The following is a 142,787-nucleotide window of genomic DNA, read 5'->3' on the forward strand; positions in this document are numbered from 1 at the left end:
TCATCCTCGTTAAATAACAAAACTAACCTTGTCGATGATACATAAAATAATAAAATATTCTGCTTTTATTTGTATTTACTTTAATAGTATTTGCATAATGTTATATCTTGTTTTTCTCCTAATATATGAAGGAAACATACTAACTTCCATAAATAGAACAAGATGTTCTAATAAAATAGAGAATTTTAAGCCCTTCCAGGTGTATTACTAAATTCTCTTCTGTTCAGTGTCAATTTTCATTTTTAATAAGTTCCTATTATTATTGCTGATAATGTGTAGAATCGTTAAAATAACCGAACTCTATAATGATCTAGATTTGGTTTATGTGTAGATAATTAACTTTTTAAAAATTAACCATCTGGCGAATGAGTATAACGTAATAAATGCTTTCTCCACTGATTGGAGGAATTTAATTGATCGTTTATTAAGTATTTCACTTAAAATTATTTCTAGAGTTTTTATTGTTCTGATCAGTCTATTGTAGTGCTCTAGGGTTTTAATTTTTTGTAATGTTGAAATATAAGTATTTACCAGTGAACTGATACTTCAGAATTGTTTATTTCAAGTTAATTTTTACTATTATACTATTCTTCAAAAATCATTTTATCTAGCTGCAAGAACGAAATTCTTTTAGTACTCTTAACTGTATTAAATCTATACATTTATTAGGGTAAGTTTGTTATTTTTGAAATAGTTTGTCCTTCTAATCTGAAAAATACTGAATCCGAGTCTTTAAATGTCTTGTAGCTGTTTTTCTAGGTAACATATAATTTTTTTTAATTTACTTTCATTAATTAGAAGAGCAGTTAATTTTTCATTAGTGAATAGTACAAAATTCAATATAGAGAAAAAAAGTCTACTTTTGTTTTTCTAAGAGTCTTTATAAAAAAAGATTATGTATTTTAAACATTCCTGTTTATACATGCTTAATTTAAAATATATTTATAATTTAACTATTGCTTAAATTCGGAGAAATTTTAATCCCTTCTTTCAGCATTAGCATGTAATCCCATTTTTATTCAATGATTTTCTTACTTTCCTTTATTTCAGTGAGTTACTTCTAGCAAGCTTGCATTACAGAATTTTCAAAGGACTCCTATAAACTATCAATTTTATGGAATTAGTAAAAAAACTTTTGAAACAACAAAACTGATTCAAACAGGAACAAAATTCAGTATGTTTTATAGAGTGGGTAGATAGCTAGTATAGGTTGCTGCTGCTGCTGCTGCGTCACTTCAGTCGTGTCCGAGTCTGTGTGACCCCATAGACAGAAGCCCACCAGGGTTCCCCGTCCCTGGGATTCTCCAGGCAAGAACACTGGAGTGGGTTGCCATTTCCTTCTCCAATGTGTGAAAGTGAAAAGTGAAAGTGAAGTCGCTCAGTCGTGTCCGACCCTTAGCGACCCCACGGACTGCAGCCTACCAGGCTCCTCCATCCATGGGATTTTCTAGGCAAGAGTACTGGAGTGGCTTGCCATTGCCTTCTCCGAGTATAGGTTAATTCAAGTTAATTTAAGGGCAAATACAAATTGAAAATAAGAGGCTTAATTATCCCTGAGGGTCCCTTCCCTTTCCTTTTTCTCTTTCAAAATTTTTTTCTCTGTCCTTTTCAAAGGTATGTAAATTTTCTTAATGGCTAAAAACACCCTTTGGCTAGCCTCCTATCTCAAGAATGTTTCCTCAAGGACCTTAGAGTCCTCTTTTTGAAATGTAATCAACAAGGGAAAGTGCTCTGTTTCCCAGTTTTCTGACTCCAGATTGCAAAGCCTACTAATGTAATGGATATACCCTCTTACCTGTGTGACAGGTTTTTTCCCCCATTTGAAATCTTTTTAATAAAACATTGCCTGTTGAGCACAATGTTTTGAATAAGCATGAAGCTTAGTCGATAATAAATTTTCTCTTCTTTTGTTTTAAATTATATTTTCCCAACATTAGTTAACTGGAATATATTTTACAAACCCTTCTCTACTTTAAAAATATCAGTAAAATTCCCACCAACTACTAGCCTCCCTCCCTATCTGATTTCATGAGTTTTTGCATAACAACTAGTGATTGTAAGACTAGTAATGGATGTATATGTGAAAAGTTTGTCAGATTCTTTATAATTTCTGAAATTGAGAGACAAAGGTTTATTATTCTATAAAGATACAATGTATTATAAAAATACAATGCTCTTCCTATTGTATAGTATTTTAGACAACACTATGTTTAAAAAATACATAGTAACTGACTTAATAGGTCAAGATAAACTTTAGTTTAAATCAAGTATTTTCTTTATATCTTTATGTTCTTTCAAAGATGAAGTGTAGCTGAACGTGCCACCCCAAACTATGCCACCCCTCTTGTCATAAGGATTATTTTGAATTATTTTTGAGAAACAGCATAGACAGGAGAATTTATGAAAACAAAAATTATACTTTTGTAAGAGACACTTATAGAGGAAAGCTCCATTTATGTCTTTCTCTCCATACTAAGCAGAGAAGGATGATTCTAAATTGTAAAAAAAAAAAAAAAAAAAGAAGATTCTGGGAAAAACTCCAGTACTCTTGCCTGGAAAATCCCATGGATGGAGGAGCCTGGTGGGCTGCAGTCCGTGGGGTCGCTAAGGGTCGGACGCAACTGAGCGACTTCACTTTCACTTTCCACTTTCACACATTGGAGAAGGAAATGGCAACCCACTCCAGTGTTCTTGCCTGGAGAATCCCAGGGATGGGGGAGCCTGGTGGGCTTCCGTCTATGGGGTCACACAGAGTCGGACACGACTGAAGTGACTTAGCAGTAGCAGCAGGGAAAAACCACCCACTTTAATCTGCATTGTGTTCAATGGCTTCAGTCATGCCTGACTTTTTGTGACCCCATGGACTGTAGCCCACCAGCCTCTGTCCATGAGATTTTCCCCACAAGAATACTGGAGTGGGTTGCTATGCCCTTCTCCAGGGAATCCTCCAGACCCAGGCATCAAACCTGCATCTCCTGCATTGCAGGTGGATTCTTTACCTGTGAGCCACTGGGGAGGTCCCTTACCTTTGTTTACTATACATTTTTTGGGAAAACTTCTAATGGCAACCGTGCCCCAAACCCCTGCCCTCATGCAACTTTGTTTTGTCTTTCATTTAGGTCCCCAAAGATGTTTAATCTACTGTACAATTGAGCTCACTTCATGTTAGCAAGGTTATGCTCAAAATCCTTCAAGCTAGGCTTCAGCAGTACGTGAACCAAGAACTTCCAGATGTACACGCTGGCTTTCAAAGAGGCAGAGGAACCAGAAATCGAATTGCAAACATTCATTGGATCATGGAGAAAGCAAGTCAGTTCCAGAAAAACATCTACTTTTGTTTCATTAACTATACTAAAGCCTTTGACTGTGTGGATCACAACAAATTGTGGAGAATTCTTCAGGAGAGGGGAAAACCAGACCACCTTACCTGTCTCCGAGAAACCTGTATGCAAGTCAAGAAGAAACTGTTAGAACTGACCACAGAACAACGAACTGGTTCAAAACTGGGAAAGAAATATGACAAGGCTGTATATTGCTTATTTAACTTCTATGCAGAGTACATCATGTGAAATGCCAGACTGGACGAATAGCAAGCTGGAATCAAGATTGCCAGGAGAAAAATCAACAACCTCAGATATGAAAATTATACCACTCTAAGGTGCTGAGAAGACTCTTGAGAGTCCCTTGGACTGCAAGGAGATCCAACCAGTCCATCCTAAAGGAGATCGATACTGGGCGTTCATTGGAGGGACTGATGCTGAAGCTGAAACTCCAATACTTTGGCCACCTCATGCGACAAGTTGACTCACTGGAAAGACTCTGATGCTGGGAAGGATTGCGGGCAGGAGGAGAAGGGGACAACAGAGGATGAGATGGCTGGATGGCATCACCGACTCAATGGACATGAGTTTGAGTGAACTCCGGGAGTTGGTGATTGACAGGGAGGCCTGGTGTGCTGTGATTCATGGGGTCGCAAAGAGTCAGTCACGACTGAGCGACTGAACTGAACTGAACAGAAAGTGAAGAACTAAAGAACCTCCTGAAGAGGGGAAAGAGTATAGTGAAAAAGATGGCTTAAAACTCAACATTCAAAACACTAAGATCATGGCCTCTGGTACCATCATTGACAGATTTTATTTTCTTGGGCTCCAAAATCACTGAGGATGGTGACTGGAGCCATGAAATTAAAAGACATTTACTCCTTGGAAAAAAAGCTATGAGAAACCTAGACAGCATATTAAAAAGCAGAGACATCACTTTTCCAACAAAAGACTGCCTAGTCAAGTTACGGTTTTTCCAGGAGTCATGTATGAATATGAGAGTTGGACCATAAAAAATGCTGAGCACCAAAGAATTGATGCTTTAAAAACTGTCGTCTTGGAGATCGTTGAGAGTCTCTTGGACTGTAAGATCAAATCAGTCAATCCTAAAGGAAATCAACCCTGAATATTAGAAGGCTGATGCTGAAGCTCCAATACTTTGGCCACCTGATGTGAAGAGCTGACTCACTGGAAAAAATCCTGATGCTGGGAAAGACTAAAGGCAAAAGGAAAAAGAGACCAAGGATGAGATGGTTAGACAGTATCACCGACTCAATGGATATGAAATTGAGAAAACTGAAGGAGATAGCAGAGGTCAGAGGAGCCTGGTGTGCTGCAGTCCATCGGGTAGCAAAGATTCAGATTTCACTTAGTAACTGAACAACAAAGATCATATGTAAGGTGGTGGCTTGGGTCATCTTGAGGAGCTTACTCATTTTTCTTTAGTGTCTCTCATATACACATGAGGTACACATGTTAATAAAAATTTGGTGATTTTGAACTTGTCTTATAGAAAGTCTCAGCCAAGAATTCAAAGGGAAAAATATTTTCTCCCCTCTCCTATACAGTATGAGTCAAATCCAGCAGCAAACTATCGGTCACACTTGCGAAATATATCTATACCAAACCATCATCTATTGCCCCCAGTTTAGGCCAAACCGCCATTATCTCTCAAAAAGACCATTGCAATAGCTTCTTAATTTATATCATTACTTCTAAACTTTGTATTTACCATATAATTGCCTTAGTGAACTTTCAAAGAAATGTAAATTAGGTTATGCCATTCCTTCATTCAAAACCCTTAGAATGATTTGTAAAAACATAACATAGCATATAAAACCTACATGATCATAAAGCCCTACATGATCTGATCTCTTCCTGTCTCTGTGAACTCGCTTTCTACCCTTGAAGATCTGCTTTTGATCTTCCTTAAATATTCTTGATCTTAAACTTGATCTTTATCTTCTTATCTCAAAATGAATAGATGCCCAAACTGTCTGGAGTGGAGCATAAATACTTACAAATATAAGGAAAAAATGTTTTTAACTACATTATTAACCCAGAACTTTGGATTTGAAATGAAAAAAAAAGAAAAAACTTAAAAGTTATTGCAATGGTGGAGGTCCCCATGGACTGTGGTCCGCCAGGCTCCTCTTCAGGGCATTTCCTAGGCAAGCATACTGGAGTGGGTTGACATTTCCTTCTTCAGGGGATCTTCCTGACCCACTCAGGGATCGAACCTGAGTCTCCTGCATGTCCTACACTGCAGGTGGATTCTTTACACCTGAGCCATTGGGGCAGTCTGTAATGAAAGAGCTTTAATTTGCTTTGAAACTTTGGTTTAGAAATATTCTCTGTGTATCATTTATAAATATAAGGCTGAGTTCAGATTTTTTATTAATACAGACAACAGTATAAATCAACAAAATATTAGTAGCTGGTGTTGAAGGATAGAATAGGCCACCCCAAGATACTCCATTTAGCACAAGGATTGATTTGCCCAACTGAAGCATTTGAGATGACGCAGATCCAAAAAAGTCTTCTTGCCTTCCTTTGATTTTCCTAAAAGTTGGACACAAATTGACAGAGATGTCCCTCCTCTCTACCAGGAAGGGCAATTTTAATCCCAATAGACAATGGAGAAGGTATCAATTTAAATATGCCTAAAAGAATCTACTCTTGTTTCCCTGGTAACCTCCTCATAACTGACCTCCTCACATCTTCAACAGAAAATAGTATTTATGGTGGAGTTCTTTTTTTTTTTTTTTTTCTGTCCATACCTCACAGTTTGAGGGATCTTAGTTCCCCAATAAGGGATTGAATTTGCCTTATCAGCAGTGAAAGCCTCCAGAGAACTCCTGGCCTTCTACGGCACCTTGGGAGGTATTCATTTTTCTCTGGGTTTCTTCCATGTTTACATGAGGTACACATGTTTAAAAACTTGTTTTTCTCTTTAGAAGTTGTCTTTTATTACAAGACTTGTTATTTGGAAACTGGGTTTTGCCCCTTGGTGGGTATCGAACCAAAAAGTACAACCAAGCCAAAGATCAGGAGGAAGAAAGGATTTATTATTACAAGCAGCAGCTAAAGAGAACACCAGGGATATTCCCAAAGCAGTTTCTCCCTGAACAGCAAAATTGGGGGTTTTAAGCAAAGGGAACATGCATATTCATGAAGGGTCTGGAGCAGAGGAGAAATCGGCATAGAACTGAGGCAAAGGTTGACAGAGTCCAAGCTTTAGTTGATTCAAGTCACCAGGGGCAAAATTATCATTCCATCCTCCCCCTAGGTGGGGTTCTTCCTGCAGAACTCAAAGATTGGATCAGATTATCTATACGCCTTGAGGAGGAGCTAGAACTTTGTATTATTGCTGAACTGTTATCTCTTGACTACTTTTCCTTTATTCCTGCATTTTCTCTTCAAATCATTGATTACTGAGACCATTAAACGACAACCATTGCCACTAGGCTTATATAAAAAAAAGTGATTTTGCCCAAAATGGCTTATGTCACAAAACCATTCCTGGGAAATTCTGGTGATCCAGTGGTTAGGACTCCACTCTTTCACTGTTGAGGGCCAGAGTTCAATTCCTGATCGAGGAATTAAGATCCCACAAACTGCAGGGTGACACCAAAAAAAAAAAAAAAAAGAGAGAGAGAGAAAGCCATTCCTGGTTCTTTCTGGGGAACCCCTAACCCATTTGCTTACAGGCTGTCAGTCAAAAACTCACAAGAGTGGGAAAAAGTAACTTTTTTCCTCTACAATTGGAAGACATATTTAAACACAATTGAATAATGAATGAAATCACTTGGGTTACATAGCTTCTGAACAGCCTGTTAAAAGTCAAACATTTTACTTTTTGATAAGCCATTTCAGTGTCTAGGATTGCTAGATATTGTAAACATTTATTCCAATAAGCCTTACTTATGTTAATACCAGGATTTTAAACATACAATAGGATGAGTGAGGTATTAGTAGACCAAGTGCTAAAGAATTAAACGTAGTAATTTCAGTGAAAAAGTTGAAAAATGAGCTAAATTGACCAAATTTTACATAAGGGTTTTTGACCTGGAATCCATATATGCCACTATATGAAGCCAAAAGTTTTCCTATTAAGTTTTGCATTTTCCTGCCATCCGACATTATTAACAAATGTCAAGCTCTTTTACAGAAAATATGGGTGGCCCTGAAAAGAGCCTTTGGTTTGGACTCATCGGAATTGCTATAATCCAGGCAACTACTTGCCCTTGGCCTTGTGGTGACTCTCGGTCTTCTTGGGCAGCAGCACCGCCTGGATATTGGGCAGGACGCCGCCCTGAGCGATGGTGACTTTGCCCAGCAGCTTGTTGAGCTCCTCGTCGTTGCGGATGGCCAGCTGCAAGTGGCGCGGGATGATGCGGGTCTTCTTGTTGTCCCGCGCCGCGTTGCCCGCCAGCTCCAGGATCTCGGCGGTCAAATACTCCAGCACCGCCGCCAGGTACACCGGGGCCCCGGCCCCGACCCGTTCGGCGTAGTTACCCTTGCGGAGCAGCCGGTGAACACGGCCCACAGGGAACTGGAGCCCAGCTCGCGAGGAGCGGGTCTTGGCTTTGGCACGAGCCTTGCCGCCTTGTTTACCTCGCCCAGACATTATAATCTTAACTTCACCCCAAACGTCTACCGAAGTAGTCAAATTATAAGGGTAGCATTTTTTTATAACCCTCATTAGGCGCGAAAAAGAAGACATGTCATTGGTTAGGATTGTGGCTTCATTTTAGCCAATGGGAATGCGAATTGGTATTCTTGCGTTCTAATTGGGCAGAACTAATTTCTGACATCTTCCGGAACAGCGGTCAATAAGACTGAGACTTTAACGTACCACCTTATTTGCATGAGAGGCTCTATATAAAAAGGACTCAGCGTATCTTCTCTGCGTTCTTCCCTTGATACTTGTTTAACCTGTTATTCATAATGCCTGAACCTGCTAAATCTGCTCCGGCCCCGAAGAAGGGCTCCAAGAAGGCGGTGACCAAGGCGCAGAAGAAAGACGGCAAGAAGCGCAAGCGCAGCCGCAAAGAAAGCTACTCCATCTACGTGTACAAGGTGCTGAAGCAGGTCCACCCGGACACCGGCATTTCGTCCAAGGCCATGGGCATCATGAACTCCTTTGTGAACGACATCTTCGAGCGCATCGCGGGTGAGGCATCGCGCCTGGCCCATTACAACAAGCGCTCGACCATCACATCCAGGGAGATCCAGACGGCCGTGCGCCTGCTGCTGCCCGGGGAGCTGGCCAAGCATGCGGTGTCCGAGGGCACCAAGGCTGTCACCAAGTACACTAGTGCCAAGTAAACTGTGAGTCGGTTGCAGACGATTCTAACGGCTCTTTTAAGAGCCACCCATGTTCTCAGAGAAAGAGCTGATGCTTATTCTTTTGCCCTGGGTCTTTGTAATTCTTTACAGTATGTGGTCTGAGAGGTAGAGCAGTTTCTGAACAATGTTAGGAGTTTTTGTCACAGTAAGCTCGCGATCCACTAATGACAAATATAGCGTTACCTGACCCTGGCAAAGCTCTGAAGTTCCTTGTGTATCCTTGGCTCTGATCTTTACTGTTACTCAGGAGTTTCCTACGTATGAAAAGAGCTTTGCTACTCGTTGTGATAGCCGTTAGGGTTAAGTAAGAGAATTTTAATTCATAACACAAATATTTCCTAGTCGCCGGTCTGGGACAAGGAGTTTTGAGTCCGGCTTGGGTGCAGAAGTTAGGCGGGAAGTTTAAATTTGGCGGGTGAGTGCCAGCCCTTCCTCCCAGGTTCTGATTTGTTGCCGGCTGGTTTCCGAGCGCGGGACTAACCGACTAACTGCGGCTCAGCCCGGCACTCACAAGCTTGAATAAACATTTTCGGCTAGTTCATCCTGCTTTTCATTTTTCCGTCTTTCTTAGCGCTTAGTGCCTTTGGAGAATAAGATATATCACTTCCTCTCGAAATGTTCGTTGGAGAGTATACCATGAGCCTGATGGATATTTTCAGGCTGAGAAATACTATCGCTTTGTTTCTAATTAGGGTACTGCTTTCCTTTTGCTCTATACTCATAAAATAGGAAACAACAAGAGACGAAACATGACTTTTTGAGGTTCGATGAACGCAGAGAAACTTGAGGCCATTTGTCTCAGACTTTCCTCTAAAACAAAGATCAGTTTCTATTGTAACATTCCTTTGGCTGGTATTTTAAATCCTATTTGACTGCCTGGAACCAGCGAAGAGGACCAACGTTATTCAGGTTGTCACAAAGGAGAACCAGGCACTCACAATGCTTCTCTAAATTATTGTTCTAAATTATGTGTCCCTTTGGGCTAAAAAGCCATGATTTATAAATCATTTGGAGAAGTCCACCATGGCTGTTTATTTTGTTGTTTGGTTTAGGTGGTGATTTTCAATGAAATTACCTAATTTATCTAAAATGGATCTAAAGTTAGCACAGTAATAATGCCTAAAAGGAATTAGTGTTTTGTTAAATCCACTGTCAGAGGTACTCTTCCCCTTTGTTGACCCAAAGCCTACCCATGTTTCAACCTGCCCTTCAGTTTTGCCTGCTTTCCAATATTTCCTTCCACTTTTGAGCTTTTTCTAACAGCTTATCCAGCATTTGGAAACTGCCTCTATAGTGTCTCATATATTGATATCTGAGAGACAGCAGTGAGCAGCCTTTAAAGAGATATCTTAGTTCCCTGCCCAGGAATCAGACCTGGGTTCAGTTCAGTTCAGTCGCTCAGTCCTGTCTGACTCTTTGCAACCAAATGGATTGCAGCATGCCAGGCTTCCCTATCCATCACCAACGCCCAGAGCTTGCTCAAACTCAGGTCCATTGAATCAGTGATGCCATCCAAACATCTTATCCTCTGTCATCCCCTTCTCCTCCTGCCTTCAATCTTGCCCAGCATCAGGGTCTTTTTGAAGGAGTCAGTTCTTCACATCAGGTGGCTGAAGTATTGGAGTTTCAGCTTCAGTATCAGTCCTTCCAATGAATATTCAGGACTGATTTCCTTTAGGATAGACTGGTTGGACCTCTTTGCAGTCCAAGGGACTCCCAAGAGTCTTCTCCAACACCACAGTTCAAAAGCATCAATTCTTTGGTGCTGAGCTTTCTTTATAGCCCAACTCTCATGTCCATACATAACCACTGGAAAAAACCATAGCTTTGACCAGATGAACTTTGTTGGCAAAGTAATGTCTCTGCTTTTTAATATGCTGTCTAGGTTGGTCACAGCTTTTCTTCCAAGAAGCAAGCATTTTTCATTTCATAGCTGCAGTCACCATCTGCAGTGATTTTGGAGCTCAAAAAATAAAGTCTCTCCTGTTTAAAGTCTATCCCAATAAAGTCTCTCCTGTTTCCATTGTTTACCCATCTACTTGCCATCAAGTGATGGGACCAGATGCCATAATTTTAGTTTTTTGAATGTTGAGATTTAAGCCAGGTTTTTCACGCTTCTCTTTCACCTTCATCAAGATGCTCTTTAGTTTCTCTTTGCTTTCTGCCATAAGGGTGGTGTCATCTGCATGTTTGAGATTATTGATTGTCTCCCAGCAACCTTGATTCCAGCTTGTGGTTCCTCCAGCCTGGCATTTCACATGATGTACTCTGCATATAAGTTAAATAAGCAGGGTGATGATATACTGCCTTGACGTACTCCTTTTCCTATTTGGAATCAGTCTGTTGTTCCATGTCCAGTTCTAACTGATGCTTCTTGACCTGCATACAGATTTCTCAGAGGGCAGGTAAGGTGGTCTGGTATTCCTGTCTCTAAGAATTTTCCACAGCTTGTTGTGATCCACACAGTCAAAGGCTTTGGTGTAGTCAATAAATCAGAAGTAGATGTTTTTCTGGAACTCTCTTGCTGATCCAACGGATGTTGGCAATTTTATCTCTGGTTCCTCTGCCTTTTCTAAATCCAGCTTGAACACCTAGAAGTTCTCAGTTCACCTACAGTTGAAGCCTGGCTTGGAGAATTTTGAGCATTCCTTTACTAGCATGTGAGATGAATGCAATTGTGTGGTAGTTTGAGCATTCTTTGGCATTGCCTTTCTTTGGGATTAGAATGAAAACTGACCTTTCCAGTCTATGGCCACTGCTGAGATTTCCAAATTTGCTGGCATATTGAGTGCATCATCTTTTAGGATTTGAAATAGTTCAACTGGAATTCCACCACCTTCACTAGCTTTGTTCATAGTGATGCTTCCTAATGTCCACTTGACTTCACATTCCAGGATGTCTGGCTCTAGTCCAGTGATCACAGCATCATGGTTATCTAGGTCATGAAGATCTTTATTGTATAGTTCTTCTTTATATTCTTGCCACCTCATCTTTATATCTTCTGCTTCTGTTAGGTCCATACCATTCTATCCTTTATTGTGTCCATCTTTGCATGAAATGTTCCCTTGGTATCTCTTTTCTTGAAGAGATATCTAGTCTTTCCCATTCTATTATTTTCGTCTTTTCTTTGCATTGATCACTGAGGAAGGCTTTCTTATCTCTCCTTGCTCTTCTTTGGAACTCTGCATTCAGATACTTATATCTTTCCTTTTCTCCTTTGCCTTTCACTTCTCTTCTTTTCTCAGCTATTTGTAAGGCCTCCTCAGACAACCATTCTGCCTTTCTGCAGTTCTTTTTCTTGGGGATGATCTTGATCACTACCTCCTGTCCAATGTCACAAACCTTTGTCCATAATTCTTCAGGCACTCTGTCTATTAGATCTAATCCCTTGAATCTATTTGTCACTTCCACTGTATAATCGTAAGGGATTTGATTTAGGTCATACCTGAATGGTCTAGTGGTTTTCCCTACTTTCTTCAATTTAATTCTGAATTTTGCAACAAGGAGTTCATGATATGAGCTACAGTCAGCTCCCAATCTTGTTTTTACTGACTGTATGGAACGTCTCCATCTTTGGCTGCAAAGAATATAATCAATCTGATTTCGGTATTGACCATCTGGTGATGTCCATGTGTAGAGTCATCTCTTGTGTTGTTGGAAAAGAGTGTTTGCTAAAATCAGGGCATTCTCTTGGCAAAACTGTTAGACTTTGCCCTGCTTTTTTTGGTACTCCAAGGCCAAATTTGCCTGTTACCCCAGGTATCTCTTGACTTCCTACTTTTGCATTCGAGTCCACTACGATGAAAAGGACATCTTTTTGGGGGAGTTCTAGAAGGTCTTGTCAGTCTTCATAGAACCGTTCAACTTCAGCCTCTTCAGCATTAGTGGTTGGAGCATAGACTGGATTACTGTGATATTGAATGGTTTGCCTTGGAAACGAACAGAGATCATTTTGTCATTTTTGAGATTGCACCCGAGAACTGCATTACAGACTCTTGTTGACTACGAGGGCTACTCCATTTCTTCTAAGGGATTCTTGCCCACAGTAGTAGATATAATGGTCATCTGAGTTAAATTCGCTCATTCCAGTCCATTTTATTTCACTGATGCCTAAAATGTTGATGTTTGACCACTTCCAATTTATCTTGATTCGTGGACCTAACATTCCAGGTTCCTATACAATATTGTTCTTTACAGCATCAGGCTTTACTTACATCACCAGTAACATCCACAACTGGGCACTGTTTCTTCTTTGGCTCCATCTCTTCATTCTTTCTGGAGTTAGTTCTCCACTCTTCTCCAGTAGTATATTGGGCATCTACCAACCTGGGGAATTCATCTTTCAGTGTCATATCTTTTTGCCTTTTCATACTGTTATTGGGGTTCTCAAGGCAAGAATACTGATGTGGTTTGCCATTCCCTTCTCCAGTGGACCGCGTTTTGTCAGAACTCTCCACCATGACCCGTCTGTCTTGGGTGGCCCTACATGGCATGGTTCATAGTTTCATTGAGTTAGACAAGGCTGTGGTCCATGTGATCAGTTTGATTAGTTTTCTATGATTGTGGTTTTCATTCTGTCTGCCCTCTGAGGGATAAGGATAAGAGGCTTCTGGAAGATTCCTGATGGTAGAGACTGACTGTGGGGGAAACTGGGTCTTGTTCTGATGGGTGGGACCATGCTCAGTAAATCTTGAATCCAGACCTGGGTAGCTTGGATGAAAACCAGGAACCCACCAGGGGCTAGAGGCTAGAAGCAAAGTTCCTCTGGCTCTTGCCCTATTTTAAAAATATATTTCTCAAAGAGGCAAAAACTTTAAAAACAGGTACAAATTTTATTATTTAGAGATACAGCAATACATGTACACCCGGGGTGGATTCATGTCAATGTATGGCAAAACCAACCAATATATTAATGTAAGGTAATTTGCCTCCAATAAAATTTAAAAAAAAAAAAGAGAGAGATACAGCATAAGTAGGAGAGCACACTGAGAAACAGTTTGTCTTTTTTTTTTTTTTTTTTTAAGACAAAAACAAGATAGAAACTCCCACCCAGAGAGAAAGGGTGTGGGTATCCTCCCTAATGAGTATAGTAAGCAGGCAGTTAATTTATATAGGGAAGTTCTTTCAAGTCTGTGTTTACCTTTGGCCAATTATCTTGATTCTGATCCCACATCTGACCTGTTCTAGGACAGACCTCAATGAGAGTACATCTTTTCTTCAAGATGGATTCCACCACTGAGGCCTGTGGAAAGTTTGGCATCAGCTGTTATGGGATGGCACTCCCTTCCTTTTGACCCCACCCCAACCCCCAAGGCGTGTTTATGTGCAGGGAGGTCTCCCTAACCTCTGAGGTGATCATCTTATCTCTTTACTCCAGCATCTAATGGAATGCAAATCAGAAAAATCATTGTAAAAAAATAAAATATTTGAGGCAATTGAAGATTTTTTTTCTAGTATTAGTTATTGGATGATGTTACAAATCATTTAAATTTTTTCTTAGAAGAGAAAATCTTGTATTTTGTTTAATTCTGTATCTGTTGGGATGTTTGAAATATTCATGATTGAAACATGTTTATGATTTCTTTACACTGTAACCCTCTCCCACAGTGTACCCAGTGGGTGGATAAACAAACAACACAAGAGATGTTGGTTAATTGTTGAAGCTTTGCCTGATGGGCACTTGGAAGTACCTTATTCTCTTGTGTGTACTTTTGTGTATACTTCAGTGTGTCCCTTCCCTGACTCCCTTCCCCTTTCCCCAAAAAATGTTTCTTTAAAAAGCTGGCCCAATTAACGAACATAATTCTCTTCCAGTGAATAAGGGGTAATAATGAAAGAAATCAAATGTTTGCAAAGAGAAATTCTGGAGGCTGCTCTAAGGAAGCCAGGAGAGAGGAGGTTTGCACAGGGGAGTTTGTAGCAGCAGTGGTCCCCTTCTTCCCGCGCACAGGCTCGACAATCAAGAAACGCTGTCGCCATCTTGTGGCCCTTTAAGATCACACAGTTAATATTTTGTTCTGTGGTTTCTGTTAGGCAGTCCATTGCTGGACTTTAGTAACTGCATATGTAAAAATATAAGAAACAATACTACTTCAAATACAGTTCTCATCTGACCAAGTCCTCTCATCAATAACAAAGAATCACGTCATTAGTTTCTTATGTACCTGTCTGGAATTTCTTTATACAAACACAAATATATAAATGTGGATTCTTTACGTCCCTTTTAACTCAAATGGCCAATGGCTATCCTCTCAAGTTCTGCCCCTTGCTTTTCTCATTATCTAGCTTGAAATTCTTTCCTATTAGTAAGTAGAGTAGCTGAGACTTCTCCACAGGTGCACTTGAACCAGTGACCTGAGGAGGATAATCAGAGGCCAAAGCTGTTATTACACTGGCTGCATCTTCCCTGAAAATAAGCCTGATGCCCATTTGAGAGGAAGCATGGGTCTCTTGACAAGCTCCTCAGGAGCTGAACCTGGTCAGGAGAGTTGTGGGGTGGCTGAATTTGTGTTCACTCCTTGGAATGGGACCACAGTGCTTTGTAAAGAAGGGACATTGAAGTCCTAACACAGGTATTTGTCCTGTTGATGAGGCATTCTTTGAATGTCATCTTTCTTTCTGAGCCACTCCAAGCAAATTTTCAATTCCTACTTACTGTTCTTTACAATATGTATCAAGATCTGACACGCTGTATACTTTACTTATTTTTTTGCTTATTATCTTCACCATACCGTCCTCTTCACCAGAATGTAAGTCAACTGAGAGGTGAATTTCTCTTTTAGTCTACTTTGATCATTATTGTATCCCCCAGCTTCTGGAACAGTGCCTGGCACATAGTATATGTCCAAATAAATGGATGAAGTAATATTCTCCCCTGTTCTTATGGGAGACCCTCAAAGACTTTACTTTCTTGGGTGGATGATTCAATGGGGAAAAAAAAATTGTCTCCACTTCCTGCCATTCTCTGAGTGCTTCTTCTGGTTGAACTCCCAGTTTTCTTCCCCTGCAAAAACAACAAAAATAAACGCTTAGGTTTTGTTAAAATTTCAGGTTTCTCCTTCTTCATGAATTTTGCTTATTAATGATTATTGTTACATACATTATTTTATTTGTATATGCCAAAAAAGGGAAATGTCATGTTGAGTCACTTCAAGATATTCTGTCTTCTCTGAATCTCCATTCTGTCAGGAAAGACATTCACCCTCGCTGGCTTCAGGGTTTCGTTTAACAAATCCACCTCTTTTCAGAGTACTGTTTTCTGGATTAATGTTTCTCTCAGAAGAGAAACACCAGTGTCTAAGGAATTCTCCATGTGGGTCAACAAGACTTCCATTTTACCCCTACAGTTAGAGGGACCCAACGTTAGAGGGCGGTGCTGTAGATGACATTCCATGCTCATCTAGCAGTAGGACCTGGTGGACTTTTGAGTGAGGACAGTTGTGCTTGTCTTTGGCTAGTTTTTTTTTTCTTCACCAGCTCTGATTTTCTAAACTCTTTTACCTTCTGAAATTTCAGTCATTCTTTTTTCACTACCCATAGTCTCCTCCCTGGCCATATTAGATGGAGTATCCCATCTAGTCCAACCAATGAAGGAATGAATTACTATGAATTTGTCTCCAGCCTAAACTCCTTCTTACTTTAAATCTGCACTTGCAAACAAATGACCTGAGATACTTTTTGAAATACCACCAAAAGGACCTCAGCAATAATTGCCACTATCTATTCAGGACTGTAGATCAGGGAAAGATAAAAAGTGAATCACTCTCATTGTTTTATTGAGTCCAGTTTAATTTTTCATGAACACATATCATTATCCTCATTTAAGATGTGAAGCTGAGGCTCAGGGGGAAATAGCTTCTTCAAGTCACACGGCTAAATGGCAAAGCCACTAGTGGAAAGCAGACTTTTTTTTTTGCTCCAAAATGTGTGTTCTTTCATCAACCTCATGTTCTCTCCACATTCCTTCTTCATATGTGCTTGCCAGTTCTCTTAATTTCTATCTACAGATTTGAGGATTTCTTCACCGGTTAAATACATATCTGAACTCCAAGGACTTGCCAAATCTTGTAGATTATTCCTGCACATTCTTTTTCTTTTCACTTATTTTTTCATCCATTCGTGGTAAATAGTACTGTGGAGGAAATGCTGTGTCACATATAGGCCACCTCTGACTTTAGAGGCTGATAGAAGGTACATAGTCTGGCATCTGGGGCCTTTCCATGTTTGAATAACTTCTGGTTTCTGCACCTCTAGTTACACCATCTTGTAATCTTTCTGACACAGCTAAAGAAACGTAATTCAAAACTCAGTACAGAAGAGGAAGGAGAAAAGAAGTACTAAAAGGGACAGTGAGATTTCAGGGACAACAGATAAGTTCACTATCTTGATTGGGGTCATGGTATGTGTATACATATGTCAAAATTCATTAAAATGTACCCTGTCAATATATGCAGTTCATCATATACCAGTTATACTTTAATAAAGCTATTTTAAAAATAAGAGTAAAAATTCAGTTCTTGGGTCAAATTAAAATATAATACCAAAACTACTATATACCTTTTTAAAGTTAGTTATGAAAAACCTACAAGTAAGGAACAAGAACTCTAATTCACCACTGGAAATGAATTAGAGCCTGGGAAGTGCATCCAGGAAAATTTGTCTGATATCTATTCTGTGGCTTATGAGAGTCTCACATTAAATATAGTCAAGGATATCACTTCTTAGCAGGCCAAGAAGATTAAATATGAGTACCTCAGGGAAAGAGGACACCCTTTCTTTCAGTTTGGGGTACTTTAATTGCAACGTGGTAGAGTGAAGAACATGTGCGTTGTGTCTATTACCACAAAGAACAAATTTTAATCTCCCAATGGGGTAAAATATGACTTTATTGTTGCTTTATGATACAACCTTCAGTTCACTGAAAGTCTCAGATGGAGTCCTGCAAGTCACTCTACCCAGACTTTCCCAACCAAATCCTGGGATTGTGACAGTCTCTAAATGATGCTTCTTTTCATGTGACCTTTACACAGGGTGTCTTCATTTTCAAGTTCTCAGGGGTACAATTTGGAAATATCCAATCCAATCACTCAACAGATTCTTGGTTCCACCCTCATGCAGAATACTGCATGTGGCCTCTTAGAAAGAGGTTTGTGTGGTTGTCATCTGAAACTAAGTTACCTCCAAATTCCTTGATCTTTTAAAAACTCATGTACTCATCTCTTCAGTGTTATACATTTATTCAATTTTGTCAGCAGATTTGTTCTTGAGAATCTAATTCAAATTCTGCCTTGGTCTGTTTGTTCTGCTGACTGTATCTGTTGATGAATTTATTTTATTGCTCATTGGAGTAATAACTTCTAAAGTGAGGGACTGGAGAGACCAGATTCCAGTTCTACCAGCTTTGTCTGTCTTTCACTTATCTCTTCCTCCACTTTCCTGGAGGAACTTCATCAAATGACAGTAGTCAAATGAGCTATCCCCGGAAACTGGACAAACCCACACATACCACTCTAACAACTGTGAGTAGGGAAGTAAGAGCAGCTTTCTCATAGGTGAATTCAAAGTTTAGATCTGGGTAGGTGATTTTCCTTTCTCCTTACTAAAAATGCCAGGTCGACGAAGGTGGGATTCGAACCCACGCGTGCAAAGCACAATGGATTAGCAGTCCATCGCCTTAACCACTCGGCCACCTCGTCTTTACATCTTAAGAGTTTGGCAAGGTTTGTTTCCGAGTTCATATTGGGGAGCTCACTATTTCAGAGAGAAAGACGGTTAGGAGGTGGCTCGGAGACGTCTGGGAGACGTGGAGGTGGCCCGTTTTCACACGAATGGACAAAGAACTGGATTGGAAAAGCTGCGACGGGGGAAAAAACAAACAAACCAAGCTTAGCTCTCACAGGAGACTTAGTAGAAACACATTTGCGTGGGCCTTCTTTCCTTTTCTCCCGCCGCGGGCAGGGGGCACCCTCAGCATCAAGTCCGAGTTTGCTGTCACCCTCTCGCGTCCGGGGAGCCTGGTCCAGCTCCCCCAGAGCGTGGCCGAAAAGACCGCAGGGAGCAGAGGTTCCCAAAACCAGTCCCCCTGGAGTCGTTGTCAGGGAAGCTGGCGAATGTGGACTCCTACCTCGTGGTTAATAAAATAATTTGGGAAATTAAACGATGAATCTGAATAGGGCTCAATTTATATGCAATGTTATTGCCCCTTTTGCAATACTTTAGGGTGAATTGTGTAGAAAAGAATCCTTAATTCTCGGGGTTCTCCTCTCGGGTCATCCGCATCAGAGGAACCATGAACTCTGTTTTCCTTCCAAACACCCGTGTGTTTCTTGAATGGTTTTCTAGAGGAAATGTTTCCCAACTTTCGTTTGCTCTTACCAGGGGTGCAGTGCTAAAAATACTAAGTGACTCATTTTTTAAAATGAGTTGAAAAAATGTTTCTGGGAATGGGAAAGAGTGAAAAAACCTATTTTAGCTGTCTTTTGGGAGCTTTGATTGGTTTGGTTGTTTCATGGAATGAAAACATGCATATGAATGAACATGAGTACAGACTAACTCTAATTATAATGAATCATAAATGCCTGAGAAGAGATGGTAATACTGAAGGTGAGCCTTGAGCAAATTTTCTAGAGGTGAGAAAAATGAGAGTGTCCCAGACTAAGGAAAGGGTGTGTTCAAAGGTGAGGAATATCTAGAAGACTGTTGGAAATCACTGTGGCTGGTGTCTTGAAACACATGAGAGGCTGGTCAGATAACATCAATAAATCTGAGAATGGAAACTGGTCATGAAGATTTTTCTTGTGAAGAAAGTAAATCAATCACAGGATGAACAACAGCAAACATGGAAGAAATCCTGTAGGAACAGATTCCTGCTTCATTTTCACACTCTTAGTGTGAGTGTTACCTAAAGGTGCATGGGGGCAGGGGAGGTCCGGCAGCTCACTGCTCAAAAGCCAGTAAACAGGCCAGGTTGCTGGAAAGGAAAGTTTGCTTTATTTTAGATGCTGGCAACTGAGCATGGGGGTGGCAGACATCTGTCCACAGGCCGACTCTCCGCTCTTCCCCCACCACAAGCAGGGGATGAGAGCTTTTATAGACAGCGTCCTTGGTGGAGGGGCTACATGCAGAAACAGCACAGTCATCTCTAACAGTTATATTGAAATTGGTCATCAGTGGCCTGACCAGCATCATCTTGGTTGTTTTAGGAACAGTTACTTTTCAGTTCCAGGGTGCACTTGTTCCCATTTCTTTGCGGTCAGCTCTCAGAATTGTGGCAGCTCATATCCTGGATACAGTCTGGTCATCATGTAGTTAACTTTTCCACCTGGTGTTTTGGAATCTATAAGACAGCTCACAGGATATGGCTCAGAATATTATCTATAGCCTTTGAGAAAGGTCCTTAACTGACTGCATTGTTTTTATTTAGTCTCCTTTGATTGTTTTCCTTTGTTTCAGCATTTCTCACTTCTCTGATTAAACTTATTCTTTGACTAAGTTTTCACAGCAAAAGGCAGGCAGAAGACATGGGGGTGGGGGTGGGGCAACGATCATATGGTCCTACTCCATTTCTTGAGGACACTACCTTAGATTGCTCTACATTTTCTTCAGTGAAAACCATCCTTAACTTGTTCCAGAGAATCAATCTCTCTTCTTGCTTGGAAAAGTCCTTTAAAAAAAAAAAAAAATTGGGGGAGTGGGAGTGAGACAGAGGGACAAGAGGTAGGGGACGTATGTTTACCTATGGCTGATTCATATTGATGTATGGCAGAAACCAACCCAGTATTGTAAAACAACTATCCTTCGACTGCTGCTGCTGCTAAGTCACTTCAGTCGTGTCCGACTCTGTGTGACCCCATAGATGGAAGCCCACCAGGCTCCCCCGTCCCTGGGATTCTCCAGGCAAGAACACTGGAGTGGGTTGCCATTTCCTTCTCCAATGTGTGAAAGTGGAAAGTGAAAAGTGAAAGTGAAGTCGCTCAGTCGTGTCCAACCCTTAGCGACCCCATGGACTGCAGCCTACCAGGCTCCTCCATCCATGGGATTTTCTAGGCAATAGTACTGGAGTGGCTTGCCATTGCCTTCTCCGATCCTTCGACTAGAAATAAATAAATTTAAAACATTTTTGGAAAAGTCCTTATATTTTTATGTAGGCTGCATTGTTCTGCCTGGATCTTCACCTCAATTTAACCCATGTCCCTCCACCTTATTTTTCATGCTCAGTCCAATTCATGATTTTGTATCAAGAAAAATTTATATCCCCTTTCTTCCAACAAGACATTTTCCCTCATGGAGTGCTCTTGCCCTTTTTCATTTTAACCTGGATAAGTTTTTTTTACCCACCATTGGTTCTCAGCTTAAAGCTTATTTAAAAAAAAAAAAAAAAGTTAACATATTTAAATCGAAGTTAACAACACATTTCAAAATCTCAAGTACTTCAGAAATATGTGTGTGTTAGAAAGTGTTTCTCTTCCCCTTTTGGTAGAGACAAAGATTTTCAGTCATTTGGCTTTTTGTTTGTGTAGTTTTTGTTTTACCAGCATGTTTCCAAATATCATACAGAAATGGCTAGTTACCATTAGTATTTGTTCTTCCCTTCCAAGAAATGGAAATTTGGTAGCATTCATAGCCATCCATGAAAAAGTTACAGTACACAACTTTCCCTGATGCATGGTCATGTGGCCAATTTCTAAACCAGGACATTAGAGATAAAGTGGATGTGAAGCTTTCAAGTTATGTTCAGAAGAGGAAAGAAATACCACTCATTTCTCTCTTCTGACTGTATCTGCTTGCTGAAAAAGGCAGCATTATAGGAATGAAGGTGTCATGAAATATAAAGAGATTGGAAACCCATAGGAAGGAGGGAACCGTGAGATAAAAGATTAGAAGCAACACCCTAGAGCCAAAATATCACTCTGGGATTGATTATACCTTCAGACTGTTACATGAGAGATCATGATGGCTTCCTGTGTAGCTCAGTTAGAAAAAGCAATGTGGGAGACCTGGATTCAATTCCTGGGTCGGGAGGACCCCCTGGAGAAGGAAATGGCAACCCACTTCAGTATTCTTGCCTGGAGAATCCCATGGACAGAGGGGACTGACAGGCTGCAGTTCATGGGATTGCAACAGTCGGACATGACTTAACGCTATTTTTCTTTCTTTCTGCTTCCTTTGACATACAGTTCATTGGGGTCTTTGTCACAGAGACCAAATTGTGTTTTAATTAAGACAGATGCTTTTATTTCTACTTTTAAATTTTTTTCAGTTTAGTATTTTCTATTGATTACTTCTTAAATAAAAAGAAAATTCATTTCTCTTTCCTTGCCTTAAATGTCACCGTATACAGATACCCTTACTATTGATTTTTCTCCTGAATTTACTTATATCATAATATTTATTGAATTAGTATCATTGTTCATATATTATGATTGGAAAATACCATTCACTGGTCTCTCATGATATTTTTGTTTCCTGTACATCAAAGTGTTTTCTCAAATTACCACAAATAACTATAAAAGCTTTGACAAAAAAAGAAATTGGGTGTTTTCTGTACTAGGATGTACAGTTTTCTTTTTTTTTTTTTGGATGTACAGTTTTCCTACTGATGTCTTCCTGAGAAATATTTCACTGGAGATAAGATTTTTTAATATTTTGGTGCTGGAGAATATCTTTTATATTTCTCTTACACTTGCTTGAATATTTGGTTGGGTATGGAATGCTAGGGAATATTTTTTTTTTCAGGATTTTGAAAGAGTTCTCCATTTTCTTCTAGATTTCAGTATTTCTTTTGAGAATTACAAAGTCATTCTAATTACTATGTTTCATTAGTAATTAGTTTTTCTTTATTTCAAGATGATTTGTCTTCAATGTACTAAAATGTCTGAAAGATATGTCTTTGTGTGTATTTATTTTCATTCACTGTTCTGGGAGCTCTATTACATCATTAAATTGGAAAAATCATCTATTTCAGTTTGAGAAATTACTTTTTTGTCAATTTTCTCACTTATGTGTTCTGTATTCTCTCGCTTTACCTTTTTTTTCCTTAGAATTTTTTATACTTGGATTTTAAACCTCTGGATGTTTCCTCTACTTTTCTAAAAGTATTATTCTCTCCTAGTTACAATCTGTTTATATTTTTAAATAGACTCTATTTTTAAGGCAGTTTTAGGTGTACAGAAAAATTAATACAAAAGTACAGAGTCCACACACACCTACTATTGTCCCCCACAGCTTCACCTATGATTTACATCATATATTATTTGGTACATTTGTTACAACTGATGAACCAATATTAATACATTATTATTAACATTCTTCACATTAGGGTTTACTCTTCACTTTAGACATTCTTTGGGTTTGACAAATGTATAATGATATGTATCCATCATTACAGTATCACACAGAATAGTTATATTGCCCTGTGTTCCACATCTTCATCCATACATCCCCTAGAACTACTGATATTTTTATTGTTTCTATATCTTTACTTTTCCCAGAAAGTCATATAGTTGGAATCACACAGTATGCAGCCTTTTCAAATTGGCTCCTTTCACTTAGTAATATGTTTTTTAAGTTTCCTGCATGTCTTTTTGTCACCTGATAGCTTATTTCTTCTTATTACTAATATTCCATTGTATGGATGTACCACGGTTTGTTTATCCATTAATTTATTGAAGGGCATGTTGGTTGCTTTCAAGTATTGACAGTTATGAATAAAGTTGCCTTAAACATTCATGTGCAGGTTTTTTTGTGGACTTAGATTTTTCACCTCATTTGGATAAATATGAAGGAGCATGACTGCAGGAGTGTGCCCTTATATTATTACTCCACATTCTGGAAAATGTCCTTTACATTTTATTTCAACTAGTCTATTAAGTTTTTCATGTCTACTCCCACAATTTCAACTTTGAGACTTCTGTACTTAAGAGTTACCTTGTTGAACAGCTGCTGCTGCTGCTGCTAAGTCACTTCAGTCGTGTCCGACTCTGTGTGACCCCATAGACGGAAGCCCACCAGGCTCCCCCATCCCTGGGATTCTCCAGGCAAGAACACTGGAGTGGGTTGCCATTTCCTTCTCCAATGTGTGAAAGTGAAAAGTGAAAGTGAAGTTGCTCAGTCCAGCAGCCTCTTTTAAAATAAGAATAGATGTAATAACATGCCTGAGATTTTTTTCTCCTCTCTACATAATATTTTCCTTTATTTTTTAAGTTCACATTCATCTCTGTCATGCATATTAGACATTCACTTTAGATGTCTAGTGATCTTTGATTGCTGGTCTGCAGATATAATTAGGCCCTAAAAATGACTGAAAATGAGATTATGAGTCTAGTTTATTGACTGTGGGCTTCACTTGTAAAGTGATCTACCTGGGCCATTTACTATCAGGCAATATCTTTAACTCATCCTTCTTGGGATAGTAAAATCTTTGAAAAAGGATCATTAAATCTGCTTAGATGATGTAAAACTGACTTCTTAAATTCTGAGAAAATTCTTAAAGGATAGAGGTTGGAGGAAATCCTTCTCTAAACGTATACCTTCATACTTATTGGGTTCCCAAAATTGATCAAGGAAAGACAAAAAATAACAAGGAATGGTAAAAAAAAAAAAGAGATAATATTTCAGAATACCAAGATGAGCAGGGCCAGGTGAGTCTCTAGGGTATCAAGAAGCAAGGAAGAAACTGTGGTGGTTTGTGTGTGTGTTCACTCTAAGTTTTGACCACATATGACGGTTATCATGAGGATACATCTTAATTTAGCTAGCATGAGCAAAGTAACTGGATTAATACCTTCCCTCTCCATCTTATTTATTCATCTCGCAAATTTCATTAATCAATTCACCTGAACGTTTTCAACAGTTTCAAATTGAGAGGTTTTCCTGGGGTCAAGGAGAAGGTATGGCAAGTTTCCAGGTTTGGGGTAGGGAAGCCCTTGAACTTCCAAGTGTTAGTGATTTCTCTTCGTGGTTTTTCTCTCCCGGTGGACAAACTGTGGCCGGCAATATTCCCCGGAAATCTACAGGTGGGCTCTGGATATTTGTGGGAATTCTACACTTCCTCTTAGGACGCAAGGTAATTGCAAAATTTAGTTACTTGCGATATTTATTAAATTCCATAGAAACAAAAACTGTTTAAAAAATTTTTTTCTTTTATTCCTGGTCCCTCACCGCATCCCTGGGATCCAGCAGAGGCTGACACGTAGTATTCACTGAATATTCATTCGTTGAATGAATAGGTAAATAAACTGACCAGGGAGTGCAGCTCCAAGGCGCAACGCAGGAAAAGAGGCTTACATCCTAACCGTTGATTACAATGAGAATGGCGGCGGCAGCCACTAGGAGTGCCTTTTACTTTAGTCAGTGCGGTACCAGTAACTGCTGCGAGTGGGAGAATGATCACTCAAGTCGGAGATAGCAGTGGAAATGCAAATCCACATCTCTACCAGAAGAAGGCAGGTACTGGTTGACCATAATTCACACTTCCCCGCTCCGCCCCACCCAATCAAGTACGCACACGTACGTACGTAGGCACGTACACACGTAGGCACAAACTAGGTGCCCAAGGCCTTGGTTCTTGACTTTTGGATAGAGATCCCCAGGAGAACAGGAACTAGGGGGGCGTCTGCGAATTAGCATCAACACTCCAGATACCTCCCAATCAAGATCTGGAATTAAGTACCCAGCTGCTCGGAAGACAATCCCATTGTCAATGCAATGAAATCCCATCTTTTTGGCAAGAATATTAGAGAAAATACTTTTCCTCATTATTTATTGGAATTGCTCGAAAAGGAAGTGGGCTCGTCCGGGATTTGAACCCGGGACCTCTCGCACCCGAAGCGAGAATCATACCCCTAGACCAACGAGCCACTTGGGTACTTGTGTGCCCATGTTTAATATAAGAAGAACTAGAATCAATTTTCTTGCCCCCACACGGAATCAAGTATGAGCCCCCTATATTTATTCCCCCCCATATTTAAATAACAACTAATATACATTTGGGGGTCTTATGATGACATTTTAACTTAGGCCCAAGTTACTGAAGTTTTCATCCTTCCTCCTGTCAGTTATACAGTAACCTCTACAAAGTGAGTTCCACCTGTATAATAACCTATGACTTAACTGACAAGATTGCATCATAAAGGTCACATTAGGAAAGTACTCTGTTTTTGAACCATATTTTTAAAATTGAAATATAATTGACCCACAATATTGTTAGTTTCAGATTTGATTCGTAATTTGTCTAAAGAAGTGTATATTCCAAATTTCATTATGTATTTTGTGATGTGACAAATAATTTGAGTAACATTCATATTAGTTATCTATACTTTACTTTCATAGAGGAAATCGACGTTTTCTTTGACAAGTCCCCTGAAAACTTGCTTAGTCTTAAGTAAGCATTTTTGTCAAGATATTATTTCAATATGTGGTCCCCTAAAACAGTATTGTACCCCAAGCACAGGTCATTGTTTTTGCATCTGTTTTATGTCTTTGAAATCTCTATATTCTGCTAGAACTAAGAACAGAATCCTTCAAAGATTTAACACTTTAGAAAAAGATTCCCAAAGATCTCTTCGATGCAAGCAGCTGTCTTCAAATTCTTTATAGATTGGCATCCCTGCTTTCTGAGTTTCTCATAAGACTTCGCTGGAAAAAAGGCAATGCTGGCAGATGAATGCTTAGTTTGGCTGCCTCTTGTATGTATCTTTAGGTTTAAAAGAAAGTTTTGGCATTTCAGTAAGGATTCAGATAAAGGAATTTGAAGTGCCAGCTCCTTTGAAAGCTGGTTCATCAACTCAATTTATTTTTTAACAAAGTTTCTTACCAATGTTTTTCTACTTTCCCCATAACACCATGTATGCAGAAACTTTTGATCAGCAAAGATGGAATATATATTTGAAAGGCATAAAAATTGGGATTTTATACAAAGTGCACATTAAAGGCTGGTGTTTTGTGTGTAATCAGAGAGTGCCTGAATTAATCCTCAAAAGGACATGAAATAACTCACATGGCAGTTACAGATTCTTTTATCTTTTAATTCTAAGATACTTTACAGTTTCTGTAGTTCTGTCAAGAGTACATCAACATTTTAAACTGAAGATATAGGATTCGAGTCCTAGTCTGCATAGTAGGCACCTAGATTACAACTCTGAATTTTTTTCATCCACTGAAGGCTCCGTGAATTCCTTGGGACAGGCAGTGACTACAACAGGATTAAACTACAAGGAAGTTGTTTACTTTCCACCCTCACTCTGTATTTCTTGATTTTTATTTTGATTATCCTTTAAGAAATGCACCCAATTTTCTCTTCTCCCCAGCCTACTGTGTTAGGTCACAGCTTCAAAATTGGGTGATAGAAAGTGAGAGGTAAAAAGGGAAAAATTCAAACCTCCCAGATGCATATTTTAAGGCTTTTTCACAACTTAAATACTTTAAAATAGTGGATTGAGTCATCCTGTTAATGAACCGAACATCACAAAACTGTGTCCTTTATCTTAATTACAAGTCTTAGCCTCTAATTTATGCTGGACAGAATTTTTTTCTGGGCAAAATAAAAGTGACTGAATAATCTTCCTTTAGTTACTAGAGGAATCAATATAAAAAGTAGTTTTCTCAGTTTTCCAGTGTGCCAGCAGTTAGCTAGGTAGACATTCCTGCCGATCAACATGAAGAGGGTGAGACTAGCATAGCCAAATGTTAGAAATATTTTAATATTTGATAATATGTTATTATTTAATCAAGAACAAACCTAAATAGGAAGAAAAAATGGAATCTTCCCAACAAAAGAAAAGGAAACAGATCACAAGAATGAGAACACTTTTAGTAGCTCTGATTTCTCGGGTGGAGTGTTTTGGAAACCTGGAGCTCTGAAATTCGAGGACATACTTATGCTGCTTATACAGACGAAAAGCCATGTATCCATGGATCCAGCCCATGAGATCCTGGAAGAAGATGTCCTGCAGAGACATGATAGTGAGGAAAAGCCACCTAACTATTTGCCTAGATGGTAGCATATAGCAATACTCAACATATGGTTTATTTCCAGATTTGTTCATACTATTGGCTGTTGTGATGTAGTAGAGCAAGTGAGAGCTTATCAGGAAATTAAGGATCCAGAAGAGGAGGAAATAAGGAAGAACTTGCCGTGCAGTCAGTGGTTTGAGCTTTCTCCATAAAGTAGTCCTAGGACTACTGGTGATGACTTGAACCACACTGAGGAGACAGATGGCACAGATTGAAGGACCACGCGCCACTCTCACCAGATACACCACAGCTTTACAACCACCACCACCACGTGGAGAGTTACAGATATGAAAAGCTGATATTATATCTGAGATTCCTTTGGTACAAAGTGTCATTGTGTTAGCAAAAGGCAGGTGAATAAGAAAAAGGTCTACAGGTTTTTTTCTCTCTTCCTGTGACAGACCACATGGCCACAAACAAAAAGAAGTTCCCTCCAATGCCAGATACAGTAATAGGAAAATTATTCCCTGGATGAGATCACTGCAAATCATCTTCTAATTTCATGGACAGTCCCAGGAAAAACCTTTTGAAAAAAACAAATATATAAGGATGACATATTTCATGTCTGTGGCTTCTTTCTGGTTTACTAAAAAGGAAAAGAACAGCTGGAACACTGAAGGGTCAAAGTACATGGTTCTGTTTATGCTTTCTTTTCAATTCATGCCTTTTCTGTTTGTCACTTTATTTTTCTGCTCTCTCAGTTGATTTATAGAAGGTAGTGACTCCAATATCTACATGTCCAGCACATTATTTCTCTCCCACATTACACAATCTACCTGATTCTGTGACCATTACCTTCTGAATGTTTCACATGACCACATACACGTGATTTAAACTACCCAGTTTATGATGTTCTTTTATAGCTGCCTGAACAGATTAAGACACAAGCTTAGACTTCCCTTGCATAATAAGCTCTCACTGAACTCATTGAGCTGTGATGCTGTTGCTTCTTGTTTTTCACCCTCCACTTAAGTGTGAGGCCTGGATATATAAACTACACGGGTAACAGTTCAGTTCAGTTCAGTCGCTCAGTCGTGTCCGACTCTTTGCGACCCCATGAACCACAGCACACCAGGCCTCCCTGTCCACCACCAACTCCCAGAGTCCACTCAAACCCATGTCCATTGAGTCAGTGATGCCATCCAACCATCTCATCCTCTGTCATCCCCTTCTGCTCCTGCCCTCAATCTTTCCCAGCATCAGGGTCTTTTCAAATGAGTCAGCTCTTCACATCAGATGGCTGAAGTATTGGAGTTTCAGCTTCAACATCAGTCCTTCCAATGAAAACCCAGGACTGATCTCCCCTAGGATGGACTTGGACTGGTTGGATCTCCTGCAGTCCAAGGGACTCTCAAGAGTCTTCTCCTTCACCACAGTTCAAAAGCATCAATTCTTCGGCACTTAGCTTTCTTTATAGTCCAACTCTCACATCCATACATGACCACTGAAAAACCATAGTCTTGATTAGACAAAACTTTGTGGGCAAAATAATGCCTCTGCTTTTTAATATGCTGTCTAGGTTGGTCATAACTTTCCTTCCAAGAAGCAATCATCTTTTAATTTCATGGCTGCAGTCACCATCTGCAGTGATTTGGAGCCCAGAAAAATAAAGTCAGACACTGTTTCAACTATTTTCCCATCTATTTGCCATAAAGTGATGGGACTGGATGCCAAGATCTTAGTTTTCTGAATGTTGAGCTTTAAACCAAGTTTTTCACTCTCCTCTTTCACTTTCATCAAGAGGCTCTTTAGTTCTTCTTCACTTTCTACCATAAGGGTGGTGTTATTTGCATATCTGAGGTTACTGATATTTCACTCACCGCCTATTATCTAAATTACCAGGCTTTGTGCCTGTAAAATAATGTTAAATAAACAGTTTATAAATAAGTAATCAAATGAAGCATGGAATTATCATTGTGAAAATGCATGTTAATGACACAGAAGTTAGGGGCCAATTAGGAGGGACATTTGAGGAGATTTTTCTTCTGAATTTAAAAATGTGATGACCTGAGAACTCAAGTCAACCCATGTTGAATGATATCTTTATTAGGGACCTCAGTATCTCCTCAGATAAACGGGTGGATTTGAATTTCAAGGTTCCCATTAATGTATCAGCTCCAATAAGACACGTGTGTCATCTTTCAAGAGACACAATAAACTCTGAAAAACTTACATTTCCTCTTTCTCTGTTTCTGATTGAGTAGTTACTTGACAGGCACCCCACTCTGAGACACCCATAGCAGTTTTCAGAATGAGGACTTTTTCTTTGTTATTTACAACAAGAAGAACCGGGCAGGTGATACTTTTTTGTGTACTCTGGTTGCTGGGAGAAATGAGAAGTTACATGTATTTCTTAAAAGAATAAACAAAAACCTTTGCAAGGCTTTTACAGCTAGCATTTAAGGATCAGTTCAGTTCAGTTCAGTTCAGTCGCTCAGTCGTTTCCGACTCTTTGCGACCCCATGAATCGCAGCACGCCAGGCCTCCCTGTCCATCACCAACTCCCAGACTTCACTCAAACTCATGTCCATCGAGTCGGTGATGCCATCCAGCCATCTCATTCTCTGTCGTCCCCTTCTCCTCCAGCCCCCAATCCCTCCCATCATCAGAGTCTTTTCCAGTGAGTCAACTTGTCGCATGAGGTGGCCAAAGTATTGGAGTTTCAGCTTTAGCATCAGTCCTTCCAATGAACACCCAAGATTGATCTCCTTTAGAATGGACTGGTTGGATCTCCTTGCAGTCCAAGGGACTCTCAAGAGTCTTCTCCAGCACCACAGTTCAGGGCAATCTGGGAACATGATTTACTCCTCCTGAAGTTTTTTGGTAGAGTCTTGCTGTATGAGAACCAGCATAACCCCAAAGTTCAGTGAGATATCTGTTCAGGCAGCCTAGTGATGTTTAAGTCTTCACTAGTGAGATTATTTTTCAAGTCTGTAATTAAGGAACATGGGTTCAACATCAAGAAGAGAGTTGCCAGAAGTTGTAAATACTTAATCTTGGTAATGTAATGCCTTACTTCTGATTCTGACCTATAGACTTCATTTGTTACCCTCTATATATCTATATCTCCTGCCAATGCAGGAGACATAAGAGACCTGGGTTCAATTACTGGGTTGGAACAATCCCCTGGCAACCCACTCCTATTCTTGCCTGGAGAGTGCCATGGACAGAGGAGCCTGGCTGGCTATGGTCCATAAGGTTGCACAGAGCTGGACACAATTGAAGCACCTGAGCATGCATGCACCTGTATATCTATATCTATATATGTCACTAGTAAGCATTTTTCTGGTTTGAGACTTTCAAAATGGGTTCAACTCAGATACTGCCCTGAAGAATCTAGTGGATCAATTCCCTCACGGATCAGAAAAAAGCAGATGTTTCTGAATGGCAGCTGGGGAATGATCAGCTGTTCTTCCCCTGAGTCTGGCACCTTCCTCTCCCGTAAGTGACAAAAGAGCTCAGACTCTTCTCTCTTACAACCTGTTGCTCATCAGCCCTACCCCAAACAGCCTCCCTTCCAAAGCCAAAGGCAGCCCCATCCATAGTTGTTAGCTCTACTCACCTTGGTAGCTCTGTGCAGCATTAGGTGGTGTTTTGGCAGAACAGCACCAGCCAGGCCCTGTTTATATTTTCCCAAGCCCCAGTATTCAGAGCCTAACTCTCACTGTTGTCAAGATGTCAACATCTTAAGCTTTGACTTCAACAGGTGTAAAGGGCTCCTTGGAGAAGGAAATGACAACCCACTCCAATTCTCTTGCCTGGAAAATTCCATGGATGGGGGAGCCTGGTAGGCTACAGTCCATGGGGTCGCAAAGAGTTGGACATGACTAAGCAACTAACCTCTTGAGAAACCTATATGCAGGTCAGGAAGAAACAGTTAGAACTGGACATGGAACAACAGACTGGTTTCAAATAGGAAAAGGAGTACGTCAAGGTTGTATATTGTCACCCTGCTTATTTAACTTTTATGCAGAGTACATCATGAGAAACGCTGGGCTGGAAGAAGCACAAGCTGGAATTAAGATTGCTGGGAGAAATATCAATAACCTCAGATATGCAGATGACACCACCCTTATGGAAGAAAGTGAAGAGAAACTATAAAGCCTCTTGATGAAAGTGAAAGAGGAGAGTGAAAAAGTTGGCTTAAAGCTCAACATTCAGAAAACTAAGATCATGGCATCTGGTCCCATCACTTCATCAGAAATAGATGGGGAAACAGGGGAAACAGTGTCAGACTTTATTTTTTGGGCTCCAAAATCACTGCAGATGGTGACTGCAGCCATGAAATTAAAAGATGATTGCTTCTTGGAAGGAAAGTTATGACCAACCTAGACAGCATATTGAAAAGCGGAGACATTACTTTGTCAACAAAGGTCCGCCTAGTCAAGGCTATGGTTTTTCCAGTGGTCATGTATGGATGTGAGAGTTGGACTGTGAATAAAGCTGAGCGCTGAAGAATTGATGCTTTTGAACTGTGGTGCTGGAGAAGACTCTTGAGAGTCCCTTGGACTGCAAGGAGATCCAACCAGTCCATTCTAAAGGAGATCAGTCCTGGGTGTTCATTGGAAGGACTGATGCTAAAGCTGAAACTCCAATACTTTGGCCACCTCACGCAAAGAGTTGATTCATTGGAAAAGTCTCTGATGCTGGGAGGGATTGGGGGCAGGAGGAGACGGGGACGACAGAGGATGAGATGGCTGGATGGCATCACCGACTCGATGGACATGAGTTTGAGTGAAGTCCGGGAGTTGGTGATGGACAGGGAGGCCTGGCATGCTGCGATTCATGGTGTTGCAAAGAGTTGGACACGACTGAGTGGCTGAACTGAACTGAAGCAACTAACACACACACACACACACAAAGGGCTCCTTAGCCCTAGAGAAATCTCTATCCTCTCCCTAATGCTTCACAATTCGCTGAGCCTGGAAACATTCCAAAGTCAATTATAGTAAATGGTTAATAATGAGTAGGAGGCACTGTGAGGATGAGCAGTTGCCACAGCATAGCTCCCCAAAAGATTCAGGTTTCCTATTTTTATTATTGGAGAAGGAAATGGCAACCCACTCCAGTATTCTTGCCTAGAGAAGTCCATGGACAGAGGAGCCTGGCTGGCTAGGGTCCATAGTGTCACACAAAGTCAGACACAACTGAAGAGTCTTAGCACTCATGCAGACTCCTGCCACACCTTCCATTCACCACCAAAGGTCAGGAACAGTTTGGAAGAAACATCTGAGAACCTAAAGTGGCCATCTTCATAATAATTTAAAACTACCATATTCATTGATAATGAAAAATCATTCAGTGTTGGAAGGATACTGGATCCCTGTGATAGTGTCTGCTGCTGCTGCTGCTGCTGCTGCTGCTGAGTCACCTCAGTCGTGTCCGACTCTGTGCGCCCCCATAGATGGCAGCCCACCAGGCTCCTCCATCCCTGGGATTCTCCAGGCAAGAATACTGGAGTGGGTTGCCATTTCCTTCTCCAATGCATAGTCACTTCAGACGTGTCTGACTCTGGACAGCAGCCCATCAGGATTCCTTGTCCACAGAATTCTCCAGGCAAGAATACTGGAGTGGGTTGACATTTCCTTCTCCAAGACAGTGTCTAGAAGACAGCAAAAGAGGTCACTGGTGCTGGTTTAAAAGATCCATAGATTCCCTTTCCCGTTAATGCTGTTGCTTTTTCTCTTCTTCATAAATATTCAAAGACTCTAAATGTGAAATGTTCTCAAGCAAGCTTAATGAAGTTTGTAAGTGGTAATCACTGGGGGCGCGGGGAGGGGGAGTGTGGGGGGCAGTTGGCGTAGGGGGGAGGGGATACGGAGAAGTTGCTGCCAGGTTTCAGTTTCCTGATGATTTTTTAATTTCTCAAAGAGAGGAATTGGGAAAAGCAATCCAGGAGAAGACCTATGGGCCAGGTCAGGCAGTTGAGGGGATTATTTGAAGATCTGAAATGAGTTGAGTTTGCGGATACTTTAATATGATATGTCTAATTTTCAATGTGTTTTAAAATTGACACAATAAAATGCTTTTACTTTTACTTTATTTTTTCCAAAAAGGAATAGTTTAGAAAAAATATTTTTACTAAATAATGTTAAAGATAATAATTTGAAAAGAGAAGATAATGTAATAGGAAAAAACTATTTGAAGTTTGAAGAGGAAAAAACCTCCAATCATTCTCCTAATTGGATAGACTTGAAACATTTATGCAGACATACCCTATACCTCTTGGACTCCAAAATCACTGCAGATGGTGACTGCAGCCATGAAATGAAAAGATGCTTGCTCCTTGGAAGAGAACCTATGACCAACCTAGACAGCATATTAAAAAGCAGAGACATTACTCTGTCAACAAAGGTCTGTCTAGTCAAGGCTATGGTTTTTCCAGTAGTCATGTATGGATGTAAGAGTTGGACCTTAAAAAAAAGCTGAGCGCTGAAGAATTGATGCTTTTGAACTGTGATGTTGGAGCAGACCTTTGAGAGTCACTTGGACAGCAAGGAGATCCAACCAGTCAATCCTAAAGAAAATCAGTTCTGAATATTCATTGGAAGGACTGATGCTGAAGTTGATGCTCCAATACTTTGGCCACCTGATGCGAAGAACTGACTCATTGGAAAAGACCCGGATGCTGGGCCAGACTGAAGGCAGGAGGAGAAGGAGATGACAGAGGATGAGATGGTTAGATGGCATCACCAACTCGATGAATATGAGTTTGAGCAAGCTCCGTGAGTTGGTGATGGACAAGGAAGCCTGGCATGCTGCAGTCCATGGGTTTGCAAAGAGTCAGACACGACTGAGCGACTGAACTGAACTGAACTGAACCCTGTACTCTAATGTTGTATAAATATACTAAAATCATTGTGGAACTAGATTGTCCTTTGTATGGAAGAACCTGGTATGAATGGCAGCATTGGAAGAAAATAATAAACAACAAATTTGGAAACAAAATTGGTTACTGGTTAAAAAGATACATAGAGTTCAAAGTGTTAGTCACTCAGTTGTGTCAGACTCTTTGAGACCCCACAGCCTGCCAGGCTCCTCCATCCATGGGATTTCCAAGGCAAGAATAGTGGAGTGGGTTGTCATTCCGTTCTCCAGGGGATCTTCCGGCCCCAGGGATCGAACCCGGGTTCTTCCCCGTCTGAGCCTATTTATAGAGTTCAAAACGCTTGCCCAGTTAATTCTCCTAATTATGAACTGGTTGAAAACAAAAGCTCCTTCAAGTAGTCTGCTAAATGTCAAGAGAACGATATGTTGGATTGGTTAAAGCTGAGGAATAATCTTCAAAACCTGTTCTAAGGAGTCAGCGCCTTAAATGTAGGAATTTTCACACTTTTAGAGGGGAGGGAAATATGACTGAGTTCATAGAAAATGGAGAGGGAGGTAGCCTTTATCACGCCCAACTCAGAATACTGAGCAAATACTTTAAGAGAACGTGACCCAACTGGAAATGCTAGGAAGCTTTCGAAAACACACCCGATTGCTCCTATCAAAAGTACACCCCCGACGAAGGTGGGATTCGAACCCACGCGTGCAGAGCACAATGGATTAGCAGTCCATCGCCTTAACCACTCGGCCACCTCGTCGTCGCATACCTGTTCTTTGGCATGCTTTATTTCAGAGTCTATACTTGGGAACCGTCTACCCTAGGAAGAATGATGTTTAGGAAGGAAATGGTTTGGAGACGTCTGAGAGACGTAGAGGTGGTTAGCTTCCACGCGAACGGACAAAGCACCGGATTGCAAAAGCTGCGACGGGGGAAAAAAAAAACAGGCTTAGCTTTCGCAGGAGTCTTATTAAAAGTGGTGGGGACGTGGTAGAAACACAGTTGCCTGGGCTTTCACTCCCTTTCTGGGGCTGTCTCGTCCCCGGCTGGAGGACCTCAGCGCCAAATGCCAGCAGGGACTGAACCTGGTCTGAACCACAGTTTGCTGTCAGGGGAGCCTGGCCCCGGGTTCCAGCGCGCTGCCGGAAGTCCACCCGGCAAAGGTTCCCAGAGCCGGGTCCACGGGAGTCGACCTCAGCGGAGCTGCGGACTTGGACTCCTAATTTGTGGTTAATAAAACAGTCTGGGAAATTAGACGGTGGACCTGAGTAGGGCTCAATTTCTGTTCAGTGCTTTTTCCAAAGGTTAGGGTGAAATTGCATAGAGAAGAATCATTAGCTTCGCGGGGCTCTTCCCGGTCATCCTCAACAGAGGAACCACGAATTCTGATCCTCCCTACCCCGCTATCTGAGGAGAGTTTGTCCAGCTTCCACTAGGTTTTCCCGGCGTTCTGGTACTGAGAACAGCAAGAAACTGAACACTAGCGAGAAATTATTCAAAGAAAGAAAGGCTGGGCGGAGGGTGGGGCAGGTGGATAGTGTTCAGCTCCAACCACTTCCTTGTTTCATAAGAATAAACACAACGGACAGATGAACGAATAAGAATAGGAAGCAATTTTGACTAATCAGATTGATCATAAGTGCTTGCGAAAATAAGGTAATACTGACGGCGAGTCTTGACCAGCGAGTTTTCTAGTGGGCGCGAAGAATGCGGTTGTTGCAGGAAGAGATGAAAGGGCCTGAGCAAAGGCAAGGAGGCGTTCAAAGCAATCATATGATTCACCCTGTTGTCAATTCTGATAGTAAAGGATAAAGGAGTTATATTCTTTTCACAAGGAAGGACAGTATAATTAACAACAACAAAAATGTCAAAAGTACATAGTGCTTTCTCAGGAAGTAGTGGTGAATCATTGGGAAAATAATATACTAACTCACGTATTTGAAATTATTAAAAAGAAATTTGAAACTTAAAACACTGAAAACATAAACAGATTTATTAGATAGAGCAGAAGAGAGAATTAGGAAACTGAAAGTAAGATTTGAGGGAACTATGTAAAATACTATCCGCTGATACAATTAGTTGGAAATTAGGGAAGAGGGATAAGAAAAATTAAGGTTAGGAGAGAAGTTCTACCATGTATCTAATTAAGTCCCAAAAGAAATTATTAAGAAAATAGGAAAGAGTTAAGTGTCTCAAGTATGCCTGATACATGCTTTAACAATTATCAACATGTTGTCAAATTGGTTTTCCATATTATTGCAAAGTGGGCAGTGTATTATTTTGTATATCCTTTCATTTGTTCGATAAGAATCCTTACTAGAATATTTACTAGTGCTCATTTCAAAACTTCTAGAGTATAATTTGTTAAATCGTTTTCAGTCAACCAATTCTGCCACTGTTTTCAGAAACAACAGTGGGGAGAGGACAACAGTTTTTGTTTGTTTATAATGACAGTTACTCCTTGGAAGGAAAGTTATGACCAACCTTGATAGTATAGTAAAAAGCAGAGACATTACTTTGCTAACCAAGGTCCGTCTAGTCAAGGCTATGGTTTTTCCAGTGGACATGTATGGATGTGAGAATTGGACTGTGAAGAAAGCTGATCACCGAAGAATTGATGCTTTTGAACTGTGGTGCTGGAGAAGATTCTTGAGAGTCCCTTGGACTGCAAGGAGATCCAACCAGTCCATTCTAAAGGAGATCGATCCTGGGTGTTCATTGGAAGGACTGATGCTAAAGCTTAAATTCTAATACTTTGGCCACCTCATGCGACGAGTTGACTCACTGGAAAAGACTCTGATGCTGGGAAGGATTGGGGGTGGGAGGAGAAGGGGACGACGGAGAATGAGATGGCTGGATGGCATCACCGACTCGATGGACATGAGTTTGAGTGAACTCCAGGAGTTGGTGATGGACAGGGAGGCCTGGCGTGCTGCGATTCACAGGGTCGCAAAGAGTCGGACATGACTGAGCGACTGAACTGACTGAATGCTATTACCTATGTTTCTATTTATTTTCTATCGTCATTAAAGCTCTACAAAGTAGGAATGATCCTAGATTTAACTGTTTAAAATGAGATGGTTGGTGTTTAAAACAAGAAGCAAAATTATTCTCAGTGAATTTCTACAAAAGTTCAAGTCTTGAGTAGCATAAGCTTGCAAGTTCAAGACTGCTACCTTCCTAACAGTCTGCTCTTCTCCAGCATTTAAACATCAAGATTCAGTCTATAATTGCTCCTCATCGCTTTCACTTATCTCTTCTTCCCTCTTTAGGTATCCAGTTCTAGACTTCTCATGGTGATTTAGTCTCGATATACTTCGAACTGAGTTATCTCACTCTCTGGCCATTCCCCCTGGATGTTAGAGGTCTTCTGCTTAAGTAACCAGCGTGCCTGCTCCAGCCCTCTGTCTACCCAGACATCAAGGACTGTAAACCCAGATCCTGAGCATACTATAAAGCCTGCTTAAAACTCTTTAACAACTATCAACCACCTACCCCCTGGTGACAGACTTCTACCCTCTCTCACCAGCCTCCTCTGCCCTCTTCCAGCCACACTTTGGCTGCATTCTCTATTTGGTAGCAATGCATTTGAGGAAAGTCAATGTATCTTCTTTGGGGAAAATATGTGAGAGTAGTTCATATTTTTTCACAAGCCACATGTGGAAAAGCCTGGACTGTGAGGCTGTGCTTGAGCGTTGCTTTTCTTTATATCTTCAGAAGTTTCTAAACGGTTCTATTCAGTGATGACCTGGCTCTCATTACAAAAGAGAACCACAGAACAATCAGAGAGACCTAAATAATGAACCCAGTTGTCCTGCACAGGGCCTCTTCTTCCTCTGCGGAGAGGTCTAGGAAGTTAAAGTACCACAAAGCTAGATGTTTTTTAGAGTAATCTTCCAGGTCTAGCTGTTTTTCACTTTCCTTTGCTCAGTGGTTCAGGATGCCTGCCCAAGGCTGCTTATGAACTGTCTCAGTTCCATTCCATACAATATGGCCTTGATGAGCATATAGTAACCAGTGGATCCTGAAGGGTCTGAAAAAAATTTGGATATAGAGATGAAATTGACAACTTCTGTCATTGGCTGAAGACAGAATTGGCTCAAATGGAAGAACACTAGCTTTGCCAGAGAGGGGTAGTGGGATCAATGCCTGCCTTCTCCAGTTTTGGGTAAACCACTTATGAGGCAGATTCAAAGCCAGGAGTAACTGGGTATCTTAAGCGAGGTAGTTAAAATGTTTATTTCTTTTTTCTGTTAGGTTGCTTACCATTCTACAGCACCCAAGACAGGGGCACAGTTGTGGGGAACAAATCCAGAGCAAGTGATGACATTTAATGAGGAAAACAAGAAGGCTGTGGAAAAAAAATTCCTTGTGGAATTTATTTTATTCTCTGTAATCATAAAAGCTTTTAAGGATTAGAACTGAAACCTAAGTGGAGTCTTGATAGAATCATATAAAGTTTAACCTGATATTTCTTTTTCATTATTTTTTGACTACATTATACTCTGACTACATTTTTCTTTTTATTAAAAAATGCACTTGAAAATATATATTAGTAGATTTACTTTGTTTTCTATGTGCTATGGTCTGAATATTTGTGTCCCTCTAAAATTCATATGTTGAAAATACAGTGATCAGGGCGATGGTATTAGGAGGCAGGGACTTTGGGAGATGATTAGCTAATGAGGGCAATGTCTTCATTAAAAAAAACAACCCAGAATACAACTGATTCATTTTGCTGATTCACCTCTGGGAAATTATTTTGAGTTCAATTCAGTTCACTTGCTCATTTGTGTCCAACTCTTTGTGACCCTATGGCCTGCAGCACACCAGGCTTCCCTATCTATCACCAACTCCTGGAGATTACTCAAACTCATGTCCAACGAGTCGGTGATGCCATCCAGCCATCTCATCCTCTGTCATCCCCTTCTTCTCCCACCTTCAGTCTTTCCCAGCATCAGGGTCTTTTCCAGTGAGTCAGTTCTTCGAATCAGGTGGCCAAAGTATTGGAGTTTCAGCTTCAGCATCAGTCCTTCCAATGAGTATTCAGGACTGTTTCCTTTAGGATAGACTGGTTGGAACTTCTTGCAGCCCAAGGGACTCTCTCTCTCAAGAGTCTTCTCCAGCACCACAGTTCAAAAGCATCAATTCTTCAGTGTTCAGCTTTCTTTATAGTCCAACTCTCACATCCATACATGACTACTGGAAAAACCACAGCTTTGACAAGATGGGTCTTTGTTGGCAAAGTAATGTCTCTACTTTTAAATATGCTGCCTATGTTGGTCATAACTTTTCTTCCAAGGAGCAGGCATCTTTTAATTTCATGGCTGCAGTCACCATCTGCACTAATTTTGGAGCCCAAGAAAATAAAGTCTGTTGCTATTTCCATTGTTTCCCCATCTATTTGCCATGAAGTGATGGGAATGGATGCCATGATCTTAGTTTTCTGAATGTTGAGCTTTAAACCAACTTTTTCACTCCCCTTTTTCACTTTCATCAAGAGGTTCTTTAGTTCTTCTTCACTTTCTCCCATAAGGGTAGTGTTATCTGCGTACCTGAGGTTATTGATATTTCTCCCAGCAATCTTGATTCCAGCTTGTGCTTCATCCAGCCTGGCATTTCACATGATGTATTCTGCATATAAGTTAAATAGACAGGGTGACAATATACTGCCTTGACATACTCCTTTCCCAATTTGGAACCAGTCTGTTGTTCCATGTCCAGTTCTAAATGTTGCTTCTTGACCTGCATACAGATTTCTCAGAAGGCAGGTGAGGTGGTCTGGTATTCCTATTTCTTTAAGAATTTTCCAGTTTGTTGTGATCCACACAGTCAAAGGCTTTGGTGTAGTCAATAAAGCAGAAGTAGATGTTTTTCTGGAACTCTCTTGCTGACAATTTGATCTCTGGTTCCTCTGCCTTTTCTGAATCATCTGGAAGTTCTTGGTTGAACATCTGGAAGTTCTTGGTTCGCGTCCTGTTGAAGCCTAGCCTGGAAATTTTTGAGCATCGCTTTGCTAGCATGTGAGATGAGTGCAACTGTGCGGTAATTTGAGCATTCTTTGGCATTGCGTTTCTTTGGGATTGGAATGAAAACTGACATTTTCCAGTCCTGTAGCCACTGCTGAGATTTCCAAATTTGCTGGCGTATTGTGCCAGCAACATTTCCATATTGCTGGCCCTTTCACAGCATCATCATTTAGGATTTGAAATAGCTCAACTGGAATTTCATCACGTCTGCTAGCTTTATGCAGTAGTGATGCTTCCTAATGCTCAGTTGACTTCGCATTCCAGTCTGTCTGGCTCTAGGTTAGTGATCGCAAGTTAGTCAGACCAAAGGTGGGGACGGATGTTCTTTTTTAGAAATCAGCTTACAAGACAAGGGGGCTTTCCTTGTGGCAATCCACCCGCAATGCGGGAGACCTGGGTTCGATCCCTGGGTTGGGAAGACCTCCTGGAGAAGGGAAAGACTCCCCACTCGAGTCTGTGGCCTAGAGAATTCCATGGACAACAGTCCTTGGTGCCGCAAAGAGTCGGAAACGACTGACTTTCACTTTACAAGACAAGGTAGGGGATAAAGAGTTACAGAAGCTAGACCACTGCAGCACAACAAAGTCGTTGCTTGGTACTAACAGTGCTAAGGGACAGGTAAGAATAAACTCTATAGGACAAATTCAAACACGGCAAAGACGGTATAGTAGAAAAGGCGAGCGGAAAGGCGTCTCAGAGATGTTAGCAAAACATTGCTCCAGGTGAGGATCGAACTCACAACCTCGGCATCACTCGCACACATACTGCTATATAAGTACCGCGCGCTAACCGATTGCGCCACTGGAGCTCTTGCTCCTCGCTTCCGGTCACTCATTACACGGCCTATGCACCCCAGTCCCTGCATCTCCACCACCACCGTCTCCGAGTCCTGCAACTGCAGCCTGAGCACAAAGACAAAAGCTCAGCTGCAGATCCCACCCTGCCACCAGTCTGAAAGGGCAGAGGGTGCTCTGCTAGCGGAAACGAGGGTGGATACTTTCAACACAACTGCGAAAAGTGGAGACACTCGGGAGACTCTGCCTCGAGCATTCCCGAGGAGGACGTTCGTGGGGCTGACTGGGCTGGCGAGTCTAATGCTGCTGCGTGGATCCCGGAGTCCTTCCATTTGCCTCTTTCCGGGATGCTTTTCCTTGGGGCGGCAGAAGGTTTCCTGTCTGAGCCTGGGGAGGGGGTGAAGGTGGGAGGACCACGAAGCCGTTGCAGGCCATCTCAGAGTGTGAGAGCATCCAGAATTCCTGTGGGCTTCCAGGGCACGTTTATTTAGTTCTCTTTAGTAGGTGGCAGTCTTCTTTCACGAGTTGGAAAACAGTTTATCCCCAAGGTATATCTCTTGTTGAAAGTCTTTGACTTTTTTAAAATGCAATATTTGGATAACTTAAGAATACAGTATTTGACTCTAAAACGTGTTTGTATCATCAGCCAGCTGTGACCCAGTTGACTTTTAACTCTTATGAATCCAAGTATATAGTTTCAAGCAAAGATAATTCATTCTAACCTGTGTGCTGCTAGATTTCAAATTCTGGCAAGAATACAAACCACCTGGTATGTAAATTTTTATACTGTCCTAAGATTCTTTAAAACTGTCTCATTTTACTTTTTAAAGTTAGCTTTCTTAATAAGTTAATAGGGATCTCCATGGAGCAATACTTAATATCAAATTTTAGTATGATGTTTAAAGATGGAGCAAAGGATTCAATTTCCAATAGTAACTATGATGATGGTTTGAAGTAGAATTTATATAGGACTTATTTTTTAAAAAGTACTTTTACATTTACTTTCTCAATCTAGTTCTATAGCAATCCTACAGAGGTAGATTTTTTTTATTGAAGTAATATATAAATAATATTCTCTAATCATTTACTGTTATTAAAAAAAGAATAAGTATAAATGAACAAAACAGTCAATCTCTTGTGGAGTTTATATGTAAGAAACCCAGAAAAGTTATACAATTTTTAAAATGTATTAGTGAACACACTTGACTATAATAGAGAGCAGACAGCATTTTCACTCATGTGAGCAGATTGTTTTTTCTAAAGAAAAAGAAATTAGCTTCTAACCCTTTAGGTGATTGAGATGTGAAATTTCTATTTGTAAACTTATGGAAATTTTCAAACATAATGAAGCTGACATAATTAGGTAATGAACTCACATGTAATTGATTTTACAATCATCAACATTTTACTAATCTTGTTCCCTCTATCGTTCCACTACTATTTTTGTTGGGGGGTCAGGGGTAGGTGATTGAAGGTGGGAGTGGAAGTATTTTAAAGTAAAACCTAGACATATCATCTCACCCTAACTTCTTCAGTCTGTATGTCTTAGAGATAAGAATTCTTTTTATTTTATTCCACTTTTCCTTTTTTTAATGTACGTGCAATATCTTTATCACATTAGCAAATTTGGCAGTAATCTCTTACTAAAAGAAGTGACTTGGCCAAAAAGTAAGTGGCAAAACTAAGATTTAAATCCAGGTTCTCTGCCCTTGGGGCTTCCCTGGTGACTAGGACAGTAAAGAAGCTGCCTGTAATGTGGGAGACCTGGGTTTGATCCCGTGTTACCCACTCCAGTATTCTTGCTGGGGAATTCCATGGATAGAAAAGCCTGGTGGACTATAGTCCATGGTGTCAGGAAGAGCTGATTACGACTAAGTGATTATACTTTTCTCTGGCTATAGCTTCTCGTACTTGATTCCTTTTCCAAGCCATTTTAAACAAAGAGTTGTCTTATTTAAGGGAGTGTGTGCCTTCAAGTGAATGTGGAGTAATTAACAATTTTTAAAAATATTTGGACTGAGAGGTTGTCTATAAGGGAGAGAGTAAATGACAACTGTTTAGAGTAAACAATTTGCTTGCTAAATATAGTTATAGTTTGCCTTTATTCCTTTTCTGACATTAACAGAAATCTATTTACCCATCTACTTTGTTTTCTGGGGTCAGTTCAAAGCTCAGGATAAAATATGGCACTCTTCTCAATGGGGCCTTCTACCAACATTGAGACTTAAAGATGTTGTCTTATGATAACTACTTTTCCTAGGTCTCAAGGCTGTATTTCCATGTGCATATGATTGTCTAAAGCAATCTTCACTTTGTTTCCTCTGATTTCATGACTAATCCTTCTTTTTTCAACCAATAGCATTATCGTGCTATCTTCTTTTAATGGTTCTACTGATTGACATATAATTCTAAGCTGGAAATATATTACTGTTGCACACTTTAACATCCTAGTTTATTCTAGAAATATATAGTGTACATACAACAAAAATTCAACTGAGAGAAACTGACAGATATACCAACCCCCTGTCCTAAAGATGATCCTTTTGTTCCTAGATTAGTCATTCATTCAACAAATATTTACTTAACACCTGCCTTGTGCCAGAATCCATAAGTGAATAGACAAAATCTCTGCCTTCCCAGAGCTTACATTTAAGAAAATTTTAAACAGAAATCCTTAGCAGTCCTCTGTTTGTCTCACTTTCATTTATCCATTTATTTGTTAATTCATTTATCAAAAAACACAGTGTCCATCATTGCCAAGTGGTATGTTAGAGAACAAGGTTGAGATTAGAAAGTATTACATGTCTTAATATCATTCGGGTGAAGGAATTGAAGGGTGTAGTGTGAACCACTGTACCCTTAACACAAAACTGGTTTCCATTTACATCTTTCAATTATTTCCCTGATTATCCTGTTTTCTCTCTATCGAGCATTCTTTAATCTTGTGCAGAGATATAGTATTCCTGCCTATTCCATATTAGAAGTCAGAACTAAGGTCACAAGCTGTAACTTCTGAGGCACACGTGTACCAAAGAAAACAAAGACATTGCTGGGTGGAGGGGGTGGGAAATGACATAATTTTTTAAAAAACAGGGCCAGCAGGATAGGATCTCACATTTTTGTTGGGATGTAGATTTCACATACTTATGATGTCACTAAACATTTCTGCCAATGAGGAGACAGGAAGGGACCACAAGGTTCTATTCTTGAAGAGAAGGCTAGGATGGGCCTCAGTGTTAAAAAGTACTATAGAAAACAAAATGTAATCAAAAGATGAAAACTGAAACAGAAATATTAAAAGAAGAAATAAGAGAAAAGGTAACCTCGGATCTTTAATAGTAAGAGAAGAGGGGAAAGGGGCTGTAATTTGAGGGGAATGATGATGGAGGGCAATGTTGAGACTGCAGAGCATAGGAAAATATTTACTTCTCTTGACATCACTAGGGAATGTATTTGGTGTGCACATTTTTTTTCCTTTCTGTTAACAGATATTCACTGAGATCCTGCTACACATAAAGCACTATGCTAAATGTGATGGAAAGTTAAGAATTCAGGGCTGTTGTTCTCCAGGGACTTCTAGTGCAGGCGATGAGACACAATACCCAGACACCCAGGAAAACCATAGTAACAAAACAGAGTTGTGGTGGTTGTGTCCAAGTGGTTTAGACACGATATATAGAAAAAAAGAGAAAGATCTCAGTTCTTGCTGGCGAGGGACATAGGGTCAGTCTGTGACCTGGGAAGGATTTGGTTAGGAGATGAGAAGGGGAGTTCTGCAAGCCTGAGTATGAAAGGCAAGGAGGTTGGACTTATATGGGCTTGTATGGGTGTTCCAGAATGGAGAGAAATCCCAAAGTAACAGGGCATCTGACTCATTCGCTTCCCCCTGCCCTTTCTTTCAGTCAGCACCCTTTTGTGTGAACTGTGGGATAGTTAAACCATATCGAGTTCTTATCCTCATCTGCAGTTTCACTGGTTCTGCCCTTCTGTGGTGGGCCTTCAACCTCTCAACCTGGGTGAAGATAGAAAACTCAAGCCAATCCCTATTCAGTGCTCTCTTTGCAATGTGCAGTGGTGAGATCAAATGTTGGGTTCTACCTTCAAAATCAAGTAAGTTCTGGCCTTGAAAGGGAGGGCCCTGCTTCAACCTTGTCCCTTCCCAGAATTTTCAACCTCCTTTTCTGCCCCAGCATACCTGAAGGAAGCAATGATAAGCCCACCAGTAACAGTGGACCATGGGACCAGGCCTTTCAAGGGCCATTTTAGATCTTTTGGCAGCTTACTTCTCCTTCCATCCCTAAGCTTCCCAACCAGTTGCCATTGGTTCCTACTTTAAAGTCTCTGCACTGTCTTTAGTATTCTGGGGATTCAGACCCAGAAGTAAGGGGGCCCTAGAGGGAGCTCCTGGCCTTTCTCCCCTCTCCCTCCCTAATTCAGACTACTACATATTTGGTCAAATTTTCATGATCAGCGCCCTTCTTCTCTCCTTCTTCCTGAGCTTTATACTCCTGGCCTTCCCGCATTCCCTTCCTGATACCCGGAAACAGTACTTCATCTTCACAACCGCCTTCTTCATCGTAGGTAAGGGATGAAACGAAGAGGATTCCTTCAATCATTCTGGTTCTGGGCTGGGGTGGTGGTCCATTGGGCATAACCTCTTAGAAACCGTTGAGGGACTGTTAAGGGCAAAGGCAATGAAATAACAACAAAAGGAAAGAAATATAGAGTATGGGGAGTTAAAGCAACAACTTAAGTCTTGGACATTAGTCCTAAGGCCATAGATTAAGCTAACCAGATGGGTTGTTGTCCCCACCCCCTCCTTTTTTTTCTGCATAACAGGTATCTGTGTGTTCCTTGCACTACTACTGCATTATCTGTATATTTTGAAAACAACTGACATTTATAAGGACATGAAAGTCACCTTTCTCTACCCATCTTTCCTCCTTATATTCAGCACCATACTGTTTTTCTTATCTGGTGAGTGTTCTTAGGGCTTTGGGAGTTTGTGGGGGTAGGTACTGAATTCAGAACAATTATATTTATGGGTTTCAAGTATTTCCCTTGAGTACTGCTAATTTGGGGACATGGGTTTGGGGATATCTCATTTGCTCATTGCAGCCCCTCCTACTCTACAGTGTTAGAATGTTGCCTTTATAGAAGACATAGAATCCATTTCTCCTGTACATACTGTGAGAACCATGTCTTGGAGATTGAGAGAGAAATTATAAGAAAGGTGGTAGTAGAGTGAAGGTTGGGGGGGGGTGAAGATTGGTATTGACAGATTGGTACTTTAGGTCCTAGACCATACTGTCATTTGTTAATCCTGTTTGAAAACTAAATTTCATAGGAAATATCAAGTTACAGTCATTTTCATCTTCACCATGATCACTCTTTCCTCAGGAATTCTCTGCTTGTCCAGCACCCATCATTGTTGGCTTCAGTGTGTCTTAGTGAAACCAATCCAAGTGAAACCCATGCAAATATCAGTGGACAATGGGAACCCAGTCACAGAAAGGGCACCGGGTACAGATGGCTAGCCTAACATCAGTGATGGCGAGAAGGCTGATTTCTGAAGAAAAATCATGTCTACCCCATAATTCAAGACTTCACAGCTATGCACACACTCTTGTTTAATTACTATGACTAGAAAGTAGTAGTATGACTTGTTGCTAATCATTATTCAGATATGGATTAAGATTCCAGGAACTCAGATCTTTCACTAGAGAGAAGACACAGTTGGGATGTGGGGATGGCTGAGTGTGTTTGGCTCTGGGGACTTTAAGTGAAAAAACATTCTCCTCACCTTGAAGATTCCCTAAGCACCCACCTCCCAATCCTCTCACTGGTATTCCTGGTCTCCTGGAAATCGATTTTTTTTTTTTTTTAAACAGTAACAAAATTCTTTTTCTTGTGAAGCCTTAGTTTTGATAAAAAAAAAAAATTTCCCTGAGGAATTTTATGAGTGGAATCTTGTAACTACTGTATTGTTCAGGCCTTTTGTATTGTTCAGACCTGTATGTTGTTGCATATAACAAGACCTTATCCAGACTACCTCAACAACAACATAAAATGAATATGTTGGAAAAATGCAGGGGTAGCTCATAGACTCACAGAAAGTTCTGATATAATTAGGGTTACATGAGAGATGTTGGGGACTGGAATTGGAACTCATTTTCTTCAAGATACTTTTTTCCCCACTATTTACTTAAGGTTAATGGAATTTCCAGATCCACTATCCTAAATTCCATTTGTTCATCACTTTCAATGAATCATCAAAGCCTGTCACCTCCACCTCAACCAAACCTCCATTCCCCTCTCTGAGCCCTCTTTACACCTAGTTATCTGGACCAGGCCTTTGTTATTCCTGCCCAGGCCGTGGTGTCTCTACACATGGCCTCTCCCTGCGCTTCGGTCTACCTCTACAAATACTGCCCAATTTGATCTTCCTCAAACACAGAGCTGAGAATGTTCTCCTTGAAGACCTATTTCGCCTTCTTCTGTCTTCAGGATACATTTCTTATCTTGATTATCTTGATAAATAAAGGTATTTACAAATTGGCACCAACCTATTTTTTGAAATGTTTTAATTTTTTTATTGTGATGCATCTCATACATGTCACATAAGGAAAAATTATCAAAATATGTACAGTTGGAAGGATAAGAAATGAACCACCATATCTAGAAAACAATAATATTGCCGGTATATTAGAAAACTTTAGTGCGCCCCAACAAGCTGTCTTTACAGCCACTTTTCTTGCTCCTCCAGTTCCTCTTCCCTATGCCAATTAAAACTGCAGTTCTGCCTCAAGAAACTGCTTTCCTCAAACAGACCTTTTGTAACTTCTCCTCGTACAAATACTCAATACTCTGGCTTTTTATTTCCTCCTCATTTACAAGGTCAAATTTGTTTCTTCTTCAAGATTAAAGTCAAATGTGATAGCAAGAAAAACTTCTCCTGACTTCCCCTCCAGAGTTAATTGCTGTACTTCCATTCTGCTGGGAAGTCCCTGGTGGCTCAGTAAAGAAACTGCCTATGATACAGGAGACCCAGTTTCCAGTCCTGAATTGGGAAGATCCCCTAGAGGAGGAAATGGCAACCCACTCCAGTGTTCTTGCCTGGAGAATCCCATGGACAGAGGAGCCTGGTAGGCAACAGTGCATAGGATCACAAAGAGTCGGACACAACTGTGTGATTAACACTTTCAGGCTGCTGGCACATTTTCTTTTTTATTTCTGGAGTAGCACTTCTCCTGTTGTAATTATGAATTTAGATTTGTCTCTCTCACTTGATGTTAGTTCTTTGAGGAATTCAGAGTAATCTTTACCTTTGACTCCTCCAGTTTCACATTCTGCTTTGTAAATGAATATTCAGTAAATGCCTTTGGAGTTATTAAGATTAAGCTTTAGAATATTGGAAACAGTTGGACATTACTATTAAGGATGGTTACTTTTTATTGACAGCCTAAATAGTTGCCAGGACTTGACCTGCTTTATGTAATTTAATCTCACCACAAACCTGCAAAGTAAGTATCATCTCCATTTTGTAGATAAACTAATGGGGTGACTGAAAAGTTAAGTGATTGGTCCAAATTCACACATTCTAGTCAAGGGCAGAGTCTCTCTCTAAAGCTGCTCTCATTTTTCCATATCAAGTTTCTTCTACATGAACAGTGATAAGAATAGAGAATAAATAAGAACCTGCTGTGTAGCACAGAGAATTCTTCTCAGTACTCTGTAATGGACTGACTATACGGGGAAAGCATCTTTAAAAAAAGAAAAAGAGTAGATTTTTTTACATGTATAACATTCATTTTGCTGTATGCCCAAAACAAACACAGCATTGTAAATCAATGATATTCCAATAAAAATGAAAATGAAAAAACTTTAGACATACAAAAAAATAGAGAGTAAATTTTAAGACAGAAAGTGTTCAACTGTGCTTATGCTGGAAAGGAACAGATTGTGATGAAGAAATAAATTTAAAATGTCAGCTGTTAAAGAAGCTGCAAAAATAAACCTGGGGATCAGTGAGCATTATATATTTTATAGACATATTTTGGTAGCACACATTACTGATTTACAGAGTTAGGAATTTAAGACTCCTGCCCTGCTCTGTTTAAGGTTGAACTTCAGATCTCTACACTATTACATACTTGTTAGCCTCTAACATTTTAAATTCAGAAACTGTAGTGTCATTTTACTATGCAGTCATGTTAAGATCTGTGATGTATGGCATTATTAATCACCACACTTATATAATTCTGATTTATAAGTCAATACGTCATCATGAGAGACTCTTGAGAGTCCTTTGGACTACAAAGAGATCACACCAGTCAATCCTAAAGGAAATAAACCCTGAATATTCATTGGAAGGACTGATGCTGAAACTGAAGCTCCAATAATTTGGCCACTTGATGCGAAGAGCCAATTCATTGGAAAAGACCTTTATGCTGGGAAAGATTGAAGGGAAAAGGAGAAGAGGGCTGTGGAGAGTGAGATGGTTAGATAGCATCAGCCATTCAAAGGACATAATCTTGAACAAATTCCAGGTGATAATGAAGGACAGGGAAGCCTGGCATGCTGCAGTTCATGGGGGGTCACAGAATCAGACACGACTTATCAACTGAACAACAACATGTGCTGCTGCTGCTAAGTCGCTTCAGTCGTGTCCGACTCTGTGCGACCCCATAGACTGCAGCCCACCAGGCTCCCCCGTCCCTGGGATTCTCCAGGTAAGAACACTGGAGTGGGTTGCCATTTCCTTCTCCAATGCAAGAAAGTGAAAAGTGAAAGTGAAGTCGCTCAGTCGTATCTGACTCTTAGCGACCCCATGGACTGCAGCCCACCAGGCTCCTCAGTCCATGGGATCATGTACAATTAAAGTACTTGTTCTAAATACAAATACTGAATATAAGCTGTATATCAGATGCTTTTTGTAATGGTTAGCTCTGGAAATTTATGTCTAATGTTGACACTGACAACAGTGGACTTGGTAGCAAAAAGGGTTCAATTAGTCCTTCCCCAAGAGGATGTTAAAGTATTAGGTAAAAAAAAAAAAACCTTGCTGTGCAAGTAATGTGTGAAAGAAAATCACAGAAGTGTGGGAGAGAGAGAGTGAAAGGCAGGAGTCTCCAGTCAGCGGTTTGGACAGGACCTGCAGTTTGCCTTGAACTCCCAGGTTTTGGTACCAAATGATCTCAGAGGGAGAGCAGTAAGCAGTGCTGAAAACAGATCTTAGTTTCCTGCCCAGAAATTAAACCTGGGGAACCTGGATGAAAACTGAAAGTTCTAGCCACTGAACCGCTGGGGGCTAGAAGCTAGAAGCAAAGTGGCCCTGACTCTTGCCCTTGTTTGAAAGCAAGAGTGTTTCAAGGAGGCAAAAACTGTAAAAACAGGTCCAAAGTTTATTATTAAAGACACAGCACAATGTATGGGAGAGCACACAGGAAAACAGCTTCTACCTAAATAGCTTAGATAGAAGACTAACTAACTTAGATAGAAAACTAGCTTCTATCTAACTCAGAAGCTAGGCAGAGATACATACCCGGAGAGGAGTGCAGGCGTCCTGAGTGCGGAGGAGCTCAATAAGGAGGTGATGTAAACCACTTATATAGGACAGTCCTTCTGGGTCTTTGTTCAGTTCAGTTCAGTCGCTCAGTCGTGTCTGACTCTCTGCGACCCCATGAATCACAGCACGCCAGGCCTCCCTGTCCATCACCAACTCCCGGAGTTCACTCAAACTCATGTCTATAGAGTCGATGATGCCATCCAGCCATCTCATTCTCTGTCGTCCCCTTCTCCTCCCGCCCCCAACCTTTCCCAGCATCAGAGTCTTTTCCAGTGAGTCAACTCGTCGCATGAGGTGGCCAAAGTATTGCAGTTTCAGCTTTAGCATCAGTCCCTCCAATGAACACCCAGGATTGATCTCCTTTAGAATGGACTGGTTGGATCTCCTTGCAGTCCAAGGGACTCTCAAGAGTCTTCTCCAACACCACAGTTCAAAAGCATCGATTCTTCGGCGATCAGCTTTCTTCACAATCCAACTCTCACATCCATACATGACCACGGGAAAAACCATAGCCTTGACTAGACGGACCTTGGTTGGCAAAGTAATGTCTCTGCTTTTTAATATACTATCAAGGTTGGTCATAACTTTCCTTCCAAGGGGTAAGCGTCTTTTAATTTCCTGGCTGCAATCAGCATCTGCAGTGATTTTGGAGCCCCAAAAATAAAGTCTGACACTGTTTCCACTGTTTTTCCATCTATTTCCCATGAAGTGATGGGTCTTTGTTACCTTTGGCCAATTATCTTGCTCCTTTCTTCACACCTGACTGGTCCATGGATCCTCTCCAAGATGTGTGCGCAACAATTTTCTAAGATGAATTCCACCGCAGAGGCCCACGAGTGCATGTCCACACTTATTATGAAATGGGGTCCACTCCCTTTTCAACCCCCAAGAAGCCCTTCCTGCGTGTGCATAGACAAAGAAGTCTTCCTTGACCTTAGGAGCGGGCAGTTTATCTCTTTAGCAGAGCTCAATTTTTAGCTTTGTCCTTGGAGTGTCTGGGTGAGAACAAAGGCTCCATTTTACTCCACTTGACAAACACCAAGTGTCTGGCCCAGAGGCCCACTGTCTCCTACCTCAATGTGAGTTAATACGGTAAGGAATGGAGATCTTGAACATGCTAAAAAATGCCTACTTCATTTTATTTCAAATATGGGGATGGTGTAGGGTACAGCAACTAATATTGCTTGTTTGTTCCATGACCAGTAACCAACAGCAAAGCCCCTAGTCCTCCTCTCAAACAGAAGCACTATTGCATGCACATAGCCTTTTCTATACTGCCTTGGCTTTGCAGGAGGTAGACCCTATCTCAGCTGCAGACGCAGAGTTATGATTGAACTAACTGATCACAGTGGTCACATTCTTGGCAGTACTTGGATTAGGTAAGAATGTCTGATACAAATCTAGCCAATGTGAGGGGGAAATCCACTAAGGAATGTATAAGAAAAGTTATTCTCAACAAGAGATACAATAAAGAAGTCTGCTTATTTTCCTGGAGTTTATCTTGATATTGTGAGAGTCAGAGGTACTACAAGGAAATCAGCTGGTGTATAAGATCCATATAATGAGAATGACATAATGCAAAGACTTGGTCATTCAAAAAATCTTGGTTCTGAATAATATAGAGTTACTGAATTAATGAGGCTCACAGGCTTCCTACCTTCTCGACTTGTCATGTATGATAGTAAATCCATTGTAAGTCAGTTGAATGCTGTTGTTCAAATAATCGTAGAGCTATTACTGAAAGTGTCCTTTATTGGGGAGGAAGCTTTGGGCTAGATGTCTTACACTTCTGTAAGAATTGTGTTCTAAGTCCTCCTGATCACTGGCATTATGAAAAACTCGAAACAAGCTACATAAATGATATTAAAAATATTGGTCTGGTGTGCCCTTGGTTCACTAAATTTTTCCATTGCTATCAGCAGACTCAGCATTCTCTTCACTTAGAAGGCCTAATTCTCAGCCACTAGCTCCAGTCCAGTCCTGCTGTCTGACTGTCACTGGCTTCAGATTTAATGGACACATGCCCAGCCTCCACCCCTGAGTATATAAACAGCCACCATGAGCCTCAAAGTATATTCAGGAAACTAGAATTCTGCTGCTGTACATAGCAGGCCTTTGCTTTTCCATTTAAACATCTGGGTTGAGATAGCATGGAATCACAGACTCGTGATGCCTACCTGTACCATAAACTGTTTTCCTGATGCTTACAGGCATTTTTCTCAACTCTGCATTCATGCATGCAGACTTTTAATGTAAAATTAGTCATTGTAGATAGGGAGCATGCTAGCCTTAAGAAATATACAATTGAGTGGGGAGGACCACTGAGCAAACAGCTGTTCACAAGAGTGTGATAAATGCCAGAATGAGGGGTGTGCTCTGCACCCTAGGCATACAAGGAAAGAACACGATTCAAACGGGGAGGAAGAATTAAGAACTCGATTCAGTTCAGTTCAGTTCAGTCGCTCAGTCGTGTCCGACTCTCCGCGACCCCATGAATCACAGCACGCCAGGCCTCCCTGTCCATCACCAACTCCCGGACTACACTCAAACTCATGTCCACAGAGTCGGTGATGCCATCCAGCCATCTCATTCTCCGTCGTCCCCTTCTCCTCCCGCCCCCAACCTTTCCCAGCATCAGAGTCTTTTCCAGTGAGTCAACTCGTCGCATGAGGTGGCCCAAGTATTGCAGTTTCAGCTTTAGCATCAGTCCCTCCAATGAACACCCAGGATTGATCTCCTTTAGAATGGACTGGTTGGATCTCCTTGCAGTATAAGGGACTCTCAAGAGTCTTCTCCAACACCACAGTTCAAAAGCATCGATTCTTCGGCGATCAGCCTTCTTCACAGTCCAACTCTCACATCCATACATGACCACGGGAAAAACCATTGCCTTGACTAGACGGACCTTGGTTGGCAAAGTAATGTCTCTGCTTTTTAATATACTATCAAGGTTGGTCATAACTTTCCTTCCAAGGAGCAAGCGTCTTTTAATTTCATGGCTGCAATCAGCATCTGCAGTGATTTTGGAGCCCAAAAATACAAAGTCTGACACTGTTTCCACTGTTTTTCCATCTATTTCCCATGAAGTGATGGGACCAGATGCCATGATCTTTGTTTTCTGAATGTTGAGCTTCAAACCAACCTTTTCACTCTCCTCTTTTACTTTCATCAAGAGGCTTTTGAGTTCCTCTTCACTTTCTGCCATAAGGGTAGTGTCATCTGCATATCTGAGGTTATTGATATTTCTCCCAGCAATCTTGATTCCAGCTTGTGCTTCTTCCAGCCCAGCGTTCCTCATGATGTACTCTGCATATAAGTTAAATAAGCAAGGTGACAATATACAACCTTGACGTACACCTTTTCCTATTTGGAACCAGTCTGTTGTTCCATGTCCAGTTCTAACTGTTGCTTCCTGACCTGCATACAGGTTTCTCAAGAGGCAGGTCAGGTGGTCTGGGATTCCCATCTCTTTCAGAATGTTCCACAGTTTATTGTGATCCACACAGTCAAAGGCTTTGGCATAGTCAATGAAGCAGAAATAGATGTTTTTCTGAAACTCTCTTGCTTTCTCCATGATCCAGCGGATGTTGGCAATTTGATCTCTGGTGCCTCTGCCTTTTCTAAAACCTGCTTGAACATCTGGGAGTTCACGGTTTACATATTGTTGAAGCCTGGCTTGGAGAATTTTGAGCATGACTTTGCTAGCGTGTGAGGTGAGGGCAATTGTCCGGTAGTTTGAGCATTCTTTGGCATTGCCTTTCTTTGGGATTGGAATGAAGACTGACCTCTTCCAGTCCTGTGGCCACTGCTGAGTTTTCCAAATCTGCTGACATATTGAGTGCAGCACTTTCACAGCATCATCTTTCAAGACTTGTAATAGCTCAACTGGAATTCCATCACCTCCACTAGCTTTGTTAGTAGTGATGCTTTCTAAGGCCCACTTGACTTCACATTCCAAGATGTCTGGCTCTAGGTCAGTGATCACGTTATCGTGACTATCTTGGTCGTGAAGATCTTTTTTGTACAGTTCTTCTGTGTATTCTTGCCACCTCTTCTTAATATCTTCTGCTTCTGTTAGGTCCATACCATTTCTGTCCTTTATCGAGAAGAACTCGATTAGGTTTGCGAATATTTCTGTTATTTTATGTGTTTACTCTGGTCCCTGTTTCCCGGTTTCCTTCCGTTCTCATTAGCAAAGTTCTAAGAACTCCATCTTTGCTCCTTCCAGGCCCTTCAAGGACCTTAGGCTGGCAGGTTATTTCTATTATGAGGCTTCAAAGTAGACCGTAAATCTTTATACCGTCTCATTTGGGAAAATAGAGGGCAGACAAATCAAAAGAAGAGCGAGTGTACATCAGCTACATCCAGAAATTCCATGATATGAAAGTGCAAAAACCTCTTAAAGGCTAATTAATGACGGTTTACAAAAATGCCCATACAAACAGGGCCAGTGGCGCAATGGATAACGCGTCTGACTACGGATCAGAAGATTCCAGGTTCGACTCCTGGCTGGCTCGAATTCACCTCTCCCCTCGTTAGGGGGGGTGGTAGGGTGGTGTATTGTTTACAACGCACCTGAGACTTTCTTAGTATAAGGAAGTCCTATTAAAACTTTTATTGTTACTTGTTCGATCACCACAAAAAATGGAGGGAAGATGACCGGGGCGGGGCTAGAAAAGATACACAAAAGAATAGGACAGGAATCTTGCACATCAACTCATATCTTTTGTACTATCGCCTGTTGCATGGAAAACTCTCCCTTTTGAGAACACTTGCCTCTTGAGAATATAGTGCTCTCTAGAGAATAGAATCCTCGACGAATCCTGCTAAAATTTCTCCAGCGTTCAGCTGTCCGAGTCCACACCGAAACCAGCAACAGCGATGTCAGAAACAACAAAGAAGAGAACCCTAAGGAGGGAGGGCAGAACGCGAGGGAATCAGCGGTCAGGTCTTAGAAGAACCTCGAGTGAGGAAAAGCAGTTCGTAAGCAGTTCAGATCTTCACAGAGTAAACGAGGACGATGTGGATCTTGTATCTATGAAGGACTCGGCGATGCGACTGGGATCTGCTGGGAGGAGCTGCCAGCATGTTTCCCTGCCCCGCAGGTGTCTGCAGAACATCAACCCAATGCCGCGCTGAAAGCGCATCGAGCGCAACCCGGGGTCGGCGACTCAAATTTGAGAAGTCCCTGCGGTCGCTGCCCTCGCGAGGATCGAGAACGCTCAAGCAGCCGGGTCAGCTAACAGAAGGGCAGTAAACGGACGAATTTTTCTAAACTTGTCTCCTGGGATCCATGCTGAGAGAGCGCTGGAGGCGGCTGAAGGAATTCGAGGGCAGACAAGAAAAGAAAGAAAACAAAGAAGAGAAAGAGAGTGGGAAGAATGGCTCCCTTCATCCTGGCTGCGTTGTGGCCTTTTAGGATACTGTCGATCAAACTTTTTCTTTTAAAGCCTGGAATAGGAGGTACATTTCTAGAGTCAAAAGACGGACAGCACCAATACCACTGCCCAGGCTGTTGAGCCAAAGTGTGCCCGGCAGGAGGAAAGTCTTGACGAATTTGCATTCTCTTTCGCATCAGTACCGACCCCTCCCTCTACCGAGCCACCCGTTGTAGTTATGCTTCACTCTTTTCAGGGGATTTCTAACAAGGTAATGGCTATCTTGATTACCCAGATTACTAACCAAGTTGTTGTAGCCAAACGCTCCGGGAAGCAAACTCACTCAGAAGGACAGCGTGAATAGTGGAGTGCAGTTTGTTACACCGGCAGGTCCGAGGCAGAGTTTCCTCTTGAACCTGGGACCCCGACCGTTTTTTGTAAAAAACTTTTATACCTAAAGTGTACGTGCCCAAGGCCATATCCCCAAATTTCTTAAGTCGGCTCTGGAAAGTGTAAGATAGAAATACAGTCAGGTTCCAGCCATAATTCACAATCTGAAGGTCACCTAATCATGCAGAGTAGCCCACATCAATGGGCATTACAAAGATAACAGAGGTGATTGATTACATAGTGGTTTATTACACTCCTCCTGGCTCCAGGGAGTCTAGGTGCCAGTTCAGCCTCGTCGGGTGTTTGTCCTTTGGGGAGGGCGGGAAGGGGGAGGGGAAGTGGGGTGGAGAGCTGCTTGGCCATTTGGTATGTTGTCTCTATGGTTACCGGATAAGTAGTCCAAAGTTCATTGAGAGGGCAAGATGGAGTTCCTTTCCTTTTAAAAATGGAGTCAGTCCATTCAGGGCAACTTGTTCCTTTCCTTCTTCAAGGTAAGGGAGTTAGCAGGCTGTAACCAACCTGTGAGAAAATTAACAGCCTAATCAGATCTCTCAAGTGTTTCCCAGAAAGCTGAATAATAAACCACATTCCAGTATTTTCCTCTCCTTCAAATTCATTAGGAAGACTTTATCATCTCTTTATTATTAGCCTGAAACTTTGGTAACTGTGAAACTTGACAGTAGGAAAGTTCAAATGTCATCTCAGTCTGATGACCTCAGCTAAAATGGAACCTACCCTGTTACCCCCATAGCCCTCACTGTTTCTAGAACCACTTCCTGATTTATTTCTCTCCATAGAGCCTGAATGACACTCACTGACGGAAAACCAAATTTCCTCTTCTTCCTCTCCCAGGCAGTCATGTTGATCAAAGGCAAACAAATAAATACATACATTCAGCCTCTCTGCTCCTGGATTCTTGTCCAAATCCCAGTTTCCATTCCACCCATTTTTCATTTTTATTCTCCTTAAGTTTGCAATAACTTCTGATTTCAGTCCTAAACCTGCTATTTGTAAAAGGAAACATAGGTTTTCTTAACATTTCTGTTGATTAGATTCCCTTTCTTCTCAAAACAAGTAGATTCGATTGACATTCTGTATACAGAAAATAAATTCATATCAAACCCCCACATTAGTATCTTCAGAATGGGAAAGGAAAGCTTCACTGATCACTCTACTGGATGAGGTTGTTGCATTCAACTTCAAAATTAAAAGCAAATTCCTCCTCCAGAGACAGACACCAGCCTCACCCCGTGTCCCCTCCCCCGCCTCTTGTATGTAAAAAAAAAATTTAGCATCTAAGATCTTCCCTCAACTTCAAAGAGCAAATTTAATCAGAGAAGTGAGACAAAGGAAAGCAGTCAAACAAGACAATAGTTTAGCCATAAAATAGAGCCAAGAGTCTTTAGTTTCTCCTCAGGGGTTAATATTATTAGCCATATCCTTGAATTATTTTGCAGATACTAAAACTCCCACCATATGAAAAAGTTGACTGCATGCTGACCAATAGTTTGTAGATCTCAGACTGGTTGGAGGCAAAAACTGACAATTGTTACCCAAAATACTACCTTGTTACCTCACCATCAGCCAATCAAAGAATTGCACATTGGCTCATAGTACAGTCTGAGACTGTCTCCCTCACACTATCACACTGTCCTGGGCTCAGTCGCATCTGATTTTCAGGATCCCATGAATGGTAGCCCGCCAGGCTCCTCTGTCCATGGGATTTCCCAGGCAAGAATACTGGAGTGGGTTACCATTTCCTACTCTACAGGATCTTCCCCACCCAGGGATCAAACTTGAGTCTCTTGCATCTCTTGCATTGGTGGGTGGATTCTTTACCACTGAGCCACCTGGGAAGCCCTTGATTATACACCCTGAGACAGTCATCCTCACACTGTCTTTAAAAACCTTGCCTTGAAAGACTTTGGGGTATCTGAATCTTTTGAGCTAGTTCTCCTTGCTTGGCACCCTTCAATAAATCCTTCACCTTCCTTCATCACAACCTGATGGCAGGAGACTGGCTTTGCTGCTCTGGGGCCAGCAGCCCAAAGTTTGGTTTAGTAACCGACAATAAATAGTTTTGTTGCCAAACTCAATTAGACTACATGAGATAATCTCTATAAATCTCTTAGCATAATTAATAGCATATAAAGTTGAAGAAAAACAGGAAGACTTTTAAAAATTAAGTTCAGTTTATGTTTTTGTAGGGAAGAATGTCTCCAGTCACGTAGATGCAAGTGGAGATGTAAAAATAGAGAAGTATGGACTATAGACAAATTTGAGGAATACTGATTCAATCAGTCAGAGAAATAATATTAACTGAGCACCTTCTACATTTCTTCAACAAAGATTAGGAATTATGTAAGATAGGTTGAGGGCAGGAAACACGATGTCTTTCAAGCACGAGACCAGCAAAAGACAGACACAATGAATTGTCCTTAGTACCGAAGTATAGATGGTCCTGTCTTAGGTTGAATACTAGAAAGGCATGGACTCTACCTTTCATAAATATGGAATCCTACCCATGTAGTATTGACTTAAACATCGCTATTGTCAAATAACATAGAGTAGATTCTTTAAAAGCTGAAAACAGATGAAGTAGACATGCTTGGAAAATGCTGTTTCATATTTTAATTTCAATGTACCAACATCAAGCTGTCTGCCCTCTTAGCGCAGCTGGCAGCGCATCAATCTCATAATCTGAAGGTCCTGAGTTCGAGCCTCAGAGAGGGCAGGCCCTCACTTTTTTCAGTCAGCCTGGTGAAAAGCCAAATTGAAAACAAAGAAAGTGTGTGTAATCTGTGCTTAAAGAAGTCAATACAAAAGATAATTAGCAAATGCTGCCAGATAAACATTGGATGCTGCTGCTGCTGCTGCTGCTAAGTACCTTCTGTCGTGTCGGACTCTGTGTGACCCCATAGACGGCAGCCCACCAGGCTCCTCTATCCATGGCATTCTCTAGGCAAGAATATTGGAATGGGTTGCCATTTCCTTCTCCAAAGTATTGGATGGATGGATGGATGTTCCAATATTCAATATTCATTCAAGAAAATGGAATCAATTTTCTGGTTAGTTGCATCTCTCAGCAGATTGAGTGAAATGGACACGAAATTTAGATTACACCAGAAAACAAAAGCTATACTATATTTTTTCTCTTCCTCTCCTCCTGGTGGAAGAAGTAAGGGAAGTTTGCTCTTCCAAATTCACACTCTAAAGATTGTCCAACCATAGTTAAGGCATGGGGAAGGCTAAAATCATTTATTTTTTAAATCATGTAACAAATATTTCTTGTTAATGCACTGTTCTGGGTGCAATTGAGAATTTGGGGCTCTCCCACTCATTGTGTATGTGTCTATAAAAACAACTGTGATTGTTACAAGATTTTGGAAATAAGGCATTTATATAGGAGGAGAGAGTGGGGTAGGTTTTGTAGATCTAACCTGTAGATCTGGGGTAGTTTCTGTAGACATAATCTGCACCACATTCTAGAAAGTGTACTGAAAGTTTATTGATTTTATGCAAGTCATTTGATTAGCCTTGCAAATAACCCAAATATCATCACTCCCATTTGAAAGTTGGAATTGAATTTCAGGGGAGTTGAATCATTTTTCTCAAGTCTTTTAGCTCTAAGGAGCAAAACCAGACATGAAAAGCTGGTTGTTTGTTTGTTTTCTATATGAAAAGATGTGAGTTTGTCTTTTAATTTAAGGTATAGTCTCTTAAGTCTATAAGGAATACCAGTTCCTCCCTTCATACATTCATAGAACAAATTTTTAAATGAGTGTGTTTATTTTTCCACTCATCAGACACTAAGTCAAAATCGCTTCTGTGTCTGCCACCCAGGTTCAAGACTTCTAAGTGTCCTTGATATCTTAACACATACTTAGATATTGTAGATCCTTCCTACACTAATCTCCAGACTCTTTCTCTTTCTTCTCATGCATCTATGCCTTGCTCTATTCTATGTTCATGGAGAAAGTATTCTGTGCCAGACAGTGTCTTGGACTGGAGATGCAGAAAGACTCATGCTACTGCTAACCTCAGAAGCTAAAAGAATAAACCTCAGTCCCTTAATATAACTTCTTTTTAATTCTCCTTAATTCCAGTTTCCCCATTTCCTACCTATATGGCATTCAAAACTAAAAATTTATCATAAAATGTTACCTTGATTATGTAAGCTGTCTTCATGGAATTTTTTCACATGTTCTTAAGGCTCCAGTTTTCTCCCCAGTGTATCTCCATATGTCCAGGATTTTCAAGCGCTGTTTCCCTTCATGTCTATTTTACACACACAAACGCACATACATCCACTCTAATTGAACAGGTATATTTCTGAACACAGGAATCCCTACCTCCATGCCTTTTCCTTCCATCCTGTGTTCACTCTACATCTACATCCTTCAGCGTCATACATTTTCCCTTTTCTCTATATCTCACCTCTAATTTCTGATGGCTCTTGCATGTAATAGTATGTCCTTCTTTTTTGTTCTTGCATATAGTGTAAATATGTAACTTCTCAAGACCTGCCTCAGTAAGAATCCCATAAATATTCCAGAAATAAAGCAATGTGTAAGTTTCTGTAGTGTAGTGGTAATCACGCTTGCCTAACATGCTAGAGGCCCTTGGTTCAAAACTGAGCAGAAACAATTGCTTCCTTGTACCTTCTACCATCTGGGAAAACTCAGCCCTCTGCCTCCCCTAAAGGGATCCAGTGATCATCTCACTTCTGTTGCTTTGCTGTTTTAGTTTCATGTTTAAGAAACAGGTTAGCAATCTGAAATAGTCCGGCCGCATTAGCCCACTATTCTGGGTGAGTCCTCCCAAATGGGATGTGGTCTCTTCTGTGGGGAAAATCTGAAACCCATAGTTTTATGGCCAGATTTTGTTACAGTGACTTTCTTTTTTCCTTGGCAGAGGAATAGGTACCAACTGCTCTCTTGCCTTGGAGGATCCTTGAGAAGATGAACCCTTAGTCCAGCTTAAAGACCTTGACATTTCCTGAAGTTCTGACAGCCTGGAAGAATGAATAATGACGTGGATAGAGTCCACTGAAAAATGGAAGGAAAAAAATGCATGCAGGATGTGGGGAATTAGCTCAAGTGGTAGAGCACTCGCTTAGCATGTGAGAGGTAGTGGGATCGATGCCCACATTCTCCAGTTTTTACTCTTTCAGCTTAGGAACTGCAAATCTTCCAAATTGTAGAAAGAAAGGAAAAAATTAGACTCTTTGGACCCTTCCCTGGGCAAGGGCAAAACAGGACAGCCCTGGCTCTACTGGACATCTCTCATGAAAGATAAATCTAGTAGATAATAAAAATCAATAAACACCACCATACATCAATGGATCAAACTGACCTTACATAGCAAAATCACAATGACGTTCTACCAAAAAGTTGAGGGAAAAGCAAGATCATACCAAAAATAAAAAATCAAGAATGGTCAGATTGAAGCAAAGGGACATTGTGGAAACAACCATTTTTTAAAGTATTATTTAGTTGTAAGTGCCAGGAAGACTGAAAGTAGTAAAACCAGAAGAAGACTGTCCCTTGTCAATATACATACTAGCTCCAGAGGTCTGGGTGGTCAGATTTCTTCTGAATCAACTGGGTCTACTGCAGTGCCAAGCACAGGGCAGCTCCCCAATGAATATGTCCTGACTGAATGGAAAGGAAGTGATAGATTTAAGAGAGTTTTACAAGAATAGTAGTATTTTCCAGGACAGTGAATGCGGATTTTGAAGATGGAGAATGAGCCAAAATTGACTTGGAAGTCTAAGTCCAGAACACCAGCACAGAAGAGGTTAGGAATTAGAGTTTCAATGAATGAGTTATTTTGGAGAACAGACAGTGAGACCCTCAGCTGCAGCAGAAAAATAAAAATCACAATTTGGAATTTAAAATCTGTTTCTCAATTCATGCTTTGCTACTTAGCAGCTCTGAGACCTTAACTTTTCTGAGTCTCCATTATATCCAAAAAATGTAAATTACGATGCATACTTCTGTTGCTGAAATTCAATTTGATTGTATGAAATCATCTCCATAAATCCCTTAGTATAATTATAAGGCTGAAACAAAGGAGAAGGTTTGAATTAAGTTCAGGTTGTGTTTTTTTGTAAGGAGAATATCTCCGGGCATGTAGATGCAACTGAAGACATAGAGTGAGACAAAGAAGTATGGAGTACAGACAAATTTGAGGAGTATTCATTCACTTAGTCAGTCAGTGAACTATTAATAGTATTAACTGGGTACTTCTTGAGTTTCCTTTGAATATAAGGTATCAAGGAAAGTGTAAGAGTGACTGAGGCCTCTGAAGGAGGCAATAGGCGGTTCATTAGACCACAGAGGGAAAAAGAGCAGCAAAACACCAGTACAATTGTTACTGGACCAGTACAAATGGTATTGCAGGCCAGAGGGTCCAGTTGTTGGGTATATGCTGGAAAGGTGTGGACTCCACCATTCCTGGATGTGGAACCCTTCAGGTGCAGCACTGGTTTAAATGGAATGATTTACAAGTAGCATGGTTACATTCTTTAAAAGTTGGAAACTGATGGACATGACTGGAAAGTACTATTTTATGTTTTACCTTCTATGCCAGGAGTTATGATTATCTGCCCTCTTAGCGCAGTAGGCAGCGCGTCAGTCTCATAATCTGAAGGTCCTGAGTTCAAGCCTCAGAGAGGGCAGGTGTTTTATATTTGTTGCTCAGTCTTGTTCGACTCTTTGCGACTCCATGGACAGTGGCACTCCAGGCTTCCCTGTCCTTCACTATCTCCCAGACTTCCCTGTCATTCACTATCTCTCAGAACTTGCTCAAACTCATGTCTGTTGAGTTGGTGATGCCATCCAACCATCTCATCCTCTATTGTTCCCTTCTCCTGCCTTCAGTCTTTCCCAGAATCAGGGTCTTTTCCAATGAGTCAGTTCCTCACATTAGGTGGCCAAAGTATTGGAGTTTCAGCTTCAGCATCAGTCCTTCCAATGAATATTCAGGACTGATTTCCTTTAGGATTGACTGGTTGGATCTCCTTGCAGCCCAAGGGACTCTAAAGAGTCTTCTCCAATACCACAGTTCAAAAGCATCAATTTTTTGGCACTCAGCTTTCTTTATATTCCAACTCTCACATCCATACATGACTACTGGAAAAACCATACCTTTAACTAGAAAGACCTTTGTCAGCAAAGCAATGTCTCTGCTTTTTAATATTCTGTCTAGGTCTGTCACAGCTTTTCTTCCATGAAGCAAGTCTTTTAACTTCGTGGCTGGAGTCACCATCTGCAGTGATTTTGGAGACCAAGAAAATAGTCTTTCACTGTTTCCATTGTTTCCCCATCTAGTTTTCCATGAAGTAATGGAACCAGATGCCATGATCTTTGTTTTTTTAATCTTGAGTTTTAAACCAACTTTTTCACTCTCCTCTTTCACCCTCATCAAGAAGCTCTTTACTTCCTCTTCACTTTCTGCCATAAGGGTGGTGTCATCTGTATATCTAAGATTATTGATATTTCTCCCAGCAGTCTTGACTCCAGCTTGAGCTTCATCCAGCCCAGCATTTCACATGATGTACTCTGCATATAAGTTAAATAAGCAAGGTGACAATACAAAGCCTTGATGTATTCCTTTCCCAATTTGGAACCAGTCTGTTGTTCCACGTCCAGTTCTAGCCATTGCTTCTTCACCTGCATACAGGTTTCTCAGGAGGTAGGTAAGGTGGTATTCCCATCTCTTTAAGAATTTTCCACAGTTTGTTGTGATCCACAAAGTTAAAGGAGTAGTCGATGAAGCAGAAGTAAATGTTTTTCTGGAATTCTCTTGCTTTTTCTATGATGCAACAGATGTTGGTAATTTGATCTTTGGTTCCTTTGCCTTTTCTAAATTCAGCTTGTACATCTGGAAGTTCTTGGTTCAGATACTGTTGAAGCCTAACTTGGAAGATTTTCAGTATGACCTTGCTAGCATGTGAAACGAGTACAGTCTGTGGTAGTTTGAACATTCATTGCCTTTCTTTGGAATTGGAATGAAAACTGACTTTTTCTGGTCCTGTGGCCACTGCTGAGTTTTCCAAATCTGCTGGCGTACTGAGTGCAGGACTTTAACACCATCATCTTTTAACAGCATCATCATCACTCTTCATCTGTACCACTCAATGTCCATATTTTTTCCTTCACTGTAACATGCTCTTGTGTCTTATTTCCAATGGCTCTTATCTGTAATATTTTGTACTTTTTTATTGTTGTATCATATGGCATAGATATATAATTTCTCACGACCTGCGTCAGTAACAATGGAAAAGTGTCTTAAAACAGAACAAAGCGTGAGTTTCCCTAGTGTAGTGGTCATCACGCTCGCCTAACACGTGAGAGATCCTTGGCAGGAAACCAAGCAGGAACAGGTATGTTTTTTGCCTTCCACCATCCAGGGAAAATCAGTTCACGTTCTCCCCTAAAAGGGATCAGTAATCATCCCACTCCTGTTGGTTTGTCGTTTTCATCTCATTTTTAAGAAACAGATAATTATCCTAAGGTAGTCCTGTTGTATTAGCCGGCTGTTCTGGGTGAATCCTCCCAACTGAGACATTTTCACTTCTATCTCAGAAAGTCTGAAACATGAAATTTGGAACACCAAGTATTTCCCATGGCTACTTCTCACCCCTTTTCCTTAGAGGAGGAATAGGTACCAATCTGACTTTTGCTTTAGGAAGACATGCCTGTAGTAGTCCTGGTTTCAAGTGAATAATGGAGATGGTACTCTGAAACACTGGGGGAAAGAGCTCGATAAAGGTGGGGAATTAGCTCAAGTGGAAGAGCACTTGCTTAGCATGAGAGAGGTAGTGGGATTGATACCTACATTCTCCAGCTTTTAAGAAGCACTGGCAAAAAAATATACATCCAAATTGCAACTTCAGATCTGAAAAACGAATATGTAGATAGAACAATAGTAAACGCTCAGTCCAAATGACAAAGAAGCAAGTTTACTTAAAAAATGGACAGAACCTCAGGGACAAACAGGAAAATAGCAAAGTTCTTACATTCACATCATTGGAGACCCAGTAGAGGAAGAAGGGAAACATTGGGGGCGGGGCCATTGGTTACCTAAATTTGGCAAAGGATATAAACCAGAATAAAAACATTCAGCAACCCTAAAGCAAAGTAAAATCAAATAAACCCACAGGCAGACAGATGACAATTAAAGTGCTTGAAACTAGAAAGGGGGGGAATGCTCTAAAGTACCAGAAGAAAATGAAAGAGAAACTGCAATCTGAATGATTGCTAATTTCTCCTCAGAAACTGTAAGAACCATAACAAAATAACATTATTTTTCTGTTATTTTGAAAGAAAAGACCTGTCAAATAGCTAAATATAGCAAAAATACCCTTCAGACAGACATAAAGTTTACCTTCTCATTTGAAGGTAAACTGAGTGACTCCATTGCTAATGGAAGTTCTAGAAAAGAGTAATGCTGTGAGACAAGAAAAATGATACTAGAGGGGAAAATATAGGATAGTATAAATGAAGAAAGTTAACCAAAATTTCAGAAACAGAAAGTCGTTTGAAATTAAATAGCCCATATTGGAGGTTTACTAGGACTGCAGCCTGGAAACACAGATTTAAGAAGCACAGAGTTGTGTTCCATTGGACTACAAAATGAAGGAAGCTTATTAAAGGGAAAAACTGCAAGGCCACACAGTGACATAAGTTGTTTGTCCAGCATTGTAATTGATCCTAACAAGAAGAAAGACAGCTTATTAAGCAAGAATTGGTTAGGGTCTGCAATGGTTACTTAGTTACAAGGGGAAACCTTGAGACTACAGGTTTGCAGCTGGTGGATGTTGTTCTGACTATCGCTGGTGGTGGCCCTGGGTTTGGTACAGTGATATAGGGACTGGTCTAAGGCCAGATCCTCAATGGCCGTCCTCCGCATTTTTGTATGCCTAAACTGTGATTACTCCCTTATGATTTCAATTTGTCATTGGAACCATAGAAGAGAAGGAAATAACTGGGAAAGCATAATAGATTTTTATGTTCTTCTTTAATTCTTCGGAGAAGGCAATGGCAAGCCACTCCAGTACTCTTGCCTAGAAAATCCCATGGATGGAGGAGCCTGGTAGACTGCAGTCCGTGGGGTCGCTAAGGGTCGGACACGACTGAGCGACTTCACTTTCACTTTTCACTTTCACACATTGGAGAAGGAAATGGCAACCTACTCCAGTGTTCTTGCCTGGAGAATCCCAGGGACAGGGGAGCCTGGTGGGCTTCCGTCTATGGGGTCACACAGAGTCGGACATGACTGGTGACTTAGCAGCAGCAGCAGCTTTAATTCTTTAAAGTATGTTTGATGCCTGAAAGTGAAAATCAGTACATTTTCTGATGGAATTTTCATTGTATCTATATGTACTATATGAAGGGGTTGTGGTAAAGGGACTAAATGGTGGTGAGGTTTCTATACACAACCTGAATGGTAATTTATTGATTCTAAGTACACTGTGAAATATTAAGGGACTACACCACCTACTAACAATGTTTAAATAAGTCAAGTAAGGGTAGGGAGGAAGATGAGCAGAGAAAAACAAGAAACAAAGGAAACAAGCTATTAATAAAGTATTTAGTAAATCTAAAAGCAAACTTATTAATAATAATATCATTTGAGTTATTATAGTCAGCAATTTATTTTTAATGCATTCTAATAATCCAGATATATCAAATAAAATCAGTTTGTCACAATATATATGCTGATTAGAAGAAATCCACTTCAAATACAGTTAGTTGTGAGATGAAAAGCTGTACTCAAGATTAAAAGTTACCTGTGTTCTTGCCTGGAGAATCCCAGGGATGGGGGAGCCTGGTGGGCTTCCGTCTATGGGGTCACACAGAGTTGGACACGACTGAAGTGACTTAGCAGCAGCAGCAGGAGATTGAAAGCAAAGAATAGGAAAACAGACCTCATGCAAGCATTAACAAAAAATAATAAAATAGATATATGACTATAAGACTAAGTGGATTTCAAAGCAGAAAAAAATTCCAGGTATTAATTTGAGAAGCTAAACAATTATAAGATATCAACTCACTAATAAAATAACTATCCTAAATTTGTATGCCCCTGACCACAGAGCCTCAAAACCCATAAGTAATACCTAATGAAACTGAAAAAAAACATAGAAAAGTCCTCAATTATTGTTGAAGATGTCAACAATCCTCTCTTTAATTGATAGATCTAGTAGATAACAAATTGGAAAATACAGTGTAGGACTAAACACTATCCACCACTGAATCTAAATGACCTTATTAAGTATAATTGCAGTGTCAGTAGAAAGAAGGCTCAAAGAGTTGAGAGAAAAGCAAAATTATACCAAAACGAGGAAACCAAAAATTGTCAGTGTGAAGCAGAAAAGTGGTATTTTAAAAAGAGTTATTTAGCTGTAAATGCCAGGGAGACTGAAAGTGGTGAAACTGAAAGTGGATCATTCCTTGTGCATATTTATTCTTCCTACTCCTGAGGCCTAGGGGTAATCAGATTCCCTCTCAGTCCCCTGAGCCTGCAACAGAGCCTAGCACAGAGCAGCTCCACAACAATAATGCACTGAATGAATGAAAAGGAAGTGACAGATTCAAAAAAGCTGCCCAAGAATAATGTTTAGTATTTGGCAGAGCATTTGATATGGATTTTGAAGGACTTGGAAGTCTAAGCCCAAAAGTCTAGCACAGAAGTTGGGAATTAGTGGGTGTGAGCTGGAGTAGAGAGAGAACTCACAATTTGGGGTCTAATAATTTCTCTCAATTCATACTTCACTGTTTAACAGAAATATTACTTAACTTTTCTGAGCCTCCATTTTGTCTGGAAAGTACAAAATATGATACATAGGTTTATAACTTAAATTCAAGTGAAATAATCTCCATAAATCTCTTAGTATGAATTAGTATGTAAGGCTGAAAAAACAAAGTGGCTTTTTGTCAGTTTGTGGTTTTTGTAGGAAGAATGTCTCCAACCATGTAGGTACGAAGGGAGATGTGGAGTAAGACAGAGAAGTTCAGACTTGAGGACTATTGATTCACTCAGTGAACTAATATTAACTAGGCCACTCCTATGTTTCTTTCAACAAGGAGATCACGGAAAATGTAAGATCAGCTGAGATTTCTGAGGGCCGGAAAAAGCACATCTTTGGAACACAAGACTAAGAAGACAGCACATTAATTGTCCCTAGCCATGCAGCCCAGATGATCTTATTTTTGGGTGAATACTGGAAAGGCGTGGACTGCATCATTCCTAATGTGGAATCCACTGGGTTTGTCATTGGTTTATTGGAATGATTTTCAAGTATTTATTAAAAACTGCTGCTGCTGCTGCTAAGTCACTTCAGTCGTGTCCGACTCTGTGTGACCCCATAGACGGAAGCCCACCAGACTCCCCCGTCCCTGGGATTCTCCAGGCAAGAACACTGGAGTGGGTTGCCAAAGTGTGGGTAGTTGGAAAATACTATTTCCTCTCTACTTTCAATTCATAGTGCTCACGTCATCTGCCCTCTTAGCGCAGTAGGCAGCGCGTCAGTCTCATAATCTGAAGGTCCTGAGTTCGAGCCTCAGAGAGGGCAGGTTAAACTTTTTTGGCCTGGCTAAAGTTATGTTGCAGGAAAAACCCAACAGCAAGTAAAATTAGGTGGGCACCAGCAAAGCATTTGAAAAATGACCGAATATTTGCTTAGAAGGTTGAAATGAGATTTCAAGTTTGTTGCAATTCCCAGTAACTTCAGTAAAATCATTGGTGAAGAAGTTTAGATTCACCAGAAAGGTCTCAGATCAAAAAGAGAGTTAGAACCTGGGAATTAGGTTCAATGTTACAAAGTCTTCTTTGCACTCAAAGCTAGTGGGAAAGATACTTGTTTCCACCAGTTTTGCTCTATCATTCCTTTCCACAGGACCTGAGTCCTCAGAGGTTCTTTCCTGAACTCAACTTTGGAAAATATTGGATTTCTTTTTAAAATGATGATTTATAAATTTCTGGTTCTTTTCTTATCTCACCCAGAAGAGAGCACAGACTTGATCTTTGACCAATACCCTTTGTCACAAACAGCTGGACTCAACTGAGTGACTGAGCAAGCACGCACCCACTTTATCATTATGCTACAAGGAAAGAAAACATGCTGTAAAGGGAGTGAGCATGATCTGTACTGGAGTATGCTGGCCTTTCCTTCTCAACATTCATGACTTTTGGCTAGTGGGAGAGTGGACCTCCCATCCTTGTAAACAGAGAGAATCTGGTAAAAAGAAGGCTATTTTGTAATTGACATTTATGGGACCTATTGACCTGGGGAAAGAGAGAAGTCTGTTGAGGGACATTTAGAGAGACAAAATGGACAACAGAACTTGTGGGTCTGAGGACTGAGTTGCCTGGGTCTGAGAGGGAACCAGAAAGATCCAGATTGTCAAAAACAAAATAGAAAAGAAGATGTGAAATCAGGGGAATTCTTAGAGGAAACTCGTAAAAATAGGAGTAGGATCTTTGGGTAGTTCTTCCGTATGGAAGTTTCTTACCCATCCATTCCAAACCAACCATCACAGTACCTGTAATGACAGTCCAAATTAACACCTTCAGTAATATCTTCAAGAACTGAAACAATCTAGTGATATTTGACTTCCACATATAGAATCCCAAATAGAATTTTCCTCTTTGCACAGGGAGCTAAAATATTTCAAATGAAGCGGGAGGGATTCCAGCAGGTATACAGGAAATACATTTAACAGCATTAGTGATCAGATCCTGATGATGTCCAAAGACAGGAAGGAACTTTAAAGAGGGTCATGATTCTACCATGCAGAACTATGAACAGCCCTTGCACTTTGCTTTTCACTGAAAGACTTCCCTCTCCTTTAACTTGATCTTAAGATTCTTCAGACACAAAGAATCCTTTGGATGATGCCCTTGGTGGCTCTATGAAAGGGTGGTCCTTCAGCAAGCCCACCATTTGGTTTGGCCTTTGGCACCACAGTCTTGAAACGAGCTGAAAATTTTCTTACATTTTGACTTTTTGGTGAGTATTAAGTAACTGGGCTCTGTCTGGGTTTCCCAAATGCACACAGAGGACTTTTCTTCACCTCTCAGATCCTGACTTATATAACTTCTCATTTTGAATCAGACTTAGTAAAATGCCTACTTCTTAGCACTCAGTCCCTAAGTCAAATGTTACTTTGTTACTGAGACCCCCTCCCTAGCTAATGTCTCTTATAGTGATTTCAATCTGTCCATCAATTTATGCCAACTTCCTCACAAGCACTGTTTTAGAAATTGTCTTATGAATTTTCATTTAAATTTCCTGTCTCTCCTCTAGAATATAAGGATCTTTAGGCTCAAATCATTGTGTCCTCAGTGCCTGGAGTTAAGGCATAAACATGGCTTCTTCCTTGAAGTGGAAGTATTAGGTAAGGACAGGGACTAGGGAGATCAAATATAAGTGAATAATTTAATAAATTATTTTATTAACTTCCAAAATGTTACTCTCTTCTTCTGTCAATTTATTTTGCTCTTTCTTTATGCCTTACTCAATGTTTTAAATTTTATTGATGAATGGCAGTTTATATGACTTAAAATTTTCCCAGACAAAATTTTCTACTTTCTAATTCAGTTCAGTTCAGTTCAGTTTAGTCGCTCAATCGTGTCCAATTCTTTGCGACCCATGAATCACAGCACGCCAGGCCTCCCTGTCCATCACCAACTCCTGGAGTTCAGTCAAACCCACCCCCATCGAGTCGGTGATGCCATCCAGCCATCTCATTCCCTGTCTTCCCCTTCTCCTCCCGCCGCCAATCCCTGCCAGCATCAGTCTTTTCCAGTGAGTCAACTCTTTGCATGAGGTGGCCAAAGTATTGGAGTTTCAGCTTTAGCATCAGTCCTTCCAGTGAACACCCAGGATTGATCTTCTTTAGAATGGACTGGTTGGATCTCCTTGCAGTCCAAGGGACTCTCAAGAGTCTTCTCCAACACCACAGTTCAAAAGCATCAATTCTTTGGCGATCAGCTTTCTTCACAGTCCAACTCTCACATCCATACATGACCACTGGAAAAACCATAGCCTTAACTATACGGACCTTGGTTGGCAAAGTAATGTCTCTGCTTTTTAATATACTGTCTAGTTTGGTCATAACTTTCCTTCCAAGGAGTAAGCGTCTTTTAATTTCATGGCTGCAATCAGTATCTTCAGTGATTTTGGAGCCCAAAAAATAAAGTCTGACACTGTTTCCACTGTTTCCCCATCTATTTCCCATAAAGTGATGGGACCAGATGCCATGATCTTAGTTTTCTGAATGTTGAGCTTTAAGCCAACTTTTCCACTCTCTTCTTTCATTTTCATCAAGAGGCTTTTTCATTCCTCTTCACTCTCCGTCATAAGGGTGGTGTCATCTGCATATCTGAGGTTATTGATATTTCTCCTGGCAATCTTGATTCCAGCTTGTGCTTCTTCCAGCCCAGCGTTCCTCATGATGCTTTCTAATTAGTGAATAACAAAAAAAGATGTAAGGGAACACAGATGTTTAGGGCTCCTGTTACAAAAGGCAGAACAGATAGCAGTTTAGCGTTAGTCACTCAGTCGTGTCCGACTCTTTGTGACCCCATGGACTGTAGCCCAACAGGCTCCTCTGTCCATGGGATTCACCAGGCAGAATACTGGAGTAGGTGGTCATTCCCTTCTCCATGATAACAGTTTAAAGTTGGGTGAAAGCTAGACCAAATTAAAAGCCTATTTCCTTTCGCATGTATTTTCTTTCAACCATTTTTCCCTACATGGGTTCTTAATTTCTGGCTTCTCTTCAGTCAACAGTGAAACCCCAAAATGTTCCCTCTGTCTCTGCTTTTTCCCATGGTGACCTTCTCTTCCTTTCTTCAGCAGAGGAATAGATACCCATCACACTATTGCCTTAGGCATCTTTAAGAAGATGTGCCCTTAGTCCAGTCCTGGTTTCATTTTAAGGATCTTGAAATTTTCTGAAGTTCGGGTTGCTCAGAAGAGTAAATAAAGTGGAGATAGTACTCTGAAAAGCTAAAGGAAAAAACACAAACATGAAGCTGGGGAATTAGCTCAAGTGGTAGAGTGCTCACTTAGCATGTGAGAGGTAGTGGGATTGATGCCCACATTCTCCAGTTTTGGCTCCTTCAACTAAGGAGCTCCAGCTGACAACCACAAATCTTGCAACCTATACAAAGAACTGAGAAAAGCAGACACACATTGCACTTTCCTGTGGGCACGGACAAGACTGGCTCTACGTCCCTGACCACTGAGCTTCAAAACTCATGAACTGAAGCTGATAAACTTGAAAGGAAAAATAGGGAAACCCACAGTTATCATTATAGGTGTCAAAACTTCTCTCTCATTAATGATAGATCTAGTAGTTAACTAAACAACACCATTCACCAATGGATCTAATTGGCCTGACAGAGCAACAACACCGTTCACCAATGGATCTAATTGACCTGACAGAGCAAAATCTCAATATAGAAAAGTGGAAAGAAGAGCCAAAGAGTTGAGAGAAAAGCAAGATCATATCAAAACTAAAAAATCAAGAATGGTCAGAGTGAAGCAGAGGGACATCATGAACACATATTTTTAAAGTCATTATTTAGATGTAAATGCCAGGAAGACTCCAAGTGGTGAATCTGGAAGAGAATTGTCCCTTGTGCATATATATCCTTCTAACAGAAGTCTTGGAGAAGGCAATGGCAAGCCACTCCAGTACTCTTGCCTAGAAAATCCCATGGATGGAGGAGCCTGGTAGGCTGCAGTCCGTGGGGTCGCTAAGGGTCGGACACGACTGAGCGACTTCACTTTCACTTTCACACATTGGAGAAGGAAATGGCAACCCACTCCAGTGTTCTTGCCTGGAGAATCCCAGGGACGGGGGAGCCTGGTGGGCTTCCGTCTATGGGGTCACACAGAGTCGGACACGACTGAAGTGACGCAGCAGCAGCAACAGAAGTCTGAGTGATCATATTCCTCTGAATCACCTGAAGCTACTGCAGTGCCAGGCACAGAGCAGCTCCCCAATGAATACGAGCTGACTGAATGGAAAGGAAGTGCTAAATTCAAGAGAGCTTCACAAAATAGTGTTCAAGATTTGCCAATATTATTCAGTGAAAGTGGATTTTGAAGGAAGAGAATGAGCCAAAGTTTGACTTGGAAGTCTAAGCCCAAAAGGCCAGCAGAGAGGAGATTGGGAATTAGAGTGTGTGTGAATGAGCTACTGTGGAGAAGAATGTACAGTGAGATTTTCAGCTGGAGCAGAAAAAAAAAACATAATTTGGAATTAAATAATCTGCTTCTCAATTCAGACTTTATGGTTTAGCAGACACATTACTTCTCTGAGTTGCCAACATATGTGGAAAATGCAAATTATGACACCTAGTTGTCAAAATTCAATTGGAATATATGAAATAATCTTCATAAATCTCTTGTCTAATTAATAGCCCAATAGGATGAAGAAAAACAGGGAGGTCTTTTTGTTAAGTTCTGCCTGTAGTTTTTAGGTTTTGTTTTTTTTTCCAGTCTGTGGTTTTTGTAGAGGGAACATCTCCTGTCGTGTTCATGCAAGTGGAGATGTAGAGTGAGACAAAGACATTTGGAGTGCAGACAAATTTGAGGAGTATTCATTCACTCAGTCAGTGAATTAATATTAACTAGGTATCTCCTAAGTTTCTTTTGACTATAAAGAAAGTGCAAGAGTGAGATCTGAGGGAAAGAAGAGGCCAATCATTGGAACACAAGAGAGGAAAAGAGTCGCAAAAGACAGGATTGTTCCTGGTCTTGCTGGCCAGTGTCCAACTGGTGGATGTATACCGCAAAGGTGTGGACGCCATCATTTCAGAGTGTAGAATCCGCCGGCTACAGCATTGTCTTATATGGAATGGTTTTCAAGGAACATTGGTTACATTTTTTAAAACTTGGAAACTGATAGATGTGCCTGAAAAATATTATTTCATATTTTAATTAGAATGTGAAAATTCTACTTTGTCTGCCTTCTTAGCGCAGTAGGCAGCGCGTCAGTCTCATAATCTGAAGGTCCTGAGTTCGAGCCTCAGAGAGGGCAGCTTGTTTTTTCCTCCACAGTCGAACTAGCCTAACGTTACTCTGCTAAAAAGAAAACGTATACAGGCTACACCAAAACCAAACCGAAAGAAATAAACAAAAAATCAAAAAATCAACATAAAATAACGTTGGGAGTTAGTGAAGGACAGGGAAGAATGGGGTGCTGCAGTCCATGGCGTCGCAAAGAGTCAGTCACGATTGAGGAACTGAATGACAAAGTAAAATGATCAAATGCTGCCAAATAAGCATTTGATAAAGGATCCATTATTTGTTCAGGAGTGTAATACTAGATTTCAAGTCTGTTGCACTTCCCAGTAACTTCAATAAAATCATAGATGAAGTAATGTAGACCAAATCACAAATATATCATATTTTTGTGTCTTCTCCATCTGATAGAAGACTTCTCTTTCACACTGGTGCTCTAAAGAACGCCCAATGGCAATTAAAGAATGGAAGATGTAAAATTATTCTTTTAATCATGAAACAAGTAATTCTTGTTTACACAACTATTCTGGGTGCAGTGAATCAAGAGTGAATAAAATCTCCAAATTTCCTTCCTTGTGGAGCTACATCCCTCCATCTTTCACTTCTTTTAGAGTGGCAGGATGCAGGGAGCTTGAAGATTTGACTAATGAAGTTTGTGAGGGTTCTTATATTTTATCTCTGACGTTCTGTGAACTTGGAGGCTGGAGGGAGAAAGCGGAGACAGAGGTCACTTCTGGCATGCTGACTGTGTAGACAGTGTAGTAGCCTTTTCAGGATAATCAAATATCTTGAAACCACTTTATTCTTTGGGGACCAGAGACAATATGGTGACATGTGATTATGGATTGTGGGATTCCAACTTTGCCCAGTTGATGTTCCTTTAAAATGTGAAAGAGAAATGATACTCTGTTTTACTTCTTATACGCATGTTACCAAAATGATACTCAGAGATGGATTTCTGAAGGTTAGCTTGTCCAGAGCTTCCTTCTTGCAGATTTGACCTTGTTGTTGCTTCCCCTTAAGGGTTCAAGTAAGGGAGGCATCTTCAGGCTGCAGAAAGCACCATGCTTTCTATTTGCTGCCTCTCTGACACTTAGAGTGATGGATGACCACCACTGGGGACTTGGAATACCAAATACAAAAGCATGAAAAGGAATAAAAAAATCCTTTTTCAGCACTGGGTGCTAAAAATTATACTACATGTTTATTAATCTTATGCAAGTTGTTTCATTTAGCTTTGCAGTTCATTCAAATATCATTATTCCCATTTTACAGAGAAAATTGAAGCTTAGAATAGTTAAACCATCTTTTTTTTTTCAGTTTGCATGGCTCTATGGAGCAAAACCAGAAGCTCAAATCTGATTTTATATGTATGTATATATATTAAAATGTAGCCTTTTCCTTTAACCCTTCACTTAGTCTTCCTCCAGACCAATTCGTTCATTAATTCACTATTATTATAAATGAGAGGATTTAGTCTTCCATGCATCAGATATTAATTCACAATCACTTGTGTTTACCACCCAGATTCAAGTATTCTACATGCCTTGACTTTCTTCTCTTTCAAATCTCTACACCCAGTATCCTGATATGTGCTTAAATACTGTAGATCCTTCCCGCACAGCTCTCCAGAATCTTTCTCTTTCTTCTCATACGCCTATGCCTTTGTCCATTCTGTGTTTATGAAGGATATATTCCGAGCCAGCTAGTGTACTGGGCCGCAGGTACAGAAAGACTCATGCTATTATTAATCTCACAGCTTAAAGAATAAACCTAAATCCTTTAAGATCTTACAACTTCTTTTTCTTTCTTTCTAATTCTATTTTCTCCATTCCCGACCTATTTGGCATTCAAAATAAAAAAGTTTCATAAAATGTTTTTATTCTAAAGCCATGTGCCTGCATGTTTTTCAAGGGTTTTTAAGCCTCCCCAGTTTTTTTCCCAATGTATCTTCATGTGTCCAGGTTTTTCAATCACTGTTTCTCTCCATGTCTATTTTACACACACACACACACTCACACACTCGCACACTCCACTCCAACTACACAGGTATATTCCTACCATCTTGACTGTTCCTTCCACCCTGTTGATTCTTTATCCTCACACCTCAATGTCCGTAATTTTTTTTCTCTTTCATAGGATTTCACTTCTTATTTTTGATAGGTCTTATTTGTAACAGGGTTTTTTTGTTTGTTTGTTTTGGTTATTCTCTTATATGATGTTGAAACCTTGCATGATCCACCTCAGCAAGAACTGAGTATCTCAAACAGGGTAAACGACGTGAGTTTCCGTAGTGTAGTGGTCATCACGCTCGCCTAACACGCGAGAGGTCCTCGGTTCGAAACCGAGCGGAAACATTGGCTACTGTTTTACCTTCAGTCATCCGGGGGAAAAATCAGCTCACCGCCTCCCCTGAAAGGAACGAGTTATCAACCCACTTCTTTTTATTGTTTGGGTCCTCTTTTTAAGAAACAGATAATCATCCTGAGATAGTCTCGTCGCATTAGCCGACTGTTATGAATGACTCCTCCCAACTGGGACGTGTTCTCTTCTGTCCCAGAAAATCTGAAACGGGAAACTTTGGAGTGCCAAACTTTTCCTATGGCTACTTTCTCCTTTCCTGGCAGAGAAAGAGGTACCAATTGCGCTCTTTCCTCGGGGCATCTCTGAGACGATGTGCACTTAGCCCAAATTCTGATTCCCATTTGTGGGCTTGACATTTCGTGAAGTTTGGACCACCCTAAAGGAGGAATAATGCAAAGGGTGTGTTGATAAACTGGAGGGTGGGGGAGACGCGAAACGCAGAAACTCGCGTGGGGGATTAGCTCAAGTGGTAGAGCGCTCGCTTAGCATGCGAGAGGTAGTGGGATCGATGCCCACATCCTCCAATTTTACTCTCAACTGAGGCGCTCCAATCTTTCAATCTCTAGAAAGAAATTATTAGTCACTTTAGACTCTTCTAAGGGAAAGGACAAGACAAGATAGCGATGGCTCTACTGGTTCGTACATCTCCTACCAACGTATGACTTGTGTTCTGCTACAGAATAGCTGGGTCATCTCAAGGGATATGCCCAATTCCTCTTTTTTTCCCCTCCGTTTCTTCATGCACCTGGCAGCAAGGCGGCCCAATCCTGAGAAGCGCAGGGCAGAGCAGGGTCAATAAAGCCCCAACTTTCTTGTCAGGGGCTGAAACCACGTGCCCGAAGTAACCAAAAAGTATCGGGAAAGACCCCATGGGAAGTAAACACGTGAAGTTATTAGTTAACTTCTGGATGCACCCGCGAGCTGCGAATAAGTGGCTCTGATCCTGAACAACAACCAACATCGAATTGCTAAGATGGAAAATGATCAGCTCAGCCTCGCACAGACTTTCTTCCTCTTTGAGCATCTTGGCCTGCTCGAGACCCCTCATCTTCCTCCCACGGTTTTCCTCCACTGGCTACAAAGTTGGCTTGACAGTTAAGACATCTCCAGCTCTGACATGTGTGAAACCATACAAGGAGGGGGAAATCAGAAAGATCCGATTTATCACACGTCCAATATTTCAATGTCCAATATTTCTCTGTCTTCTTCGGGCTCATAAAAATAATAATAAAGACTCTCCGTGCCCCCTACCCCCGCGAAAAGTCAATGTTTTCTTCATTTGTATTGAGCTGTAGTCAACTGGGAAGTTGCGGTTACCCACCAAGAGCTCAAGGAGATGCGCAGGCGGAGAATGCGCGCATAGACCCTGCAGGCACCAGTCAGTGAAGTTAGTGAAATACAGTTCGCCGCGGCAGTCTATTTTGAGCTCGTGGTTATTTCAGCACTCGAAGTTTTATGCCCTCCTTGGTTTTCCCGGAGTAATCGGAAGACTCAAGTGTCACTACTGTCAAGGCAGAACCTCTCTAGAACTTCCGGAGACAGCCACTGTGGGAGCGCTCGTCTAAATGGGGACCCGGAACGGTCATTGTGAGAAAACTGACACAATCTCACGTCTTGATACTTCACAGCACAGCAAACTGCATCCCAGAGGTAAATGAATGCAAAAACAAACTCAAAGAAAATGAACGCGCCTAAGGAAAAGCAAACGAGAGAAAAAAACCATGCCCTCTCTGAGGCTCGAACTCAGGACCTTCAGATTATGAGACTGACGCGCTGCCCACTGCGCTAAGAAGGCGCTGAAACTAAGTGATTCGCTAGGCTGTAAAGAAATTATCTAAGCAAGTGCTTGCCTTCTGGCTGGCGCTGTTCTTGTTTTTTGTTCATCTGGATCATCGGTCCCTCAGAGTTAACAGTCACATTTTCACCATCCAGAGTCTTCTCTCTGAAATAATAGACTCTCACCAAATAGTAGTTGGGTGAATGTATAGAAAATTTTCATACCTTGAAACATGAATGTAATTGCTTTGCCCAATATTTTAGTTCTATCATATTTTCCAAAGTCGACTTGGCATTATTTTTCAAAAAGTTAATGTGTGTTTGGATTTACCTATGTTTTTGTCTATGCATTTTCTCACCATGATTTGCACTGTAAATAGAATAGAATGCAAATTCTTCGTCTTTTTCGTTTACTAATTTGTCCGAAAAGTCTAGAGCAGTGTCTTTGAAAATATTTACTGAGGGATATATCTATGAAAATTTCCTTCCTTTTATAGTATATTCTTGAGATTTCCTTTATTGAGGGTCTCTGTGGGATAAACTCTCAAATTTTCTTTTGTCTCATGCTATCTTTATTTCACTATCATTCTTCAAAAATAGAGTCACTAAGTGTAATTTTAGTTGAGATATTTTATTTCTTCAATTTTAAAATCACCTTGAGCTATTTTCTAGCTAACAGTGTCACCTTTGCAGGCAATCTCTTTCTATTTTCTGAGAATTGTTATTAGTCTCTAGTGCCATTTTGGTACTCTGCTCCTCTTCTTCCTATCCTTTTTCCCCTCTTCTTTTACAGTTTCACTGTGGTGTAACTGGGTATGGATTTCTTTTTATAGTCCCAGCTTTTGGTGAATTGGACTTCCTGAATCTTTTCTATAAATCTTGAATTTATAGGTAAAAATTCTCATGTATTTATACATTCATTTTTATAATCATGGGTCCTCTACCCAACCTCCTCTCCTGTAGATAGAAATTATTATAATTGTCACTAAACAAGCCAGTGTTCAGTCAGATGACCATACCTGATAATCAGTAGAAAGAAATTGATGGAGGCATAGCCAAATGTTGGAAATGCTTGAATATTAAATACAGCATTAACTTATTGCTTAAAATTAAATCCATATTGAAGATAGTAACAAAACCTAGCCATATTTTATGCCCACCAGAGACAGCCTCCTAAAATGAATATGTATAAATCCTAGAGCTTTATACTGCTGAGAAGGGATGACCATCAGCAAGATGGCAAAATAGAAAGCCACAGACCTTGTTCCCTGACAGAGACGCCAATTTAACATCAGTATATGGTCCAAAAAGCTTTTGTGAGCTCTCCAGAAACCAGTTAGGAACTCGCAGTACCCCCAAGTAGTGCGGAGCCAGAAACAGCCGCATTGAAATGGATAAATAAAAACTATGACATCCCACCCACTACAGATTTTCCTCCAAGTTGACAAAACTCAGCGAGATCAGGAGAAAATGACCAATTTATTGCTTCTCTCTTCGGACGGAAAGGGAAGAATGAACATATGCCAAACATTCTGGGTTTTCAGGGGTTGGGGAGAGTCTGCCCAGGGGGCTAGTTTCTTTCTCACTTGACTAGAAGCGTTCATACCAAACTCTCATACTTTGGATGCCTGGGGGCCCCTGAGAGCAAAGGAGAGTTTGACAGCTTGAGGCAGCACCACAGAACCTGCAATACCATCGACAAACACAAGAGAGAGCAAGAGACTATCATCCCAGGGAAAAGAAACCGCTATGGAAGCCTCCAGTGCATTTTTCACTTCAGATCTGTTTTCTTCAGCTCTGTGACTTCTGTTTAGTACTTTCTTATATTTTGTATCTCTTTGTTGAGGTTTTCATTGTGCTCATCCATTCGTCCAAGTTTGGTGACCATTTTTACGACCAATTGCTTTAAACTCTTTATCAAGCAAATTACTTATCTCCATTTTACTATTGCAACCCTCCACCCCCAGAGGTTTTATCTTGTTTTCTCCTTTAAAATATATTCCCTGTTTCCTCATTTTATTCTTCTGTGTTTTTTCTATGTACTAGATAAAACAGGCTTTCCCAGTCTTGAAGGAGTGGCCTCACATAGGAAATGAACCTTATCTTCAACCTCTCCCTAGCTCTTTTTTCCCCACATTTAGACATTTATCTCATGGAATATTCTTATGGTTGTGTGAAGCAGCAGGTTTGAATTCTGTATGGTTTACTTTTGCTGTTTTGACCTGAACGTTAGATGTCATGCCTAAAGGCCATGTCACTCTTTGGCCTCTTTAGCTGCCTCAGCCCTGGCAGTTGGGGTTCATAGCTGAGGAACAGCCTTCAGGGAGGACTGGCTATAATCCTGGGTCTATTTCTCTTGGTGATCCTGGTAATGTGCTCTCTCAAAACAACAGAAAGTCTCTGCCAGTGAACTTCCAGATTGTTCAGGGAACCCTTGGACCCGACTTATGAGGTAGACTACCTTCCAAATTTGAGGTAGACTGGATTTCTAGCTGGCTTCCCTAGTGGCTCAGGCAAGGAACCTGCCTGCCAATGCAGGAGATGCAGATTCAGTCTCTGGGTCGAGAAGATCTTCTGTATAAGGAAATGGCTCCTCACTGTAGTATTCTTGCCTGGGAAATCCCATGGACATAGGAGCCTGGTGGGCTATAGTCTATGGGGTCACAAAGGAGTTGGACAACACTTCGTGTCTAAACAATAATAAGGGTCCTACCAGACTGGACATGCTTTATCTATTGTTTCAGTAGAATGGAGGGGCAATGAGAAAGGTAGCCTCCTGTACACAGAATTTTAGCCTCTACTTGGTCAGATAAGAATGGGCCTTCTGCCTGAAACACATCCTGACCAAGAGAGAAAGAGCCCACATAGCCTATGTCAGGCTTATAGCCCAATTTGGGAATCTATTTCCCTGTTTCATAGTTAATGTGTATTCTTTTGTTAAGCATACGTGTTCATCAGTGACCCTCAGGTCTGCTCACAGCTTCCAGCATTTCAGACTCTGCAGGGAAGGGGTTGTGGTCCTACTGTGGCTTGAGAGGGGTGTGCATAGCTGCTGTGGGAACCTGCTGGACATGGGGAACTGACAGACATACTAAAGCTGACCTTGCTCTGTCTCTTCCCTATGGAAGTAAAGTTTTTTTCTATCCTGTGCTTGATTGTGTTGTGGTGTTTTCCTTGGTGACTCTGATATGAAGGTGCAGTGAGCAGACTGGACTTCTGCTTCTGGTGATTGGCAATAATGATCTTTGTTTCCCTCCAAGCAGTCAGAGTCCTCCCCTGACATCAGCGATCAGTACAGGGAGAACCTGTGACTTTATTAACTTAATGGCAAAAAGGACTTTGTGGATGTGATCAAGGTTACAGTCTTGAGATGAGGTAATACACTGGTGAGCCCAATATAATCCCATGAGTCCTTAAGAGTAGAGAAAGTTTTCAGCTATAGTCTTAGTTATGCAATGACATAAGGCTTGGAGAGATGTGACATGAGAAGAAAATGGTCCTTCATTGCAGGCTTTGGAGATGGAGGAAGAAGTCTATGAGCTAAAAGCTGCAGGAAGCCTAGAAGCTGAAAAGAGTGAGGAAGCAAATTCTTCAGAAAGGAACACAGCAGTGCCAGCACCTTGATTTTAACCCATTGTCCCCTGAATTAGACTTCTGAACTACAGAATTGAAAAACAATAAATTTGTATTGTTTAATCCACTAGTTCAGTTCAGTCACTCAGTTGTGTCTGACTCTGCGACCGCATGGATTGCAGCATGCCAGGCTTCCCCATCCATCATCACTCCCGGAGCTTACTCAAACTCGTCCATCGAGTCAGTGATGCCATCCAATCATCTCATCCTCTGTCATCCCCTTCTCCTCCAACCTTCAATCTTTCCCAGCATCAGGGTCTTTTCCAATGAGTCAGTTCCTCACATTAGGTGGCCAAAGTACTGGAGTTTCAGCTTTAGCATCAGTCCTTCCAAGGAATATTCAGGACTGATTTTCTTTAGGATTGACTGGTTGGATCTCCTTGCAGTCCAAGGGACTCTTAAGAGTCTTCTCCAACACCACAGTTCAAAAGCATCAGTTCTTTGGCCCTTGGCTTTCTTTATAGTCCAACTCTCATAACCATACATGACTACTGGAAAAACCATAGCTTTGACTAGATAGGCCTTTGTTGGCAAAGTATGTGGTAATTTGTTTATTGTTGTCTTTTAGTCACTAAGTCATGTCCAGTTCTTTTGCGACCCCATGGACTGAAGCCTACCAGGCTCCTCTGCCTATGAGATTTTCCAGGCAAGAATACTGGAGTGGGTTGCCATTTCCTTCTCCAGGGGGTCTTCCGCACCCAGGGATCAAACCCCTGTCTCCTGCATTGGCAGGTGAATTCTTCACCACTGAGCCACCAGAGAAGCCCAGTGGCTTTGTTACAGGGACCATAAAGAACTGATTCACACCTCTTTCAGGGAATACAAAGGAGTCTACACTCATATCTGTCTTGAGAACTGCCATTTCTTTCATTCAAAGCAACTTCAGGGTATGATGTCCTTTACATGTATAGCCTCTCAGTTAGTGTCTGATATATATTAACTGAAGGGCTTCCCAGGTGGCTCCATGGTAAATAATCCACCTACCAATGAAGGAGATGTGGTTTTGATCCCTGAGTGTGGAAGATCCCCTGGAGAAGGGAATGATTACCCACTCCATTATTCTTGCTGGAGAATCCCATGGAGAGAGGAGCCTGGCAGGACACAGTCCATAGCGTCGCAAAGAGTCAAACACGACTGAAGTGACTTAGCCCACATGTACACTCACACTTATGACTAACTGAATGAGTAAATTGAAACTGTATCTCATTTGTGTTCCTAGATTATTGAGTAGGCTAATGTTGAGCTGACTGTGTGGATCACAATAAACTGTGGAAAATTCTGAAAGAGATGGGAATACCAGACCACCTGACCTGCCTCTTGAGAAACCTGTATGCAGGTCAGGGAGCAACAGTTAGAACTGGACATGGAACAACAGACTGGTTCCAAATAGGAAAAGGAGTACGTCAAGGCTGTATATTGTCACCCTGCTTATTTAACCTATATGCAGAGTACATCATGAGGAACGCTGGGCTGGAAGAAGCACAAGCTGGAATCAAGATTGCCGGGAGAACTATCAATAACCTCAGATATGCAGATGACACCACCCTTATGGCAGAAAGTGAAGAAGAACTAAAGAGCCTCTTGATGAAAGTGAAAGAGGAGAGTGAAAAAGTTGGCTTGAAGCTCAGCATTCAGAAAACTAAGATCATGGCATCTGGTCCCATCACTTCATTGGAAATAGATGGAAAAACAGTGGAAACAGTGTCAAACTTTATTTTTGGGGGCTCCAAAATCACTGCAGATGCTGATTGCAGCCATGAAATTAAAAGACACTTACTCCTTGGAAGGAAAGTTATGACCAACCTAGATAGCATATTAAAAAGCAGAGACATTACTTTGCCAACCAAGGTCCGTCTAGTCAAGGCTATGGTTTTTCCCGTGGTAATGTATGGATGTGAGAGTTGGACTGTGAAGAAAGCTGAGCGCCGAAGAATTGATGCTTTTGAACTGTGGTGCTGGAGAAGACTCTTGAGAGTCTCTTGGACTGCAAGGAGATCCAACCAGTCCATTCTAAAGGAGATCAATCCTGGGTGTTCATTGGAAGGACTGATGCTAAAGCTGAAACTGCAATACTTTGGCCACCTCATGCGACGAGTTGACTCACTAGAAAAGACTCTGATGCTGGGAAAGGTTGGGGGCGGGAGGAGAAGGGGACAACAGAGAAGAGATGGCTGGATGGCATCACCGACTCGATGGACATGAGTTTAAGTGAACTCCGGGAGTTGGTGATGGACAGGGAGGCCTGGCGTGCTGTGATTCATGGGGTCGCGGAGAGTCGCACACAACTGAGCGACTGAACTGAACTGAACTGAATGCTGAGCTAATATGCAATTGTCCTCCAAAAGAAGATCCATGTATTAATTTACAAAACAATATATTGAGCCACAAGTTATTAATACTTCTGTACTGTGTTTTACTTGATTTTTCTTCTTTTTTCTCTTATCCCCACTTCCAAAGTTTCTTCTATATTTATTTTGAAAGCTTCTCTTGTCTTAAACACATCAACAAACATCAACAAGAGCACAAAAGCTTTTTTATTAACCTAAAGATATAATTCCTCAGCCTGCAGAAGGAATAGTGGACAGTGAACTGAAAGAAACTTGGTTTCCTGAATATTTTGTGGAACAAAGCAATCCTAACAGCCATAGATTGCTATCTCTTTTTGTCAAGTCTCTTCTGATCCCTTTAGACAGAATAACCCACTTCCTTCAACATTCTTATGAAACTTTGTACAGATATTTTTTCTAGTTCATATCCTATTGAGTTAAATTTGTCATCAGTCCTAAACGAAATCAGTCCTGAATATTCACCGGAAGGACTGATGCTGAAGCTGAAGTTCCAATACTTCAGACATCTGATGCAGAGAACTGATGCATTAGAAAAGACCCTGATGCTGGGAAAGATTGAAGGCAGGAGAAGGGGATGACAGAGGATGAGTCAGTTGGAAAGCATCACTGACTCAATGGACATGAGTTTGAGTAAGCTCCGGGAGTTGATGATAGACAGGGAAGCCTGGCGTGCTGCAGTCCATGGGGTCACAAAGACTCGGACACAACTGAGTGACTGCATTGAGTAGATACACATACCAAAAGGGTAGTAGAACCAGTCTTATCCTTGCCCGGAGGAGAGTGCAAAGCGTGTCTGCTTTTCTCATTTCTTTGTATAGGTTGCAAGATTTGTGGTTGTCATTTGGAGCTCCTTAGTTGAAGGAGCCAAAACTGGAGAATGTGGGCATCGATCCCACTACCTCTCACATGCTAAGCGAGCGCTCTACCACTTGAGCTAATTCCCCACCTTCATGCTTGTGATTTTTCCTCTAGCTTTTCAGAGTACCATCTCCACTTTATTTACTCTTCTGAGCAGCCTGAACTTCAGAAAATTTCAAGGTCCTTAAGGAGATCAAACCAGTCAGTCCTAAAGGAAATCAGTCCTGAGTATTCATTGGAAGGACTGATGCTGAAGCTGAAGCTCCAATACTTTGGCCACCTGATGCAAAGAACTGACTCATTGGAAAAGACCCTGATGCTGAGAAAGACTGAAGATGGGAGGAGAAGTGGATGACAGAGGATGAGATGGCTAGATGGCATCACGATTCAATGGACATGAGTTTGAGCAAGCTCCGGGAGTTGGTGATGGATAGGGAAGCCTGATGTGCTGCAGTCCATGAGGTCGCAGAATCGGAAATGACTGAGTGACTGAACTGACTGTCTCATGCACAGGGATAGCAAAGCAAAATCCATCTTGATTGACTGACAGACAATGGGTATTATAAGATACCTGAGCTTAAGTTTATGTAAAGTAGAAAAGAAAAGTCACCTCTGACTGGTGTTAGTACCATGAATGTGGGGGAGGAAATTAGTATTAGTAATTTGTCTCACAGATTTTTCATGAACTAAGCAAATACCTATTTCATGTTCAACTAAGATTTAGTAATGATAGGAACCAATTTTTTAAAAAAATTTCCTATTTCCAGTGCCCCAATAGATCGTAGGGTAGACTGCAAATTGCATAAATTTTAATGATAAATGAGATACCCAAATGAATTTTACAGCTGTGAGAAGCCATTTTGAGGCATTTGTTCATGCTCCTCTTGCTTGGTTATATGTCAGTGGAAAAATATGAGATACCCTAGGAAATCAGGAGGTGAAAAACAGCAATGCTATCCTATTGATGTTGTTGAAGCATAAGCATGTGATTTATTTTCTAAAAAGACATTAGTTCAGTCAGTCAGTGAGTTCAGTTGCTCAGCTGTGTCCGACTCTTTGCTACCCAATGGACTGCAGCACACTAGGCTTTCCCATCCATCACCAAGTCCTGGAGCCTGCTCAAACTCATGTCCATCGAGTCAGTGATGCCATCCAACCATCTCATCCTCTGTCATCCCCTTCTCCTCCCACCTTCAATCTTTCCCAGAATCATGCTCTTTTCCAGTGAGTCAGTTCTTCACATCAGGTGGCCAAGTAATGGAGTTTCAGCTTCAGCATCAGTCCTTCCAAGGAATATTCAGGACTGATTTCCTTTAGGATTGACTGGTTGGACCTCCTTGCTGTCCAAGGGACTCTCAAGAGTCTTCTCCAGCACCACAGTTCAAAAACATCAATTCTTCGGCGCTCAGCTTTCTTTATAGCCCAATTCTCACATCCATACGTTTTTCCAACTATGGAAAAACCATAGTTTTGACTAGACAGACATTTGTTGGCAAAGTAATGTCTCTTCTTTTTAATATGCTGTCTAGGTTGGTTATAACTTTTCTTCCAAGGAGCAAGCGTCTTTTAATTTCATAGCTGCAGTCACCATCTGCAGTGATTTTGGAGCCCCCCAAAATAAAGTCTCTCACAATTTCCACTGTCTCCCCATCTATTTGCCATGAATTGATGGGACCGGGTGCCATGATCTTAGTTTTCTGAATGTTGACTTTTAAGCCAACTTTTTCACTCTCTTCTTTCAATTTCAGCAAGAGACTTTTTAGTTCTTCTTCACTTTCTGCCATAAGGGTGGTGTTATCTGCATATCTGAGATTATTGATATTTCTCCTGGCAATCTTGATTCCAGCTTGTGCTTCATCGAGTCCAGCATTTCTCATGATGTACTCTGCATATAAGTTAAATAAGCAGGGTGACAATATACAGCCTTGAGGTACTCCTTTTCCTATTTGAAACCAGTCTGTTGTTCCAGGTCCAGTTCTCACTGTTGTTTCTTGACCTGCAAACAGATTTCTCAGGAGGCAGGTCAGGTTACTGGTTTTTAATTTGGATTTAATCATTTCTGAACAAGACCAAAGCAATACAGATACACTTCTCTGCTTTGATCTCTGATACTTTCTGTTCAAGGCTAATTCCTCTTTGTACTGCAATTGCCAGCCTCTCCTGTCTCCTAAGTGGCCTCTCTACATCAAATACCCTTTTCCTGAATCCTGAGCCTCTCTATTGACTTTTCCCTTTAACAACACATTAAAATCTCCTGCACCCTGAAGCCTCAGGCCCTGAGTTTAAGTCCTGTGTTCTATGCTAGAGATGGTCTTTCTTCATCTTCATAGCGAAGCTTCTGAAAGATGTTTCAGAAGATGATGATACTGCCTGTATTCTCTACTTCCCTTTCCACCAGACTCCACAGAAGCTGCCCTTACTAAAGATGAAAACCTCTTTTTTACTAAACTCCACAGAGCCGCTTTAGAGAGACAGAATAGAGTAGTGGTAACAAGCACAGACTTAGAAGCCAGATCCCCCAGAATTTAAATCCCCATTCTGCTTCTTATCAACTGCATGATTTTGCCCAAGTTTTGTACCTCATCTTCCTCATTTATAACAGGGGCTTATTGTAAGGACTAAAACACATAGGGTTGTTGGATGATTAAGTGAGCTAATACTATAAAGTGTTTAAAACATCACCTAGAAGATAGTAATTAGAATGTAAACCTTATCCAATAATCTTTGGTGCTGTCTCATCCCGTTTGTTCTCAACAACCTTTTAATTGAAATTCTCCCTTGATTGTCATGACCTATTTTTGTTCATTTTCCTAATTTGCTGGCTGCTCCTTCTTATTCTTTATCTTGATTTCCAGGCTTCCTGTTTTGCCACTCTCTGTATTTAAAGACTAAAACAAAATCATACTTTTAAAGATTTTAAGTTTGGGGATAACTGAACTATTCTATGAATGGGTTCCCATTTCCTACAATATAAAATTCATGAATTGAAATCACATTAGAAAATCTCTGACCTATTTCCCATTCTCCATTCCAGCCCCATCTTCAACTCCTTCCTTCTACTCTTCGAGCTTCACCTCAAGTCCCACGTTGTACAGAGTAATTTCTGACCCTTTCTCAAATAAGTGTGCCTTCTCCCTGTTCCCACACTACTTTATGGAACTTCTACCTTTGTCACACCATGTGACACCTGGTGCTGTGAAGCCTCAGAGGAATGGAACTGAGTCTTTCCTACCTTTAAATTCCTAACATTCAGCCTACTGTCTGGTGAACTGGAAGTGTTCAATAAACATCTGTTGAGTAAATGAAACAATGAATAAAATGAGCTCTTTGCTTGGGTCAATGTATCTTTAAAGAAAAAGCTATAGAGTTCAGTTCAACACTTACTGAGACCTTCCTATACACAATGCAGGGATCAGAATTCAATATTTTACTGCAATACAGTCACTACTATTGATGTAGCCATATAATACAATCCTGGCAAACACAGGCTCTGGTATGACTGTTCATATTTCAGCTTCACTAGTTACTAAGTGTGTGATCCTGGGCAAGTAACTCAATCTCTTCCTGCACCAGTTTCCTCCTAAGATAAAAATAATAACAAACATCTTACAGAATTTTTGTTACAAGTTATAGAGATAATAGGAGGTACTGGTGGCTCAGTGGTAAAGACTCTGCCTACAATGCAAGAAACATGGGTTCCATCCCTGGGTGCAGCAAGATCCCCTGGAGAAGTAAATGGCAACCCACTCCAACATTCTTGCCTGGGAAATTCCATGGACAGAGAAGCCTGGCAGGCTACAGTCCATGGGGATAGCAAAAGAGTTGGATGTGATTTAGTGACTCAACACAATAATATGATAATACATGTACAATGAGAACAACGTCTGGAATAGATCACATGCTCTGAAGTTATTAAAAATTATTTCAAATATTAAAAAGGCTCTGTATAGAATATTTGGGCCTTACTTAGAAATTTTCATTAAAAACAAACATAAAACTAAGCTGCAGCTCCTCTGGGGAAGAATTCCAGAATTAGGAACATAATTAGTTTATCTTGAATGTAAGAGTGTTAAGGTATGTTTGAGCCCTCTCAGTGTCTCTGGAGGGTATGGGGTTTGATTCTAAACACGATTTCGCCCCTCCTACTGTCTTGCTGTGGCTTCTCATTTGCCCTTGGCCTCCTCAAAGTCGCTCTAGCGACAAATGGTCAACATCCATTGGATCAGCGAAAAAGCGAGAGTTCCAGAAAAACATCTACTTCTGCTTTACCGACTATGCCAAAGTCTTTGACAGTGTGGATCACAACAAGCTGTGGAAAATTCTTAAAGAGATGGAAATACCAGACCACCTGACCCACCTCCTGAGAAATCTGTATGCAGGTCAAGAAGCAACAGTGAGAACTGGACATGGAAAAACAGACTGGTTCCAAATCCAGAAAGGAGTACGTCAAGGCTGTATATTGTCACCCTGCTTATTTAACTTATATGCAGAGCACATCATGAGAAATGCTGGACTGAATGAAGCACAATCTGGAATCAAGATTGCCAGAAATATCAATAACCTAAGATATGCAGATGACACCACCCTTATGGCAGAAAGTGAAGAACTAAAAAGCCTCTTGTTGAAAGTGAAAGAGGAGAATGAAAAAGTTGACTTAAAAGTCAACATTCAGAAAACTAAGATCATGGCATCTGGTCCCATCACTTCATGGCAAACAGATGGGAAATCAGTGGAAACAGTGTTCATTTTCAGGGGGGCTTTATTTGCGGGGAGGCTCCAAAATCACTGCAGATGGTGACTGCAGCCATGAAATTAAAAGATGCTTGTTCCTTGGAAGAAAAGTTATGACCAACCTAGACAGCATATTAAAAAGCAGAGACATTACTTTGCCAACAAAGGTCCATCTAGTCAAAACTATGGTTTTTCCAGTAGTCATGTATGGATGTGAAAGCTGGACTATAAGAAAGCTGAGGGCCAAAGAATTGATGCTTTTGAACTGTGGTGCTGGAGTAGACTCTTTAGCATCCCTTGGACTGCAAGGACGTCCAACCAATCCATCCTAAAGGAAATCAGTCCTGAATATTCATTGGAAGGACTGATGCTGAAGCTGAAGCTCCATACTTTGGCCACCTGATGTGAAGAACTGACTCATTGGAAAAGACCCTGATTCTGGGAAAGATTGAAGGTGGGAGAAGGGGACGACAGAGGATGAGATGGTTGGATGGCATCACCCACTCAGTGGATATGAGTGTGAGTAAATTCCGGGAGTTGGTGATGGACAGAGAAGCCTGGCGTGCTGCAGTCCATGGGGCTGCAAAGAGTGGGACACAACTGAACGACTGAACTGAAGAGTGTTAAGACCCTGATGATGCTCTCACCATTCCCTAATCTCAGTATTGTGCTCCCAGTTCAAGTCTTTGGTCACATTATCCAGGCTTTTGTTCTCTATATTCCCAGTACTCATCCTTCCCCTTTGATGTCTTTCAGTAAACTTTTTTTCATTGAACAACTGAGCAGGGGGAGATGCATATATAGATACATTTACTTCAATCTGAAATAAAGCTCATTTCTGCTCCAACCCAAACAAGTGATTACTTAAGTTGATTCCAGCCCTGGAGCACAATCATAAAGGACTGGGAAACCTCCTACGATCACAGCAGTTCCAGCCTGCTCTGCAGTTTCCTGTACCCACACAGAGCCAACACTACCCGCTCTTTAAAGCATTTCATCCATCACTCTGGCCACATCTTAGGTGACGGAACGCTTCCACTGTGCTTTGGGAGACAATTTCTTTCAGATCCTTCCCGGGTGTTTTCCCCATGGTCGGAGACATCCATCTCTTGTGACGCTACTCTGGCCTACAGTTCTCTTTCAACAGCCTTGAGAAAAGAGAACAGAAGTCGGAAACTGTAATATAAACAGGGTTGCTTCTTAGACAAGCTGGCAGTGGGGTCCTCTACTCAGCCCGCATATCTCCGCAGAGTCAGAAAGTACCCTTAAGCAGAGTTCCCTTGAGCTCCGCCCCGAAACACCACGGGCCCAGGAGCGCAGGCGCCCCAGGGCCCCGCCCCCCATTTCAAAGGCTCGGTCCCTATTGGCCCAGAGGCCGGGATGGAGCGCCCTGGTCTCGGAACCGGGGAGATCATGTGATCCTCGGGGGCGGGGCTGCGCCGGCCGCTTCCCAGCCAGGCTGAAAGGGCTCGGGAGGCTAGCTGGCCTGGTTGGCCCTTAAATCGCACACTGGATGGCCTGGCCCGAGCTACCCTCGCCGAGCCGCGCAAAGAAGGATGCTCCTGGCTCTCGTCGGCCTCCCAGGTTTGCTTTCCTTCTTTTCCCGAAGGTGGGCCCTTAGGTTCACCGTCCGGAGCCTGCGGCCGCCAGGAAAACCAAACCCCGAGTGTCCGGAGAGTAACCGGAAGTGCCCTCCCAGGAGGAGGGGCGGCGCCGGCTGCAGCCGGGGTAAGCGCGGCCCGCGGGGCTTGGGAGGGGCATGGCCTGCGAGGCCCAAGGGTGTGTGGAGGGGTTCGGCGGGACTCGAGACCCCTCGGCCTCTGCCTGATAGGAGCAGCCTCTGTTCCTCGCGACGGTGCAGGGTCTGGAAACCCCCCCGAGGGCGGACTGAAAGGCGATCAATGAAAAGTTGAAAGAAGAGAAGCATAGTACTATCGTTCCTGGAGACAATAATGGTAAACACTGCCGGGCACATTTCTAAGCGCTCTGTATCTTTCACTCAGGGGAAAAAAAGCAAGGACGTGAATGGAGTTCACCCACCGCCCATCCCCATCTTTAAGGCAGAGATCGGTCATGTTTCATCCAGTCTGTATGCAGAAGAATCTGGTTTAATCTTCCCATAATTATTATTGGAAACCGACATTATATACAACTTTGTGTCATATGCACTTATCAACTGCATCTGGAGGTTTATAGTGGTAGAAGAATGGGTCATTGACCGCAGAAGTTGAGATAATACACTTAGCAGAGGCGAAAAATTGAAACAAGTAGAACAGGATTCAGGGCTTTATTATGAAGTTAGTCATTACCCAGAAGGACTCTCAATATTTTGTCTAGAGCTCTCTGGGAGAAAACAATGTGAGGAGAGGTGGGAAGAGGTAAGTTATGATTGAAAGATACTGACCAGACTGGGAAGTAAAGGGAACCAATTTTTAGATGTCCAGCGCCAGAAAAATTAAAAATTTCACAAAAATTTAAAATGTCTACATTTTTGACTTTTCCTCCAGGAGAGGGAAGAATTGAGTATTGTTAATAACTATGGACTGGAGACCTTTTGGAGCCAAAAGGAAGACAGTCTTGAGTCTTTCTTGTTATGGTAAGTAGCATAGCAAACTGTGTTTCTATATAAATGATGGAGTTTTAGGGGACAAGTGAGGGAAACTGGAGGAGAACAAGAAGGAATGGGATAAGATACTTGGAAAGAAGATACGTGTCCCTTTCTTAGCTCCTGAGGTAACCCTGCCTACCAGTGTTAGTGTATTTTCTACTCCTTTCCAACATGCTTATTCACCATAGGCTTTTAATTATTCCTTCATGATTGATTTGCAGCCCCCAAAAGACAGTATACTCGTTGCAGGCTCTGGAGTCAGAAGATGGATATTTACATCCTGGCTCTGCTATTTACTAGCTGTGAGTTCTTAGTTATTTAACTGCCGTGAGCATCATTTTTCTATCTGTAAGGTACAAACATTGCTCTTAATACCTATTTTACAATCTTGGAAAGATGAGATAATCCATGTAATCATTGAAAAATAAATGAGATAATCCCTAGCCTGGGGCCTGACACAGTAAGCATTAATAGATAGTGCTTTATTGACTTTAATCTCCTTGTCCCATACATCCTTTAACTGTAAGGATGGCCTTAGTCTTTGAAGTTCTACACTCAGCCTGTCTGCTTGGACTTTTACTGCCAGCCTGCCTCTTTTGTGCACTCCAATCCTAGCCATGAAGTGAGAACCAGTCTTCTCCTAGGATGAGATAAGAGAAACCTCTTAGCAAAGGGTACTCTGAAGCTGAGACTTGAAGGATATATTTTGGTTTGCCATTTGGAACAGCTAGGGCTGTTAGCCTAGCCTAGATTGCTACTGAGGCTTAGAGGATGAGAATGACTCTTTTTTGGTTCTGATATTCATTCATATTTTTCATTCATTCAACAGACATATTCTAGACACTAGGAATATTGCAGTGAACAAAAGACTGAAGTCCTAACCATAATGAAAGTTATACTCTAATAGGAGAGAGAAACAAATGAACAGATATAAAATACCACAAAGTTGGATGATAATACATGCTAAGGGGACATAGCTATTTTAGTTAAAGTTGCCAAGATGTGCCTCTTTTTGAGGAAATAATTTTCACTCAGAGACTTGAGTCAAATAAAGGAGCAAACTCCTTGGGTGAAAAGCATTCTAGGTGGATGGAGCAAGTGTAGCGATTCTGATGGGAGGCAGAAAAACTACATTAGGTGGTGCAGTGAGAACCTTAGGTTTTATTGTTAGTGTGGTAGAAACAGTTACAGTATTTTTCAGTAGGGAAGTATCATGATTTAGTTTAAATTTTGACAGCCAGACTGTATATTATTTCCTAGGTGCTGACATCCATCTAAAAGACTCAAATATGAATAAGAAAATGGTTTCCTTATTTTTAATTTTTTTTTCTTGGTGCCCTACAAATTATTGGCTATTTAGGGCAAATATGACACCCTGAACTGATAAAATTAGGGAATATTATAATTCATTTACCAGGCTATGACCATATTCAGAATTGTACGTTTATACTCTAACTCTTCTATTGACCTTAACAGTCAGTTCAGTTCAGTTCAGTCGCTCCGTCGTGTCCGACTCTGTGACCCCATGAATCACAGCACGCCAGGCCTCCCTGTCCATCACCAACTCCCGGAGTTCACTCAAACTCATGTCCATCGAGTCGGTGATGCCATCCAGCCATCTCATTCTCTGTCGTCCCCTTCTCCTCCTGCCCCCAATCCCTCCCAGCATCAGTGTTTTCCAGTGAGTCAACTCGTCGCATGAGGTGGCCAAAGTATTGCAGTTTCAGCTTTAGCATCAGTCCTTCCAATGAACACCCAGGATTGATCTCCTTTAGAATGGACTGGTTGGATCTCCTTGCAGTCCAAGGGACTCTTAAGAGTCTTCTCCAGCACCACAGTTCAAAAGCATCAATTCTTCGGCAACCAGCTTTCTTCACAGTCCAACTCTCACATCCATACATGACCACTGGAAAAACCATAGCCTTGACTAGACCGACCTTGGTTGGCAAAGTAATGTCTCTGCTATTTAATATGCTATCTAGGTTGGTCATAACTTTCCTTCCAAGGAGTAACAGTAGTACACATTTTAATAAGATAGAACTCCCAGAAAACCACTGTCTTATAGTAGCTGTTTGCATGACTCCAGAGTTTTACTTAGCTGTGATTCTGAAGTCTTCCTTTTCCTTCTAACATTTCTCTGTAAATGTTTTTTTTCTAGTTTTTGCATAATCCTCATATTAATCATTAACTGATTGAGTTATTTCATTATTTATTATCTAATTCATTAGTTTAATGCATTTTGAACAAGGCTGTGCATAAGAGACAGACACAGAGGATGACCTCAAGAAATGTTAGGGTTTTTTTGACCCTGAAGATGGAATTAAGAAAATAATAGAACCTGCCATTACTGAACATCTGTTAATTGAGCACCCAGGTCCTGAGCCAGGTCCTTTATTGACAGTATCCTTGTTCTCATGGCAACTCCTTAAGACATGTAATAGTATCTTCCTTATTTTATCAAAAGGGAAATAAAAGCTAAAGAAAGTAACTTACCCAAGTTCTCATAGCTATAAAAGAACATAGTGGGAATTTGAACCAAAATCTGATTCCAGGGTTTGAATATTCAACTTCAGCTAGCATAGGATACCAACTCTCAGCTCCCATGTTTTTGAAACACAAGATAAGATACATTTAAATTTTGAAATAATTTCATATTTACAAAAAGTTGTAAAATAATACAAGAATGCTCATACACCCTTCACCCACAGTCCCTAAGTGTTAACATTTTACTGTATTTGTTTTATGAGTCTGTCCGCTTACTTCTCTGTACATACATGTACCTTTGTGTACATTTTTTTTCTGAACCTTTTGAAAGTAAGTTACAGACATAATGCCTCATCTCAAACGATGAGAGAATTAAGTCCTAAAGTCCTAACAGATGCTAAGCCCTAAAATCCTAAGAGAATTAAATCCTAAAGTCATAGGTATTTAATGAATTAACTTCTCTCCCATGTAGTGCTACTAGCTATATGCATCTTTTAGAGAATTAAAAAAATAGTTACTCAAATCATTTTCCATAGGACTTCATTCTTTCCCAGAATGCTCGTTGAAAAAGCCTGTCCTAAATACTTAATTATTTATTCCCTAAAAACAAGTCTATTCTCTTTTTATTATCATTACAGTTATCAAAGTTAGGAAATTAGCTTTTGTATAATACTATTTGATCTTGAGATATTATTAGAGTTTAGCCAGTTGTTCCACTAATGTCATTTTAGGAAAAGAAAAACAAGTTATTTTTGTTGTCCAAGATCCAATCCACCATCACCCATTTCATTTAATTGTCATGTCTTTATTGTGGAACATATTCTCAGATTTTGTCTTCCATAACTTTGACTTTTTTTTTTAAGTTTAAGCCATTTATTTGGCAGAATTTCCTTCAATTTGGCTTTGTCTAGTGTTTCCTCCTGATGAGATTCAGGTTACAATGTTCAATGTTTGTTCCTCTCTTTGTGTCTTATTAGGAGACAATTTTATATCTTGTTATTGATGATGTTAACTGATCATTAGTTAAGATGGCATCTTCCAGGTTTCTATGAAATTACTTTTTTTTGGTCTTTGTAATTATTAAATGTCTAGTGGGAAGATATATTCTGATTGTGTAAATATCCTGATTCTCATAAAACTTTTCATCCACTGTATTTGCCTGAAACAATTATTGTTCTTCTTTTGATTAGACATGTGATGTTTTTAATTCCATCATTTCTTCTACATTTAATTTTTGGCTTCTTTAATAAAGGAAAAAACTTTCCCTTCTCCCTTACTATTTATTCACTTTTTAAATGAGTATGAATTCATCGATTCTTACTGTATTACTAATTTTTACTGTCTGTATTTATTTTAATGTTATTTGTTCCAGATTTGTGTAGTGGCAGCCCCTTCAGTGAGGCTTCTGGTCCTCTTAGCATATTATCACCACTTTTTGAGCACTTCCTTATTTTTTGGAACAACAAGATGTTCCAGGTTCATTGTGTAGTTTCTAAACCCTGAAATTAGCCATTTCTCCAGTGAGCCCTGGTTCCTTTCAGTGGGAAACGGTGTTTAGAAACTAAAATCTGAGTGCTTGGTATGCTCATTACTACTGTGATTTCATTGTTTCTGTGATCTCTCAGCAGACATTAGGAGACAATATATATATACTTTAACATTTCTATTTTTTCTGTGTGTACTTCAAAACCTTGACTTCCTACTGATACTTCTAATTCTAGTTAAACACTGTAGATATAGAGTTCATTCTAGCCTTTCTCTTTTCTGTGTTTCTGACTCCCTTATCTGACAGTGAGACATCTGGTTGCCATTATATTATTTTGTCATTCCTAGTCTGTGCATTAGTAGTGAACCTTTACCAACATGGGGGAAAACTCCTACTAATTACAGTTCAGTAATTGTTTATAGTTCTTTTTATCTTTAGTTTGAGTTTATATAATTCTAATACTGTATTACAGAATTTTTAAGTTATTTTCTCCCTCCTGGGTGGTTTTATTATTAATTTGAAATACAGACGTCTTTGTTTTTATTTGAATTCTATTTTAATTATTTTCTCCCCTAGCTTTTCTGTTTATTTATTTATTGAATATGTGAAATGTAACAGTTTAAAAAGTTAAAATGTGTGTTTTTACAAAAATATATACTAAAGAAGAGTATATATTTCTTTCTCTTTCCTTCACCCTTTGGTACCAGTTTCACTTTCCTGTCCTTTTGATCCCATTTCCATCTGCCTTGTAATAACCAAACTCCTCATTAGTTCTGTCTTTTCTAAGTTTCTTTTTGACCAAATGAATAGATCCATGTGTAGTTTTTTAAATTTCTACTTCATTCTTACAGAAAATGTAGCATACTTTTTTACACCAGTGCTTTCTAAAATTTGCAATTTATCCTGAAAACTACTCCACATCAGTTCAGAAAAGTTGCCTTCATCCTGTTTCACAGTTACAGAGTACCTCATTATATGTGAACATACTTGCTCTGTGCCAGACAGTGTCACAGGTGCTAGAGAAATAGCAACAAATGAAATGAACTAAAATCCTTGTCCTTTAAGGGGCTTACGTTCTATGGAGAAAAATAAGACATGAAACGAGACGAGGGGTGTTGCATGTGTGGGTCATCTGTGATGGAGATGTGTCATAATTGAAATTAGGATGGTCAGTTATGGCCTTACTGAGAATACCACAGTTTATCAAAGATTAGAGTGAGATGAGGAAGGGAGCCTGGAAGATCTTGAGCACTTTAGCAGTGAGAGACTTACAAGCATAAAGACCTTGAAATAGAAGTGAACCTGGATTGTTTGAACAAAAGCAAGGAGATCAAGATGACTGGCATGCAGTACAAATGAGAAGAGCAGGGAAGTGTGTCAGAGGGGTAGCTAGGCGTCAGATTTCCTAGGGGCTTTTAGATTCTAATAGCAGTTTTGTTGGAGCAGTGAAAGCAAGTATTTGCAGTATGTTCCAGAAACCTTGATAAGATTTAAGATAAGAATTAAAGACAATGAACAGATTGATTTCTTTTGAGGAATTTTGCTGTAAAGAGAAAGAAGTGAGAGTAGCTCGAGGATGAAATGGTTGAGAGAAGTTTCTTGGTGCTTTTGTTTTAGGAGAGGTAACAACTAGTTTGCTGATTAGTATGATTTAGTGGAAAAGAACAAATTGGTATTGCAGAAGAGAGAGGATAGAATTGCAGGAGTGATGTCCTTGCGGTGAAAAGGGGGTGGAATCCAATACCCCGACCAACAGATTGTCCTTAGATTGAGCAGGGGCAGTTTGTCATCCATGGTATCAGAAGGAAAGATGGAGTCCTTGACCACACTTGCAAGAGGTTGGTTGTTGTGGTGGGAGCATGTGCAAGTGTTTTTTATGTTTTTGTTTTTTTCCTTCCTTAGATTTTTTCTCGGTAAAATCAAAAGCATAGTCGTCAGTTTTTATTCCTTAGGTGACAGAGGAGGGGGTTTGAATATATGAGGTGGTCAAACATGAAATGATCATTGAAGAGTACGTGTGAAGGATATGGAAAGTGGTGTTTCTTCCCCTCTGTTTCTCATGTTTCTTCTTTAATAATCATTGGCAGTTGATAAATACAATAGCTTATTACATTTATCTGTTTCTCCCTTGTCAGCCTGTTGTTTTCCTTAGTGTTAGTCTATATTCCTGTATTTCCTGTTGGTCTTGAATCTTTTAACTTATCTAGTGGTGTAGCCTTACAGAAGATAGGGCCTGAGAAGAAAGACCTCGGGCAGCTCAGTGATAAAGAATCCACCTTCCAGTGCAGGAGACAAGGATTCAATCCCTGGGTCAGGAAGAGCCCCTGGAGAAGCAAATAGCAACCCACTCCAGTATTCTTGCCTGAGAAATTGCATGGACAGAGGAGCCTGGTGGGCTACAGTCCATGGGGTTGCAAAAGAGTTGGACACCACTTAGAGACTAAACAACAACAACACGAAAGACCTCAGTGTCTCTCTTCTGTCTGTCTCTCCTTTTTAATCTCCCAGTCATTTGAAGATGCGATTGTCTGTCTTACTGGGGAAGAGGAGTAGTTGGTTGGACTCTGAGCACAGGGCCCTTTTCAAATGTTATAAAGGATAATTATATAATTGTGATCTTTCTGTGTATAAGGACTTCTTTAAGATGCTCAATCTTTGGGTATTTCAGTACATGTGCATCCCTCTAAAAACAAGAAAATCTGTGCCGTATCCCTTCACTGTACAAAGAAAAGCCTGGCATTAAAGAAAGGTTTGAAGCCCAGGCTTTTAACTACAGTCATTTTTCTTTTTGAGCAAGGTTTGTGCTCTTATGGTCATATCAAAGCAGAATCTTAGATCCCTTTATCATAATAGTTATTATAAGAGCTAACACAGAATGCTTCCAATGAAATACTAACTTATTATTCAACTCAGTGATGTGAGATAACTTCCATCATTCATCCATTTTATAAATGAAAAAACTAGCCACAGAGTGATTAAGAAACTTGCCAGACATCACACAGCTAGGATGATAGTAAGAGAAACTTTTTTCTCTCTTTACACTGAGAATTCTAGTAATCATTAACCATTTCCTTCCAAACATTCTACAGAAAGGACTGCACAGGTATTCATAGTCCCTTTTGGGTTGTTTTCCTCAAGAGCAGGCATATTGATTATTAGATGTCTTGATTACTCAGTTGAATCAAGGGAAGAGGAGGAATCCTGGTTTTGAGATCACTTGAGTTGATTAAAGAAACAATTCTTCCTGGTACTTTCCATGTATGTGTTGCTGGTTTGTTTTAGTTAGAGAAAAACTTATTGCTTTCAACCCCTGTGAAACGTAGAGCCCATGTGGAATTTGATGCAGAAATTCTCTCTTTTCTACAGCAGTTTTAATTTTGAGCGTGTTAGTTATGGAAATATAAATAATATTTCTTCTTTGTCTCACAGGGTTGTAAATACCACGTAAAGAACGAGTGCATGTGATGCTGGAAACTTGTAAAGAGGAACTGCTCATGACTAAAAGGCCTAAGACAGATATATCTTTCAAGTCCTTATCAAGAAAATGACTATGAAGAAAATGATGGGTCAGGAAGACCAGTGGAAAACTCCCTAGGAGAGAGCCATAGAAAATGTACACTTCAGAAGAGAGATATAATCAGAGAACTCAAAAAAGGAAAATATATCATGTATGCCCTCAGAAGGGTAAAAAGATTTTTATTCATGTGCATGAGATTACTCAAATAGATGATCAGATATACCAGTGCCTTGAACGTGAGCAAAACTTTTGTGAAAACTTAGCTCTTATTATGTGTGAGAGAACCCACACTGGGGAGAAACCTTATAGATGTGATATGTGTGAGAAAACCTTCATCCAAAGCTCAGATCTTATTTCACATCAGAGGATCCATAGTTATGAGAAACCTTATAAATGTAGCAAATGTGAGAAGAGCTTTTGGCACCACTTAGCCCTTTCAGGACACCAGAGAACGCATGCAGGTAAAAAATTCTATACATGTGATATCTGTGGCAAGAATTTTGGTCAGAGCTCTGATCTGCTTGTCCACCAGCGAAGCCATACAGGCGAGAAACCGTATCTGTGTAGTGAGTGTGATAAATGCTTCAGCCGAAGTACAAACCTCATAAGGCACCGAAGAACTCACACGGGTGAGAAACCATTTAAGTGTCTGGAGTGTGAAAAAGCTTTTAGTGGGAAATCCGATCTTATTAGCCACCAGAGAACTCATACTGGTGAAAGACCCTACAAATGTAATAAGTGTGAGAAAAGTTACCGACACCGGTCAGCCTTTATTGTTCATAAGAGAGTACATACTGGGGAGAAACCCTATAAGTGTGGTGCCTGTGAGAAGTGCTTTGGCCAGAAATCGGACCTTATTGTACACCAGAGAGTCCACACAGGTGAGAAGCCGTATAAATGCTTGGAATGTATGAGAAGTTTTACCCGGAGTGCCAACCTCATCAGGCACCAGGCAACTCACACTCACACTTTTAAATGCCTTGAATATGAGAAGAGCTTCAGCTGTAGTTCAGACCTTATTGTGCATCAAAGAATTCACATGGAAGAGAAACCACATCAGTGGTCTGCATGTGAGAGTGGCTTCCTCCTAGGCATGGACTTCGTTGCCCAACAGAAAATGAGAACTCAGACAGAGGAACTGCATTATAAATACAGTGTCTGTGATAAAAGCTTTCACCAGAGCTCAGCCCTTCTTCAACAACAGACAATCCACATCGTTGAAAAACCATATATCTGTAATGTGGCTGAGAAGGGTCTTGAGCTCAGCCCTCCCCATGTATCAGAAGCCTCACAGATGTCTTGACCAGACAAGAAGTTATTATACCATAAAAAATATATATATAGATATGTATTTACAATGTAAGAGAACTCATTGAAGATGGAGAACTCAAAGCAAATCTCAGACTTTCCTCAGAGCTCAGACTTTATTGGGGACCAGAAAATCTACAGTTGTAGGAACTTGAGAAATGGTTTGACCAGAGAACTGTCTTTACAGAACCGTATCAATCACTCCAGTGAGAAACCTTACAAATGCCCTGAGTTTTTGGAAAACCTTCAGTCCATGCTCATGTCTGATCACCCACAAGAGGATTTATACAGGTGGGAAACTTACAAGTTCGGTGAATGTGAGAAAGCTCACTAGCAGTGCTCACCTCTCCTCATTCCAAGAGAATTCAGATCAGAGGACGATATTTTTTTAATGCCCTGTGAAACAGTGCTTCAGACAGTATGCACGCCTCATTGGATATAGAAAGCCCCATTGGAAACAAAATCCAACAGTTGTGAAAAAAGCCTCAACATAACTGACTTTATTACCTATCAAAGAAGCCATACAGGTGAAAATTTGTGTATTTGCCTTGAATGTGGCAGAAGCATTAAGGGGAGAGCCTTCTTGGGTTTGCAACCCCCCCCAAAAAAAAAATCTGATGAAGGACCTTATGAATTCTCTGAATGAGAAAAACTTCTCTCAATGATCAGTTCTTGTACACCAGGGAACTTGTATAAGTGAAAGACCCTATAAATAACCCTAAGTCTGGGGGAAAAAAAATAAATCCTTGCAGGAAATCTCTACCTTATTGGGCCCCAAAGAAAACTACTCTGGAGAGCATTTTGTAGACCTCTATAGAGGTCTCCCTGTGGACTGTGTACATTTAATAGGTATGAGAAGAACTGTTCTCATAGTTAGTTGACCCCTGTAGTAGAGATGACTTTTAATGGAGTCGACATGCGAACAGTTTTGTTTAGATACCCAGAAACTTGTTCTGGGAAGAGCTAGGGCAGGTCGGAGTAGGCCTGATGGGTAACTCAGGTAAAGATGCTTTTCTTTTATCTGAACCACTGAATGATTGCTTTCAGTTTTTAAAATTTGGAACTCCAATAAAAGAAAGGACTGTAATTGAGATAGAAAGTGTGGCATGTGTTACTGTTGGGGAAAGAAGTACATTGACCTTGCCTCTGTTGATTTTCTAATTCTCGGGTAGAATGGGGACTAGTGTGTGGATACCAGCATGGGAACCTTCTGCTGGTTGTGAAAAGAGCTAAACAACTAGGGAGTAGTTATCCTAGATCAAAACACTCCCCAGAATTCCCCCTTTGGAGGACCAGCCTCATAATAAGGCAGAATGCTCAGCATTTTACTTGGTATGAATTGAGGCATACCTTCAGTCCTCGCCCTAAAATATCTTTCGGATTATTACTGGTATTTGCAATTTCAGCTTTAGAGATTTGTTTGTTATCAACACAGAAGTGCAAATTCCAGGATGATCATTATAATTTTGCTAGTTGCCATATTTGTGTGACTTCATTTATCATGTTTCTTTCAATAGTAAGATGTATTCAATCAACTCCTTGCAAAGTGTTTAAGGGAAGGCTGACAGACTCGTAAGTCTGAGTTGGCACAGAGTAAAACACATACTGATGCATTGTTAATGGAGAAACGACTGATGTTAAGAATCCTGACTGAAAAGCTGGTGTTCCCCCCAGCCCCCCATCATCCTGTTTATAGCAAATCCAAGCCTCGTAATGATATACCCTTCATTTATTTTGGTTCTGCCAAGGAAAGGGAATACTTTTTTATTTCTGGGGAAAAGACAAGTCACCACAATATAAGGTGTACGTTTGGCTTATAAAGTAGGATTCTAAATGCTAGAAGGGAGAAGGAGTTGGCATTCATCAGAGGTTTCAGGATAAGCACTTCTGTCCAATTTAGTATAATTATGATTAACATTCTCCGGAAACAGTCTAATTAATCCATGGATCTATAAATGCATGCTTGTGGGGGTATTTTTTCCCCTTCCTTCAGATTAAAAGACATTTAATATAAATACTTAAGAGTCCTACAGTATTTGGGACTGTAGACTGGTGAATAAATATTTGCGGTCCTCTGATTTATCTTAGCAGAACCTAAACTCTAGACAGCATTGGTGTTTGGACTCATGGGGGTGGCCAGCTGCTCCACTGCCACCTTGTGTATGGCTCCAAGCTTTGATCCTAATGGACAGGTTGGTGACTTTGGTAATCTTAGGATCAGAGGATATAACTCACAGTGATAAAGAATCTGATTCTAGGCTGTTTTTTCTTTCTTTTGAAAAACAGATCCTGGAAGTTTATTTGATCTGATGTGTTTTAGTAATTTTCATTAGCTCTTTACACCATAAAAACTTGCTCAGTGTGATAAAACACACGAGATGTATTTGTTTATTTTGATGAAAATCATGCCTATCACTAGTATATGTTTGACAGTTGTAATTCTTAAAATAGTATTGGATATATGGCTTGGTGGTGATTAAAATTAGTCCATATGGCTACTTGTTAGTCATTAGAACTTGGAGAAGGGCACAGTTGTAACTTTGGTGGGGCAATGACCTGCCCCTTTCAACTAATCTTACTGGTAATTGTCTCTAGTCTTTTAAGGATGGACCATCCCTCAACCGAAACTTTGAGGGTATGAAATAGGTCTGAGGGCTTTTAACCATGGGGGAAAAAGGGTGTTGGTATTACTCCTATAGAATACCTGAGGTTGGAGAGGACCACTTGGGAGCCTGTAACCAAAACTAGAAGGTAACTTCTGGAATGGAGGGAGGTTCTCTTGAGACAGTGCCAACCTAAATCTACCTCAGGTAAGTAGTTAGAGGAACTTTATCAAGATTTCAGACCAAACAAGACACTTGTATTCAGTCAGTGTATTCCTATGCTTTAATGTTTTTGTTTTCCCCTAATTCTTAAATAAAAACATTGTTCTGAAAACTCCATCTCTGCCTCCACTGTCCTAAGAAAAAGCGTTTCCCCTACATTCGTGTTAACAATAAAGCAGATGTTCAGGAATCCTTACAGTGTGTACGTATATTAAACCATCATCATGTATACCTTAAATACCTTACATTTTATTTGTCAGTTACACCTCAATAAAGCTAGGGGAAAGAAAGTGGATATTCATGTGACCTTTAGGGCTACTGGTGACACTAGCCATTGGACCATCGCTTGAATTCCATTGATCCTAAAAAGTAGGATCCTGAGAATTTTTGATGTTAAGAAAGAGTGAATGGAAACCTGGAAGGGATTACTGTCTTTGCTGTAGACTTTGGATCCTATTGGAGCCTCCCCACTGCATTACATACTAAGTGCGGGGAGGAGTAATAGCTTAAACTAACCATCAGTTCAGTTCAGTCGCTCAGTCGTGTCCAACTCTCCGCGACCCCATGAATCACAGCACGCCAGGCCTCCCTGTCCATCACCAACTCCCGGACTACACTCAAACTCATGTCCACAGAGTCGGTGATGCCATCCAGCCATCTCATTCTCCGTCGTCCCCTTCTCCTCCCGCCCCCAACCTTTCCCAGCATCACAGTCTTTTCCAGTGAGTCAACTCGTCACATGAGGTGGCCAAAGTATTGCAGTTTCAGCTTTAGCATCAGTCCCTCCAATGAACATCAAGGATTGATCTCCTTTAGAATGGACTGGTTGGATCTCCTTGCAGTATAAGGGACTCTCAAGAGTCTTCTCCAACACCACAGTTCAAAAGCATCGATTCTTCGGCGATCAGCTTTCTTCACAGTCCAACTCTCACATCCATACATGACCACGGGAAAAACTATTGCCTTGACTAGACGGACCTTGGTTGGCAAAGTAATGTCTCTGCTTTTTAATATACGATCAAGGTTGGTCATAACTTTCCTTCCAAGGAGCAAGCGTCTTTTAATTTCATGGCTGCAATCAGCATCTTCAGTGATTTTGGAGCCCCAAAAAATAAAGTCTGACACTGTTTCCACTGTTTTTCCATCTATTTCCCATGAAGTGATGGGACCAGATGCCATGATCTTTTTTTCTGAATGTTGAGCTTCAAGCCAACCTTTTCACTCTCCTCTTTCACTTTCATCAAGAGGCTTTTGAGTTCCTCTTCACTTTCTGCCATAAGGGTGGTGTCATCTGCATATCTGAGGTTATTGATATTTCTCCCAGCAATCTTGATTCCAGCTTGTGCTTCTTCCAGCCCAGCGTTTCTCATGATGTACTCTGCATATAAGTTAAATAAGCAAGGTGACAATATACAACCTTGATGTACACCTTTTCCTATTTGGAACCAGTCTGTTGTTCCATGTCCAGTTCTAACTGTGGCTTCCTGACCTGTATACAGGTTTCTCAAGAGGCAGGTCAGGTGGTCTGGGATTCCCATCTCTTTCAGAATGTTCCACAGTTTATTGTGATCGACACAGTCAAAGGCTTTGGCATAGTCAATGAAGCAGAAATAGATGTTTTTCTGGAACTCTCTTGCTTTCTCCGTGATCCAGCGGATGTTGGCAATTTGATCTCTGGTGCCTCTGCCTTTTCTAAAACCTGCTTGAACATCTGGGAGTTCACGGTTTACATACTGCTAAAGCCTGGCTTGGAGAATTTTGAGTATGACTTTACTAACCATATGTGGGGCTAAAACTCAGAAGCAGCAAAACTCTATGTGAGTAAGCTACACCCTCAAAGGACAATTTTTTAACTTTCAATTTCCAGTAAGTAGAATCCACATATGACTCCAGTTCTACCTTTCTCCCACCTTGTCTTATTTGTTGGAGATGGTTAAAATGATGGCATTGGTGTACCTCCCATTATAAAGTTTTCTCCAGTTTACATCCATTTGCTCTGTCACAGAATAGGTGTCCCAGCGTTTTAAGTGGCTCTCACTGTGGGAAAAGAATAAGAGTTAAGACAGTTTGTGTTGTCTGAAATTTGGATTGGTGAAAAGGGCAAGGGACAATGGTACAATTTCAAGGCCTTTGGCTTTCATGCTTATTCCACCGCCCCCACCCCCCACTTAAAGTGATGCTGGTGAGAAATATTTCTGGAAAAAACTGTAGTCCTATCCCTTACAGGTAAGCAGAGGAGGGGTGGTGCCACACTGTCTCTGGGGTAGAAGAATGGAAAGGGGCTTCCCAGGACACACACATGCCACCGGAGTTGAAATAGTTCACATTGCTTCCAGGATGATGGGGGTGGGGCGGATTTGTAATGCAACTGAAGCTTTCTTGTTTCACGCCCCAAACATTAGCTTGTGTCATTACTCAACCCAAGTGGAGACTTGAACTTAAAAGTTAGGGAGCCTGAAAGCTGTTAACCCTTGCAGAAAGAATCCTTTCTCCACCTGGCAGAAGACACTTAAAAATAGAGATATAGCCATCCTACTATCTGTAGTGACTGATAACATTAGTGAAGAAATAACTGGTGATTAGTGAAGAAAAGAGAAGGCTTATGGATCAGCTCCTGGTGTTTATCTTTCATACCCACTTTCAAATTCTCTGCAACACTCTTGTACCCGGGAATCTTGGTCTTAATTTCCTGGCTCAAAAAGTTGCATTAGTACATCTGAGAAAGAGAAGTATTTTATACAGAATTCTAAGTGGACCTCCTCACTATCGAGTCCCACACCTCTTCTAATTGAGGAGTCTGTCTCCCAGGTGGAGAAGTCGGTGCTGCTGTGGAACACACGAGGACAGTTTGTTTGGGGGCAGTAGGGCCATATCGTGGTTTGCCAACGGGCTGTTTGAACCAGATCAGTTGTTCTGACTGGGCAGGGGACAGATAAGGGAGTTGTATGGAACCGTCACTGCTGCCGTGACCTGGCTTCTCTGTCAACGTCATAAGCCCACACTCTCAGGCCTCATTCTCCGTCCCTATTCAGCCACCACCACCATCCCCATAAGATCATCGACTACAGTGAGAAAAACCTCCGGTAGTCAGAGCCCTCCTGACCACTTCAAATCTCTCTATCCTGCCTTTCTTCTCCTGAAGCAATAAATATACTGGCTCGTTTAAGGTCAAGCTCATTCTCTTCAACAACCTCTGGAACCTTCCTTGTTTATCTCTCTATGGATTTTTTCACTTACTTCTTTCATTAAGATTTTTCCCTCACATTTTCAAAAAATATAACTGTCCTTTCATTCCCTGTCTTCTTTTTAAGTTTAGGTTGCTAGTTTTTCTCTTCTTTTTTCCCATTCCAGAATTCACCAGCTTAAAATCTATACAGCCTCCATTTCTAAGTATTCATTTCCTATCACTAGCCTCCCTAGTATCTATTATCTGATGATCAGAAGTGACTGTGAACGATATCCATGGATAAAGCACTCTCCTGGGCAGGCACAATTTTATGGAATGTGGGCCAAATGATAACTAATATTTAAAGGGAAGTGCAGTTTTCAAATGGCCATTCTTTGTGTTCCATTGTGCAGCATTAAGTCTTTATGCTGCTGCTAAGTCACTTCAGTCGTGTCCGACTCTGTGTGACCCCATAGACGGAAGCCCACCAGGCTCCCCCATCCCTGAGATTCCCCAGGCAAGAACACTGGAGTGGGTTGCCATTTCCTTCTCCAATGCATGAAAGTGAAAAGTGAAAGTGAAGTCTCTCAGTCGTGTCCGACCCCCAGCGACCCCACAGACTGCAGCCCACCAGGCTCCTCCATCCATGGGATTTTCTAGGCAAGAGTACTGGAGTGGCTTGCCGTTGCCTTCTCCAATGCATGAAAGTGAAAAGTGAAAGTGAAGTCGCTCAGTCGTGTCCAACTCTCAGTGACCCCATGGACTGAAGCCTCCCAGGCTCCTCCGTCCATGGGATTTTCCAGGCAAGTCTTTATACAGACCAGTTAAGTGTGAGGAGGTTCAGTTCAGTTCAGTTCAGTCACTCAGTCGTGTCCGACTCTCCGCGACCCCATGAATCACAGCACGCCAGGCCTCCCTGTCCATCACCAACTCCCGGACTACACTCAAACTCATGTCCATAGAGTCAGTGATGCTATTCAGCCATCTCATTCTCGGTCATCCCCTTCTCCTCCCGCCCCCAACCTTTCCCAGCATCACAGTCTTTTCCAGTGAGTCAACTCGTCGCATGAGGTGGCCAAAGTATTGCAGTTTCAGCTTTAGAATCAGTGCTTCCAATGAACACCCAGGATCGATCTCCCTTAGAATGGACTGGTTGGATCTCCTTGCAGTCCAAGGGACTCTCAAGAGTCTTCTCCAACACCACAGTTCAAAAGCATCAATTCTTCGGCGATCAGCTTTCTTCACAGTCCAACTCTCACATCCATACATGACCACGGGAAAAACCATTGCCTTGACTAGACGGACCTTGGTTGGCAAAGTATTGTCTCTGCTTTTTAATATACTATCAAGGTTGGTCATAACTTTCCTTCCAAGGAGAAGGCGTCTTTTAATTTCATGGCTGCAATCAGCATCCGCAGTGATTTTGGAGCCCAAAAAAATAAAGTCTGACACTGTTTCCACTGTTTCCCCATCTATTTCCCATGAAGTGATGGGACTAGATGCCATGATCTTTGTTTTCTGAATGTTGAGCTTCAAGCCAACCTTTTCACTCTCCTCTTTCACTTTCATCAAGAGGCTTTTGAGTTCCTCTTCACTTTCTGCCATAAGGGTAGTGTCATCTGCATATCTGAGGTTATTGATATTTCTCCCAGCAATCTTGATTCCAGCTTGTGCTTCTTCCAGCCCAGCGTTCCTCATGATGTACTCTGCATATAAGTTAAATAAGCAAGGTGACAATATACAGCCTTGACGCACTCCTTTTCCTATTTGGAACCAGTCTGTTGTTCCATGTACAGTTCTGACTGTGGCTTCCTGACCTGCATACAGGTTTCTCAAGAGGCAGGTCAGGTGGTCTGGGATTCCCATCTCTTTCAGAATGTTCCACAGTTTATTGTGATCCACACAGTCAAAGGCTTTGGCATAGTCAATGAAGCAGAAATAGATGTTTTTCTGGAACTCTCTTGCTTTCTCCATGATCCAGTGGATGTTGGCAATTTTATCTCTGGTGCCTCTGCCTTTTCTAAAACCTGCTTGAACATCTGGGAGTTCATGGTTCACATATTGCTGAAGCCTGGCTTGGAGAATTTTGAGCATGACTTTACTAGCGTGTGAGATGAGTGCAACTGTGCAGTAGTTTGAGCATTCTTTGGCATTGCCTTTCTTTGGGATGGGAATGAAGACTGACCTTTTCCAGTCCTGTGGCCACTGCTGAGTTTTCCAAATTTGCTGGCATATTGAGTGCAGCACTTTCACAGCATCATCTTTCAAGATTTGAAATAGCTCAACTGGAATTCCATCACCACCACTAGCTTTGTTCGTAGTGATGCTTTCTAAGGCCCACTTGACTTCACATTCCAAGATGTCTGGCTCTAGGTCAGTGATCACGTTATCGTGACTATCTTGGTGTGAGGAGGTATTTCCTCAATATTCTTTCCCTGAGAATTGAGTCTCAATGGAGCATCTTTACTGAACATGAATACTTTGTGCACCATTGAATCTGGTATCACAAAGCCCAGTTTCAGAGCAACTTGCTCAGTAATCTAAATCATCTGCAAAGTAACTTCATGGACTTAGATGAAATGAAGTAGGTTGAATCTTGGTAAGCCTCCATGCATCCCTCATTTGTCACTTACAGGGAAGAGGTCTTCAATTATTCTTACACATTGTGTTACTGGGGCTTCTGAGTGCTTACTGAATGACTTGCCTCCTTGGGTCCTTCTCAGGGAAATGATATGACTCCATGTTTCCTGGTGATCAGAGGAACTAACACATCTACCCAAACTGCACAATTGAGGATGGATATTAGGCATTTGAATCAGAACTTTTAAAGATTTCTATTAGGGTCAGGCACCCACTCCAGTGTTCTTGCCTGGAGAATCCCAGGGACGGGGGAACCTGGTGGGCTGCCGTCTATGGGGTCGCACAGAGTCGGACACGACTGAAGCGACTTAGCAGCAGCAGCAGCATTAGGGTCAGGCAGGAAATTTTAGGGGGAGAGGTACAAAGAAAGAACTAAGAATGTAATGACTGTTGAGTGAGGGTCCAATATCTGAATCACTGCTATTAAGGGAAAAGAAACCAACAGTGATTGATGATGTCTATTTTAAGGCCATGTATGGCCATCTTGAACATTCAAAATATTCCCCAAGAAGAAGTAATTTTAAAAGAGGTACAAAAAGAAAAATCCCTCATCATCTCAGCAATTATCTCAAGCTCTATGCTGATGAATTAGCAAATAATTCTGCTCCTTTTCTTAGCCAATAGTAAAGTAAATTTTCTCTGGCAGCAAGCGTATGCATTATATGAAAGCTGTTTAATGAAGAACCAGCATGTTTGAGGGTTTTTAGTAGCTTAATCTAGAAGTGTCAACTGACAAAGGATATATGATACTTGAAAAAGCTTATTATACAGGTTTTGCTGTGGAATAGAGAATAACAAAATCCAAAGACCAAGATGGCATTGTTAAATGGGAAGAATAGAGCCTTCACAGTAGAATCAACAGAAAGGATTTTGTAAATAACGAGGCCTGACTTCTTCCAAAGAGAGGCTGATTCAATGACTCCAGAAGGGTCTGATCCTAGAAAACATTTTTCTGAATCTCCTCAAAAGATTGTAATAAGTATCTAAGGTTGAGAACCACTGACATACAGGCATGAGAAATTGTTAAGATTTTTAAAGTCAGACATTAGGTGAATATTTCAAGCAGTTTTTATATTATTAATGGTGAAAGAAAGAGATCATTCTCCACTATCTGGTGTGCTTATGCTGGAAACAGGAATAATTACCTTGATGACCTTGGGAAAAAATAAAGATAACTTCATCAATGTAATTAAAGGCAAGGGACAAAATCCCCGTGGACTAAGAAATTTAACTAGGGGGAGAAAAAAACTTAGGAATTTAAGCCTTTTTATTTATTCAGTCAGAGCTATTGTATCTTCTTGGGGATCACCAGAAGGTACGATTGGAAAGCATTTTTGATTTCAGTGAGGTAGAAATGGATGGAAACCTATACTATGTTAGATACTTTCAAATCAGTAACCATATTTTCTTCTTAACTTGGCCTACCTTAATTCATCCTATATTTAAAATTTAAATAATATTAGTCTTGGCTAGGTCTTGTGTTCTTTTTAAAGGATATGATGTATATAAGGCATTCTTGTTATTTGTTATCTAATGAGCACTATTTTAAAACTCTTTCAGAGAATCTCTTCATGGAACGATTTAATTAATTCAAGACATTTTCCCCTAGGAAAGGACATATTAAACCCCGTGTAAAGCACAGTTCTGTTTGATTAAAATAGTATTTTAAAATAATTTAAAAATAGTATTTTTAAAACTTAAGACATTTTGGTAGCCTATAACTAGTTTAGAAAATGTCATTATACAAAATAATAGGATAAAAATAAAGATGGAAATTAATATATTTTAATTTCATTATAATTAACACAAATTAAATTGTGTTAACATCAAATAATTAACACAATGATTGAATTGTGTTCTTCAAAATTTATATATTGAAGTCCCAGACCCTCAGAATGTGACCTTATTTGGAGATATGGTCCTAACAAAGGTAATGTAGTTAAGATAAGGTCACTAGGGTGAGTGTTAATGGAAATGACTAGCATCCTCATAAAAAGAGGAAATCAAGAAAAGACACAAACACTGTGAGACTGCCATGTGAAGATGAAGGAATACATCAGGGTTATTTGCTACAAGCCAGGGAAGAGCAGAGATTGTCAGCAACCATCAGGAGCAAGGTGAATGCCATGAAACTGACTCTTTCTTGCAGCCTTCAGAAGAATCAGTTTTGCTGATACTTGGATCTGACATTTCTAGCCTTCAGAACTGTGAGACAGTAAGTTTTGATTGTTTAATCCTCCTAGTTTTTGGTACTTTGTTATGGATGTGTAGCAAGCAAATACAATATGATTAAATACCTTAAGTGTAATAATGGTAATGATTAATATGGTCGAATCTTATATTTTCTGAGTTCATATATTTTAGATTAAGCTTTACGTTGAGTTATAATCTTTTATTGTTTTTGCAACCACCCTGAGAGATGATATTGGTCTCACTAAAGAATTGTTTTTAGAGACAATTCCTGACAATAGTGCTGTCGGCAGTAAAGCAGTGATTCAACCACAGATCTGTCGGATCTTAAAGTCCCAGTTCAGCACTCTGCTCTAAGAGCAGTTGAAGAGACCATATGACTGAGTTTAGTGAGTGGGGAGCATATTGTCTATTAATGAAATAGATTTCATGAGGATGATGTAGTTGTTCTAGAGTTTGGAATGAAGGAATGAACTGAAAACTTAGGGGCAATTTGGAGAACAAAGCTTATTCTTCATAAGCGTAGTAACCTGAGCCAAAATCTCACACTGGAAATATTTGGGGATGAAAGAGTAGAATTCTCAGGGATTGTTTTAAAAAAAAAAAATGAGAAAAAACTTCTTGAGATGGTGAAAGTAACCTCTTTCACAGTATCCTGAACCCCAAAAGAAATAGTTGTCATTAGATTTTCTGTCAGTTTGGAACCTGTGGAGGTCTCTGATGAGGAGAGTGACATAACTCAATGGTACTGAAAAAGGTGGGCTTCCTAGATAGCTCAGTGGGTAAAGAATCTATCTGCAATGCAGGAGACCCAGGAGACTTGGGTTTGACCCCTGGGTCAGGAAGGTCTCCTAGAGGAGGGCATGGCAACCCACTCCCAGTATTCTTGCCTGGAGAATCCCATGGAGAGAGGACCCTGGCTGGCTACCAGGGTCGATGAGGTCACTAAGAGTTCGACATGACTGATCATGGGAATTAAAGGATTTTCTTTCTTGGAAATTTAATGTTGCTACTGGGAGAGGAAATTTTTAGACATAGCAGTCTGTCTTCCAACATGTACTATCTTTTCTTTATGTGGAATACCATAAAAAGGTCATCTTTGAAGGCATAAAAATGGACTACAGCAGTGGTTCTCAAACATTATGTGCTCAGTCGCTCAATCGTGTCTGACTCTTTGCGGCTCTATGGACTGCAGATAGCCTACCAGGCTCCTCTGTCCATGGGGATTCTCCAGGCAAGAATACTGGAGTGGGTTGCCATGTCCTTCTCCAGGGGATCTTCCCACCCCAGGGATAAAACCCAGGTCTCCCGCACTGAAGTTGGATTCTTTACCGACTGAGCCACCAGGGATAACCAGCATCCACATCACCTGGAGGCTTACTGAAACATATTTCTGATTCAGTAGGTCTGGGGAGGTGCCTTGAAATATAAATTTCCTGCAAGTTCCTAGGTGATGTTGATAATAGTACTTGGTTGGAGGATCAAGTTGTGAGAGTCACTGCACTCAGTGAGTACTTTCTAACCATCTTAAGTAATGCTTACATGCCATGAAAATCCACCTGTCCTGGGACAGGCTTTTTTATGTGTTCTGCCAGATAGTGTTGCTGGGTTATAACTAAGGGAAAATACAACTTACTCTTGGCACCCAAGGGGAATCAACTGCTTCTTACTTGGTATGCCCTGATCATGTCCAGTTTTTATCTGTGCTATCCATGTGGTCTCTCCTCTGTTTCATATTCTTCACAAGTATCTATATTTGCTCAAAATTTAAACTAATTTAGTCATCTTCCTCAGCAGAGGTTTTTCACTGTTCCTCCTCCAGTTTTCCTTTTACATATATATGTATTTAATTTATATTTGGAAGCACCCTCCTCTTTTGAGTAACAATATAGATAAGCTCAGTCTAATTCTGTACTCTAATGAAGTAATTAGGTATAGCCATGTAGTGTTTAATGATGCAGTATTTATAATGATCAATGACACTTGGGCCCTTAATTCAGGATTACATAGCAGAAAGCATTTTGTGAACATCTGAAAGTGGATTTTATTTTGTGAGAAAGAAAGTAAAATACTTTTCAAAACATTGAACTAACATAATCTAAGATTATTGAGTGCACTACCCTGGGTCAGGAAGATCCCCTGGAGAAGAAAATGGCAACCTACTCCAGTGTTCTTGCCTGGGAAATCCCATGGACAGAGAAGCCGGGCAGGCTGCAGTCCCTGGGGTCGCAAGGAGTCAGACATGACTGAGTGGTTAACACACACCATAGAAAACCCTTAGTAATACTATTTGTATAACTAAAGATAGTCTAATATGTTCTTGAAAATTACTGAACAACAATTTTTTTTGGTCACTAATATCACTGCAAGATGTAGTTTTGCAGGTGTGACCATAAAAAGTATGTTTTAATCTGCTTTTTCAAAGCTCCCAATAAATTTTAAAGATTAGTTTTGATCACAAATTCTTTTATTTGTAAAGGATGAAGAAACACTATATGTTCCTAGGAATAGTGATACAGTTCATTCTCTGAATTAACACAAACACAGGTTCATTCTCTGAATTAAATTCTTGGGAGAGTCTGTTAAACAATACCTTGGTATAATATTGAAAAACAATGCCAACTACTTTTCTGCCACATTTCATGTTTTCAATACTGTTATTTAAAATATATAATTACCAGTAATATGCTGGCTTGAACTAAATACAAGTTTTCTATGGAAATTTAAATTTTATTTAGTTAGTAGAGTACATCCTTAAACACTATGAATGTTAAGTTGAAGTTTCTGGAGTTTGTGAAGTACAATAATGGCCACTAATATCTATGTGCAGGATGAGCTGGAAACTCAAGAATCTTCAGGAATAAAGGTTAATTAGCTTGTATAATAGCTATTAACATGTGATAATTAGGATTTGGATTATGAATATAAGAACAGATGCTTTTGTAGGAATGAGAGAGCTGGTTTTTTCTTGTTAATTAATTATGTTTTGGCTACGCTGGGTCTTAGTTGTGGCATTCTGGATCTCTTATTGCAATGTCAGGGCTTCTCTCTAGTTGTGGCCCATGAACTCCAGAGCACATAGGTTCAGTAGCCGCATCAACCAGAGACAGGTGGGATCTTAGTTCCTGGACCAAGGGACAGAATTCATGGCCCCTGTGTTGTGAGCGGGGAGTCTTAATCACTGACCCATTAGGGAAGTCACTGAGAGAGTTAGTTTAATAACAAATTTGTATGACTATGTGACTGATTCTTTGGGAATAAAAAGGAGAGAAAAATCTAAAATTGTTTTTTATTAGATGTACAGTTGAAGAATGAAGGAAGACTGTGGTTATAAATATTTTCAGAAAATCGAATAAGGAAATGGATAAGGCAACAATGTATTTATGTCTCCCACAGATGAGAACTTACATGTGGACATACCTTTGTACCCAAAGGTACATATATAATAATTATAACAATGCAATTTGATAAATGATATTGTAGCACTGTGTTTAGAAAGTGCTAGGAGTTTTCCAGCTCAGAATACTGAGCAATAAATATCTAGAAAAATGGTATAGATGATCCTATTTGCAAAGCGAAAAAAAAGACACAGCTGCAGAGAACAAATGTATGGATACAAAGGGAAAAGTAGGGTGAGAGGAACTGGGAGACTGGGGTTGCCATATATACACTATCAATACTGTGTATAAAATTGATAACTAATGACGACATACTATATAGCGCAGGAAACACCACTTAACTGCAATGTGGTGAACTGAATGGTTTCAGTTCAGTTCAGTTCAGTTCAGTCGCTCAGTCGTGTCCGACTCTCCACGACCCCATGAATCACAGCACGCCAGGCCTCCCTGTCCATCACCAACTCCCGGAGTTCATTCAAACTCATGTCCACAGAGTCGGTGAAGCCATCCAGCCATCTCATTCTCTGTCGCCCCCTTCTCCTCCCGCCCCCAACCTTTCCCAGCATCAGAGTCTTTTCCAGTGACTCAACTAGGAAGTCCAAAAAGGAGGGTGTAAATGTCATGTACGGCTGATTCATCTTCTTGTAAGGCAGAAATGAACACAACATTGTAAAGCAACTATACTCCAATAAAAACCAATTAAAAAGAAAAGAAAAAATAAGTGAGGACAATGATTAAGGCGGAAGAGATGATCAGCAAGCTAAATATTACAAGGGATACATGGAAGGATCAAAACACATGGATATCTGATGAACAAAATAAACCAGAAATTGAGGCAGTCCTGAATCATACACAAAGATCCCCTGCGAAAAGACATTAACTGAAGATCTGTTTAAAGAATGCCATTCTAATCAGCCCCACCACCATTCTCTCCCACCCCAACTCATGCAGAGCAATTGGCAGCCAAGGGCATACCTGGAAGCCAAAAATTAAACTGGTACTTCTCTCTAAGACAACAATCAAATTGACTCAGAAGATTAAAGTTTCTCCTCGGGTGTTGGCACCCCTACATAAAGCTCTCCTCATTTAGGTGTACAGCAAGTCCATCTTAATGGTTAACTCTCCACTAACAATGCCCACATCCAATTTTCTCATTTGTAGGCTCCACTTAACTAACCAGCTTTCACAATTCAGCTACCGCTTCAGGGTTAAGATTGTAGGAAATCAGTCCTATCTCTACAAAAAGAAAGTAATAGTGCATAAACTTAAAATTACAAAAGCTGTATTGGTGTTATAATATTTAAATTCATAGACAATCAATACAATCTTTTGAAAAGATATTCCAGTAAATGTTGCAGCAGGGACAATATTTGCCCAATGGAAGGGATGGTGAAGTAACACAGTGAGACATAATAGATACTCATATTTCTGGCTGGACTTGAAATATCTAAAATGTTGAGGGGCCCACTTTAAGAAAAAAAGGATACACAGTGATGAATAAAGAGCGGCTAGGTCCTTGAACTGGACCTAAGCTTCAGTTAAATCCTCCTCTAGGTAGGGATGAAGAAACAAAGTGCAGTGAGAATAAAGGGCTTTAAAAATGTCCTGCTTCTTTGCTTGAAAAAGTTCTTGGGATGGAGATGCACTAGAGAAGCCAGAGACATTTAGACCAGGACCAGTGAAACTTGTCTTCAACAATATTTGGGAGTAAAAGTACAAAACCCATCCAATCTTTAAACATGGTTGGGTTGAGCCAATGGTGGACAGCTGAGAGAGCACCTTTTCTTTAATGATGAAATAAATCATGTCACAAGGTTGCCTGGATTCCTTTTCCTTGATGTTTCAACAACATAAAAAGCTGTCTCTGTTTACTTTGCTTTTGTCTGCTGCTGCTGCTGCTAAGTCACTTCGGTCGCGTCCGACGCTGTGTGACCCCACAGACGGAAGCCCACCAGGCTCCCCCGTCCCTGGGATTCTCCAGGCAAGAACATTGGAGTGGGTTGCCATTTTCTTCTCCACTTCTTGCTTTTGTCTAATCCTGTGTAAAATAGTTCCATTTTCCTCTAAACGCAACAAGCTGGTCTTGGCTCACCTCTCACACTGATACACATATTTCAAGACATTTCTTTTTTCCTTTTGCATCATTAGATACTAATTAATGAAATTTAGCATAACTGCAAGTTATGGAATTTGGATATCTTCATACACCTTAAAGCTTCCTCATTTTGGTGAATGTGAAAGGAAATCTCAACATGCTACCTTTCTCAAATTGAGACATAAATGATAAATTTTCCCCCTCTCTCCACCTATACTATTGTTTCTCATAAATGATAATTTTGATTTTTTTTACTTCTTCATGTACAACTAAGTCACCTAATCATGATGTATCAGTTACTTCAAATGATTTACCAATTATTCTACACTGGAGGTTCAGCTTCTGTATAATTGTTTAACTAGTAGTCCTGTTTGATCTTAAAGTCTGGTGCACAAATAAAGTTACATAAGTGCAAATGTTCATATCTCTTAGAAGTAACAGATTATTAGTTGCAGTTATCTTACTATATAGGCAATGACATTCAAAATGCTCTTTTCCTCTGTTACAGAATTTATACATCCTGACACATGTTAAATTTATGTATATGATCCTATTTAATAATTGGTTATATGTTTCTTGAGGAGTCACACGCTCTGTCTGGATGCTGTGGTTTGCATTGATATCTTATTTAATAATTACAGCAACTCAATTAAAAAGTTATTTCTGCCTTGTAAAGCACAGAGAAGTAACTCGTCAGAGGACATGTAGGTTGGCAGTGGTGGAGCTTGAGTGTGATTAATGCCACCTGACTGCAAAGTCTCTGCTCATTCTTTTTCAGGCCTGACCATATCATGTATGTTGGTTTACCAGCATACCAAAATGATAACCCGGATAGTTAATGTTTGTGACTTCTTGTGCTTCTAGATAAAGAAGACATTTATTATGCAGTGGGAGAATCAGACATTCAACCCTGACTTCATCCTGATGGGAATTTTTAGTTACACGCCCACTCACATCTTTCTCTTCTCTCTGGTCCTGGGCATCTTCACAATGGCGCTCTTGGCAAACACTCTCATGCTTCTCCTCATCTACCTGGACACAAGGCTCCACACCCCCATGTACTGCCTCCTCAGCCAGCTCTCCCTCATGGACCTCATGCTCATCTGCACCACTGTACCCAAGATGGCCCACAGCTACCTGTCTGGCAGGAAGTCCATTTCTGTAGCAGGATGTGAAGCCCAGATCTTTTTCTATGTGTCTCTCCTTGGTGCTGAGTGCTTCCTGTTGGCTGTCATGGCCTATGACCGCTATGTTGCCATTTGCTATCCTCTCCAGTATCCCAGTCTTATGAACTGGAAACTTTGTGGACTCATGGCTGCCTCTTCATGGTTCCTTGGTGCCTTTGATGGGATTGTTGAGTTAGCTGCTACTTTGTCTTTCTCCTATTGTGGATCCCGAGAAATAACTCAGTTCTTCTGTGATGTCCCAGCACTCCTCCATCTCTCGTGCACGGATACTTCCACATTCGAAACACTTATTTTCATCTGTTGTGTAGTAATGCTCCTCCTCCCTTTGTCACTCATCATCATCTCCTACACACGTGTAATTATAACCGTCATTCGCATGAGTTCTGGGGAGGGTCGGCACAAGGCTTTCACCACCTGTACTTCACATCTTATTGTTGTGGGGATGTATTATGGAGCAGCTATGTTCATATATATGAGACCCACTTCTAATCGATCCCCAACCCAGGATAAAATGGTATCGACCTTCTACACCATTCTCACTCCCATGCTGAATCCCCTTATATACAGCCTCCGAAACAAAGATGTGGCCAAAGCATTCAGTAAGGTACTAGGGAAGAGGAAATTTAGAGAACAAATTGGATAATGGTTGCAGGGAATTTTTTCTTTCATAACTCCTGTCTCTCTCCCTGGCAAGTTCATTTATTTAAAAATAACAAGATTTAGCAACAAACGTACAAATATATAATTTTTCTAAAATAGTCATCACAGTTGATAAACTCTGGGTACACATTTAGTTTATTGATATATTTTGCATTCATTGAATATTCATTTTGGTTTTAAATATACTCAATGAAGTTCTTGAGAAGTGAATAAGTCAATAAACAGATATACTATTTATGGAACTAAATAATAAATAAAACTGTTTTAAATGCTTTCCCTTATTTTCACAAACCAGATTCTTATTGAAATTCTTATCCAATGATTTATGTACTGAGTTAAATACCACACTTGTCTCTTTCATTTTGTCACTCATTCTTTCAAAATATGGCCTAACCAGAGAGTCATGGATATTTGCTCATTTACCAAAAATCTTATTCTATAATAAATACTACTTATTTTGGCCAAAAAGACTTTTTTCTTTTGTTTGACTTCTCTAATACATGGAGCATTTGTATATCTGAAGATTTCTTATAGTGGAACCACTTATTTCCAGAGTTTTGACAGATGATGCAGTGTCATCAACCTATATTTTATAGGGTTTTTTTTTTTTGTATCCTAAAAATCCACTATGGTATAATGAAATCCCAGGGCTGTGAGTCCTACCCAGAAATTATGATCTGTATCATATTTATGTACTGAACCATGATGGGAATATTGTTATTCTTCATATCAGAACATTACCCTTTGAATCTGTGTAGAAAAGTTTCCATGAATTTAGTAGTTATTGTGGTAAAGGTGTAATAATATTATTGTCACAGAATCTGCCTAATTTTTTCTTTGTTTTCCTGATGAACATGGATGGTAACTGAATGAAAATGTTGACTGGTCTCTGATAGCCTTGGTGGAAACCTCATCTCCCATTCTGGGACAATGTACATGGTCTTCCCAAAGGAATATACTCAAACCCAGTAGAAACTCCTCATCTTGGGACAGGTAACAGCACTCAAAGTGAAACACTTTTGCGTCCATAGAAGACCAGATTTCTATAACATTAGTTCTACCTGGGAAATTGGATAAACCTTATAAAGATTGGGATCTCATTCATGCAACTTGCATATACTTCTTTAAACTAAACCTGATATTTGGAATTGCTATAAAAAGATATATCTAAAAATAAGACACTGGTATTAATTTACTTAAAAAATAGGGGGGGGGGAAAGTCGTGGCTTCATTTACATGAAGGTGGAGTTGTGAGTCTTATGATTAGATATGTACTCTTATTACAGTCCTTCGTTGAACACCTTAAAAAAACTGAAACTGACAAGTAAATGGAAAAGGGGACTGTTGAGTTTTCCAAGAATGTGATGAGTATTATTGAGAGTGGATCCTTACAGAAATGATGACACCTACATGAAATATTCTTAAATATTTTTTAATTTTGAAAGATAGAAATATTTCACAGTTCTTTCCCTAATATTTAAGGAATTGTAGAATTTTTTCCCAAGATACAAAAAGGACAATGCCAAAATAGAATTCTTGACATGAGATCGATCCTGATTGAGGCTATAAGGTCACATAATCAAAATAACTCTTTTAAACTTTTTTCTTTCTTTCATCTCTTTCTCTTTTTTTTATATATATCTTTCTGAGATATCATATACTATTAATGAAAAACAAACTATAGTTTTAATTTTTTTATATTGACTTCACGGAGGTTTGCTTTGCCTTAGAAAAAGTATCATAAATAATTAATTTGTTTATATGTGAAGTGGCTACTACAACCTGCAAATTTTGTTCATGTGAGCACAGTGTTATCATACTCTTAATTTCTGAAAACCACAGAAATATTTGGACCTTGTATACATGTAAACAAAGGTTTAAATTATGTATCAGTGAGATGCTAAAGCAGCTATGTATATTCAAATGGAAGTTGGCCTGGCTGCATATACTAAAGGCACTCAGTACTCTGCAAGAGTTATTGGAATCCAGATCTTAAGAAGAATAAATGGAGAAGAGGGTGGGCACTATTTATTTCATATCTAATTTCACATAATGGTAGCTAACATTATTGTGACGAATTGACTCACTGGAAAAGAGTCTGATGCTGGGAGGGATTGGGGGTGGGAGGAGAAGGGGACGACAGAGAATGAGATGGCTGGATGGCATCCCCGACTCGATGGACATGAGTTTGAGTGAACTCCGGGGATTGGTGATGGACAGGGAGGCCTGGCATGCTGTGATTCATTGGGTCACAAAGAGTCGGACACGACTGAGCGAGTGAACTGAACTGAATTGAACATTATTTGGGTGAAACTCTATCTGGTACATATTATAATAATGAGTGATGAGCTGATTTGCACAAACTCTCTGACCACCTTTCATGATGAAAAAAGGCAACAGACCGCAAGAAGGACTTCATTAAGGGCATTTTGGGTCCAATAATCAGTTTCAGGACATACTGCTTCATCGCTGTCATCAAAGAGAAACTCTGACTGACCTCACAGATTCTAATCATGCATCATGCTCAGTCACTTCAGTTGTATCTGACTCTTTGCAACCCCTTGGACCATAACCACCAAGCTCCTCTGTCCATGAGAATTTCCCACCAAGTATACTGGAGCAGGTTGCCATGATTGGACGTTCTCTTTGTGATCCCTCCAGGAGATCTTCCAGGCCCAGGGATCCAACCCATGTCTCCTGTGTTGCAGATTCTAAACGAACATTTATTTGTACCAAAAGGTATGGATACTCTGCTGGGTGCAGGCAGTGGAACCCATAAGGAATAAGCTGAGGGCCATCACTGTTCCACTGAAAATCTATGTGGAGTCAAGTATCTGGATAGTTACAGACCCAGACAGTAAATATATCCAGGTTTCCAAGAAAAAGAAATAAACGTGGGAGAATATTTGCCCCTAGAGTAGCTCAATCCCTGCTTATCTGCTTTTCTCTGTTCCACTCCCAGGGCAGGAGTGCTGGCACTAGTGGGTCACTAATAAGGACATGTACTGGGCTATGGTGAGGCTACAGAGAACCTTAAGAGCGAATGGGGAAAGGGTCAAATATCTCGTTTTCAGTATTTTTAGTGAGGGACAATAGATTCTGCCAGTAAACAATTCTTTCCAGAGAGGATGTTAGGTGGTCGGTTTAGACCAAGTGTGCCTCTGAATTTTCAGCAAATGCTTTCTCTCTCCTCCCCTTCTGGCTTATAGGGATTCCTCACCAGGAGAGGTAAGTGTACAGAGCTGAAGTTATCCATGAACATAATCAGGAAAAGGCAGAGAGACCCCTTGGCCAGCTATTATGTTATATGACAGTTTTTTTTCCCTAGCATGCACTTTAATCCAACTCCATGACAATTAAATTGAGATAATGGAGGGGGATGATATTATGGAAGTCATAAATGTGTATTCATTTGACAGTGGCTTCTGAAATAATTTCTTCCAGACTACTCTGATCTGAGGGTGGGTGGTGGTAGGTCCTGCACTGTTCACCTGTGATCTTGAGGGTTGGCATAAATACTGTCATCTCCACTGAGGTTAAACAAATATTCAAGCTTTAGAATTTTCAGAATCCAGTAAGCTAACTTTAAAGTGACTATTTCCTCACTATGACATCTGCTGCTGCTGCTAAGTCACTTCAGTCGTGTCCGACTCTGTGCGACCCCATAGACAGCAGCCCACCAGGCTCCCCCGTCCCTGGGATTCTCCAGGCAAGAACACTGGAGTGGGTTGCCATTTCCTTCTCCAATGCATGAAAGTGAAAAGTAAAAGTGCAGTCACTCAGTTGTGTCTGACTGTTAGCGACCTCATGGACTGCAGCCCACCAGGCTCCTCTGTCCATGGAATTTTCCCGGCAAGAATACTGGAGTGGGTTGCCATTGCCTTCTCCGCACTATGACACAGGAAAGCTGAAAAAGACCTCTATATCCCATCACCAATCAGGTGCCGCTGTCAAGGTCCAGAGATATGAAATGGTTTTTATCAAAGTCAGATTTATGATGATTGCATAAACACATCAAAGATAGCTTGAAAATTTAGGAAACTTCAGTTCAGTTCAGTTCAGTCGCTCAGTCGTGTCCGACTCTCCGCGACCCCATGAATCACAGCACGCCAGGCCTCCCTGTCCATCACCGACTCCCGGAGTTCACTCAAACCCATGTCCACAGAGTCGGTGATGCCATCCAGCCATCTCATTTTGGTTGCCCCCTTCTCCTCCTGCCCCCAACCTTTCCCAGCATCAGAGTCTTTTCCAGTGAGTCAACTCGTCGCATCAGGTGGCCAAAGTATTGCAGTTTCAGCTTTAGCATCAGTCCTTCCAATGAACACCCAGGATTGATTTCCTTTAGAATGGACTGGTTGGATCTCCTTGCGGTACAAGGGACTCTCAAGAGTCTTCTCCAGCACCACAGTTCAAAAGCATCCACACCAGTATTCAAAGTCAAAGAGGACGTCAACACAGTCTAACATAATTAAACATGGTTGTTTCTATAGGGGTCACTTTTTTTCTGATCCAATATAATATTGCTTAAAGATTCCTATTTGAACTTGTAAATTTACCTGTCTATTGAATGAGGTTGTGTAGAGTCATTTCCAGCTATATCTTTCATAATCAGATTTGTAACATATGTGATAAATCTTATAGGTTTCAAGATGTTTCCATACAATCTAAAATTTATTCTGAGTTTTCTGATGTTCTCCAATATAATTTGGAGTGGAACACCATTTCAGACAGGTGATCACTAGCAACTTTGGTTCTCTGCTTCAAGTTCAAGAGAGACGTACTATTCTTAGAAGAAGAAATTATTCGGGGACTCACTAAATGAGGTGTCTTGTGGGGGCTGAAAGGTTTTAATGAGCATGCAAAGTTGAAGACACCAATTAAATAGCTACCTGGGGTCGCGGAGAGTCGGACACGACTGAGCGACTGAACTGAACAGAATTGGAAAAGTATAAAGCTTTATGTGGTTCCTTGGAGGGAACAGGAAAGTGCCAACTAGTGAAAGGTAGAAGCTGTCCTGATTAGCAAACTCAAAAGGACAGAACTGTTTGGTTACTTTGGTGACGTTTGACAGATAAATAAATCAAAGGGTAACAAATACATTTGAGAAACCAGTTAGCATATAAACATTCCATGCTAATTTATATAATAGTAGAGCATGTGCTAGGGCTGTTGTTGAAGGAAAGTTACATGGCTCAAAATAGCCTGGAGTTAAAACTTGCTAAATACTCTGAATCAGCTATGAAGTAGCTTAATCGGGTTTGGGGTGGAGGGGAGGGAAATAAAGTAAGGTAGGTGGAATTTTGGTAAGCCTCCATCTATCCTTCATTTGTCACTTGTAGGGAGAGGCTCTCCAACTATCCTTACTGATAGTGTTACTTGGGCTTCTGAGTGTTTATTGGACTGCCCCCTCTATGGGTCCTTCTTAAAGAAATGAGACAACTCCACATTTCCTGGTGATTGGAGGAACTAACACATTTTCCCAAACTGTCCAATCGATGATAAGCATCAGGCATTTGAGCTTTTAAAGACTAGTCTCAAGCAGGAAATTTTAGGGAGAGTCATAGAGAGAAATAAGAACTACTGTCAAAAGGAAAAAGAGATCAATAGTGACTGGTGATGTCTATTTTAAGACAATGTGTGGTCATTCTTGATCATTTGAAATATTCCCTCAAAAAATAATAATGATAAAGTGGTACAAAAATGGAAAATCCTTCATTATTTCGTAAATTATCTCAAGCTCTATGCTGATGAGTTAAGAAATAATTCTGCTCCTTTTCTTAGCCATAATAAAGTAAAATATCTCTGGCAGCAAGCCTATGCATTATATGGAAACTGTTTAAAGAACAAGCATGTTTTGGGCTTATTAGTAGTTTAATCTGAAAGTGTCAACTGACCAAAAAAATATGAGGGACTAAAAAAGTTTATTGAACAAGTTTTGCCATGGAATAGAGAAGAGTGGAATCCAAGGACCAAGATGGCATTGTTAACTTTGCAAAGAGTAGAGCCTGCACAATAGAATCAATGGGGGAGATTCAGAAAATAACAATGCCTGGCTTCTTCCAAAGAGATTCTAATTAAATGAGTTTAGAAAAGTCTGGTCCAGATAACATTTTCAAATCTCTTCAAAAGATTCCAATAAGTATCTGAATTTGAGAACCGCTAGGATAGAAGCATGAGAAATTGTTAACATTTTAAAAGCTGGACATTAGACAGGTGAATATTTCAAGCAATCTATATTAATAATGATGAAAGAAACAGATCACCCCCTACTACCTGGTATAGAAAGAAACAAAACTTATCTTGGAAACAGGAAAAATTACATTGAGAACCTCGGGAAAAATTGAAGATAACATCATCAATATAATTAAAGGCAAGGGACTAAGTCCCTGTGGACAAAGAAATTTAACTTGGAAAAAAAAGAAAAAAAAACCCCTAGAATTCAAGCCTTTTTATTTACTCAGTCAGTGTTCTTGTATTTTCCTTGGAAACACCAGAAGGTAGGTTGGAAAAAAGAAGTTTAAATCACAAAATATCTAGCACATTCTGGGTTTCAATGAAGCAGAAATGGATGAAAATCTATACTGTGTTCAGTTCAGTTCAGTCGCTCAGTCGTGTCCGACTCTTTGTGACCCCATGAATCACAGCACGCCAGGCCTCCCTGTCCATCATCAACTCCTGGAGTTCACTCAGACTCATGTCCATCGAGTCTGTGATGCCATACTTCCAAAGCAATAGATATATTTCCATCTTACCTTAATTCATCCCATATTAAAACTTGAGTAATATTAGTTTTGACTATGTCTTGGGTTCTTTTTAAAGGGTGTTAGGTGAACACAGGAGAAGGCAATGGCAACCCTCTCCAGTACTCTTGCCTGGAGAATCCCATGGACCGAGGAGCCTGGTGGGCTACAGTCCATGGGGTCATGAAGGGTCGGGCACGACTGAGCGACTTCACTTTCACTTTTCATTTTCATGCATTGGAGAAGGAAATGGCAACCCACTCCAGTGTTCTTGCCTGGAGAATCCCAGGGACAGGGGAGCCTGGTGGGCTGCCGTCTATGGGGACACACAGAGTCGGACATGACTGACGCGACTTAGCAGCAGCAGCAGCAGGTGAACACAAGGCATTATTATAATTTGACTGTTCTATCATGTATACTAGGTTAAAACTCATTCGGAGAATCTTTTCATGGATCTATTTCACTAATGCAGCACTTTTTTCCCCTCTAAGAAGCACATATTCAACTCTGTATAAAGCACAATTCTGTTTTATTAAAATAGTACTTTTTAAATGTAAGACAATACATTTTGGTGGCCTATACTCCAGTTTAGAGAATAAATCATTATACAAAATTATAGAATAAAATTAAAGATGGGAATTAATACATATTTTAGGGGTTGAATCATGTGCCTCAAAATTTATATGTTGAACTCTCTGTACTTCACAATGTGACCTTATTTGAAGATATGGTCCTTACAGAGGTAACCAAGTTAACAGGAGTTCACAAGGGGAAGTATTAATTCAAATAACTTGTGTCCTTATAAAAAGAGGAAACTTGGGCACAGACACAGTGAGATTGCCATGTGAAGACGAAGGACACATCAGAGTTATTTTCTATAAGTCAGGGAATACCAAAGATTGCCAGCAACCACCAGAAGTTGAATGAGAAGCATTGAACTGATTCTTCCTTGCAAACTTCAGAAGAACCAGATTTGCTGACTCCTTGATCTGACACTTCTAGCTTTCAGAACTGTGAGACAGTAAGTTTTTATTGTTTAGTCCTCCTAGTTTTTGGCACCTTGTTATGGCAGTCTAACAGACTAATACAGAGATTAAATACCAAAAGTATAACAATGGCAATGATTAAGATATTTGAATGATTAAGATATTATATTTTCTGAACGCATATATTTCAATTAAGCATTATGTTATATTTTATTATCTTTGCAACAATCCTGAGAAATGACATTAGTTACTATAGAATTTTGTTTAAAAAAAAATAGAAGATTCCTGATAATATCACTATTGGCAGTAGAGCAAAGATTCTGTCTGATCTCAGAGTCCCAGTTCAGCTCTCTGCTCTAAGAGCAGTAGAAGAGACCATGCGACTGAGTTCAGCGAGTGGGGAGCAGATTATCTATTAAAATGAAGTAGACTTAATGAGGATGATGTGGTTGTTCGAGAATCAGAATCAAGGAATAAATTTTAAAAGTTAGAAACGCCTTGGAGAACAAAGCTTATTCTTCTTGAGGGGAGTAACCTAAGCCAAGATCTCACATTAGAAATGTCTGGGGATAAAACAGAATTCTCAGGGATTGTGTTAAAAAAACAATGAGAGGAAACCTCTTTTGCAGTATCCTGAACCCCAAAATAAATAGTTATCACTGGATTTTCTCACAGTTTGGAACCTGTGGAAGTCTCTGATGAGAAGTGTGACGTAACGGTACTAGAATAATCAGGGATATTATATCTAAAGGATGGAAAATAAAGGATTTACTTTATTGGAAATTTAATGATACTGGGAGAGGCAGAGGAAAATTTCAGACATAGAAGTTTGTCTTCCAACATGTACTAGCTTTTCTGTATATGGAATACCATACAAAGATCATCGTTGAAGCAGGAAGATAGACTGCAGCAGTGGTTCTCAAACATTAGCCAGCATCCAGATCACCTGGAGGCTTATTGAGACATATTTCTGATTCAGTAGGTCCGGAGTGGTACCTGGGAATGTGAATTTCCCACAAGTTCCCAGGTGATAGTGATGCTAGTACTTGGTCAGGGGATCACACTGTGAGATTCACTGTGTTAAATTAGTACTTTCTAACCATCTTTACCGGAGAAGGCAACGGCAAGCCACTCCAGTACTCTTGCCTAGAAAATCCCATGGACGGAGGAGCCTGGTAGGCTGCAGTCCATGCGGTCGCTACGAGTCAGACATGACTGAGCGACTTCACTTTCCCTTTTCATTTTCACACATTGGAGAAGGAAATGGCAACCCACTCCAGTGTTCTTGCCTGGAGAATCCCAGGGACGGCGGAGCCTGCTGGGCTGCCGTCTATGGGGTCGCACAGAGTCGGACACGACTGAAGTGACGCAGCAGCGGCAGCAGCAACCATCTTTACATTATGCTTATGCGCCATGAAAATCCACCTGTCCTGTGGATAAGGCTCAGACAGCTTATTACTGTGTTCCACTGGAGGATGGTGTTGCTGAATTGTAACTAAGGGAAAATACAAGTTAGTCTGGCATCCACAGAAGAATTGACCTGTTCACACTTGGTATGCCCTGATTATGTCTAAATTTTTATCTGTGCTCTCCATGTGGCCTCGCCTCTGTTCTTCTTCCTCACAAGTGTTGATTTTTGCTCAGAATTTAAACTAATCCAGTCATCGTCCTCAACAGAGGTTTTTCTCTGTTCCTCCTCTCTGTTCCTTCCTTTTACATATATATGTATTTAATTTATTTTTGAAAGCAACCTCCTCTTATAAGTGGGAATATAGGTAAGTTCAGTCTAATTCTGTACTCTAATGAAGTAATTATGCGTATCCATGTAGTGTTTAATGATAGTGTTGGTGATGATCATTGACACGTGGGCCCTTAATTCAGGATTACATACCGAAAAGCATTTTGTGAGCATGTGGATGGGAATTTTCTTTTGTGAGAAAGAAAGCAAAATAATATACAAAAGATGCAACTAAGACAATTTAAAATTTTGAGTGTATTAGGTTTTATATACTAATATGTGTTACTATTCGTATAACTAAAGATAGCCTACCATGCTCTTGAAAATAATTGAACCACAACTTTTTTGGCCACTAATATTACTGCAAGATTAGTTTTGCAGGTGTGACCATCCAGAGATGTTTTAATCAGTTATTTGTTAAAGCTCCCTAGCAAATTTTAAAGATTAGTTTCTGATCACAAATTCTTACATTTGTAAGGGATGAAGAAACACTACATATTTCCATTATGTACTGATACGTACACAAACACAGACACAGGTACAGTCCCTGAATTAAGTAATTCTTGAGATAGTCAGCTAAATAATGCCTTTGTATGATATTGAAAGGGAGAAGGCAATGGCAAGCCACTCCAGTACTCTTGCCTAGAAAATCCCATGGACGGAGGAGCCTGGTAGGCTGCAGTCCATAGGGTCATTACAAGTCAGATGACTGAGCGACTTCACTTTCACTTTTCACTTTCACATTGGAGAAGGAAATGGCAACCCACTCCAGTGTTCTTGCCTGGAGAATCTCAGGGACGGGGGAGCCTGGTGGGCTGCCGTCTATGGGGTCGCACAGAGTTGGACATGACTGAAGCGACTTAGCAGCAGCAGCATGATATTGAAAAGCAATGTCAACTGCCTTTTTGGCTTATTTCAATGTTTTTAGTACTGTTATTTAGCATATATAACAAACAGTATATATGATGGCTTGAGTGAAGTACAAGCTTCCTATGGAAAATTAAAATTTATTTAGTAAATCAAGTACATCCTTGAACACTCTGAGTTGAAGTTTCTAGAGTCTGTGAAATACAATTATGGCCAGTAATATATATGTGCAGGATATGCTGGAAATAAAAGAATCTTCAGAAATAAAAGGTAATTATCTTGTATAGTAAAAATCAACATATGATAATTAGGATTTGGGTTATGGGTGTAAGACCTGATGCTTTTGTATGAATGACAGTGTAAGTTTTTATGACAAAGTTGTATGACTGTGCTACTGAGACTTTGGGATAAAAAAAGAGTGAAGAATCTAGAACTGTGTTTTATGATTACTGAGATGGACAATGAAAGAATTAAGGAAGACTATGATTCATGGGGACACGACTGAGCGACTGAACTGAACTGAACTGATGATTCATGGGGTCACGGAGAGTCGGACACGACTGAGCGACTGAACTGAACTGAACTGAACTGAACTGACCTGACCTGAATGGGGCTTCCCTGGTGGCTCAAACGGAAAAGCCTACAATGCGGGAGACCCGGGTTCAATCCCTGGGTTGGGAAGATCTCCTGGAGAAGGAAACGGCAACCCACTCCAATATTCTTGCCTGGAAAAATCCCATGGATGGAGGAGCCTTTTAGGCTACAGTCCATGGGGTTGCAAAGAGTCGGACATGACTGAGTGACTTTTCACCATGGTTATAAATATTTTCAGAAGACAGAATAAAGAAATGGGCAAGGGCCGGTAATAATGTATTTATATCTCATAGAGGTGAGAACATGTATTGCATATACCTTTGTATCCAAAAGTACATATATAATAATGATAACAATACAATTCGATAAGTGCTGGTATAGAGGTATGTTTAGAAAATGAAAGGAGGTTTCCAACTCAAGAATACTGAGTAGTATATGTAGCAATAAATAAGGACAGTAATTAAGAGGGAAGAGATGGTCAGCAAGCTAAATATTACAAGGGATACATGGAAGGATCAAAATACATGGATATCTGATGAACAAAACAAACCAGAAATTGAGGCAGTCCTGAATCACACACAAAGATCCCCTGTGAAAAGACATTACCTGAAGATCTGTTTAAAGAATGCCATTCTAATCAGCCCCACCACCATTCTCCTTCACCCTCACTCATCATGCAGAGCAGCTGGCAGCAAACAGCATACCTGGAAGCCAAACAAATGAAACTGGTACTTCTCTCTAGGACAACAATCAAATTGACTCAGAAGATTAAGGTTTCTCCTCGGGTGTTGGCACCCCTACATAAAGCTCTCCTTAATTAGGTATACAGCAAGTCCATCTTAAGGGTTAACTCTCCACTTACAACATCCACATCTAATTTTCTCATTTGCAGGCTCCACTTAAGTAACCAGCTTTCACAATTCAGCTACCCCTTCAGCACAGAGGTCTGTAGAAAATCAGTCCTATCTCTATAAAAAGACAGTAATTTGTGCTCCTAAGATTTGCATAGACTTAAAATTACGAAAGTTGTACTGGGGTTATAGTATTTAAATTGATAGACAATCAGTACAATCTTTTGAAAATATATTCTAATAAATGTTATCAACAGAGACAATGTTTCTATGGAAATGATGGTGAATGAAGTAAAACAATGAGAGAAATTAGATGCTCATGTTTCTAATGAATCCAATAAAAAGAGAAATAGAATTTTAATATTTTACAACTTAAAGAGATAATACAAGAAAAGCAGTCTCTGAATTAAAGACTCGCACAGGTCTTTCACCAATGAAGGGATGAGAGCAAAGGCAGGCCAGTTCTGGCTGGGTTTGAAATATCTAAAATATTGAGTGCCTTAAGAGGAAAAGGATACACAACGTTGAATAATGAACTGCTAGGTCCTTGTGTTGGACTTAAGTTTCAGTTAAATCCTCTTCTGGGTAAGGATGAAAATACATAAAAGAGATATGAGAATGAGGAGGTTTAAAAATATGTTACCTCTTTGCCTGAAAAACGTTTTGGGATGGCGATGAACTAGAGAAGCCAGAGACATTTAGACCAGGACCTCTGAAAATTGGCTTCAACAGCATTTGGGAGTAAAAGCATGAAACCCATCCAGTCTTTAAACACAGTTGGGTTGAGGCAGCAGTGGGCAGCAGGAGAGAAGACCTTTCCTTTAATGACAAAATAATTACGTCATGAAGTTGTCATGGAAGGATTCCTCTTCCTTGATGTTTCAACAACATAAAAAGCTGTCTCTGTTTACTTTGCTTTTGTCTAATCTTTTGTAAAACAATTCCTCTTTTCCCTAAACACAACAAACTGGTCTTGGCTCACTCTCACACTGATAGACATATAAGACGTTTGTTTGTTTCTTTTGCCCCATTAGATACTGATTTAAGAATTTGGCAGACTCACAGGTTATATAATTTCTGAACCTTCTTATATACCTTCTTAAATTTTCTTCATTTTGGTGAATATGAAAACTAGTTTTAAGATACTACCTGTCTCAAATTGAGACATAAACGCTTGTTTTACCTCTGCCTTCCACCCATCTTGCTTTCTTCATAAATGTGATTTTGATTTTTCATTTCCTCATCTGCAACTAAGTTGCCTATTCATAATGCATAGATTCCTTGAAATTATTAACCAATTATTCTGCACTGGAAGGTCATCTTTTGTATAATTGTATAACTAGTAGTCCTATTTGTGCTCTAAGTTTGGTGCACAAATAAAATTACATAAATGCAAATGTAACATCTCTACAACTAATAACAGGTTATTAGTTGTAGTTATCTTACTTTACTATATAAGCAATGGCATTAAAAACACTCTCTTCCTGGGACTTCCCTGGAGGTCAGTGGTTAAGAATCCACATTCCCATTGCAGGAGACATGGGTTCTATCCCTGAGCCTGGAAGATTCCACATACCACAGGGCAACAAAGACCATGAGCCCCAACTACTGAGCGCATGCACTGCAACTACTAAAGCCTGTGTACCCTAGAACCCCTGCTCTGCAACAAGAGAAACCATTGCAATAAGAAGGCCATTCCCTGCAACGAAGTGTACCTCTGGCTCACCACAATTAGAGCAAGCCTTGGTGCAGCAACAAAGACCCAGGGCAGCCATAAATCATTAATAATTTAAAGTATATATTTTTAAAAAGCTATTTATACTATGTAAAGGAAAAATGAGGAGATATAGAAATAACCCGTCACGGCAGGTTGGTGGAGGTTGAGTGTGGTTAATTCCACCTGACTGCAAAGCCTCTGCTCATTCTTTCCCAGTCCTGACATACCATGTATATTGGTTTACCAGAGTACCACACACAGAGTGGACAGTGTATAAATAATTATCCAGATATTTAATGTTTATAACTTCTTGTTGTTCTAGATACAGAAAATATTCATCATGGAATGGGACAATCAGACCTTTAACCCTGACTTCATCTTGATGGGAATTTTTAGTTACACGCCCACTCACATCTTTCTCTTCTCTCTGGTCCTTGGCATCTTCACAATGGCGCTCTTGGCAAACACTCTCATGCTTCTCCTCATCTACCTGGACACGCGGCTCCACACCCCCCATGTACTGCCTCCTCAGCCAGCTCTCCCTCATGGACCTCATGCTCATCTGCACCACTGTACCCAAGATGGCCCACAGCTACCCGTCTGGCAGGAAGTCCATTTCTATAGCAGGATGTGAAGCCCAGATCTTTTTCTATGTGTCTCTCCTTGGTGCTGAGTGCTTCCTGTTGGCTGTCATGGCCTATGACCGCTATGTTGCCATTTGCTATCCTCTCCAGTATCCCAATCTCATTAACTGGAAACTTTGTGGACTCATGGCTGCCTCTTCATGGATTCTTGGTGCCTTTGATGGGATTGTTGAGTTAGCTGCTACTTTGTCTTTCTCCTATTGTGGATCCCAAGAAATAACTCAGTTCTTCTGTGATGTCCCAGCACTCCTCCATCTCTCGTGCACGGATACTTCCACATTCAAAACACTTATTTTCATCTGTTGTGTAGTAATGCTCCTCCTCCCTTTGTCACTCATCATCATCTCCTACACACGTGTAATTATAACCATCATTCGCATGAGTTCTGGGGAGGGTCGGCACAAGGCTTTCACCACCTGTACTTCACATCTTATTGTTGTGGGGATGTATTATGGAGCAGCTATGTTCATATATATGAGACCCACTTCTAATCGATCCCCAACCCAGGATAAAATGGTATCGACCTTCTACACCATTCTCACTCCCATGCTGAATCCCCTTATATACAGTCTCCAGAACAAAGATGTGGCCAAAGCATTCAGTAAGGTACTAGGGAAGAAGTAATCTAGAGAATAAAATGGATTAGTGGTTTATGGAAATTTTTTTCTGTCTTAACTCTTCTCTCTTTAAATTCATTTATTAAAAAAAAAAAACAATTCAGCAGAAAGTGTATAAACTATTTTCCTAAATTAGGCATCAGACTTGATAGACTCTGGTTATACATTCAGTTAATTGATATATTTTGCATTCATTGTATATTCATTTTGGTTTTAAAGGCACTCAATGAAATTCTTGAGAAGTGAGTAATTAAGTTAATAAAGTTTCACTCCCTTTTCTAGAACTAAATAATAAACAAAATTGTCCTAAATGATTTTCCTTATTTTCAAAATCCAAAATCTTATTGAAATGCTTCTATAATGACTTATGCACTGAGTTAGCTACCACACTTGCCTGTTTCATTTTGTTATTAGCTCTTTCAAAATATAGGCTAACCAGACAGGGACAGATATTTGTTCATTTACAAAAAAAAAAAAGGTTGTCCTATAATAAATATTACTTGTTTTGACAGAGAAGGCTTTTTTCTTCTGTTTGACTTCCTTGATACACTGAGCATTTGTACATCTGAATAATTCTTATAGTGGAATCACTTATATTCCAGAGTTTTGGCAGATAATACATTATCATCAACCTATACTTTGTATATATTATAAGTCTTGTGAGTTTCATGATGCCTGGTTATAATTCAAAATTAATTCTGAGTTCTCTGATGTTCTCTGACATCATCTAGGATGACCACCATTTCAGACAGGTGATCACAGTCTCTGCTTCAAGCTCAGGAGAGAGGTACTATTACTTTAGGAAAAAAAAAAGTGTTCAGGGATTCATTAAATGTGGTGTCTTGTGAGGACTGAAAAGTTTTAATGAGCATGGCAAAGTTGAAGATCCAGGCAGTCTAGTTAAGTAACCACCTAATTGGCAAGGTATAAAAGTTTACATAGTTTATTGGGACCAAGGGGCACAGTGCCAACTAGGGAAAGGTAGAAATGATCATAATTAGCAAACTTAAAAGGAAAAGTTGTTTGATTACTTTGGTGACTTTTGACAGAGAAATAAATCTAGGGATAATAAATATGCTTGGAAAACCAGTTAACACATAAACATTTCATGCTAATTAAAAAGCAGAGACATTACTTCGCCAACAAAGGTCCGTCTAGTCAAGGCTATGGTTTTTCCCGTGGTCATGTATGGATGTGAGAGTTGGACTGTGAAGAAAGCTGATCGCCGAAGAATTGATGCTTTTGAACTGTGGTGTTGGAGAAGACTCTTGAGAGTCCCTTGTACCGCAAGGAGATCCAACCAGTCCATTCTAAGGGAGATCGATCCTGGGTGTTCATTGGAAGGACTGATGCTAAAGCTGAGACTGCAATACTTTGGCCACCTCATGCGACGAGTTGACTCACTGGAAAAGACTCTGATGCTGGGAAGCGTTGGGGGCGGGAGGAGAAGGGGACGACCGAGGATGAGATGGCTGTATGGCATCACCGACTCTGTGGCTGGATGGCATCACCGACTCTGTGGACTTGAGTCTGAGTGAACTCCGGGAGTTGGTGATGGACAGGGAGGCCTGGCGTGCTGTGATTCTGAACTGAACTGAACTGAATACAATAGCAGGGAATGTGCTAGGGCTGTTGTGACACAAATATTGCCTCATATGAGCCTAATCTAACTGTGTAGATTTAAAATCATATCACTACAAACATATGTGCATTTTGAATTTAAAATATTTTTTCTGATGAATCTAGATTATTTCACATAAAAATAATCTAATAGTCATCTGCACAGTTAGATCATAAGAGATCATTTATTCCATCAACTGATTTTACATTAGACGTCACTGAATACGTTGAGTCAGACTAAGATGTTTCTCTTTTTAACAACCAATCAATAGGGACTTCCCTGGTCATCCAGTGGTTAAAAACCTGCGTCTTAATGCAGAGGACATGGGCTAGATCCCCCGTCTGGGAACTGGTATCCTACATACTGTGGGGCTACTAAGTCCCTGTGCCACAACTACTGAGCCTGTACACAACAATGAAGACCCAGCACAGCCAAAATAAATAAATAATAATATTAAAAAAAAAAGATGAGGAAGCAACACTATATAATTCTCATGAAACATCTAATCAAGCTTCAAAGGCACTAAATAACTAAATTAGCAAATAGTAATATTGAAATATATTGTTACTGCTAGCATTAATTTATTATTTTGAAAAGTGTTTTACATTTTAAAATACTTTAATGATACATGGTAAAAAAGGAATGATGAAATAAATATGCAGATATCCCACACAGAAGATATTTTATCTTAACCTGATGACTTTATTTCTTTTCCTATTTTTAATGACACTAGATTCCAGCTAGAGTCGATGCCCTGTGTGTAATTCCCCACAATCATACCATTCACTTCTTACCTTCCCTGCCATAATCACAGACTTGAATTTGTGGTTAACTATTTCCAGCAATGATATTATATTTTGATGAATGTATTCATAAATATTATACAATGTGATTCAGAAGATATTTATACTTGATACATTACTTGCTATACTCTACACATTATTCTTCAACTTGCATGTTGAATCAAGTTCATTCATGTGAATTTTTAAACACTTGTACAATATCCCACTGGATAAATATAACATCAACTTACTTCTGCATGTTCCTATTGATGAATATTTGGGTTGATATACATTCTACATCATTACAAATAACAATTGCAATGAATTCAAAGGCTCTCTGGTATTCATTCTCTGAAGATTAGAAATAACAGTGTTAGATATTTCCACGGACAAAGGACTCTACTGAGCAGGCATGATTTTATGGATAGTGGGTTAGATAATACCCAATAAGCAGAAGCTCAGATCACATGACCATTTTTTGTGTTCCATTGTGTAGCATTAAATCTCTACAAATCCTAGTAAAGCATGAGGAGCTTCTCAAGTATTCTTTCCATAGAATTGACAGAGGATCCACAGAGCATCAACAGAGATCCTTTATGCACCATTAGATCTGGTATCACAAAGCCCAGTTACAAAGCAACTTGCTCAATATTCTGAATCAGCTACAAAAGAGCTTAATGTACTTGGGGACTGAGATGAAATGAATAGGAAGAATTTTAGTAAGTCTCCACCTACCCTGATTTATCAATTATAGGGAGGAACTGTCCAACTATTCTTATTTATAGTATTATTGGAGCTTCTGAGTATTTACTGGAAGACTCCTCCCATGGATCCTTCTTAAGAAAATAATATATGATTTCACATTTCCTGGTAATTGGAGGAACTAACACATCTCCCAAACCGTTCAATTGATTATAAGTATCAGGCATTTGAATCTGAGTTTCAAAGACTAGGGTCAGGCAGGAAATTTTAGGGGAAGTGGACCAGAGAGACAAAGAAAAACTTAATGACTGTTGAGTGAAACTGAATGTTTGAATCACTACTGCATAAGGAAAGATAAATCAATAGTGACTAGTGATGTCTATTTTAAGACAATGTGTGGCCATTTGGGGGCTTCCCTGGTGGCTCAAATGGTAAAGAATCTGCTTGTAATGCAGGAAACATAGGTTTGATCCCTGGGTCAGGAAGATACTCTGGAGAAGGGAATGGCTACCCACCCTAGTATTCTTGCCTGGAAAATTCCATGGACAGAGGAGCCTGCAGGCTACAGTCCATGTGGACACAAAGAGTTGGACATGACTGAACGACTGATTCTTTCACTTGAATGTTTGAAATACTTCCCCCAAAATAGTAGTAATAAAGTGGTACAAACAGGAAAACCCTTCATTATCTCATTAATTTTCTCAGGTTCTATGTTTATGAGTTAGCAAATAATTCTGCTCCTTTTCTTAGCCATAGTAAAGCAAAATATCTCTGCCAGCAAGACTACACATCATGTGAAAGCTATTTAATGAAGAACAAGCATATTTGGGGCTTATTAGTATCTTAACCTGGAGAAGGCAATGGTAACCCACTCCAGTGTTCTTGCCTGGAGAATCCCAGGGACGGGGGAGCCTGGTGGACTGCCGTCTATGGGGCCGCACAGAGTCGGACACGACTGAAGTGACTTAGCAGCAGCAGCAGCAGTATCTTAACCTAAAAGTGTCAACTAACAGCAACTAAAAAAGCTTATTGAACAAGTTTTGCCATGAAATAGAGAACAGTAGCATATAGATGGGGAAACAATGGAAACAGTAACAGACTACATTTTCTTGGGCTCCAAAATCACTGCAGATGGTGACTGCAGCCATGAAATTAAAAAACACTTGCTCCTTGGATGAAAAGCTATGACCAACCTAGACAGCATATTAAAAAAGCAGAGACATTACAAAGGCAAAGGAGAAAGGGAAAGATATACCCATTTGAAAGCAGAGTTCCAAAGAATAGCAAGGAGAGGTAAAGCCTTCCTCAGTGATCAGTGACCAAAGAAATAGAGGAAAACAATAGAATGGGAAAGACTAGAGATCTCTTCAAGAAAATTAGAGATACTAAGGGAACATTTCATGCAAAGATGGGCTCAATAAAGGACAGAAATGCTATGGACATAACAGAAGCAGAAGATATTAAGAAGAGGTGGCAAGAATACACAGAAGAACTGTACAAAAAAGATCTTCACGACCCAGATAATCATGATGGTGTGATCACTCACCTAGAGCCAGATATCCTGGAATGTGAAGCCAAGTGGGCCTTAGGAAGCATAAGTATGAACAAAGCTAGTGGAGGTGATGAAATTCCAGTTGAGCTATTTCAAATCCTAAAAGATGACGTTGTGAAAGTGCTGCACTCAATATGCCAGCAAATTTGGAAAACTCAGCAGTGACCACCGGACCGGAAAAGGTCAGTTTTAATTCCAATCCCAAAGAAAGGCAAGGACAAAGAATGCTCAAACTACCACATAATTGCACTCATCTCACACCCTAGTAAAGGAATGCTCAAAATTATCCAAGCCAGGCTTCAACAGGACGTGAACCGAGAACTTCCAGATGTTCAAGCTGGTTTTAGAAAAGGCAGAGGAACCAGAGATCAAATTGCCAACATCTGCTGGATCATGGAAAAAGCAAGACAGTTCCAGAAAAACATCTGTTTCTGCTTCATTGACTATGCCAAAGCCTTTGTCTGTGTGGATCACAATAAACTGTGGAAAATTCTGAAAGAGATGGGAATACCAGACCACCTGACCTGCCTCTTGAAAAATCTGTATGCAGGTCAGGAAGCAACAGTTAGAACTGGAAATGGAACAAGAGACTGGTTCCAAATAGGAAAAGGAGTATGTCAAGGCTGTATATTGTCACCCTGTTTATTCAACTGAAGGCAATGGCACCCACTCCAGTACTCTTGCCTGGAAAATCTCATGGATGGAGGAGCCTGGTAGGCAGAAGTCCATGAGGTTGCTAAGGGTCAGACACAACTGAGTGACTGCACTTTCACTTTTCACTTTCATGCACTGGAGAAGGAAATGGCAACCCACTCCAGTGTTCTTGCCTGGAGAACCCCAGGGACGGGAGCCCGGTGGGCTGCCGTCTATGGGGTCGCACAGAGTTGGACACGACTGAAGCGACTTAGCAGCAGCAGCAGCAGCATGCAGAGTAAATCATGAGAAATGCTGGATGGATGACACACAAGCTGGAATCAAGACTGCCAGGAGAAATATCAATAACCTCAGATATACAGATGACACCACCCTTATGGCAGAAAGTGAAGAAGAACTAAACAGCCTCTTGATGAAAGTGAAAGAGGAGAGTGAAAAAGCTGGCTTAAAGCTCAACGTTCAGAAAACTAAGATCATGGCATCCAGTCCCATCACTTCTTGGCAAATAGATGGGGAAACAATGGAAACAGTGACAGACTTTTTTCTTGGGCTCTAAAATCAGTGCAGATGGTGACTGCAGCCACAAAATTAAAAGATGCTTGCTCCTTGGAAGAAAAGCTATGACTAACCTAGATAGCATATTAAAAAGCAGAGACATTACTTTGCCAACAAAGGTCCTTCTAGTCAAAGATATGGTTTTTCCAGTAATCATGTATGGATGTGAGAGTTGGACTATAAAGAAAGCTCAGTGCTAAAGAATTGATGCTTTTAAACTGTGGTGTTGAAGAAGACTCTTGAGAGTCCCTTGGACTGCAAGGAGATCCAACCAGTCAATCCTAAAGGAAATCAATCCTGAATATTCACTGGAAGGACTGATGCTGAAGCCGAAACTCCATTATTTGGCCACCTGATATGAAGAACTGACTTGTTGGAAAAGACCCTGATGCTAGGAAAGACTGAAGGCAGGAGGAGAAGGGGATGGCAGAGGATGAGATGGTTGGATGGCATCCCTAACTCGATGGACATGAGTTTGAGTAAGCTCAGGGAGTTGGTGGTGGACAGGGAAGCCTGGTGTGCTGCAGTCCTTGGGGTTGCAAAGAGTCAGACATGACTGAGTGACTGAACTGAACTGAATCTGTTTTTTTAAATTCCTTATTTTAGTAATTATTTCCTGTGACCTCAAGAGGCATTAAACTGGTAGAGAGTAAAGGGAGATGGAGGTATACAAAGAAGTATTGTGTGGGTGTTAGAAGAAAAATAGTAAGTATGGGAAAAAGAAGAAGAGATACAAACTGTGTACAAGAGGAAAGCGTTAGAAAAGGAAAACATTTACAGAAGAAAGAGAAAGGGTGAGGAGGGAAAGTGGGGAACTCAGGAGAAATGGTGACGAGGAAACAACAAAAAGCAAAGTTAGGGTGGAAGTTTAGCATTGAAAAACATATCACAAGGGAAATTAAAGCCCATCAAAATATAGTGGGAAGGGAAGAAAGGAAAGAAAAGGTGCGAGTACAGCAGACTGGGTTGAGCAAACCGGGCACTTATCACGTCCTTCCTTCTTCCTTGAAGAATTGCAATTATGACTTTCAGCAATTTTCTGCTCCTTCTTCTGCCACCAGGCTACTGGTAAAGGCTGAGTGATTCATTTAGGAAGATAAATATTAATAAGTGCTGTTTTGTGAGTCAATAAATTTAAGGCAGTTCACTCATGGGTTTTGGGCTCTGTATGTGAAGCAATTTCCCACAATGAACACCTTATTACTGAATGAACTGGTATGCTGAAAGCTTGAAGATTTACATGTGGGTGGGTCTATTACTTTAAAGATTGAGAAAGAAATATTTAAAGATCAGTATATATTCCAGTGAGCCTCCCTTAACGTTCTAATCCATTGGTTAAAATAACACTGTTTAGAACACACTGTTCTACATTCCATGAGAATTCAGCATTTCTAAATAATTAAACATTGCTAATTGTGTCGTTGCTTTAGGGTTATTTGTAAACTGAAAAAAGAATCTTGTGAATGGCCTACATGGGGTTAAAACAATTTTCATTTTAAATGAATCATTTGTAAAAATGTGAAAGTCAAGGCAGCAACTTAGATATTTCAAACTGGTGGTCCAACTAATTTAAGAAAAAGCCTGTACCGGTTTTTCCATTGAGAAATATGTAAAACTAAATTTAAAACATAAACATAAAAGATAGTTTTAAGAGGAAAATTAGTAGTAACCTGCTAGGTAGTAGCAGGTTAGTAGCATTGGTAGTAACCTGCTAGGAAATTACAAGTGTGATTTTAAGAATATTTAAAATTTTGGGGTCACTCAATTTTTTAAATATAAGCCTCACATTTTCCCACCCACTAGAAAGGTAGCCTCCCACTTAATCTTTTAAGGACTTTTCAAAGAGTTGTTGTTCAGTCAGCCATTTGTGTCTGACTCTTTGCAACCCTATGGACTTCCCAATTGGGACACCAGGCTTCCCAATCCTTCACTTTCTCCTGGAGTTTGCTCAAACTCATGTCCATCAAGTTGGTGATGCCATCCAGCCATCTCATCCTGTGTTGTCCCCTTCTCCTTCTGCCTTCAATCTTGCCCAGCATCAGGGTATTTTCAAATGAGTCAGTTCTTTGCATCAGACGGTCAAAGTATTGGAGCTTCAGCTTCAGCATCACTCCTTTCAATGAATATTCAGGACTGACCTCCTTCAGGATTGACTGGTTTGATCTCCTTTCTGTTC

At 40.4% G+C, this 142,787-nt stretch overlaps 6 protein-coding genes, 14 non-coding genes and 1 pseudogene across 23 annotated transcripts in view; 14 read left to right on the forward strand and 7 right to left on the reverse strand.

The window, feature by feature from the left end:
* The window catches only part of H2BC12 (H2B clustered histone 12), a 1,359-nt gene extending 1,305 nt beyond the window's left edge, over positions 1-54 (forward strand). The window contains exon 1 of the mRNA XM_055407036.2: positions 1-54. This exon is cut by the window's left edge and continues 1,305 nt beyond it. The gene's annotated coding sequence lies outside the window, so the exon portion shown is untranslated.
* Positions 55-7,538: 7,484 nt separating this feature from the next.
* H2AC11 (H2A clustered histone 11) lies at positions 7,539-7,968 on the reverse strand. Its single transcript, XM_055407020.2, has one exon. The coding sequence runs from the start codon at positions 7,948-7,950 to the stop codon at positions 7,558-7,560; it is 393 nt and encodes a 130-aa protein (XP_055262995.1). The 5' UTR covers positions 7,951-7,968; the 3' UTR covers positions 7,539-7,557.
* A 251-nt stretch (positions 7,969-8,219) lies between these two features.
* LOC129543740 (histone H2B type 1-J) lies at positions 8,220-14,102 on the forward strand. The gene is made up of 2 exons (XM_055407030.2): positions 8,220-8,654; positions 13,860-14,102. Exon 1 carries the CDS (start codon positions 8,271-8,273, stop codon positions 8,649-8,651), a length of 381 nt encoding a protein of 126 aa, XP_055263005.1. The 5' UTR covers positions 8,220-8,270; the 3' UTR covers positions 8,652-8,654; positions 13,860-14,102.
* Positions 14,103-18,285: 4,183 nt separating this feature from the next.
* Positions 18,286-18,367, reverse strand: TRNAS-GCU (transfer RNA serine (anticodon GCU)). Its single transcript has one exon. It is a non-coding gene; the product is annotated as a tRNA-Ser (tRNA).
* A 7,089-nt stretch (positions 18,368-25,456) lies between these two features.
* Positions 25,457-25,528, reverse strand: TRNAP-CGG (transfer RNA proline (anticodon CGG)). Its single transcript has one exon. It is a non-coding gene; the product is annotated as a tRNA-Pro (tRNA).
* A 9,659-nt stretch (positions 25,529-35,187) lies between these two features.
* On the reverse strand, positions 35,188-35,269 carry TRNAS-GCU (transfer RNA serine (anticodon GCU)). Its single transcript has one exon. It is a non-coding gene; the product is annotated as a tRNA-Ser (tRNA).
* Positions 35,270-41,252: 5,983 nt separating this feature from the next.
* Positions 41,253-41,346, reverse strand: TRNAI-UAU (transfer RNA isoleucine (anticodon UAU)). Its single transcript has 2 exons — positions 41,309-41,346; positions 41,253-41,288 (listed from the first exon to the last, which is right to left on the reverse strand). It is a non-coding gene; the product is annotated as a tRNA-Ile (tRNA).
* A 3,259-nt stretch (positions 41,347-44,605) lies between these two features.
* Positions 44,606-46,869, forward strand: LOC148774191 (transmembrane protein 225B-like). The gene is made up of 5 exons (XM_088831482.1): positions 44,606-44,650; positions 45,235-45,442; positions 45,770-45,913; positions 46,172-46,309; positions 46,733-46,869. Exons 1-5 carry the CDS (start codon positions 44,606-44,608, stop codon positions 46,867-46,869), a joined length of 672 nt encoding a protein of 223 aa, XP_088687608.1.
* Positions 46,870-55,344: 8,475 nt separating this feature from the next.
* Positions 55,345-55,417, forward strand: TRNAR-ACG (transfer RNA arginine (anticodon ACG)). The gene has a single exon. It is a non-coding gene; the product is annotated as a tRNA-Arg (tRNA).
* Positions 55,418-59,329: 3,912 nt separating this feature from the next.
* Positions 59,330-59,402, forward strand: TRNAM-CAU (transfer RNA methionine (anticodon CAU)). The gene has a single exon. It is a non-coding gene; the product is annotated as a tRNA-Met (tRNA).
* Positions 59,403-61,241: 1,839 nt separating this feature from the next.
* Positions 61,242-61,314, forward strand: TRNAV-AAC (transfer RNA valine (anticodon AAC)). The gene has a single exon. It is a non-coding gene; the product is annotated as a tRNA-Val (tRNA).
* Positions 61,315-63,277: 1,963 nt separating this feature from the next.
* Positions 63,278-63,350, forward strand: TRNAM-CAU (transfer RNA methionine (anticodon CAU)). Its single transcript has one exon. It is a non-coding gene; the product is annotated as a tRNA-Met (tRNA).
* A 5,828-nt stretch (positions 63,351-69,178) lies between these two features.
* TRNAM-CAU (transfer RNA methionine (anticodon CAU)) lies at positions 69,179-69,251 on the forward strand. The gene has a single exon. It is a non-coding gene; the product is annotated as a tRNA-Met (tRNA).
* Positions 69,252-74,660: 5,409 nt separating this feature from the next.
* Positions 74,661-74,733, forward strand: TRNAM-CAU (transfer RNA methionine (anticodon CAU)). The gene has a single exon. It is a non-coding gene; the product is annotated as a tRNA-Met (tRNA).
* A 2,268-nt stretch (positions 74,734-77,001) lies between these two features.
* On the forward strand, positions 77,002-77,074 carry TRNAV-AAC (transfer RNA valine (anticodon AAC)). Its single transcript has one exon. It is a non-coding gene; the product is annotated as a tRNA-Val (tRNA).
* A 458-nt stretch (positions 77,075-77,532) lies between these two features.
* Positions 77,533-77,605, forward strand: TRNAA-AGC (transfer RNA alanine (anticodon AGC)). The gene has a single exon. It is a non-coding gene; the product is annotated as a tRNA-Ala (tRNA).
* Positions 77,606-78,803: 1,198 nt separating this feature from the next.
* TRNAM-CAU (transfer RNA methionine (anticodon CAU)) lies at positions 78,804-78,876 on the reverse strand. The gene has a single exon. It is a non-coding gene; the product is annotated as a tRNA-Met (tRNA).
* Positions 78,877-85,709: 6,833 nt separating this feature from the next.
* TRNAA-AGC (transfer RNA alanine (anticodon AGC)) lies at positions 85,710-85,782 on the reverse strand. The gene has a single exon. It is a non-coding gene; the product is annotated as a tRNA-Ala (tRNA).
* A 6,080-nt stretch (positions 85,783-91,862) lies between these two features.
* On the forward strand, positions 91,863-102,917 carry ZNF322 (zinc finger protein 322). Of its 4 annotated transcripts, none has more exons than XM_055406965.2 (4): positions 91,863-92,155; positions 92,259-92,382; positions 92,935-93,023; positions 100,435-102,917. In XM_055406965.2, exon 4 carries the CDS (start codon positions 100,617-100,619, stop codon positions 101,823-101,825), a length of 1,209 nt encoding a protein of 402 aa, XP_055262940.1. In that variant the 5' UTR covers positions 91,863-92,155; positions 92,259-92,382; positions 92,935-93,023; positions 100,435-100,616; the 3' UTR covers positions 101,826-102,917. The 4 variants fall into 4 exon arrangements, with proteins under 4 accessions (XP_055262940.1, XP_055262941.1, XP_055262938.1 ...); XM_055406966.2 differs by having other exon boundaries at positions 92,289-92,382; XM_055406963.2 differs by lacking the exon at positions 92,259-92,382.
* A 16,094-nt stretch (positions 102,918-119,011) lies between these two features.
* LOC129543701 (olfactory receptor 2M3-like) lies at positions 119,012-119,974 on the forward strand. Its single transcript, XM_055406971.2, has one exon. The coding sequence runs from the start codon at positions 119,027-119,029 to the stop codon at positions 119,972-119,974; it is 948 nt and encodes a 315-aa protein (XP_055262946.2). The 5' UTR covers positions 119,012-119,026.
* Positions 119,975-133,824: 13,850 nt separating this feature from the next.
* Positions 133,825-134,752, forward strand: LOC129543702 (olfactory receptor 2M3-like; annotated as a pseudogene).
* The last annotated feature ends 8,035 nt before the right edge of the window (positions 134,753-142,787 follow it).

This window comes from Moschus berezovskii, chromosome 23 (genome assembly GCF_049115385.1).
Source record: "Moschus berezovskii isolate FMDL1 chromosome 23, NW_MosBer_1.0, whole genome shotgun sequence".
Taxonomy (NCBI): domain Eukaryota; kingdom Metazoa; phylum Chordata; class Mammalia; order Artiodactyla; family Moschidae; genus Moschus; species Moschus berezovskii.

Coding starts and splice junctions, on each gene's coding strand:
- LOC148774191 (XM_088831482.1), top strand. CDS start 44,606: ATGAAAACTGAAACAGAAATATTAAAAGAAGAAATAAGAGAAAAG. Junction 44,651..45,234: donor AAGAAGAAATAAGAGAAAAG/GTAACCTCGGAT, acceptor CCTTTCTTTCAG/TCAGCACCCTTTTGTGTGAA. Junction 46,310..46,732: donor CATACTGTTTTTCTTATCTG/GTGAGTGTTCTT, acceptor CTCTTTCCTCAG/GAATTCTCTGCTTGTCCAGC.
- LOC129543740 (XM_055407030.2), top strand. CDS start 8,271: ATGCCTGAACCTGCTAAATCTGCTCCGGCCCCGAAGAAGGGCTCCAAG.
- LOC129543701 (XM_055406971.2), top strand. CDS start 119,027: ATGCAGTGGGAGAATCAGACATTCAACCCTGACTTCATCCTGATGGGA.
- ZNF322 (XM_055406965.2), top strand. CDS start 100,617: ATGTACACTTCAGAAGAGAGATATAATCAGAGAACTCAAAAAAGGAAA.
- H2AC11 (XM_055407020.2), bottom strand. CDS start 7,950: ATGTCTGGGCGAGGTAAACAAGGCGGCAAGGCTCGTGCCAAAGCCAAG.